Consider the following 118,500-nt stretch of genomic DNA (forward strand, 5'->3'; position numbering starts at 1 on the left):
ATGCTCCTGCCCCAGGGTCAGTCTCTGTCTCCCCGGCAGAGAGCACCTGGCGTCTAAGCTGGGGGACGCCTGACAGGAGGGGCTCGGAGCCCCCATGCTCCCCCACCTCTCCCGCCCCCTACATTGCGGTTTGCTCACAGAGGAAGCAGCAGCTGGGCCTGAACATGAGGCCTAGAGGCGTGCTCATTGGGGCCGTGTGGAAAGTTACAGCCGCCACCACTGAGGTCTTTGAAGACCAAACTGTTTGTGTTCCCCACAGCTATTTGTGGCCAAGGCGCCCACCACCCCCCACCCACACTGGCTCAGACTGGGAGACTGAGCAGAACTCAGAGCACTGTGGCTATACCCCAGCCAGTGGAACCGAGGCCAGAACAGGCCAGCCCATAACCCAGCCCACCAAGCCAGCCTATCCCAAGCCAGACAAGCCAACCAACCCAACTTGTCTAAGCTAGCCCAGTTCTAGACTAAACCCAAGTGACCGACCCCATCCCACCAGCTCCACCCAACTAACCTTGCCCACTTGCCAACCCAAACCAATCACCCAACTGACTAACCCAACCTAAGTAATGAACTCAACCCATGTAACCAAGCCTAATTCAGTTAACCAGACCAACTCAAGTAGCCTTGCCCCACTCACATAATCCAGCTCACTCAACTAGTTAGCCCAACTCAACTGACCCATCCCAAGTCAACCAACCCAACTTGCCGAGGACTGAATGTTTGTGTCTCCCGTAGATTCGATGTTGATGCCTAAATCCCCGATGTGGTGGTATTTGGAGGTGGGGCCTTCAGGGGGTAATTAGGTCATGAAGGTGGAGCCCTCATGATGGCATTAGTGCCCTTAAAAGGGGATGAAGGAGCAGAGCTCTCTCTCTACCTTGTGAGGATATAAAGAGAAAATGGCCATTTGTAAACCAGGAAGAGGTCCTTCACCAAGAACCTAACCATGCTGGCACCCTGACCTTGGGTTTCTAGCCTCAGATCTATAAGAAATGAATGTTTGTTATTTAAGCCACCCAGTCTATGGTCTTCTGTTCTAGCTGCCCCAAATGACTCAATTCAGCAGTTTAACATGGCTAACCTAGCTGAATCCAACTAACCAGCCAAATCCAACTAAATCTGCCCAAATGAACTAACCCAAACAAAGCCAACCTAACAGGCCAGCTCAATTAACCCAAACCAATTCAATTTACCCAACTCAAGCCAACCCAGCTCTCTGAATCCAAGTAATCCAACACAACTCAACTAAACACGCCATTTCCCCCACACCTGTCGAGTCCAGCTAAACCAGTCCCACTCTCCTAACTAGCCCAGCTCAATTAACTCAGTTTAATCCAATTGAGCCCAGATAACCTAGCCTAACCCAGCCTGGGGAACCAGCCCATCTAACTCAATTTAAATCCACCTGGTTTAGAATAAATCCTCCTCCCAGTCCAGCTCATTCCTGTTTAACCCAATCCAGGTCCGAACAGACCACCCGTGCTCTCCCTCCAAAGGGCACCCCAGCCCAGTTCCACCCAACCTGTTGTTATTAAGGAGCTATTTTTCTTTGGTATTAAACAAGCCCCTGCGGACAGGGATGAGAAAACTTAGGTCCTGTCCTAGGGCCCTCACAGTCTCCCAGAATTTAGGAGGAGACAGCAGCCTTCATACTATGGAGGGATCCCATGTTGCGGGGGCCATTTCAAATCTGACCCAGGCCTACAGGGTGGGCGAGGCTGTAACCAGGGCCATGGGCATGCTGAACACCAAGAACCATGGCTGACACCACCTATGTGCAGCTCTTGAAGAATGGGTGAGTTCTGATAGAAGGAAACGGGAGGGAAGGCATTACAGGCAGACGAAAGGGCGAGAGCAAAGACCCAGAGGTGCGGAAGCCCTGGCCCTACTTGACAAGCAGGAGCAGTGTGTTACGGCTGGAGAGCCGGGGGCATGGTGGGTGAGGGTGATGAGAACCAAAGGGCTAGGAGGATCGGACCCCTACGTATTGGGCAACAAGTAGCCAGGGAGGTTGTTGAGCAGGGTAGGGTCCTATTAGACATGTTCTTTTGAAGGTTCACCTTCAAGGATAGAGTGGAACAGAGGAGAGAAGGGCTAGGCTGGGTCAGGAGGCCATGAGGAGGCTGCAGGTGGGATGCAGGAAGAGAGGAGTGGCAGGAGAGGGGAAAGAGGAGCAATGGGAGGAGAGCCAAGAAGATGGGGAGAGAACAGAGATCGCAAGCTCACATGTGGGAACATCAGCCTGGAGGGGCCTCAAAGCTGTCCCAGCTCAGTGTATCCCTTTTGCAGTTGAGGGCCAGAAACCAGGGTGTGTCTAGGGCTTAGCCCATCAGCCCAGTGTTCCTTGCCCAGCAAATACTGGAGCCCAGCTCTGGAAGCCATCATAAGGACTCTGTCTGCAGGCCCAGTTTCTGAGGTCCCCTTCCTGGGGGCAAGCCCCACCCCAAAGGGAACCAAAGACCCAGGGCCCAGTCCCTGACCCCATGGGGAACTACAGCCTCCTTGGAAGACAGGGACGGGCTCCAGGGATGGGGGATAGGGCAGGAGGTGGAGGTGAGTATCACGAGAACTTTTGAAGAGAACCTGCCAGGAAAGGTAGGAGTGTGTGGAAAGGGAACATTAATCGACACTCTGGGATGGCAAGGGCCAGGGTGTGAAATGGGCCAGTTATGCACTTACAAGGATCACGCCCACCCCATGAGCCCTCCCTGGATAGTACAACGCACCCAGACAGGAGGGCATGTTGTCACCACCATCAGTGAAGGCAGAGCTGGACTGTCCTTACTGATCATTAGTCTCATTTCCTCCTTTGACCCCTGGAAAACTGAGGCCCAGAGGGGGACAGAAACTTGTCAAAAGCTACACAGCAGGTCAATGGTCAGAGCAAGGGCTAGAACCAGACTGATGACTCCAGCCCAAAGCTGTCAAACCCATAGCACCAGGCTACTTGCCACGTTCAAAGTTCAGAGCTATTGGGGAACAGCAATGAGTTGAAGCACCAAAAAGCACCAAGGTTATCCTTGAGCCTGGAAGGTGCCCCCAGGCCCAGGTTTCTTCCTCCCCACAGGCTGGGGCTTCCCATTATGCTCTACAGTCCTGCCATGCCAGCTGACCTTCCAAGCAGAGTGTTTCCGAAACTCAAGGAGAACTATTTCCTGGCTCCAAACCCTCCGCCCCCATCTGCTAGGCTGACTCCCATCGATTTCAGATTTGGACAAAAACAGCCGCTTTCCCCGTGCTGACAGTATCGATCAATAGAAGCAGCCCAGGGCTTGCCAGGCCAGACAAGCTTGCATGGCTGGTGGGCAGTGGATCTAGGCCAACCAGAGACCTTTGAATCCCTCATGCCCCAGCTGTCTGTATCCCCCCATTAGGGCAGGGAGGCCAGGAGATACACAGCCCACTGCTTGTAAGAGTGAGTCCCCAGAGGAGGGGCCAGGCTTTAGGGATGGGAGGAATGGACTGCATGGGGCAGGGATGGGAGGCGGAGGGGTGCTAAGAGCCCAGCTATTCCCAGAAGGTGGGAAGAGCATCTTCTTTGAGAACACCACTCGTTGATAGAGAAAAAGTGAGGCTCAAAGAGGAGTCAAGACCCCAGGGTCACAGGTGAGTGAGGTCTGAGTTGGGATTCCCAGATCTGGGACACAGCCCATTCTGCCTCCTTGAACCAACCAGGAGACTGAAGAGAGGGTCCAAGAGCCACCACTCTCCCTCCACGAAGACAGGGACAGACTCCCCCCAGCTCAGCAGAGGTGGTATGGTTAGTAGTTTAAGGCCATGGACCATGAATCAGACACTGGGGCTCAAGTCACAGCTCTACCATTTATTGGCTCTATGAACATTTGTTTTCCTACCTGTAGAAAGGGAATAATAGCATTTCTCTCAACTGTAAAGCAGTTGGAGTAGCACTGGGAGCACAGTGAGGGCTCACGAAATGTTTGCAGTTTTATTATTCCTCCGGCACTTGCCACTTCAGTAACTGTTGAGTAAATAAATGAAATAAATGAGAGGACCTCCCCTAAGATTACAGAGTGAGTCAGTGGCAGAACTAGGACCAGAAATCAGGCTCTTTGCCTCCTGTTTCCATCTTTAAAATGAATAGAAAAAATGCTGAAGAAGGTCAACGAAAGCCTGCACAAATTTGCTTGGAACAGTGCGGGGCACACGACAAGCAGCCCCATTGCACTAGCTGGGATGCCTCTGCCTGGACTGAGAGTCAGGCTCTCATTGGTCCATCTTGGGTCACATGCCCAACCACAAGCCAATCAGAGAAGCCCTGGGTGGCCGGGCCTGGGTTAGGTGTGTCCCTGGAGATGAAGGCGAGGCCACCAGAACGCCAGGAGCTGGACCAGAGGGAATCATTCTCGTGTCCGCAGCACTTGGAATCTGAGCCACCGCCATCATTTCCAAACACTGCCCACAGGATGCGCACACTTAGCCTATCAGGATGCTTGTAACTCCACATAGCAAGTGAGGACACTGGGACAACACTGAGACCTTAAGGAGCCTCAGAATGATGATGCCCGGGAGGAAAACGTATGGGGTTGTCCCAATCAGAGGCCTCCTTAAATTTAACTGAGAAATGTCACAATGTTCTCGTGTCAAATGGCTGTTAGGGGTGTGTAAATTAACAATAGTAATAACAACCGAGACTAATTAAGCACTTACTGTATATCAGGCATTGCTTTAAGCACCTTCCATGCATTAACTCATTTAACCCATGTAATACTCCCGTGTGGTAGGTCCTATCATAAATTCCACTGGACAGATTAGGAATCTGAGGCACGAGTAGGTTAAATAGCCTTACCTAAGGCCCCACAGCCAATTATTGTAAGTTTCAAGAGAATGTCAATTAATCATGGTTTTGCCATATATCAGTGTAGAGATTTCAGTTAGCGTTTGTATAGAACACCTCCCTTCTGCTTCCTCCCCACTGGACAGATAAATAACGTTACCTCAGCACCGCCTGCTTGCCAGGCATTCTGCTGGGTGTATTACCCATATTTAGTCTCTCCCTGACAAAACCCCAAAGTTGGCCTCATCATCCCCATTTTACAGATGAGGACACTGAGGTTGGGAGAGGCGGAATGACATGCCCCGGGTCACACCCACACCAGGAAGAGCTGAAGCGGGGCCTGGACTGGCGGGGGCCCCTTCTTGCCCTGTGGTGAGGGCCTGGATAAATGGGGCACAACAGCGGTGTGCGGTGGAATGTTCTGTGCCTGTCCCAGACCTCTCCCAGCACATGTCCGGAAAGTCTGTCTCCAGAAAAGGTGGGAGTGGCCTGGGCATCCCATGAACTGCTCTGTCTGAGGCTTGATTCCCAGTGACCTTGGCATCAGCTCCTCCAGGACCACAGTCTGACCCTTGTTTTGCTCAGAAACCCCACACATCTTTTCACACAGGAAATTCAACCTGGTCTTCTCACGTCCTGTTCTCAAGAAGAGGGGAAAAAAACCTGTAAAGTTAGTCGCTGTGTTGTTTTTTAAGCAGACTTTGAAATGTTTCCTGAGAGGGAGGGAGAGTTCAAGAAAAGGAGAGAGAGAGAAACCTGCAGATAGAAATGGGAGGGACAATGTGTCAGAAGGACCAAGAATCAGAAAGGAAGAGAGGTGGAGCAGAGCGGGCTTCTGGGAGGGAGCCCCCAAACAGGAAAGCATCAGGAGGTGCCAGCAGATGACGGAGGGAGGCAGAGTAGGCGAAGGGGAGCCCGGCAGGGGAAATGTGAGACTCAGGATGGTCCCTTCCCCCGCCTCCAGGCCCTCCCTCTCCCCATCTCAGCTCCGCTAGCCTGTCCTCCCACTGCCACCCATCCAGGGCACAGGGAAGGGACCACACCTGGGGGTCAGATAGACCTTCCGTGGTGCCCTGGAGGTGCTGACTGTTGTGAGCTTGCAGGAGGCAATTGTGAAATAGTTGGGAATTTGGCAGACCTGTTTTGGTAACTTGAAATCATCCTTGGTGGGTGGGAGTATTTACACCATAGACGTTGGCCAACACTGCAATCAAGGCCTTCTTTTTTATTTTGGCCTGGTGTCCACTTCCAGCTAATTCTTCACAGCTGTGTGACTGTGGTCTTCTAACTCTCTGATCCTCAGTTTCTCTCCCTGTGCAATTAGAAGACTAATGCCCAACTCCCAGGGCTGCTGGGAAAATAAACCCTGAGTCTGTGTAAAGCACCTGCGCAGAGCAGGAACCCAGCCTGTATACCTTCTTCCCGTGGAGAACTTGGAACCCTGCTTTCCTTCACCCTCTTTACTTCCCCTTTATGTCTGAGGTTCCCCTGCTAGAGAAAGATGGATTGAAGCCTTACCCTCTTTCAGTAGAAAAATACTCATCTTCCTGATAGGGGAGGACACTGGTACATTTATCAGGCCTTTTGTCATTTTAATTCGGTCGTTATTAAGCCCTTGGTGTGCACCACATGCCAGGGAAGGCGTGGGCAGGAGATGGGGAAGCAAGAGGAAAAGATGGAGATTGACATATTTCCTGGAATCAGCAGAAGGAGAGATGAGGTGGCACATCCTGAGATGACTGATGCTGAGAAATAAATGCCATGTGGCTTTGAAACATGGAAATCAGGAGAGGCTCCCAAGGAAGGTCACATCTGAACTGGGTTATCCTTCCTTCCTTCCTTCCTTCTTTCCTTCCTTCCTCTCTCCCTCCATTCCTCACCCCTTCCTTTAATCATTCAATTACAATTTATTTATTCATCGTTTATTATTCAGCCAGCATTTCCTGTCCACCTGCCTAATTGAGGTGATGAGGATGCAGGGAAACAACACACCCCCCTACCCTCATGGAGCTCGCAGACAAGTTGGGGAGACAGACCCACAGGCAGCCCATTTGAATGAAGTATGGTCCCCTCTGCAGGCTGGTAGGATTGCAACATGTGGAGAAGGTAAGGAGGACATTCCAGGAAGAGGACAGGGCATGAGCAAAGGCCCAGAGGCTGAACTGGGGGGGAGTGTGTTCAGAAGCAGCGAGGAGGCTGAGTGGTTGGAGAGCTAGAAAGAGACAGGAACTTTTTGCGTCATCCAGCAGGATTGTTTCCAAGGACTGGCAGAATAAAGAGAGGAAGAGGGGAGGGAGGCGGCGCCCCCTTACATCAGCACTGCCTTCCAGGTGGCCACTCCTACACGCCAGCCATTCTCTGCAGATGTAGGCAGCTGCAGTAGACATCTGTGCTTTGGGCGCCCCGATCATCTGCCTTCCCTTCCTTTGAAAACAATATCTGGATTTTTCTGTGAGGAACTACCCATTCTCCTCCCTCCCTCCTTGTGGTTCTGTATCACGTGATCACAAGTCCAATCAGGCTACTCCTCTGCTCAAAATCCCCCCAGTGACCCCCAACACCCTGAAAAGAGAAGATAAGATCCTCACAATGGGCTTCAGGCCCTACTGGTCTGGTCTGTGTTACTTTCCAACTCCTCCTCTCCCACCCTCCCCTTAATTCATCTGCTTGAGTCACACTGGTCTCTTCACTATTACTGGAGCACACCAAGCCTGCTCCCTCCTCAGGGCCTTTGCACGTGCTGTTCCTCTTCCTGGAATGCTCCCTTCAGATAACAGCACAGCTTACTCATTCATTTCATTCAGGCCTCTGCTCAAATATTCCCTCATCAGAGGCCTCTTTCCTGACACCCGTGTAAACTTCCATCCTCTTATTTTGCATAGTGTTTCCTTTTTAATGCTCTTTGCCATCTGATGTATTTCATTTTTTGTGTGTGCTTTGTGATTTATTATCTCTCTCTGACTCCCCTACTAGAGTGTTGTCTGTAAGGGCAGGGACCTTTGTCCATTCTGTTTGGCTGTATCCTCAGTGCCTAGAACAGTGCCTGATGTAGCATCCAATCAGGGTCAGCCAGGGGTAAGTACTGCTGGGGAGGGTGGCACTGGGTGGCCATGAAGAAACCAGAATCATGGCTTCAACTCTCAGCTCAGCTACTCACTAGTGTATGACCTTGGGCATGTCACTTAACTTCATGGAGCCTCAGCTTCCTCATCAGTTAAATGGGATGCAGTAGCACCCACTGTGCAGAGTTGCTATAAAGACTAAATGAAATGAGATTATACATGTAAAACACTTAGTGTGATGCTTGGCACATAATGAATGTTGGGTGTGTTTGACGTGATTATTCCTAGAAGCTTTTTGGGTTAGGGCTTCAGCCTTGTCCCTCTGTGTGAGTTTGAATAGCAGCTCTGCAAGGTCTGGCTGTGTGATCTTGGGTAAGCTGCATGACCCCTCTGAACCCCTGTGCTTGGCATCAGACAAATAAGAAAGTAATATCTGCCTCCTAGGGCTCTTGAGGGGATAGAAGATTAAATGAAATGATGAGCATGACATGTGTGGCCTGTGCTCAACCACATGGTTGTTGCTGATATTCAACTGTGATGTGTGACCCACCAGGGAGGGACCAAGCTTACAGCCACCAAAGTGGCCGGATTGGGGGCTAGTTAAGGTATCTAAGCTGGCTGGTGCCTCAGGCTGATCTGATTCATTCAGCAAACATTCATTGAGTGTCTGTATGAACCAGGCCCTGTTCTAAGTGCTGGAGAAGAAGTCAGGCAAAGACCCCAGCCTTCAGGGAGTTTCATTCGAGTGTCACAAGACGGAATGTCAGAAAGATACATGTCTGTGAGGCAGGAACTTTGTACTTGGAGATGCATTGACTGGGTGACATGGCTGCTAAAATCGACGCTGGGATTCTTGGTCACATGACTGAAGGTAGGGCACCCAGAGAAAGGAGGTGAGAGTCACCTTCTCCCCTTTAAGGCTCATACCTCCTCGAGCAACAGGGAAGGTTTGGTTCATGAGTGGCCATCGTGTCTGTGCCTGCTGCCCTCCTTTCTCACTTCTTCTCTAAACAGCACCTGTATTCTCCTTTGAGGAACTCCCCTCACCACTTCCCCACTCCCAGACACACATAATTTCAGTCCACATGGTTTGGGTGGAAATGACACCATTCCTCAGCTCCAGAGATGAGCATGTGACCCAGGGCTGGTCAGCCAGAGCACTGGATCCTGCATCTAGCCTTTGGCTTAAGGGAGAGCACATGATCCAAACCAGGCCAGTGAGACTCAGTCCTGGGACTTTGCCTAGAACTATGGAAAGGGGAGCTCTTTCCTCTGGGATTGCTAAACTGATAAAATGTAAAATTTTGGTTGCTGAAGGCCACTAAGGGGAAAAGCCTGCCTGATTTTCAGGCCAAGACAGAGGATAGCATTGTGGAGAGGTGCAGAAGTAGAATAAGAGAGCCTGACTCCAGATAATGTTGTTTGAGCTTCTGGATCCAGCCATGCCTGAAGCCATAGCCCCTTGGAATTTTCAGTTGTATAAGTCAATAATTAAACCAGTTTGAGAGAGATTTCCATAATATAGAACCATAAGAGTCTTTACCAGAACAGCTCAGCGCAGGCCATGCCACTTTGAGAAGCTTTTATCTACTGGACTACGATCAGAAGGAAGTTTCAAGGAAAGCAAGGCATTCTCAAAACCATGTCCTTTAAGGAATCATTGAAGGCAGGGTAGCCTGGTGGCAAAGAACCTGGGCTTTGGAGTCAGAGCAGGCCTCCTACTCTGCCCTGTATAGTTGGGTGACCTTAAGAAAACCCTTCACATCTCAAGGCTCACAGTGAGAGTGCCCATCTCAGAGACAAGGGCATGAGCTAACATGCATAAGGTCACAGCTCAGCATCCGGAGAAGAGCTGATAGAGCTAACTTAGAGGCCTGGAGGCCGTGATGTGTATAAGGGATTAGCATAGTGCTGGGCTGAGGCAGGAAGGGACAAGGGGGTGAGAAGTGGTGGGGAGGGCACCCCTGGGACTGCTGAGTGGAGGTGCAGAGGCCGACTTCAGCTCACCATAAAGGAGACGTTTCACCCAAACAGACCTAGCCCAAAATGATATAGGCTGCCTTAACAGGTAATGAGCTCCCTGTCCCTGGAGGTATACAACCACTTGCAAATGCTGTAGATCTGGTTCAAGCATTGGGCAGAGGCAGAGCTAAAGACTCCTGAGTTCCATGGTGGGTAGGGAGGCATCATGAGCCAGTTCCCTGGAGATTTCAGTTTCAGCTAAACTGCTCCCCAGGGGAATGTTTAAAGCTTGGCTCCACCCACTCTCTGTGCTCTTCAAATGTACCTCTAGGCTTCATCACATTAGTGTGTTTTTTCTTCAAATCGTGATTCCCAGTTCAGGGTGATGCTGTTCCCTGGATGTGCCTCAAGGCAGGGAGCAAACAAATACGTAGGAATCATCATCAGACCACAGAAAGGAGGGCTACCTGGCCACCTGGCCCGTCGGAGTCTCTACAGTTGGCTCAGGAACGGTCACATGGCCTGAGCAGGCCCATGAGTGTCAACCCTAGAATTTTCACTGGACTTATTTAAAAAGCAGCCCTCCCTCCCTTTCTATGGTTTGCTAAGCTCAGACAGTCAGTGAGAAATTCAGGCGGCTTTCTTTGAACCTGATGAGGAAAGCCTGCTCCAGAATGAAGCCAACACAGAGGAAAGCAGAACAGAGAGAGAGCGACTGAGTTTAAGGAATTGGCCCACTGCATTGAGGAGGCTGGCAGGTCCACAATCTGCAGAGAGACCAGCAGCTGGAGACCCATGGAAGTGTTGATGTTGCAGCTTGAGTATGAAGGCCCTTCTGCCAGCAGAAGTCCCTCTTCCTCCAGGGAGGTCAGTCTTTTAGCTCTTAAGGCCCTCAACTGATTGGATGAGGCCCACCTGCATTACAGAGGGCAGTCTGCTTTATTCAAAGGTTATTGATTTCAATGTTAATCTCATCTAAAAGAATACCTTTCCAGCAACATCTGGGCTGGTGTTTGACCAGATATCTGGGTGTTAGCACCTAGCCACGCCAACACATAATACTAACCATCACAGTTGGGTTTCTGTCACTTTTAATAACTAAAAGAGTCCTGATTAGAGGTAGGGGAATGGACCCGGTGAACTTTTTGTCTCTTTCTGGCTCAGAAATTCCATCTGGAACAGAAGCAATGGAGTATGGAAAGAGCACTGAATTTAAGAGTCAGGCCTGAACACAAATTTCTTTCATTGTAAGAAAAAAAAATAATAAAGAAGAAAAAGTAGGTTGAAATAAAAGTCAGTGTGAAAACAGCAGGCCACTCCTCTCTGCTTCCTCCAAAATCCCATCTAATGAAAGAACCACAGGGTGTTCCAGCTGGAAGGACAAAGCATGGAGTAGAAAGACCCGAACTGTGAACTCAGGAAGGCCTTGGTGCAATCCCAACTCTGAGACTTTCTGACTGTGTGACTACAGGGTGTTCCTTAGCCTCTCTGAGCCTCAGTTTCCTGACATGGAAAGGGAGGCAGAGGTACTTGCATCACTGCATCATTATATAAATTTAAGGAGGCCAAGTTTATGAAATTTAAGGCCTGTGCATAGTAGGTGCTTAATATAAGTGAGCTAAACCTGATCAAGTTAGAAAATCCAATGAATGCATTCACTGATGCCCACACCACATAGCACACTGCGCCAGGCACTAAGGTGACAACAGAAGCAGAAGCTGACATCTTGGCTACAGAAAGCACTGAAGAATAAAAGAATGAGGGTGGCAGCTGGGAACTTCCTGGAGGAGGGGCATTGAAGCTGGGTCATGAAGGAGAAGCAGGGTTTAGACGGTGGCAGAAGGAAGGGAGGGACTTCCACCAGGAGAAATCCCTGTGAACAGTTATCTGGATTTTTTTTTTTTTGAAAAGTGCAAAGCATACCCCATCCTGGCTAGTGCAAGATGCGTGATTAAAAGCAGCAAGAAGGTTACCTGGAAGGCCTCAAACTCAGGGCTGAGGAGTGTAGAGGCGCTGCTGCAGATCCGAGGGAGCCACGGGAGGTTGTAGACTAGGCATTTTGCATCCCACGGGGCTGCAACAGAGCGGAGGATTCCACCCCAGCCCAGGTTCCATGAGTGAGTGGCCTCTGTCCACACCCTCCCCAGGCTTCCCGGAGGCCCAGCAGAGCAGTTAGAACCACAGAGGGAAGCAGACAGCAGCCGGCCCGTCTGACACCTCGACCACATACAAGACAAGAGGCTTATCTGATGTGCCTTAATGTGCAGAGCTGACAGAGCAGGCAAGGGAAGTGTCTTGATTTCTCTCTTGCCTCTGGCTGCTCTGCCTTGGAAATGCTACTGTAGCCTCAGTGGCAGCTGGGGGGGGGGGCAGGAGGTGGTCCTGGGCTGTCATTATCAGGCCACCTGGAATGGCAAGCCCCAGAGTAACACTGGGGCCAGGCCCCTAATGCCGGTGTGGTAGCTGGCTCTGCAGTGCTGGGACGATCTTGCTCTCCTGCGCCCCACTGCCTGAAGTCCCACCATCTCAGCTGCCTCCCCCTTGGGCTAATGCCTGCTTTATCCACCCAGTAGAATGCAGGGGAGGGGGAGCTGGGAAGCTGGCTCAGTGGTCTAGGCCTCAGAGAGAAGGCATTTCTGTTGTTTTCTGGGAGCAGATTCAGATGTGGAGAGGATGGAAACCTTAGGGATTCTAAAGATTTGGGGCAGGAAGAATCAGGCAGGGGAAGGGGCAAGTTGGAGCCCTGGGACTTCTGAGGCCAGTCTCTGCCTTCTTTGCTCCAGAGCTCCCACATTGGTCACTTGTGTTTCTCTATCTCATTTCCCCATCACATCAAACCTGCCACGGGGCCTTTTGGGTCCCCTCAGGCCATGATTCCCTTCAGGGAGTTTCTTTTCACCTCCCACCTGCCCCCAGCCTGGCTCCTTCCAGAGTACACCACCTCCCTGAGCCCTCCAGGAGAGGCAGCCCCTGCGTTCTCTCCCCACTGTCAAGGCTGCTTCCAGATGCTGCCCTAGACAGTTCCCCCCTCATCTCCCATTGAACCTTCTGCTCCTCTGGGCCATCACCCTCCCCGTGCCCTGTCCCTAGTCCCCTAGCCACACCCCTTCAGCTCTTCCAGCCCGTGGCTCCAGGAAGGCCATTTTCCTCTTTGCCCCAAGTCTGAAATATGAATGAATTGATGAATGGATGAGCGAATCAATGAATAATGTCTGGCTTCTGCTGCTCTCTCCTGCCCCGTCCCACCCTACTCACCTGAAATCGCACCTGATTAATCACCAGCAACATCCTGGTCACCAAATCTGATGGTCACGTCTAAGGTTCTCTTGGCAGCATTGATGCGCCTTCTTTCTAAAACCTCGCCGGGACCCCCCCCACCTTCCCAGTCACCCTTCTGAGCTCGCCCTCCCCTCCCCCTCCCTCAGGCTCCTGCCTTCCAGCTTCCTGCCCTCAGTCAGGATCTCTTCACACCCATCACTCCATGACCATGTGTGGGGAGGCGATGCCCAAACTCCTCAGTCTTCTCTTTGGGGCTCCAGAGCTGCACATCCACCTGCCTGCTGGACACCTCCTCCAGGAGGCCTGCTTAGACATGGCAGGACCAGCCTGGACCCCTCATAATGCTGGACCTTGTAGGCTCCGCCCCAACGTTCCTAAAGGCACAGTCCCACACCCCCCATCTAACAGGCTCCAGCGTGTCTTCCTCGCCACCTTCCACCCAGCCCCCGGGCCACAGACCCAAGGTCATTCTCAGCTCATTCTAGCCAGCTCCCTGAATGCCTCTTGAACCCTTCTCATCCCCTTCCTGTCACTTCCAGTCACGGTCCTGTTTCAGACCTTGGCACCCACTCCCAGACCTCACCGAAGTCTGGACATCTCCCTGCCTCCAGTCTCCCCATCACCTCTCCACTCAAACTCCTTTTCCCACCCAAATAGCTTCCCAAATGCCAATCAGCCTCCCCTCTCCTGCTTGGTACCCTGCATGGCTCCCCATTGCCTGCCCACGGCTAAGTGCAAACCCGGTTGCAAGGCACACGAGCTGTCCCTTTCAGATCGCCTTTGCTACTTTGAGGCCCACCTGTCCATGGTCCAGGCCCAGACAGGACTGCCAGATAAAATACAGGATTCCCAGTTCAGTTTGAATCTCAGATAAACAATGAATAATGTTTTTAGTATATCCCATGCAATATTTTGCCTCTTGTATTTTTATTTGCCAAATCTGGCAGCCCTAGGTCCAGAGCCATCTCAAGCTCTGCCCCCTGACCACCAATGGCTGCGACTGAGGGCGGGCTGGGTTAACCCTTGGCATGCCAGAGCTGGCCTTCTGCAGTGGGAAGGTGGGGAGCTGGAGCGCTTTCTTACTGTTACTCTGCACAGCCTCATTCTTGTGGCTCCTGCAGCCAGGAGTCCACTTCCCTGTGCCAAATGCATGCAACTCACCTCCTCATTTCCTCAGGGTCTCTGCTCGCATGTCACCTGCTGAGAGGTCTCCCTGGCCACCTACCTAAGCCAGCCCCTCCCTCCCTCCCTCTCCATTGCTGTTCCTGCTTCATTTTCCCCATAACATGGACTCCACCCAGTACGGTGCACACTTACCTGTTTGCTGTTCTCCATCATCCGGGAGACCCAGGTCTCCCCACCGAGGACCCAGCTCCAGGAGGATAGAGACCTTATCTTGTTCACTGCGAATCTTAGAACTGAGATTCATGCCTGGCACATAGGAGGTACTCAAGAAACACCCGTGAGTGGAAGAAAACAACCCTGCCTCCTTCCATTTCAGCTCACTGCCCTGGGGAGCCACACACCAGATGGCTGGATACACCTCCTGAGCTCTCCAAAGCTAAAGGCACCTCGGAAACCAGAGGGCACTTTTCAAATATTTTGAAGCACATGGAGGGTTGTCACATGGGAGTGGGTGGAGGCAGGCTGCAGGCCTGGGAATCTGTGCTTTCGCAAACCCCAGATGCATGTGGGCCCCGGATCTCTCCCCCCAAACACCCGTGGAATCCAGCTCCTTACTGCAGAGACACCTCCGGCACCACAGAGCCCACGGTGAGGGGCAGTGTTCCCCCTCTGTGCACCCAAATGGTCAGCCTTTCCCAGTCACAGCTCCCATCTGTGACCTGGGCCAGCGGGCAGGCAGAAGAGGGTTCTTAACCTTTATTTGGGCCCCAGGCTCCTTCAGGAATTTTATGAAAGCTAGGGACCCTCTCACCGAAAACTACACATTTTACATGACCTTGTGTGTAGTTTTCAGGGGTCCCCAGACTTCTGCAGCTTGTGTACTGGTGAAAGAACATCCCTTGCAGAGCAGTATCTATCCACATGGGAAAAGATTCATTAGAATTCAGGTGTGGTGATGACACTTTGGGAAAAGAAAGAAAAAAGGAGAGAGAAAAAGATAAACACTGACTCAAAAAAAAGATACACACCAAAATACTGACAGTGTTTAATTCTAAGTAAGAGGCATGGGGTAATTGTTAAATTTGTTTTCCTTTTGTCTTTTCAACTATTCAGCATTGAATGTGTGTTGTTTTTGTCATTATAAGGAGGGGAGCAGGAGGAGGGGTTCAGCTGGGGGTGGAGGGGCAGGTGGCCAGGCCTCAAGGGAGGCCCCAGGGGCAGAGCTCAGCTCTATTGCACTCAGTTTGTGGAGCAGCTCCCAGCACACAGGGTGGGTGACTTGCCTGGCCTGAGCCTCAGTTTCCCACCCGTTAAATGGGGACAGAGGGTGATGCCTTGGTCAGCAGGTGAGGGTGAAGACGAGGGGTAATGTGTACAAGGCGAAGTGCAGGCCACACAGAGAACAGAGCTGGACCCCCCAGGCAGCTCCTCCTCTTTTCACCCCCACAACAAGGCAACTTCAGGCTCTTTGATCTGTTTCCTCGAAAGGGGGAAATCAAACATCCTGGCAGGAGCGGCAGGGGCGGGTGGGAGCTGGAAATGGGGGAGGGCAACTTCCTCTCAGCCCCTCGAGAAACCTGGAGGGCACCTTCCACCCCAGGGATAAGATCATTTCTGAGCCCAACTGCCCAAGCTCCCACTTCTTCAGTATTTCGGAAAAGCGGGAGCATTCCTTCCATCCCTTATTTAGTCATTCGATCATATATTCATTCAACAAACATTCATGAGTGCTTATTCTGGGATCTCCAGACACACTTCCTGTTTCTGAAAACTCACCGATGGTGGGGGGCTGGGCAGACATAGGAATAACAGCAGCTAGAAATATAGAGAAGGCAAGGAACCTGGGTTTGGAGCAGTTTCATGGAGGAGTGAGTTCTCCATGAACAGGAAGCAAGGACAGGGAGCAGGAGGCCACTCAGAAGAGACTACAGCTGGGGCAAAGTCATGGAGATGTGAAGCAGACTGCAGGGCTGGAGACACCACACCTGGCCTGGAAGTTGGAGCTGGGAGGATCAGGTGGAGGGATAGAACAGGGTTTTCCTGTAGAAAATGGAAGGATGATGGAATGTAAATTGGTGCAGCCACCAAGGAAAACAGTGTGGAGATTTCTTAAAAAACTGAAAATAAACTGACCCTATGACCCAGAAATCCCACTCCTGGGCATATACAGGAGAAGATTCTAATTTAAAAAGATACATGCACCCCAGTGTTCATAGCAGCACTATTTACAATAGCCAAGACATGGAAGCAACCTAAATGTCCATCGACAGATGACTGGATGAAAAAGTTATGGTATATATATGTATATACAATGGAATTCTACTCAGCCATAAAAAAGAATGAAATAATGCCATTTGCAGCAACATGGATGGACCTAGAGATTATCATACTAAATGAAGTAAGTCAGACAGAGAAAGACAAATATGATATCACTTATACGAGGAATCTAAAAAATTATACAAGTGAACTTATTTACAAAACAGAAACAGAGTCACAGATGATAGAAAACAAACTTATGGTTACCAAAGGGGAAAGGGGGTGGGGAAGTGATAAACTAGGAGTTTATGACTAGCAGATACAAACTACTATATATAAAATAAACAACAAGGACCTAGTGTACAGCACAGGGAACTATAGTCAATATCTTACAATAACATATAATGAAAAAGAATACATACGTGTAATTGAATCACTGTGCTGTACACCAAAAACTAATACAACATTGTAAATCAACTATACTTCAATTAAAAAATTTTTTTTAATTTAAAAAGAAATTGTTTGTCAGGTTTTATTTAAAAATCTTGTTGGTGTTTTATTGGAATTGCTAATATAATTTGTAAGTTAATTTGGGGGAGAATTCACACCTTTTATTTATTTATTTTTAATGGAGGTACTGAGGATTGAACCTAGGACCTTGTGCAGGTAAGCATGAGCTCTACCACTGAGCCATACCCTCCCCCGACACCTTTTAAAATTGAGTCTTACTCAACACACACAAGATACATCTGGAATCCTTATTTCAAATAAAATCTTCCCCACGATCTAGAAAACAGAAAGGAGTGGATTGGAGGCATGCATTTACCTCTGCCTCTTACCTATAAAGTGTTGTTGTTGGCTTGGTGGTTGGTGCTGTGTGTTTTTTGGTCTGGGCTAAGCCTGCAAGGTCAAAGAGAACAGGAGAAGAGATAACAGCAGCAAAGTGTGGGAACCTGGAAAGCATCTGTGTGAGAAGCCACTGACTTGGCAGACCTGAGTGACCTGAATCCCCACAGACACGCCGGAGGAGAGCAGAAGGCAGCTCAGCCTCTTACACAAAAACCACCGAAGACTCGGGGATTAGGCACAGGAGATGCATCCAGAAATGCGAGTGAGGAAGGGACTGAGAACAGGAGGAATCTTTGAAAGTCAGTATGAAGCAGTTAGACCCCCAGACTCTCGCCTGTCTCAGTAGAATATTTGGGGTTTATTTTTTGGACAGAGAGAAAAAAAACAGAGTCTCTGAACAGGAGAGGACCAGCCATGTAAAAGGCAGAGGCTACAGCACGAAAAACGAAGGCTCAAGGTAATGTTACATATACGCATTTATAACCTCTTGCTCCAGAATGCTGGCAGCAATTCCAATACCCCCTAAGCACACTAGGAGAGTCTACCCCAGGGAATCTGAGCAGACCAAGGAGAAAGATCTAAAGACAGTGACCAAGGAAATCACCTGGCCAGACCCCTCAATGAGGTCCAGAGTCAGGCGGTCCCACACAATTACACCGAATCTCCAATTAGAGTTTGGTACCCCACTATTAAATAGACAGCAAGGATTATCAGCCATATGAAGAAAAGAAAGACAGGAAAAAATAAATTGAGGGGGAAAAAGTAACACAAAAGAAACACACTACACAGGGAGAGGAAATCTTTTTTAAAAAATTCTATCATTAATATCTTCAGAGGGGTAAGAGAAGATAATGCATCAATGCAATAAGAATAGGTATGAAATGTAATAATTAGAAAACCAAAAAGTACAAATTCAAATGATTATAACAAAAATGAGAAAATTAATAGAGACATGAAAAAAAACAGATGACGATATCTTCCCCCCAAAGACTATAAAAACACAACACAAAGGAACAGAAAATAAGAGAGGATAAGAATTTTGGAATCTGTTACAATCTTAAATTATTTAGAACTTTAGAAGGCTAAACAGAAAGAGAGAACAGTGAAAAAGGAAGAGGAAAAAACGATCAAAGAAATAATTCATGAAAACTACCCAGGATTGATCACCGTTAAGTGTTCAGGTCATAGGATTAATGGAATGTCCAGAACAATGGGTGAAAATAGAACCACACAGAGGCATATCGTTGTGGAATTTTAGGACACCTGGGACAAAGAATATCTTCAAAGATTTCAGAGTGAAAAAAAATAGGCTATTTTCAGAGATTAAGAATTAAAATGCCTTTAGACTTATCAATAACAGCACAAGAAACAAGAAGACAACAGAGAAATACCTTTGAAGAGGGAAAATTATTTTAACCATGATCTTTATGCCCAGGCAGACTACCCATGAAGTATGACTAAAGATGTCATCAAATGTTACAAGCTCACAAATAAATCCACCTCCCATGTACCCTTGGGAAACTACTGCAAGATGTGCTCCATCAAAACAGGGGAGTAAATCAAGAAAGAGAAAAGACCCAGAAAACAGGGCCTCCAGTGTGAGGGGGCTAAGAGAACCCCAGAATAACAGTGTAGAAGGATCCCAAGCTGAAAGCTGAGTAGCAGACCTAGAGAGCAACCCAGTCTGGACTGGAGCAGGTTAGGAGATTCCAGAAGAGAGGACTCCAAAAAGATAAATGAAGAGATGTTATTGAATTTCCTAATAGGGGATTTGGACAATTAGTGGAGAGTTTGGGGATAAATTTGTGGTAAGCACACAGAAAATTATGCAAGTGAACAGCTAAACAAATAACAACTCCAGGGAAAACAAAAAGCCATGCAAGCAAGGAAATGTAATCAGAGCACACTCTATGACCCAGCTGTGAAAGCCTTTACCCAGTTGAAATACTAACCTTTACAAGGGAAATACTAACAGTTACATCTAACCAAAATAACTACTATCCTGGGAGGATAGAAATGGTACATGTTAAGGAGAAGGTGGAGTGGAAGGAACCAAATCCTCTTCCACAGTGGAACGTCAGTAGATAATGCCTAAAACTGAAAAATCACAATGGACTTGGTAAGAATTCTATTTAGAGAAATAGAGAAAATATGAAAAGAAACAGTTAAAGGAGTTGAAAGTGGTTTTCTCTGAGGAGTGGGAAGGAGTGCCTTAGAGGACTATTTATAAACCATGACCATGCATAACAGTTAAAATAAAAATGAAAAGACAAGCAAAGCAGACTTCTTTAGCCAAAGTGATGAAGGACAGAGTCCCTCTCCCCTCATTCAGCCTAATCCTTGGCACCTCCCTCCTCGAGGGCACCCTAAGCCACTAACTCACAGGCATCATTTAAGAACCAATGACCAACATGACGAAGTGTGGATAGGAGAAGCTCAGGCCCTGAGACAGGTGGTGAGGGAGTGATTGGTACCCCACCGACTGTGCCAATGCATCACTTCCCTGATGTCATGGCAGCTCAGATGGGTTGAGAGAGGATACTGATGAGGGTGCATATGAAATAATGAATCCTTACCTGCAGAGTGGAGAGACGCCCTAGAAATCACACACCTGCCTCGCACAGACAGTTCCCCTAAAGGACAGGCTGGCCTGAGGATGTTTTCTGGTCTAGAGTGAGCCTCGCCTAGCAGAGCAGCAAGAACTGCTGGAGAATCACGATTCTTAGAACAACCGTCAGTATTGAGAGCTGGAAGTTGGTGGATACACACGCCAGCTCCCTGGTTCCTGGGAAGCAGTTCTGTGCGGACTCCTCCTAGTTCCTCTGAGGGTTCCCAGGAGGGTAGAGCTGCAGGTGTCAGAGCAGCAAGCTGTCACCCTTGCACCCTGTATGGGCTGCCTTACCTTCCCTGTGCCACTCCCCCCACTCCCTCACCCCTGCTTCATGGGATGACCTCCCAAAGACTGCTGACACTTATTCCTTAGATTCAAGGTCTGTTTTTGGAGGAATTCAGCCAAAGACAATGATCTCACCCTTCTTTTAACAGATAAGGAAAAATGACCCAGAGAGGGAAAAAGAACTTGTCTGACTTCACACATCAAGTTATTTGCAAAACTGGCATCATGGAAAGAGCATCAGGACACAAGTGAGGTGGTATAGAACTTGGTCTTAGCTGTGTGGCCAAGGGCAAGTTCCTGCCCCTCTCTGAGCCTTGGTTCCCTCAGCTGTCAGCCTTGGCCCGTAGCCTCACTGGCCAGGACATTCTCCTTACCCCTGAAAGCCCCTCTTCCTACAATGCTGCCACTTATGTGCAGATGCTCAAAGCGTCCTATTTAAAGTCAAGAAAATGCACACACACAGTGAGGAGGAAGCCACAGCCCTGGATGGTAGCTAATTCTTTAATTTCCTTGAGGGCTGCAGAAATTCCTGGGATGCTAGATCGGTGGCATATGAAATGCCCCACCATTTCCCAACCACATAATGACACCCCCCCTTCCTTTTGCTGGGTCAGCAAATTTGCTGGCCGGCACACCCCTGCAAACGGGGTCATTGTGATTGAAAGACAGAGAGAGAAAGGGAGAGAGATGGGGTGTTGGGCATTAAGATCAAATCATTTTTTTTAAAATTACAACCCTATCCAGGCTCCTCTAGGGGCCCAGGCCCCTCAAGGAAAGCAGCAGGGATTGGGGGGTGGGGTGGGAGGTGGGGATAGAGATGGCAGCTTCTAGCAAAGGCTTCAGGAATTTCAGCAGAGGAGGTTCAAATCCCAACTCCACTGCTTCCTAGAGCTGCAAACTCAGGCAGGTCCCTTTCCTCCTTGAAGCCTCAATTTCCTCCGCAGGAAAATGGGCATTAAGGAGAATAATTGTACCCCTCCCTCCCACACACACACCCCCCATTTGTTGGGAGAATTAATTGAGGCCCTAGGTGCCACGCCCTGGAAGCCCAGAGGTGGGGGTGAGTGTTGAAGCCAGGGGCCCAGGATCAGCAACACTGCCGAGAAGCCTGGACTCCCCGTTTGCTATCCAGGTGATTTTGAACCCCTTCATCCGTTTCTCTGAGACTCTGTTTCCTCAGCTGTAACGTAAGACCAACTAATGATAAAATAGACTGTCTGGGTTCAAATCCTGACTCCATGCCTTCTGAGCTGAACTTGGGTAAGTCACTTAACCTCTCTGAGACTCAGTCTCCTTATATGTTAAATGATCTGATTATTGTGAGAACTAAGTGAGTTAATTTACTAAGTCCTTGGAGGAGTAGCTGGCATGCAGGAAGGGCTAGTTTATGATTATTGTTAAGTTTGTGGGGAGAACACACTGAAAGAAGTGAGGTATGAGGTGGGGGCAGGCCCGGCCCTAAACAAGCGCTCCCTGAACAGGAAAGGAAGGAGCCCTGGGCCAGGTCTGGAGTGGTGTGGCACCGGGGGCGGGGGGACGGGGTGATGATGGGGGAGCCCTTCCTTGCTGCCCCCCCCCCCCCGCTGAGGAATGCCCACCTCCGGCAGGGTTTGTGGTCACACAAAGCTGGTCCCTCAGCAGGTCTAAGCCCCTGGCAGAGCTCTTTGATGCTAAAAATAGACTATTCCACTGAAAAACCCAAAGAAAAATCGTTTTATGAGCCAAAAGGGGCTGCAGTTTGGGGTTTTCTTTCTTCCTCTGAGGGGCCTGGGACTCTGAGGAGGAAGCAGGTTATGGGCGAGGCTTTCCAGGTCTCAAAGGACCACAGGAGAAGTCTCCTGTGAGAGCTGACCAGTGTCTCAGGAAGGACACCTTCGGCCGGGGTGACCTCTCCAGCCCTGTCCTGCAGACTGGGACCCAGGTTCATTCAGGTGGCCGTCGACTGGGGTCGGCTTCCAGAACCCAAGAGAGTCAGGGCTGCTGGAAGCAGAGCCTCGGTGGGACTGGGTGGCAGGAATCTTTTGGGGGCACCAAGGACACTGGGGAAGTTGCCAGTCAGCCACACGCCCCTCTCTGCCACCACCACCCAGCTCCACACGTGCCCTCCTCCCCTGCAAGCACAGCGCCCTCACCCCCTACACACTGCCACCTGCCTGCCCAGGGCTCTCAGGCTGGTAGACAGAAAACAGTAACAGAAGAAGAGCTTACCCTGGCCAGGTGCCCACCTGTGCTCTTCCCAGGGGTTCCCTCCTCACCTGCACACCCTGGGAGAAGGCTTTTGATTTTCCCCATCTTACAGGTGAGGGAGGTGAGGTTCACATAGAACCAGCTGACATTGCATGGCCAGGAACTGCCAAAGTTGTGACCTGAACCCGCTTTCCTGACTCCAAGGCCCCAGCACTCAACCTCCCTAGGGGGAGAGAAAAGGGAGGTCAAGGGGGTGTCCTGGGGATGGCTGGACGTGGTGACAGTACACCTGCAGTAGAAAGCATCTTATCACACCTGTGACTGCCTGTGAGGCCCCCCCTTCTTCGAGCCTCAGTTTCCCTGGCTGTAAAATGGAGACAACCACCTCTGCTCTGTCTGCCTGGTGTGTTTGTGTGCAGGTGGCAGTGGGATGGCGACAGGGCAGGTGAGTGCAGGTGGCTCATTATTTCAAGCACAGGGAAAAGTCTGGCCAGAGAGAGAGGCAGCTTGCCTATTCTGGGGGAGCTGGGTAGAACCCAGCCTGTGCTCCTCTCCCAAGTTTGCTAACCCCGTTCAGGGGCTCTGTTACTTCTCCACCCTCTTCTTTTTGACAGAGGGCTATGGCTAAAATGTATCCAAACCCAAATGTGCACTAATGGTGGAATTTCCCCTAAGAGGAAAGGCTGAAAATGGAATTACTGGGGTCCCTGGTGAAGCAGACACTGAGAGGAAAGATCATTACAAGATTGTCTTCAATGCCACTAAGCCTATGGCAGCTATAGGGGATGGCAGCGAAGCGTCCAGCAAAGGGAGGGCCTGGAGAAGGGGGCTGAGACAGGAAGGTGGAGGAGAGGGAGGGGTTTGGTTTTGAAGGGGGCACCATGAGCAGTTTTTCGAAACAAACAACAGGAAAGAGAGAGGTTGGGGGTGGGGAGGGGAGAAGCCCAGAAAGCAGGCGGAGGGCAGGTTGGGTTTGATCCTGCTTCCTCCACCTGCAAACTGGGTGACCTTGAGCAGGTCTCCTCAACTCTCTGACTGCCCTCTGAAAATGGCAGAAGTCCGCTGAGCATGGTTGGCTGTCTTGAGAGCCCACCATTGGAGACTTTGTGCGTAAAGCTCTCGCTATGTGCATCCCACGTGGTAGGTTCTTAGTCAACAATCTTTAGCTTGGCCTGGGTATCCCGGCCCCTAGGAGGGGCTGCGTGCTTGCAAGCCTCACCCCCTGCCCTGAGCTCCCAGTAGAGCAGGGGCTGGACCTGGGTGGCGGGGGATGGGGGGAGGGGGCATCTCATCTTGAAGTCTCTGTGCTAATCCCTGAAGGTGGAGGCCCTGGGCAGCCTGCAGCAGATCTCAAATATCATTCCAGCACCTTCCTCAGACCCAGCACTGTGACTGGCTGGTAGAAAGCCAGAATTTGAACTCTAAGACAAGTGTCCACCTCAAATCTGCTACCTGTTGGGTCCAAGCTGGCTGTACTGACTCCTGGAGGCTAAAATTGGGGATTAATCCCTGGGATTCGTCTTTTCCTCATCAGAAAAGAGAAGAGAGCCACATCTATCCAGCAGGTTGTTGGGCGGGTCCAGTGGGTTCAGGAATGTGCCATCTCTGTAAACTGTAAAGTTCATAGATGGGCCCAGCAGCCAATGCTCATAATTCTCCAATCACTGTCACCCAAGGTTGCAATGAAAGTATCAGCTCTGCACACAGGTTAAGAAGACGGATTTTACCACCATTCACAGTGGGTATTTTCCTAACGGACCCCCATGTAAATGGCTCATGGGGTCACTGGTACTTCTGGTATCATAAGCCAGTCGATGCCCTTGGCTAGCATATCCCTCACTGGGATCCACACCTTCTGGTCCCACCAGCCCACTGAGCTGTCAACTTGCCAAACATCTGATGGGTTTGTTCCCAAACCCGTTTATTCCAGTAGGGTTTCTGTGGTTACAGAACTTCATTGGGTACCATGCTAGTCCTGGGCCACTTGGTCCTCAGATCCATCTACTCCCTCCCTTGTTTGGCTCTATAATGCAGAGGTCTGATTCCACGAAGTTGGCTGGCTCCAGCTCCATTCGACTGATTGGAGGCACTGAGAGAGGATGATTAGATGAAAGAAAGAGAGAAGTTCCTTTATTCTTTGTTCCAGAGGACTCTGTGGCTCCAGCAAATGCTCCTGCTTCCACTGGGGACCCTCACGACACCACTTCTCCTTGTGTCCCTCTTGCCAAAAGATGGCAGTGGCTTCCTGCCCTGGCTGGTCTTGGGGCTCCCCACCACCTCTCTTTGGCTTCTCAGCTCTTCCATCACCTGGGTTTCTGATAACCCGGCACTAACGTCAGACCCTCAGTTTCCAGCACTCAAAGTGGCTTCTGTTTTCCAGACTGGGACCCTCACTAGTGGCGATGTGATGTTATCAATGATATGATGCAAGACAGGGTGTCTGTTTCTATGAAAACTAGGCTGAATACCTTGGAAAGACTCGGTGTAGGCAAGTTGCTAAAAAATGGATTAGGTATGGGTGGAACATTGTATAAGATTGGGCAAAAGAGTAAGATCTGGATGCTACCGGATGCTAACTGCTTCATAAGCATCTTTACATCCACATTCCACTTGAAAGAGCACAATCCTGGAAATTGTAGGAGATGCCTTCTAGGTTGGTTTAAGACAGAAGAACAAGAGGGAGGCCATTGGTGCATTTGGTGTAAGTTTAAGGGTAAAATAAATAGTTAAGGAACATTACTATTTTTTTAATGCTTCTATTATTCAACCAAATTTTTGTATTAACCTCATCTAAATGGTTCAGAGGTTTCTATGGTGTTGGATTTTTTTTTTCCCATTGGAGAACAGGAGGACTGCCCACCGCATGTTGAGAGAGTGCATGGTCAGAAGTGGCAGGAAAAGAGTCCTAGGAACTGGGCACCTACAACGTGCCAGACACACTCACAGTTGTTGCCCATTTACTCCCCTTTGCCATTTTGAGAAGTGAGTAAGGTAGTTGGTCCCATCTTACAGGCTAGGAAGTGGACTCAGAACTAAAAAAGCCTCTTGCCCACCATCTCGCAGCTCATAAGGACCAAAGTCAAGCTTCAGGAAGGTTCTTTCTGCTTCCCTGGGCAGCCTCCATTCCAGGGGTTCATTCAGAGTCTGGCCCATGCTTCTGAAGGGGCACACAGAGATGCTAAGCCTCTTGAGGGAAGGACCAAATCTGTCACTCAGTAAGCATTTGCCACATGGTCCCAGGAAGGCATTAAGCCACCTGCTGCACAGAGGTGACTCTGGGCTCAGCAACCCCTCCTGGGCCCCCTCCTGGGCCCCCTGCCTGGGCCTGAGCTCAGCTTCCCAGGCTGGGGGAGTCCCTCAGAGTGACCAAATTATAGGTGTAATGGGGGGCCCACTCTTGTGTGTGGAAAAAAACAGCGAAGTGTGTACGGTGGTATGTTAGAAACTGGAGGTGGTGGGGTCGGCACAATGGAAACAGCTCCTGGGCTGGGAAACAGAAGGCCCGGGTTCCACTGACTCACGGGGGAGCTCGGCTGAGTCTCCACCCCTCAGGGGACCTCAGTTTCCACTTCTGTTAAAGGAGGGGTCTTCCTAGTTGTGTCCATCTCTGACCTATTTCACAACATGGCTGACTCCAAAATGCTCCAAATTTAACCAGGGAGCCAAGGCCCCTTGGCAGGCTCTGCCTGTGCTGCTGACCCCTGCGAACCTGCCCAGGCTGGGCCAGCTGATGCATTTACAATGGGGACAGACTGTCCTCCTCTGTGACTGTGATGGTTCTTTTCCTGCGCTTACTCATAACGGAATCCCAATTGCATCACCGAGACTCAGGCAAGGAAACAGAACTTCATGGTGCTCTCACCCAGTTGCCTGTCCCTCTGAGGAATGTGTTATCCCCATTTTACAGGGAAGGAAACTGAGGCCCAGAGAAGGGAAGTGATTTGGTCCATGGTCTTGCAGCTCGGATTCAACAGAGCTGTGCCTGAACTTGAATCTGACTCCAAAGCCCTGTGGCTTTCACCATAAACCTGCTTCTTCCCTGGATGAATTAAACCCCTACCACCACCACCACTACCACCAATTCACCATTTAGGAATGGAAGAGTGAGCCTTCATGAGGATCCAGATGAGGCACAGACAGCAAATTTCCAAGGGTGTCCTCCTAATGATCCAGTGAGGCTGTGGGCAGAAGCAAGTCTCTGTGGGAACTTGGATAAGCCCCTCTCCCTCCTGGATGACCCTTCTGCTCCGTGTTAGCCTATAGAGGCCACCCTGAGTCCAAGGCTGGGGCTAGGGCCTGGCCCCAAGCTTGGGGTCCCTAAGAGAGGCCAAGAGGCTCTCGAAAGCCTTGGGATTTAGCTTAGAGGGCACTTCAGGGCCCTGCAGTGTCAGGGCTGAGGCCCAGGATGTGAGCCAGAGGTTGACATTCTAATTCCACTCACAATGCTGTGTGGCCTTGCACAAGCTGATGTCAATATTCAGGGTCTCAGTGGTCTGGCCCATGAAATGGGAGAGTAGAAATTGCAAAGGAAATGGTAAAGTCACCCCTCTCCCCTAACCTGGCTTCTGGAACACGGAAGTGGAGAGTTGAACCATCTTCCATGTCTTTTCTGCTTTTGCATCTGTCTGGGAATTGAAGGATTCAAAAAGAGGGCTGACAACGGGCCCAAAGGAGCCAGGGGAGGACACCGAGAGCAAAGGCGGGGAGGCAGGAAAGCCCAGGCACGTGAGGCTGGAACAGAGAACCCCAAAGGGGTGCACAGGTGGGCAAAATGAGCAAAGGGCCTCGAGTGACAAGCGTGGGCCTCAGACCTGAGCTCTGCATAGGGCCCCTGGCAAGGCCATGCACCCGCTTTCCCGAGGAAAGCCCTTCTCGGCAGACAGGCCTCAGCGTGAGTGCTGGTGACGCCCCTTCACGTGTTTCCCTTTGTACCTAATCCCAGCTCCCATAAAATTGCCCTGCAGTGCCACCCAGCCACACATGTGGACGCCTTTCCCAGCTGCAGGGGTGGTGGACAATAGCAGGGTGTCAGCTGCAAGCAGCCTGGGGCGGGGGGCTTGGAGGCGATCTGGGGTCCCAGCACCCAGTGCAGGCCCTGCGGGGCTCCGGGCTGCCCGGGCCGATACTGGACTTGATTAAAAAGGAGTCTCCCACAGGATCCAAACCACCGGCCCAGCCGCTCCCTCTCCTACCACTTTCGGTTCTGCTTCTGGGCCGCGTGCTGAGGCTAGCCCAACAAATAAAAGCCATCCCTTTTTTTCTCTCTCTCTCTTTCTTTCTTTCTTTCTTTTTTTTTTTTTTTCTAAAAAGAGAGAGAGGCAACCACAAGATCTTCTAAGAGGCTGTGACATCACGACCCAGGTGACCACCACCCAGCCAATGGGCCAAGGCCGCGAGCTGGCTTCTTGCATCCTGTGAGCTGAGGTTGGGTTGACACTGTGAAGGCCTGGTCCCTCAACCACAGAACCACAAGGCCAGGCCCTCGGCTGCCTCCGGGGCCCTGCGCCGGAGCTGGTTGGCTCCCGGTCCTCCCACCCCCGGGCCGCCCTCGCACCCACTGAGCTGGGCTCTGCAGGGGGTGAGCCTCATTCATTCATTCCGTGGTGCTTGATGCTGGGCTGGCTTTGCTCTCACTGCCCTGCGACTCCTGCCTTGGCTGCTGAAAGCCCCTTCCCGCCATCTAATGATACACTCTGCATACGCTTCTGTTGAAAATTTGTGGCAAGACATTCCTGTGGGACCGGGAATCCAAATTCTTGGGTACAAACAGAAACTTACTTTCCTTGGGGATTTTTTTTCTCTCTCGCTCACACACACACACACACACACACACACACACACACACATACACACACGCTTGCGTTCTTTCCTTTTTCTTTTTCACAGCAGTAGGGGGGGAAAAGAGACGAAACAAAACAAAACAAAACACAAAAAGCAACACCACCACCACCACCCTTTTATTTTCGAAAGTAGCTAGGAAAAAATAAAACAGCGGCCAACCAAGTCCATCCCAACCCAAGCCCCTGAAGGGCTGGAACCTCGCCTTCCTCCGAGCGGGGCATGGCATCCAACAGCATCTTCGATTCCTTCCCGACCTACTCTCCGACCTTCATTCGCGGTGAGTAATGATCGCCCTTTCGGGTGGGGAGCTGTGGCCAAGCCCCGGACTGTGTCCCTCCGCTGCCTGCCCTGGCTGCCTTCAAGCGCCTGGGCTGTCTACTTTAATCCGCTGGCTTCTGAAAGCCCAAGGTGGGAAGAGGGCTTGGTAGCCACCGTGGTCTCCTGGAGTAGAACATCTTTGTGGGACTTTGCTCCCCGCCTGGTGGGGACTGTTGGTGGTGGGGGCAACGGCTACCACGAGACCTCAAGACCTCAGAGGCCAGACCTTGGAGGGTCGTGGGGTGGGGAGGACACAGGGGTGTCCCAAGGCTTCCTGCCTCACCCATGGGGCTCTGCAGCCCTAGCCCCTGGCCCACCTGGAGAGCTCAGACCTTCCACCTGAGCTCAGACACTCAGACACCAGACACCTGGCTGGCTTCTGGCCAGAGGTGTGGAGCAGGCAGGGGGTAAAGCGACACCTTGGAATCCAGAGACCTTCTCCCACCTTGCATCTCCCGAGTAACCCCTGGGGTGAGAGAAGCAGAAGGAGGAGGAGGCTGCAGGCTTTTGCTGGGAACTTGCACAGCTCTGGGTTGCCCTGAAACTGGATCAGCTTGGTGGGGTGGGCCTCGGGAAGGTTCGTGGACTTAGTCACAGGGGAGAAATAAGTGCTTCTGGGGGGCTTCTGCCTGTATTCATGGCCTAGAGGGACCCAGAGGTCTGGGTTGTGTCCCTCAAAAAGGATAAGTTTCCAGGACACCCCACTTGGAGCCTCTGATTGAGCCTGGAACTCAAGGGGAGACTTTTTCTGCCTCTGTCTGGCCTGTAAGGTGCTATGCCTGGGCCTCGGACAACCCCCTGATGCCTTCCTCCCTGCCAGAGGGAGCCCAGGTGGGGCTGCGGCACCCAAAATTGGGGGTCAAGAGGCCCTGAGTCTGAGTCCCAGCTCAGTGGCTACCATGCTGAGTGGCCATAGATAAGTTACTTAACTTCTCTGTGCCTCAGATGGCAGTCCCTCTGGCTGTGACATTCTGATTACCTGAGACTGGGAGTGGACTCTGTATGAGGGTAGTGTCTCTGGGTTAGACACGGGGATGAGTTCTCCTCCAGAACAGGGGGAGAGAGTGGCATCCAGAACACCAGGGTTTGGACGGCTGTTGTTGCCTTTTCTCAGCTGAGGTGGTCAGCCGAGACACAGACGTCGGTCTGACTGTCCATCTGCCCTTCTGCCCATCCGCCTGTCCCACTGCTGGCTAACAGAGTGACTCAGAGCCGGCTCTGGGCAGGGACTGAGGCACACTTGGGTGCTTATTGTCCAAAGGTTTCTGCAAGGGCTTATCTGACATCTGAACCTTTTCCTCCTCCCGGGAGAGAAGCTGAGGCTGGCTATGTGGCTGCAGATGGGGACTGAGTTGGGGAGGGGGGCCTGCTGTCCCCGTGGCGGGGACACTCCCATCAGACCTGACTGTGGCTGGTAACCAGCAGCAGCCCCAGGTCTGGGATCCAAGAGCCGTGGGCTCCTTCCTTCAAGCTGCTCTTATTATAACGCTGTTTCCTTTGTAGTCCTCGGAGCTAATTAAAGGCAGTTCTGTGGCAAGAAAATAAGAGTTTATAAAAACCATTTGCTGGGTCTCTGTAATCTGTATTTCTCCTTCCACGAGCAAGAAGGAGAAATGTCGAGTTCAAAACAAAGGAATTTCGGGAGACCGGACTAATGGGCCACCCACCTAGGATGGGTTTCTGAGTCCACGGGGCCTGAGAAATGGTGGAAGGTGGCAGGGAGGGGAGGGAAAGGAGAGCTGGTGGCTTTGGGCCCAGGATGTGCACAGAAACAGGAGGCTGCTGGGCAGAGCCAGCTGCTTCCTGGAGGACAGGGGTGCAGATGTGCCTTGTACGCTGGGGTATGGGGAGGCCTCCTGGTCTGGGGTCTGAGGCTTTCCCTGCAGTTCCATGTTCTGTCCGCACTGTCTGGCCCCGTCTCTCCAGCCCACTTCTATTCCCCATGTTCTGCTCCCTTCAGGGCATCTGTCTCCCAAATTCTGTCTCTGGGGCTCACAGGACTCAGCTGCCAATTCTCCCCCAAAGAGATCTGACCCCTGGGTCCTGCAGGGCTCAGCTACCTGCTGCCCATGCAGGGTCCTTAACCTGCTCTGAGCCACGGACCTTTCTGGAGTTTCAAGAAGCCAAGAATTGCATTTTCAAATGCATAAAACAAAATACAAAGTACTATGAAAAAACCTAAATCTATGGAAAGAGAGCTATCAAACTATAAAAAAGCAATTTTGTGACATCGTGACCACGTGCCTTTGCAGTAACAGAGTGAAAAGATAGTCACAGCGGAGACAGTTACGGAGTCACGCAGCTGTGATGAGCATGCACAGTATTTTAAGAGAAACTGTGATGGCCCTGATGGGACTGAAAAGTATTTGTGATTTCCTTTGGTGACAAAATCACTGTGGAAATTTGTTAGAGATCAGTGAAAGGAAAGATGTCATGTGTTTCCCCACCAAGTTCACGGGTCTCAAGACATGACTGCCCCTAGAGAGCTTTTTAAGTTGGATTCCAGATTCCAGAATGCCTCTCAGTTCCTTAGGACAAAGAGGTTTGGGAAGAGGGTGGAGAGACATTTGATTTTCACGTAAAGTAGAGGGTGGGGAGGAGCAAGAAGAGGATAATGTTTAATCCAAAGAGCTGGCAGACTGATGGCAGAATTCCAGGCACTGAGATGGAGGTGTGAGAAGGCGAAGGGAGATACTGGGGTGCCCCGGGCCCTGAGCAATTCTCCACCTCCCCTCCTCTCCTCTCTTGGGATTCTCCCAGGCAGGAGAAGGGATATGAGTCCTCTCTGGCAAACGGGGAAGCTGAGGCCTAATGACACACTGCGTGACTATGGGCAAGTCCCTTCCTGTCTCTAGGCCTTGGTTTCCCCACAAATATGGGTGATGGCCTTGAGGATGCCCGAGGGCCCGCCCACAGCTCCACCGAGGGCCGGCACCTTTATTCTGGACCTGCTGCATTAGGTCCTTCTCTGTATCCCCCAGGACGTCCCGCTTGCAGCAGGTCCCCCTCACAGCACCCCACAGGAAAATCACTCTCCCCAGGACACTGAGGAGGGAGGGAACCAGAGGAAATGGGCCTAAATTGCCACAGGCAGGAATCAGGAGGCCCCCGGGAGAGAGAGGTTTTTCTTTATTCAGTAATTCCACAAAAGCTTATCAAGGAGCAGAGTTCTGAGACTCCAGCTGGGGCTCTGGCATCAGACTGTCTGGGCTCAGGTCCTGACTCTGCCTTTCACTAACTGTGTAGCCCGGAGCAAGTTCCTTTACCTCTCTGTACCTCTGCTCCCCCATCTGTAAAATGGGAATGATGATTACACTAACCTCACGGGGCTTTGGAGGGAATTAAGTGAGCAGGGTGCCGGGCACAGAGTAAGTGCTCAATAAATGTGCTCATTTTTAAAAATTACCATAAGCCTGGAGCTCAGGTACAAGGGTGACTAGGTCAGGGTCTCTACCCTCAAAGAGGTCACAGTCTGGTGTAGAAAGAGATGAGTCAACCAAAAATTGCACTGAGGTATGATAAAAGTTCATCAGGGTACCAGGGGCTGGAAGATCACCTGGGGGGTTGAGAGGACAGTTCCCTGGAAAAGTGATGCTGGTGCTGGGTCTTGCAGGGTGAGGAGGTGACACATGGGGAAAGGACATGGGCCAACGTGTGGAGGCAAGAAAGGATGAGACAACGCAGGGCGCCTCCTGGGAGGGCTGGAGGGCACGGTGCAGGGTGAGCTGCCAGAGGGGGACCAGGACAGGACCGTCTGGCCGGAGCTCTCTCAGCCGTGGAGGGGGGGTAGTTGCCGGTAGCTGCTCCCCTGAGGACACCTGGGAGAAATGGGAAACGGCCTCTCAGGCAAGAGGCACGTCTGTGTGGAGGCAGAGGGTGAACCAGATGGCCCTGGGCAGGTCTCGCTGGGATGGTCTGACTCAGAGCTCACTGGACAGGGAGGGAGCTGCCCTGACCAGAGAGGTCACTCACTGCGTTCTTTGCTCAGCTCTGGGCAGTGGCCGAACATCGGGGACTCTCCCGAGTCCCAGGCACCCCAGGATGGTGGGTCACCCTGAGCAGGACACCCTTGATGGCCTCCCCTCCCCCACAACCCCAGGAGATGAAGGGACTGACCACCAGCCGTCCCACACCCACCATGGCGCTTGCCTGGCGCCACCTCTGCGGGGCCCCTTTGACGGCGGCTCCTGAGGCCGCCCTGCACACACCCGTCTCCTCAGACCACCCTGCCTGTCCAAAGTGCCCCCGGGGCTGGAAGGGCATTCCTGGGAGTCCCCCTCAGCCACAGGGTCTGGGCGGGCATGAGCTGGCCCCACACAGTGGGACTGTGTGTCCAGGCCTCACCCGCGCCCACTACGGCGGCCGGCGGCCCCCAGCAGCCCCACTGGTCACATAGAGAGCCCATTGACACCTCAGCCTTGAGGTGGCTGCATCAAAGCTGAGCTTGCTAGGCCACCTGAGGGGGTGGGGGAGTGTCCAGGAGGGGGGCGGCCAGGAGTCGGATGCCCCTGAGCAACAGGGCCTAAAAACCCGAACTTCCAGAAGGCTCTTCCAGAGGGCAGGGAGGCAGCAGCATGCCCTGACCCCAGCCTCACCTCTGAGCCAGTCTAGACTCCTCCATGGGTGGGGAGACAGAGGCCTGGGCTCAGGGTTCAGGGGGGCAGCTGTAACACAAGCCCTGACTCCCATCTCCTGGGGATGCCTTGTCTACAGACCCTTCCTCAAATCCCCCACGCAGAGTGTGCCCCACTGGCAGCTGGGGAGTCTCACCCAAACTTCAAGACTGCACTCATACTCACTCTCTGCCAGGAGTCTTCCCCGGGACCACCTGCAGCCACCAGGGAGCCCTGGCCGCCTGGATCTTCCAGGACCCGGGCAGCCGTGGGACTCAGCCACTCATTCCCACCTTAGCGCCGAGCAGCCTGCCTTCCATGGAGGAAGTGAAAGGGAGGAGGAAGGGAGGAAAGGAGGGCTTTACCTCTCAGGTGGTTTGGAACCCGGGCCCACTAGCACCTGCCTTGAACCAGCACCTCCTGCAGGAGGCCCCAGGACACAGCAGGGTTAGGAAAACGGGCCAGAGAGAGACCTGGTCCTGCCATGGGACACCACAAGGAGCAGGAACAGTGAGTGAATTCAGGACAATGTTGGAGCTGGCCGGTAGAGAGTGCCTCTGCCTTGTTTTATAGATGGGGAAACTGAGGTCCAAAGAGGTGTGTGGTCTTGTGTGAGGCTGAATTTCGCAGCAGGAACACTGACTTCTCTCAGCTACCCGAGGACCAGCCATCACCCTCGTGCATGGTTTAGGAGTCAGACCAGGTTTAAGCTGTTCAGTAGCCGGGGGACCTAACATGTTAGTTCACCTCTTTGAGTCTGTTTCCTCCTGTGTAAGACGGAGCTTCAGTGGTTGCAAGAGACAACGTGGCCCTGCCCTGAAGCCCCGCAAGCCACGCATGGTCTGTAGTGAGCGCTCACTCAGCACAACCACCTCCTCCAGCCCCTCGGCTCTGCCTCTTGCCACTTGGCAGATGTTCACACATCTCACCCCACTGCTCCATCTCCAACACTGACCCCCTTGTGTTGCAGACGTATGCATAGCAGAGACTGTAAAGGGACTTCCAGACTCCTTGTCAATGGCTCCCAGAATTGGGGATGGAGAAGAGGGTGCTCTCTGGGAAAGAGGCAACATGAAATGCAGTTATGAGCCCAGGCTGCAGCCAGGCCCTGCCACTTCCTCACCGTGTGGCCTCGGATAAAGTGCCTCACCTCTCTGAGCTCAGTTTTCTCATCCATAAAATGGGGGAGAAAACACAGTAGCTGCTTCAAGATTTGTTGGCTGAGATCATGTGTATTATGTGCTTAATACAAGGCTTGGTGCAGAGGCAAGGCCTCCATAAATGCTGGAAATTATTACTATTTCATGTTCTCGCTCCTCCTGGACAAAAGTCTGACTCTGAACAGGATGGGGCAGGTAATAAACCCACCTCTCTCCTCTCAAGGCCCAGCCTAATGGCCGCCTCTTCTGGGGAGCCTTCCCAGGTCCCCCCTTCTCCCCTCCAGGCCTCAGGAGTGCCCTGCCCCCACCCTCACCCACCCCAACCCCCCTCCTGTCCAGAATGGTGCTCCTGGGAGCAGGTGAGGTTCGGCGCTTCTTGCTGAGTGGATGGAGGAGAGGGAGGGTGAAAGGACCAACACTGACCCCCGAGAGGGTTCCAGCTTCTCCCTTCACTTCCCCCTTTGCTGTCTGGCTCATTCTTTGAAGTGCTTGCTGATGGGAGCCCAAGCTCTCACGTCCAATCGGCACAGCCTTGTGAAGGTTTAGGTTCCTCTTTGGGGTTTTCTTTTGCGTCTGGGAAAAGTGTTTTTGGCAAAAGGTTCAGACTTACGTGTGGGCGGACAGGGCAGATGCCTATAACTTATGATTCGTAGGGGTGACTGAAGTCAGCCCCCCAGAACATCCTTCATTGTATGACACGGAGCCTGAAATTCCGTTGCAGCACTCTGCCCCTTGGGGGTCAAGTGTTGTCCAGCTGGGATTTTTCAGAACAAGTGTCCCTCTTGTCATGCACACTTCAGTGTCAGTGAGTCCACTGTCTGCTCATCTTTGTTAAGAGGAGACTAGCGACTGGGGTTCGAGCAAGCAGAAGGTGTTACAGGAAGGAAAACTTGGGGCACTCAAATGAAAGGAGGTGAAAGGAAAGGGAGGGGGAGGAGAGGAGAGATTCATTTTGGTCACGCCCTGCCCCAGCCGCAACTCACCCGAGTGCCCAGTGGCTAAAGACCAACACTCAAGAAGTGCCCCCACCCTGAGGGCTTCCCTTCCGCCTTCCGTCCTTCCTCAGTGAACCTGACATCTGCCCTCGCCCCCCACGCATGGAGGAAGCCCTGCTGAAGGCCTGCCCGCATCTCTGGGCTCCCTTGTGTCACTGGGTGACACCTCAGGGCCAGGATGGTTGGGGTAAGGAGCCCCATGTTCGGGGTGGTGGGGGCTCGTGGTGTGAGCCTGGTTCTCCCCTACAGAGCAGTCACATCCCTTCCCAGGGGCTGGAGGGGCATCTGTGGGAACGAGACCACCTTAGAGAAAAGACTGGGAGGAAAATGAAAATGTTGCAGTTGCTGCTACATGATGCAATGATGGTGGGGAGCCTTTATTTCTAGTTCTCTTGGTGATTGTAGGTTTTCCAAACTTTTAAACACTGAACATGTATTACTCGTAGATTAGCGGGAGCACTCTTTAAAAAAAAAAAAAAAAACAAGAGAGAGGAAGAGGCAGGCCCACTCTCCCAGGAGCAGGTGAGCTGGGCCTCCCGTCAGCCGGGGCTGCAGCATGGGGCTGGTCTGCTCCCACCCAGCCAAGGCGCCAATGGCCACCCTTCATCTTTCTGCCTCTTCCCAAGTTGCCGTGTCTGTCACCCTCCTCCGCAGCCCTCCCTCTCTGGCTGTGGAGCAAGGGTCTGCCTGGGCTGGGCAGAGCCGTGAATATAGCAGGTGCTTGGGAAATGCCTGTGGCCTGCATTGTGGTCCCAATCTGAAGACAGTTTCCCTGCACAGGGAGGGTTTCCCTGGGTTCTCCCATTCCCAGTGCCCAGGATTTGGGATGTGATGTGGGCCAGCTGGTGCTGCTGATCATTCAATGGACGTTTACTGAGCATCAGCTGCAGGCCAAACACTGTTCTGGGTACTGAGGATTCAGGAACGAACAAAACAGAGGTGCCTGCCCTCCTGGAGCCGAAATCCTAGTGATGTGTGGGAAGAACTGGCGTCAGGAAAATGCCCCAGGGAGAGAGGTTAGCTGAGAGGCTTATGCCCTTTCTATTGATGTAGAATCTCAGCCTTCTAGAACTTATGTAAACGCACCCATTACTGCACCCATCACAGCTCTGTGTCCTGGACATCACCACCTCCACTGCAGACATGAATAAACAAACAGATGCAGAGTGATGGGTGATGTGCCAAAACTAATATTTCAGAGGAGGAAGACACTGAGGAAGGGAGAAGGGAACCACATTTGTGGATGACCTTCTGTGTGTCAGGCACTGTGGTAGTTCCTTTGTGAACGTATCTCATTTCAGTTAATTAATTCATCTCTAATCCATGTAGTAGGTGTTATCGATATTATCCCCATTTTACAGTTGGGAAAACTGAGGTTCAGCTGAGGAAAGTAACCAAGGTCATATAGCTTGTAACTGGCGAAGCCCAAATTCATGGCAGAATCTGTCTGATATCAAAGCCAGCCCAACAAAACTCTTCTTTCTACCTGGCAGACATCTCTTAAGGTCCAGGCTCACCACCTCCATGGGGCCCTCCCTGATTCCTCCAGTCCAGATGACTCATACTCTTCCCTGTGCAACCAGAGTACCTTCAGACTCTTCTCAAAAACTTCCAGAAGGCTTCCTAAAAGGGGTAGAATCTGAGATAGGTAGATTTGGGCAGGAAGGAACATTGGTGGTCCAGGCAGAATTAATGGCATGGGCAAAGGTAGGGAAGAAGGACCATGTAGGGAAGACTTCTTAGAGATGGAAGGGCTTGTGGGTCTTATGGCGATGTTGAGGGAGAAGAGGCTGGAAAGCAGGTGGGCCGGGCCTAGAGTTTGGGCATGGCCTCAAGGCAGTAGGGGTCCAGGCAGGATCGAGCTGGGCAGTGATATAGGGCAGAGCATCCTGTGATGCACTGGGCCGCTCTCTGAAATAGGCCAATGTAGACGTGCGCCTTGAGCTCATATAAGTGTGTGAACAGAGACCACAGGGGCCCTCCCGCACCCGCCCGCGAGCCCTATTTTTATCACTCTCTAGACACACATCGGAGCAACCAAAGCAAACTTGTTCTCAGGCACGTAGAGTGCGCCATGGATCGGCATGTCTGTGGTCTGATGAGGACAAGTTGACGGTTCAGAGCCGTCAAAACAAGACCCAGGGAGAATCCCAGGACGAGTGCTGTCAACACAATTTGCAGGGCACAGTGCAAAAGGAAAATGCACAGCCCCTTGTTCAAAAGTCATTACGAATTTCAGGAAGGCAACCGTAGAACATGAAACCCAATGTTCAGCTCTTCTAAGCAAGGGACCTTTGTGACTGTGTGGCCTTCGCGCCAGTGAAGTCGGCCCTGCCTAGAACAGCCCGAGGCTGGAGGGGCCCTGGGCCTGAAAATAAACTTCTGTCTGCCTTTCATTCTTCTGGGCTTCATTCCTTTGACTTGTGCAGGCCTCCATTCTTCATGAGCCCACAGTTTAAAAAATAGTAATAATAAATGAAGTCTTGGGTGGGAACATACTTTGAAGCTTTTAGAACCAGCAAGAACATGAAGGAAAACATGAATCCGCCCAGCATCCCCACCCCACCTGCGTTTTAGGTTGTAGCTCACCTGAAGGACCTAGGAAATTTAAAAATAAATTCTGTAATCTCAAGACCCAGAGAAAACTGCTATCATTTAGTGTATTTCCTGCTAGACTTTTTTCCCTGAGTCTGGTTTTTGCCTCTAGAAGGTCTCTTCCCTCTATGGGTGAGGCCGCACAGAGACTTATGACATACCCAGTAACCTCACTGACAATGTTAATCATCGTTATGCATCTATGTCGGGATATGTAGTGGAAAAGTCTAGAGCAATGCAGTCCAGTCGGACTCTGATGATGAAAATGTTGTCTGCACTGCCTGATACTGTAGCCTCTCACTGCATGTGAATATTGAGCACTTAAAATGCACCTGCCAGGTCCACAACTAGTGCGACTGAGGGACTGAATTTGTAATATTTTATTTTAATTATTTTAATTTAAATAGCCACATGTGGCTAATGGCTACCTTGTTGGACCATCCAGCTCTAGAAGAGTGTATGCCCGACTGTGAGCCCAGGTTATCTCTTGAGGTGAGAGTATGGAGTTTTTCATTTTCCAAATCAAAATGTTTGAAAAATCTTATACACAATAGTCACAGATTGCTTTTGTAAGCAGAAGAAAGCTATGAAAGATTTTAAGTAATATATTCAATGCTATAGGGAAAACAAAACTTTAGATTTTTAAAAGCATGTCACCAAGGAAGACTGATCTGGGCAGAATGAGATCTATTTTTATTTTCGCTATCAATGTTCAGGAGAAAGACTGGGGTTTAGAATCAGAAGCTGTGGGTTTGCCTCCCGTATCTGCCTCTTACTGGCTGTGTGGCCACTGAACCTCTGTGAACCTCAATTTCCTCATCTGTAAGATGGGGATATTGATGCTACTGACCTCCCCGGGATGCTGTGGGGACTGAAATCAGACAATGGCTATGAGAATGGAGGGGACCAGCTGAGCTGTGGAAGCGAGTTACTGGAGGTGTTTTCTGTAGAGGTGGAAACTCTCATCTCTGTGAGGAATCTGCTCACAGCTCTCACTCCTGTCTGCCCATTCCTAGAAACCAGGAAATGAGGAGGACATCTCCCAGCGTGTGTTCAGCAGATGTCATCAGCGTGTGTTGAGCAGAAAGGCAGGGGACTCTGTGACCAGATAAGATTGAGAATGAGTGTATCAAACAATGTTCATTAGAGGGTTTTGTTGCAGGACTTTTCAGAGCTTTTGATATGCTAACGAACACTGGGTTCTCCAAGGGGCTGATGTGCTGAGAGCCCGCATTGGGAAAAGCTGCTTTGGAGAGAGCTGTCAAATCCACCGTGGCTACAAGTGCCGTGGGAGAAGAGAGTTATCTTTCCAAGGACTTAAGAAATTGTGTGAGACTTGAAAGGAAAATTTGCTGAGTCCTAAATACAAAAGGAAAAGTGCAAAATTGAAGCTAATAAATGCATCCTTGTCTAGAAAATATCAATTATGATAACTCAACTCTTTTTTTCAATAGGACCTGATTTTTTAATTTTTAATTTTTTAACCTTTTTTATTGAATTATAGTCAGTTTACAATGTTGTGTCAAATTTCAGTGTAGAGCACAATTTTTCAGTTATACATGAATCACCTCTTAAATAGTCATATTAGCAGTAAACACTTACATAGCTCTTACCACATGCCAGGCACTAAGTGCTTCACATAGCTTTACTCATTTAATCCTCATTAGCCTACAAAATAAATGCTATTATTAAGCCTGTTTCATCGATGAGAAAACAGAAGCCCAGAGAGGTTAAACCACCTGCCCAAGATCATCCAGCCGCTCGATGAGATTGAGACCTGCATCCAGGGCCTTGCACCTCACCACAGCACAGTGGCTGAGAGTTAATCAAAATTTTCCCAGATCAAGGAACATCCCTTGGTTTCCACTGGCCTCCTTCCTGGGAAGAGCTGGGGGCACTTCCACAAGCCTGGCCAATCAGAATCAGCTCTGTCACTTTTTTGCTGAGTTGAGTTATTGCCTTTTCTGGGCTTTAGTTTCCTCATCTAAGAAGTGGGCCAGTAATCATTTGAGGACCAAGAAGGGGGCGGTTTGTAAAACACAGTGCACAGTCTAATTAGAAGGTGGTCCTCTCCTTCACCAGTGCATAGTTCGGGAAACTGAGGCATGGAGCAATGGGAACAGGGGGAGAGGTAGAGGGGAAGCTGAGCCAAAGTTGAGCTGAGAAAGTACTCAAGGAGCCAGGCCAAAATCCTGTGGCTGGCCCAAGTCCACACATGGCACAAGCAAAGGGCTCCCTTCTCATTTGGCAGGGCCCCTGCCATCCTTCTCATAGAAGCACTTTGGTGGGGGACTCTCCCTCTGGGATCCTCTCCCTGAGCCTCCTAGCTCTCTTAGGGGTCCCTCCCATCTAGTGCAGGTTCCGTTTAATCCAGTACCTGCCCAAAGCCTACTGCCTGGGCATCCTGCAGAAGTCCTCTGGAATTCTCCTCTTGGGTCCCCTGTGCGGGGTGAGGGGCACACAGACGTGCCTTTGCCCCTGTTCATGGACCCCCTGGCTTGCCACAGGTATGCTCCTCTGCCCTGAGTCATCTCTGAAATTGACTGTGTGCCAGTACGGGGCTCGACACTTCATAGAACCAGCACTAACTCTCACAACCCCACAAACTCGGTGTTTTTCTCCCTATTTTGCAGAGGAATAAAGTGAGGCCCAGAGAAGTAAAGCCACTTGCCTAAGTTCACACAGTGTATAGGTTATGGAGGTGGGGTTCGAACCCAAGCTCTGCTCACCACCACCACGGAGTCCCCCATGGGCGCAGCCCAGTGCACAAAAGGCAGCTCTTGAGTACACATGCTCAACTACACACCCCATGCTCCCTCTGCACCCCTGCATGTCAAGGGCTTTGTTGCTGGGGTGGAAGTTGGGTGACTGGCCCTCCTGTCTGAGCTGGGTCCCTCCCTCAGAAAGGTCCATCTTCACAGGCTGTAACCCATGGGGTGGTGCAGGGCTCCAAGCTTGGAAGGGACCCCTGCACTTGGGTTTAATGCTCTGCGGTTGCCTTTTGCCATTCTTAAGAACTTTATCTTTGGACCGGTGCTTTATAAGCGAAGTCCAAGTCCGATGGGACAGTGGAGCATGTGCAGGGCCTTGGAGCTTGGGCTCTGTCCTGCTTCACCACGGGGAGTGGGCCCTGGGCATGAGTGGGGAGGACAGGTGCACATGACTCAGACGTAAGTTTTCGGGTGGGGACCTGGGTGTCTGTGAGGGTTGCACTCACCCTACAAGTATCTCCATGTCCAAGGAAGTGCCTGGAAGAAAGCAAAAGACTTTTTTTCTGCTTTTTGAATAGGGGCCTTGTATTTTCATTTTGCACCGGGTGCCACAAATGAAGTAACTGGCCCTGCCTGAGGACTGAGGGGAACATTGAAGGGGCCCCAAAGATACAGCGCAGGTTGAGAGGGAGCCCAGATCAGACCGGCGGTGCTTTTTCCTACGTGAGAGGAGGGAGAGATAGCTCCTAAAGTCTCCTGGGGTATCCCGGGCCTTGTCAGGAAGAAAAGACCCCGTTCAAAGGCTTGGGGACATGGAAGTCCCCTCATCAGTGGCTGCCCTGAACTCAGCAAGGCTACCTGGGGCTGCTGAGTGGGTGTGCTCCAGCTCAGACTCCTGGGTGGCCCCATGGTCTGCATGGAGGCTCACCCTTTGGCCAAGGCAAGAGAGGAGCTGGGCTTCTCTGCCCCTCTAATGGGGCAGGCCCCAGGCCTACACCCAGCCCCCTGCCCCAAGGAGGCTTGGCACAGAGTGGTGGGCCTGGGGTTGTGGGTGGGCTTCTGATGGCCTCCCTGCCCAAGGGGACAATGGACAGATGAGGAGGCACCTGATCTTGGATTTTGGGCACATCATGGCCAACGAAAAGCTCATAGAGGCCCCTGCTGATCAGAGGAGGCAGGACCACAGCTCAGTCAGTGACAACCTGGACAGGGATCAAGGTGTGGTCAGGGTTAGGGCTGTTTGTGGCTATCTGGGGGCTCCAATTAGGGCCTTGTCTGTCTTGTTCAGGGCCAAGTCCCCAGTGCTGAGCTAGATCTGATTCCTAGGAGGTGCTCAGCAAATACCACCGGAGGAATGAATAATCGAACAGTTCTCCCAGGGGAGTGGAGCCTTGGGCCCTGGGAGAATCTGCAGTTTCACACTAGCCAGACCTGGGTTCAAATCTTAGCTCTGCCGCTTACTCCCTGAGGGAAATATTTACCCTCCCTTTCACTCAGTTTCCTCACCTGCACAAGGGGGAGAATACAGTACAGAGAATTACCTAAGGCAATATTTAAAGTGTGCCCTCTGTGAAATGCTCAGGACCTGAGAAATAAGATGACTGTGTGTTAAGAAGTTCCACAGAGCCCTTCCTCCTCAACGATGCTCACAGTATTCACTCTGGCACTAAGATTTCAGGCCTCAACATTTTTTTAAGTGTTTTTCTATATTTTCCAGGTTTTTTTCATTGTGTGTATATTACTTGTATCCCAGGGGCAGGGTGTGTTATGTGAGGGACTCAATTAATGTTGTTTATTAACAGTATTGTTTTAAGCAGACAATAAAAAGGAGGCAAGTCAGAGTCAGCTCCCCTCAAGCCTTCACTGGGGTCCCAGCTCCCAAAGGCCCTGACAGCCTCCCATGCCCTCCCCAGCATGCACCCCTGCCCTCCCTGCACCCCTCCCTCACGTGCACCCCTTCCCCATGTGCATCCCACCTTCAGGTTAGACCAGCCCCAACCAAGCGGTTCTGGGTAGGATCTGAGGGTGTAGTGGGGCCTCTGTCACAAGCTGCCCCAGCACAGCAACCAACGTCTGGTCCTGCCTCCACCTGAGGCCCCCAGGCCCGAACCCCACGCTCGACGCACCCCCACCATGTGGGTGTGAACACACATGCACTCATAGAGGCAAACACACGTCAGAGGCCGCACCCACTGTGACAGACACTCGACTTTTCAGGAACCCCTGCCTGTGGGGACCAAGGGACACCTGGTGGTGTGGTCTGAGGGAGGCCACAGGGGAAGCGGCTTTGCCCCTACCCAGGCTGGTCCCCGCTTCTCTGGCCAAGAAGTTCTTCCTCTTCCTGAGGGTCCCCAGACACCTGCTTCTAGATGAGTAAGGCCTCACTGGAAACCCAGTAAGGCCTCACTGGAAACCCAGTTCAGAAGGAGGTTTTCCAGCTGGGAGACGCTTCAGAGATGGCCCGGAGCGGACCCATCATCTGACAAGTGGGGAAACTGAGGCCAAGATGGGAGAGACCTGCCCTGGGTCACCCCCGGAAGGAGAAGGCAGAGGAGGTGGAGGCACACAGGAGGGAGGGCGGTGAGGAAGGCAGGCGTGGTCCAACCTCTCTGGGCTTCGGTTTCCCCGCCCATCACATAGGAACTACTTGGGGACCTTCCAGCTCCAACAGTCCGATTGGCTGGGAGCTCTGGAAGGTTCCGGGCAGCTCCAGATGAAGTCCATTCAGCTCCCTGGCTGGTGGGGGAAAGAGGATGCAAATAGGAGGGGCCCCCAGGGACCTGGGTTAACCCCCTGAACTCATTTCTGGCCTCTTCTTCCTGTGGGGTGGGTTAAAAAATAGCCTCCCATCTGCCAGAGCTGGTTGGGGGAGGCTCCATCTGGGGCTACCAGGTCCTCCCAGCCCAGCCTGGGACTGAGACTTGCCCACTCCAACCCCCCAAGGACCAGGCTTGGCTGCCTGTGATGACGTGGCCTGTCTGACAGAGTTCTCTCTCCCTTTGACTCAGCGCTAAGTATTACCACGGCTGTGCTCAGGGCAGCCACAAGCCCAGGAGACCATTGTCTGAATCCCTGCTCTCTCATTTTATAGATGGAGAGGGCGAGGCACAGTGCTCTCAGGGCACACACGCGTCAGGACGGGGGCAGGATCTGGTCGCCCGGCTTTTAAGCTAAAGCTCTGTGCTTGCTTCCTGGGGATGCTGGAACTGTACGCTATCAAGTAGCAGGCAGCAGGGCAGTGGGAAAAGGTCTCTGCTTCCCCAGATTACAAGGCTCCCAGCTCCCTAGGGCAGAAAACAGTGGTCTACACAGGTACAGAAGAGTCAGCTTTATACCGAGTCAGGACAAACTGGGGTGGACCCCAGATGCCCTGATTCCCTGCCCTGTGACCTCAGCCAAGGCACTTAGTTCTCAGACCTTCAGTGTTCTCATCTATAAGATGGGACACAGCCATCCCTACCTCCCAGGGTGATTGTGAGGACACACTGAGATGCACAGGTCCACAGTGAAGCAGGATCAGGTTGTGATCGTGGTCATCTCTGAGGCTGTTTTGGTTGGAACCAAGTGTCTGAGATGGAAACAATGAGCCTTAGACCGTAATGTGGACAAATAGCTAAATAAATGGGTATTTTCAGCCTGGATGGAACGAGTAAGGCCTTGGATATAGATGGGGCTTTTCTTCGGAGGAAGTCAAATAATCCCCCTGGTTTTCTTCCAAGCCCAGAAGGCTGAGGCTGATGGTAAGAGTGGGACTGGAGACCAGTGGGCAGGCAGTGTCGAGAGCTCAACAGTGTCCACACTGGGCTCCCAGTCCTGGAACTTGTCCTAAGGGAAAAATCAGGGACGTGGCTAAGGTGTTCCCGGCAGTGTCTCCATAACTGAAATCCAAAAACACCCCAAAGAGCTGACCACGAGGGAACACCATGGTGGTCCAGCCAGAGGTGGGGGGCTCTTCACACTCTTAGCCCCACCATGCTCGGTCAGTGCAGTCACGTCACCTGTTGTCAGGGAGAGGATTAATCACACAGGGCAATGCACACTACATATTAGTGAGTGAGTTTCAAAAGCAGGTTCTAAACATGTACTCTATGTTCCCACCATTAGAAAAGAATGATGGAAGGGAGGGAGAGGGGAGGGAGGGAAGAAATTAAATCTATATATACAGTAAGAATACCAGAAGGCTAAAAGACAAAATATTAACAATTGTTCTGGGTGGCAGAATTATGAGTGGTTTTAATTTTCCTCTTCATAATTTTATTACTTTCCAATTTTTCTTTAATGAATGTGTATTATTCTTATAATCAGGAAAAAATGTGTTTTGTTTCAAGAGATGGGAGTGGGTAAGGATTAGAGACTGACCTTCCCCTTTCACAGATTCTAAAACTGAGTCCCAGAATGAGAAAGATGTTCACTCATTCACTCACCCATTCATTCACTGCTCACTCATTCATTCCTTTGCCCTTAAAAGCTTCTGGAAAGCCCCCTAGAGCCAGGCTCAGCTTAAGTTCCACAGACAAAGAGCTGAAAGCGACTCAGTTCTGTACTCAGGGAGGGCACAGTCTAGGGGAGCCAAGGACACAACAGCAAGTCTTCACGGTGCATTCAGACAGGGGCCACGGAGTAGTGAAGAGAGAGGGGCCAAGTCCATCTCCTCTGATGGGAGCATCAGAGACAGCCTCACAGTGAAGCAGGATCAGGACAGGGCTTTGATGTATGAACGGGAGTTCTGCACTCAGGAAAAGGAGGAAGCCACCCCTCACAGAGGCACCATGAACCATTCGAGGGAAAGGATCCACTGTGTGTGGGGAAGTATACCAGAAAATAAAGCTGAGCCAGGTTCTTCAAGTGTCCTGAACTGTCTGGCTCTGCCACTCCATGGCTGTGTGACTGAGCAAGTTACCATGCCTTCTGGGCCTCAGTTTCCTCACCTGGGAAATGGGCTAACGACCTCATTGGGTTACTGCAAGAACTGAGTAAATTGACAATTGTAGTGGACTCAGAACAGCACCTCATCTGTAGGAAGGGCTGTGGAGTTGTTTGCTTTTATTATTTGCTGTTATTTATACTTGATCCTGTAGGCATTCTGGAAGCCAAAAGGATTTTTAGCTAGAATTTAATGTTCATTCACTCATTTATTTATTTCACTCATTCAACAGATATTTACTGAGATCCTAGTTGGAACCCAAGCACGTTTTTAGGCACTGGGAGTAGAGTTGCCATACAAAATACAGGACACTCAAATTATTTGAACTTCAGATAAATAATGAATAATTGCAATCATTGGGACAACTGTATACTAAAAATGTGTTTGTTGTTTATCTGAAATTCAATTTAACTGAGTGTTCTGTATTTTTATTTGCTAAATCTGGCAACTCTAACTGGGAAAGTGAAACCAAATGAAAAATACCTGGAGTTGGCATTCTGGGAGGAAAAGAGACAATTCATACTTGAAGGTGTAATTTATTAGGCAACAACAAATGTGCCGCAGAAGTATAAACCAGGGAAGAAGGAGGTATTAGTAACCTGATGCTGCTGTAACAAATTACCACAAATGCAGTGGCTTAAAACAACACTCATGTACTGTCTTACAGATCTAGGGGCCAGAAGTCCTATGTGAGTCTCACTAAGATCAAGGTGTTGGTAGAGCTGTGTTTCTTTCTGAAGGCTACGGGAGAATCCATTTCCTCATCTTGTCCAGCTTCTATAGGCCATTCGCTTTCCTTGGTTAGTGGCCCCTTTCTCTGTCTTCACAGCCAGCAACATCAGGCCAAGTCCTCCTCATGCTGCCACCCTGTGGTTCTCCAATCAGTTTTCCATATCACATCTCCTGTCTTCTTCTGTGCCTCTCTCTTCCACTTATAAGGACCCTTGTGATGTACCGGGCCCAACCAGATCATCCAGGCTAATCTCCCCATCTCAAAGTCCTTAACCTTCATCATATCTGCAAAGTCCCTTTTACCATGTGAGGTGACACATTTGGTTTCAGGGGTTGGGATGTGGGCATCTTTGGGGGTCATTATTCTGCCTACCACTGGGGCTCAGAGAAGGTCTCTCACTGGGGTGTCAAGAGACCTAACTGAGGTGGGGAGTTGAGCCATGAAGACTGAATGTAAAGGCTTTCCAGGCAGAGGGAACAGCATGTACACAGGCACTGCGGTAGGGGTATGATTGTGTGTTTGAGGGCCAGGATGAGGGACGGGGAGAGTGGAAACAGATGAGGTCAGAGAGATGGAAGCGGGGGCATGGTTGTGCAGAAGCCCATAAGCCTGATAGGAAGAGGAGAATCAGTGATACTCCTTCCCACTCCTGTCCCTCAATTTCCCCCAGCCCTGCCCCCAGTACCATCCTGTCCTGCTAAGCTGACACCCCTCACATCAAAGGCCAAACTCCCCTCAGAAGTATTGGAAGATGAGAAGGAAAAGGGATTCAAGGGAGTTGGACTCAAGGATCTTCAAGTTCTTCCCAACATCGAACAGCTGTGAGTCTCAACTGTGTGACTTTAGGCAGGTTGCTTAACCCTGCTGAGCCTCAGTTTCCTGGCCTATAACCACTTAAGTGGGGGTGATCATAGACCCCAGCCTCCTGGGGCCAGGTAAGGATGAAAGGAATTAAACCCTATAAAGTGCCCAGCCCGTGCATGGCACACAGTGAATGCTCATGAAATGTGAGTCCCAATGACAAAGATTCTGACATTCTGGGAGACCAGAGCCTGGCCCCCCCAGGAGCCTGACGCTGGCTGACGGTGGGATTCCAAGTCTCCGCCCACCCCAACACTGCCAGCGTGCTCCCGACGCCCCGGCCTCCCCCACGTGCTGGGTGGCATGCCTACCCCACAACCACATGAAAGGCCATTTCCCCAGGGTGTCCCCACACCTGGGAAAACCGGCAGCCTGCCCGGCGCTAGCCCCGCCCGGTGGCTGGAACACCGGGCAAGATCAATGCAGCCGGGCTGGGCTCCCGGTGCCGCCACCTTGTTCCAATCAGGGTCGGGCGCCTTCCGCTCCGGACCCCGGCCCGGCCCCCAGCGCTGCCCCTCCCGGGCCCTGCCCAGCAGCCCACGTTTCCAGCCCCGTGACCCCTGAGGAGCGGTGCCCAGGGCCTGACTCCACGTTGGCTGCCGCCTGCCTGGGCTTGGGGGTTGAAGAACGTGCTGGACGGTGCGCCAGCCCGAGGACCCGCGGCGATGCCGGGTCTGGTCCTGGCCTCCTGGCACGAAGTAGTGCTGGACAAGCCCCTCCCACTTCTTGCCTCAGTTTCCTCAGCTATAGGTCAGGCTACTTAATTTCACCCCATCTGGTTCTCAGGCCTATGGTGGGAGAAGCAAAAAGCGAGAAAACAGAGAAAAAGTTTCAGAAATCGTGGGCACACCCAGAGCAGAGGAGAGGGGAGAAAGCAGGTGGGAGGAGCCGGTTCCAGCCGTGCAGGGAACCTCCTACCAGCTCCCCTCTCCCTTCCTCTACCTGGGTCCTTCTCAACGCTCAGGTCTATGCTCAGATGTCACCTCCTCTGAGAGACCTTCATTGATGCCTCCGTCTAAGGAATTAGCGACCACCCACTCTCTATGACCTGTTTATTTATTTGCCTCCTTGTTTATCTCCTGCCTTCCCTGCTGGAATCAAAGCTATCTTGTCCATTGCTGTATCTCCAGCACCTAAAATAACCCCTGACACATAATAGGTGCTCAAAAAATGTTTGTTGACTGAATGAATCTAGCACCTCCTCCATCCTTGCTTATTTCTCCTTTTCCTTTCCATCCCAGCAATTCCCCCATCAAGTGCAGGGCTCCCCAAGGATAGGACTGGGAACATTTTCCCTTGTGCTCCTGGGATGGGGCCAGGCATCTGGGAGCCAAGGACTTTCAGACCATCAGGCCCACCCCTGACTTGACTGAGGTTCAGAGATAGGGCAGTAAGAGGGCCCAGCCCCTGCCCAGGGTCTGATCAATTCCATGATCCCCTTCCAGAAGCTCACTCGGGGACCCAGAGATGCGCAGGTAGTGAACGCCGCATTCTTGCCAGTGACAAACTCATACCAACAGCAAATGACAAAGAATGCCCAGTGTCTGAGCCTGTGGCCCAGACATGCCAGGTGGGGATTTATGAGCTTGCTCTAGCCTCTACTCAGCTCTGCCCACATCCTCAGCACCTCCCAGAGGGCCATGAAGGGGGACAACTCATTGAATTGGGCGGGTGTTACTCTGGGAGCAGATCTCCCTGGTGCATCCTCCAACCCCAGCCATCAACCCCTGCTGGCCTTTGGTCGTCCCTGGGGGTCGTCTGCAGACCCTCAGCCACAGCACGGTCTTGCTTCCACAGTGTCTCTGCTCCCCATGGGCCAGGCAGGGCAGCATAGGCTGCCTAGGTTCAAAGCTCAGCCCTGACACTTGCCCGGGGTGTGAACGGGGGCAAGTAATTAACCTTTCTGTGACTCAGTTTTCCTAGTGTTACAATGGAAGTGATAATAAGGATACCTAACACATAAGGAGGCTGTAAGGCTAGATGAAATAATACATGCAAAGTGTGGATAGCATTAGTTATTATAAAGAGAGGCCTGGCCCCTGGGGTAAGGCTGCTGCATTCAGCAGGGCACAATTTTAGCATCAATAGATCTTGGTTCAAATCCCAGCTCTGCCCCTTCCTAGCTGGGCTCAGGAGACTTACTCAATGAACTTCAGTCCCTTGCCTGTAAAGGAGCCCAATGACAGGTACCTGGAAGGCAGTGGGTAAGACTTAAGGAGCCTGGTAGGGAGCATGTTCAGCAGGGCTGGGTACCCAGGAACACTCCACATGGGGGGTTGCCATGGTGAGGATGGCTTCAAGGGCCACCAGATGATTCAGCTGAGAGTGAGCTGGTAGACAGGACAACTTGGTTGAAACAGTGATTTGGCCAAGAATAAACACTCCCCAACTTTGATGCAGTTTTGCAACTCTATGCAAATTTAAGCATTTTTGTCCATTCTTTTTTCAGAGGTTTGGGGGAGGGAGGACTTTTTCTATTTTTTATCTTTTGCTTTTCTTCTAAAACATTTTATTGTGAAGTATAGTAACAGGGATGTATATAAATATTGTTTAAATAATAATAATAAAACATACATCCATATACCCACCACCCCATTTTTAAAAAACCCCACTAAGTGGACCTTAGGGCTCCCACCAGCGTCCCCTCCCCAACCACATCCCTCCATCTCCCTTCCCCTGCAATGGCAGGGTGGGGGAACCACTCTTCTGATTTTTGTATTAACCATCATCTTGCTTGTCTGCATGCTTTTTGCTTTCAATGTCATCTTCCATTTTTAAGAGCAAAACTTTAGAGTAAACTGAAAGGCAGCAATAGAGGATATGAGCTATTGAACTACTAAAGTTGACATGGGCGGAAGGAGTATCTTGGCATCTGGCATCTGGTCCAGCCTCTATCCCCATCCAACACTTGAATTCCCTCTACAATATCCTGATCTCAACTTGAATACCTCCCATGACAGGGAGCTCTCTACCTCCAGAGGAATTTCTCATTCTGTCTCTGGCTGGTGCTCAATGCTCCTTCTCCTCTTGTGGAGCTCAATACCCACTGGCCCTAGTTCTATCCCCAGCATTCACATGGTCCCCTACCACCCAGGAGCTCTCCATAGATCTGAAAGTAGAGCTCTCAGCCCCCAGACCCACTCTTCTCCATGACGAAGTCCCCAGTTGCTTTAACAGTTCATCAAATGACATGGCTTCAGTACTCTTCTCCATGCTGAGGTCCCTGGGGGTGTCACATAGGCCCTAACAGAGGGGGCTCAAGCTGACCTGCTCTCCAGGGGTGGTCGGGCTGTGACAGTTGCTGTTTCTGAGCTCCCACTGCACACCAGAAGCCCCATTCACAACCTGCTTGAGCAACAATAATTGCCCCCATTGTTACAGGTGAGGTGGCTGAAGCTCAGGGAGGTGATAAGTCACGCCCTGACCCTGCCTGGGCCTCAGTTTCCCCCCAGAACTGTCATAGATTAACATGGAATTCTAGAACATTGAAGATGGACAGTCCTCCTGGGGATCAAGTGTGGTCCAATGTATTTCTCTCCCTGGTGAGGTGTTTGAGGCCCAGAGAGGGAAGTGACTTGTCTGGGGTCACCTAGCAAGGAATAAGGGGATAGTTCCCCTGGAGCCAGCAACCATATCATAGGTCATGAACAACTTTAACCTCCATTCAGCCCCAACTTTCTACCATTCATGGAAGACTGGGATTCCTCTGAGTTTATCAAGATTCAAGGCACAACTGCTTCCCCAACCAATGAAGGTAGCAGAGGAAAACTGGAGCATGAGAGACTGGACGGTGTCACCAAGAAGGACTTCCAGATGTTTTAGAACAGAGAGCTGAGGGGGTCAGGACTCCCACTACATCCCAGGCCAGACTCAAGGCAATGACCCACATAGAAGAGATAATAAATTTACAAGTGGAATAAACAACTATAAAACTGGGACACCCTCACCCCACCCCAGCTCTATGGTCCAGGCCCAGGTTCACTGTTGCATAGCCAAGGACTGAGTTCCCCACCCCCACTGCCTGGGTGTGACCATGAACACTTTCCCTTGTCTGGCCTCAGTTATCCTTTCTGTTATTTGGGAATAAAAAAGCCTGATTGCATGTGTCACCATCCCGACTGGGACTGGTGATGATGAAATATGACAGAATGGGGAGTGGTTAAGACACTCACTTGCTTTGGAGTCAGAGGGACCTGACTCCAAATCTAGGCTTCCTCGCTGCATGGAAGCCTCTCTGAGCCTCAGCTTCCACATTGGCCCAATTTACAAGGTTTTGAAGTTCATCTCAGACAATAAAGGCAAAGTAGGTGCTAAAAAAATCATTCTTCTGAGGCCTGGGCACCTGGAAGGGGCCAGGAGAAATGTGGCAACTGGCTGATGGGGTGACAGGTTACATCATTTGAGGGACCCAGTGTGAAATGAAAATGCAGCCCCCTTGTTCAAAAAAGTATGAAGAATCTCAAGGCAGTGACGGCAGAACATTAAACTGTGCGCAAGGCCCTTCTGAGAGCGATGCTCTGTGTGACTGCCCAGATCACAGACCCAGGAAGCTGGCTTGCCTGTGAGACATGCGGGGCCGCTCAAACTCAGTTCAGGTTGAGGAGCAGAGGCTTCCACCACTGTGCTGAGTGAGGGCCGCCCCGTCTCCAGGCTGCAGCTGGGATCACGACCGCTGGGCCCTGCCACTCTTGGTGGCCATCGGAGGCCGCATAAAAGACCAACTGTTCTCCACCTCGCTCTGCCCCGTTTTTATCTCATGCCATGCATACAGCACATAGTTGATTTCTTTCCGCAACGGGCTGCGCTTTTTTTCTTTTCCAAGGGCGACGCTGGAAAGCCATGTGGCTTTTATTGCTGGCAGGAATGTCTGAGGCGTTCCTCCACCACCACATGAAATGGAGCCGTAATCTTCATCTGCGTAAGGCCAAAGCCCCCGGTCTCCTCAGAGCCATGGGCCTCTGAGATTAATTAAGGCTTCACAAGGACTGACAGTCATTAGGACCTTTTTGGGGAGGTGGAAAAATCCCTAATGGGACTGTCTGGGTCCGGGAGCCACTGGGTGGGTGGGTTGGGGGGGCGGGGCAAGGAGGGCCTGCTATGGAGTGGAAGGCACCCTGAACCAGAGTCAGTGGCAAGGGGGATAGTGGAAGGCGGGATTCCAGACTCTGCCTTTGGCCTAGGCTGTGACCTTGAGTTAGACCCTTCCCCTCCATAGGCCTTGGTTCTGTCATGTGATAAATGGGAGATTTGGATATGATATCTCAGAGCCCTGTGGAGTCTGACATTATAAAATTCTGAATCCTGCCCACAATTCTCATGCCAGGATTCTAATTCTATTCCATGACTATAACTTCAAGCATCTGATTCTGGTTCACGAGAACAGAGTGTGGTAGTCAGGAACGTGGGCTCTGGGGCCAGGCTGCCTGGTTGGAATTCGAGCTCCACAGTTTCCCAGCTGTGTGTTCTTGGGCAAGTTACTTAACCTCTCTGTCTTCAGTTTTCTCACCTGTAAAATGAGGGTGATAACTTCCTGCATAAAAGTATTGTGAGATACAGATGAACTTAACTGTTGTGAGTAATCGTTAATACAGCTCAGAATGCTAATGCTGTGGTTCTGATCTTATTCCAAAAATTGAATTTGGAATACCAGTTTCTTGGACTCCTATTCTTGCCACCTGATTAAGGTTTGGAGGCACTTTGAACCTGGAAATCCTCCTGTCTTTCCTCCACTATAGGGGACGCAAGAGGCGGCAGCCACCCAGAAGGGCCCCTTTTTTCCTTGACTGCCAGAGCTGAAGTCCCATCCTGGGGCTGGGGAAAGGCCATGCCCTTCCCAGAAGCCCTCTTGGGCTCCAAGCTACCCAGGTCTCTCTCATCACTCTCCCCACTCTCCCTTGCCCCCAACAGAAGAGTCCTCTGATTTGATGGCTCTGCACCCATGCACTGCTGTGGATGGAGGCGCTGTGACCAGCCAGCAGGACAGAGTCAGAGCCTGGATCAAGGAGTCATGGTGAAAGAAGGGTCCCTGAGAAATTTTTATTTGAACCTCTCAGGTTCAGAGGCCCAGAGGGGAAAAGCTTTTCACTCTCTGAGCCTCAATGTCCCCTTCTGTAAAGTGGAGAGAACAAAAATCTCTACCCTGCAGAAGCACCATGAGGGTTAGCAATAATTGGGGTAGCACTCCCAGCACACAGCAGGAGTCCAATAACTTAGGATAATTATTAGTCATTGACCAAAGGGCTCTGCTAGAATTATTTCCTTGTTTTATAGATGAGTGAAGTGAGGGGCAGGGAGAGTGGTAGGAAGACAAGACCCAGTGGTTGACCAGAAGCCAAAATCCACTTCCCTGGCTACTGAGGGGGCCCACTTCCTGTACCCTGGCCAAGTTTGTGCTGAGACCACCTCCTGCCCTCCTTCCTCCCTCTCAATTCCTGAAGCTAGGTGCCCTCTCACGGGGGAGGTGGCAGTAGGAGTGGGGGGCTCCACAGCTGCAGGGACAGGAAAGAGCCAGTGCCCCGAGTCTCCCACCCGAGGCCACAGTGAAAATCATCTAGGGTACCTTGGGGAGCCAGTCCCACGCCTAGAGCACCAGTGGAAGCAAGGCCTGCAGGGACACACGGCATTCCCCCTGGAGCGATGGGTGTTCAGGGTCGCATCTGGCCAGGAGGGGGTGCCCATAGGACATCGTGCTGATCCTGGCTAGGGGCTCCGCCTGCAGGTTGTAGCAGGGCAGTAGCAGCCACCCCCACCCCCGCCCCCACATTCGGGGGGGGGGGGGGGGCCTGCACTTTGCTGCCCCCTGGTCTTGCTTGAGCTCCTTCCAAGTCTTGCTTCTTCCTTGATGACTGAGGTCAAGTCTCTCCCCATTCTGGACCTCAGTATTCCCATTTGTAAATTGGGGACTATAGCTGTGTCTTTGCAGGTGGGTTCCGAGGTGGAAGGAGAGCGGGTGGTGGGTGCAGACAACCCCTGCAGCCCCTTTCTGGAGTTTGAAGGGTCTGCTGATTTCCAAGTCCACAGCTGTTTAACAGATTTTATTGCCTCTAGCTCCACCCTCGTCATAACAGCTAACCGTATTGAGCGCTTTCAGTAGCCTTACACTGGGCTCTTCCCATTTCTTCATTTAACCAGTGGGGGGCAGGTGAAGGAACGTGCATAACCATTTGGGGTGCCTCCTCCCCAAATTTTGAGTCAGATGGAGCTTTTAACCTGGCCCTGGTCCTCCTTAGCCCAGAAAACCTTGGGCAGCCTTCCTCTTCATTTAAATGGACCTAACAGCTATCACATACATATGAGGATTAAAAAACGAACTTAAAGCCCAAACACATTGTGGTTGCCAAGGGGGCGGAAGGTGGGAAGGGATAGACAGAATTTCAAAATTGTAGAATAGATAAGCAAGATTATACTGTATAGCACAGGGAAATATACACAAGATCTTATGGTAGCTCACAGAGAAAAAAATGTGACAATGAATATATATAAGTTAATGTATAACTGAAAAATTGTGCTCTACACTGGAATTTGACACAGCATTGTAAAATGATTATAAATCAATAAAAAATGTTAAAAAAAGAAAAAAAAAGCCCAAACACAGTGCCCGGACATGGTAACGCGGCAGCCAACGTGGCTATTACTGTTCTCCCCACTTTAGTGCCCAGGGGACCATAGGCTCAGAGAGGTGCAGACCCTGGGCGAAGTTACACAGCCAGTCAACGGCAAAGCCTATAGTGTGTCCTAACCACCATGCTCACCCCAGCTCCCTCTCCCTCCCCTAGAGTCTGGCCCTTTCTAAAAAAGGAAAAAAAAAAAAAACCTGTAATTTGAGAAGCCACTTGTCCTCCTCCTCCTTCACAACTGCAGAAGCCTTCCCCAGAGGCTGCCCAGGAGGGATGGCTTCAGAGCTGGATTCTCTGAGGTGAAAGCCCCCAACCTCAAAGGCAGCAACCCCTCAACCATATTACTGTTTTTCATGACCCTGTCTCACTAATTATATATGTATATTTTAAGATGTAATATAATATCTATTATATGTAATATATCATAAAATTTATATATATACATATATATGAAATCAAGACGGAAGTCCTACTTTTATTAGCAGCATTTCTTTCTTTTCCTTTCACGGGGAACAATTGATGGTATTTTTGATACGGTGAAACACAATGCCCCTCCCTCTCCTAGGTGGAGTCTTTAATCCTCTGGATTGTGAAATGGAGTAATTAGAACGATCTCCACTCACAAAAGAGGAAATTGAGGCTCAGGGAGGGACAAGAATGTCCCACCTTGGGTTCCAGGGCACTAGGCAAGAGATAGGTTTCACCTGGGTCCCTCTGGAGTGGATATGTGGAGGCCAGACTGGGAGAAATTGTTAGCTTCTGGATGGACTGTCCTCCGTGCTATTCACTGGACTGGGGCTCCCCTGAGACTTGGGATAAAGGGAACAGACACCTCCTGGAGCCAAGGGAGGTGGCTGACAGTGTTGTCTGAGGCTAGTTTCTACTTAGGAAGGTGTCTGCCTGTGGGGAGGTAGGGGTGGGGCTGGTGGGTTTCCAGAGAGAGGGTCTGAGAGCCCAAGGGAAGGTAAGTCCTCAAGATGAAGGCACGGGCAGCCCTGTGACCGTTGCTGAAAAGCCCTCCTGCAAGCGGCGTCCGCCTGGAGACAGATGACAGACAGTCCTTAGCTCCCCCAAGCAGCCCCCAGGCGAACCAAGGAGGACAGCATGGCCGTGGACGGGGCTCCGAGTCCTCACAAGCTTTGAATGTGAGAATTGGTATTTCACAGATGGGAAATGTGAGGCCCAGAGAGGGGAAGGGACTTGCCAAAGGCCCTGGAGAAGGGGTGATCAGGACTTGTTTTTTCAGTATAACAACAGTGCTGGCTCGCATGGATGGAGCACCACCTATGTGCCAGGCCTGTGCTAAACACTTTATAAACTATTTTATGAAGAGGTCACTATTATTACCCCCACTTCACAGATGAAATGGATGAGGCTCAGAGAGGTTTTAAGCAATTTTCCCGAGATCACGGCATGTATTAGAAGAACTCAGGCAGTGGAACTGCAGACTCAAGCTCCTTCCACAACCAATAGCTCTCTTAGAAGGTTTTCCAGAGCATATACGTCGTCCACTGTCTGGCACACCTGGGGAATTCTGCCTCCTCCCCAGGCACCAGGACTCCCTAGAAATCAGACATGTCCTCTGAAGCTCTCTAGCAGGAGGGGAGACACGTGTGGGCACCTTGCTACCAGGAACACACTAGAAGTGCACTCCTAGACACCCTCCAGCAGCAGGAGGAGGGCACCCCACACAGGGTCATATTGACCCCATGGATCCCCTTCCGGGGTGGAGAACACTGGCGGGAGGAGCGGCCCCCAGAAGCCAGGCTCTGCAGGCTCCAGGTTGTGTCCCTGTTTACCCAGTTCTGGGCAAAGGTAGGTCCAGACCCCCTGGCTTCCTCTCCTTGCTGCAGACAATCTGGCATGTTCTTAAATGAGAGAGCTGAGTGTTTGTCCACTGGTACGGGTAAGAAGGAGAGAAGATGGTTGTCCACACACGCTGGGGAAAGGAGAGGGTATCTGCTGTCCCAGGTAGGGTAATGGGGCAGTGGGAGTTTTTCAACTGTAACTTTCAAAAATGGAGGGAGAGAGAGAGAGGGAGGGAGAGGGAGAGGGGGAGTGGGAGAGAGACAGTGACAGAGAGAGAGCGCCAGCCTCTAGTTCTACCAGTCTGGATGGGGACAAAGTAGGTTGGCCTTAGGTTGAAACTGGGAACGAGCTGGTCGGTTCATCTGTGTGTCCTCCAAAACTCCGGTTCCCCGGAGCGGGACAGGAAAGGACTGTTCATTTCTGCCAGGGACAACGGTCTGCGGGTCTGAGGGCGCAGGATCCCTTCGGTGTCCAAGATGCGAAGGCAGAGAGCGGCCGTCTATGGTGGATGGGAAAGGCAGCCTTCGGTTTACCACAAAGCCATTGGTTTGTCCGCGACATGGCCGCACAGATGGTGAGGAATCGGACGGGAGGTCTGTCCAGAAAGGGCAGTTTGTAGGAGGCGGCCCGCGACGCCTGAACACGGGACCGCAGCTGGCGCACATCTGTGCGCGGAGCCTGGCGGGGCAGCTCTGCGGCTGGCAGAGTGCAGGCGTCAACTAGCGGTGGATCTCGGAACTGCTCCCGCCCCGGCGGCCCGGGCGACCCCCTCGCTGGGGACCTAAGCGTCAACAACCCAGGTCCCCTGGTTCTGGCGCCCACCGGCAGTGAACGCCTTTCCTAGGGCTTGGAGCCGGGTCAAGTCCTGTGCCAAGACCCACAGGAGCCCTATTTTCAGGAAACCCGTTTGTAAACCTGCCTTAGGATGAGAGGGAGAGACAAGTAAGGGCACGGACGCAAACCAAAACCACTCGACAAATCGAATTTACAAACCCCAGACGCAGCGGGTCCTGGTCCCAAAGCCACATCAGGGCACACGGCGTCGCCCGCCCTCCCTGGCCCCGGGCCCTACCTGGCTACGACGAGGTGGGCCTTTCGGCGGGAAACTCCCAGAGGTCGGATGCTCCAAGGCCTGGGCTCCCCACTTTCTTCTAGTTCTGCCGCTAGTGTCAGCACTCCCGAGATCGCGCGGCCCCGGGCCCCGGTGATCAGCAACTCCGACGTGTAGGCTCTCTAAAAAGGTCCAGGAAGGAACTCTAACTGTCCCCGCTCTCTGAATGGCCTGAGGGACTGACGTGGGGCTCCTACAGAGGTAGGGACCAGCTCTCCAGGTGGTCGAGGTTGAGCCAGAGCCCGTCCGCCCTGGAGTGCACGCGACGCTTGATTTCGTTTGGCAACGACGAAATGGCGCGCGCTGGGCCGGGGTCAGATCCAGGGCGGGATCTTGCAGCCACCATCGGATCCTATGCTTCTTTGCTCCTGAGTCTTGGAACCCGTCGTTTTGCACCTGTCGAGCGGCAGGAACAACGAATATCCAACCCGATCTCCAAAACCGCAGGGAGACTCAGCACGCATTCGTTCCCCTGACTCCAGGGAGCGCATCTGGGGCGATAATCCAGAGTAAATGGGGGCTTGATCTTTCCAGTTTCCCTCCCCGATGTAGCCTCTTCCTAGGCCCGCTCGCCCGGCCTAGGAGGCAGGTGACGAAGGGACTGTTTGCCTATTTGCCGTCGGGGAGTGTTTGGACCCAGGGCGGGAGAGCAGACAGTGCCTCGGCAGAGCTGACTGCGTCCCGGCGGCGCGGCCAGAGCGCACTGTCTGGGAAGACATGGGCGTGGACCCACGGGGGCCAGTTTGCATCCACATGGTGCATGAAAATTTCCCTCCTTTGGAACCCGGGGCCCTTATTTTGAGGCAATTCCCGCGTTCTCTGCACAATTTTCTTCTCCCCTACGGACTCGCGTCCTCTTCCACGACGCAGAAGCGTGGTTACATGTGCGCAGAGGTAGGGGAAAATCGGGGGGAAACACTCGTGTTTTCCAAGCCCCATCGTGTTTTTGAAACAGCCATAGGCCGCCACAACGAAGACCGAGTCAGCGAGGCCTGCGCGATCCTGGAAGTTGTTTTGAGGAGAGAGCGGAGAAGAATAGGGTTGCTCGCCCCCAAGCCGATACTGGCGCGTGGGAGACACCCTTCCCTCTGTTGCCGGATTGGCACTGGGGCCACCGAAGCCCGGACGAAAGTCGTGCTGGGCTGGGAGCTGCAGAGGCCGCTGGCTCACGCGCAATCTCGTGTGCGATGTAGGCTCTTGAGTCAAGATAATTTGTGGGGAGAGTAGGGGCGCTGAGAAGCCTCTTTGGGGCAATTCCCCGCTCGATGTTACGGGCCTTGAGGCCCCGGCGGCCCCCAGCTGAGGGTGCAGGTTTAACAACCCGAAAGCAGCTGGGGCTGGGGAGGCCTGGCTGAGGGCGGCGGGGAAAGGCGACAAAGGGGAGCTGTAGCCCCGGCGTCAGGAGACGGCGGCAAATGAGCCTTATGTAGGGCCTGGATGTTTTAAACAAATTCTTAGCCCGGGCTCCGGCTCCCCAGAACTCTCGAGGAGCCTCGGGCTGTCGCGCTGGGGGCCCCCTGACCGCGGGCGTCCTTGGCAGGGCGGAGCCTTCCGCCCCTCCCTGTTGGGCGGCCTTCGGCGGTCCCCGTTCCTCCCCCGCGAGCGCTGCCGAGGTGCCCGCGATGGGGGCTCCGATTGGCTGAGCGACGCGTCGCTCGGGCCAGCCCCGCCCTCGCGGGCCCCCGGGTACTAACCCCGCGCGGGCGGCTGCGGCGCCGCCACTTGATTCTCGAGGATTTGTTCTGGGGCTGCGGCCGCCGAGTCGGTGGGGCGGCCGCGAGCGGGCTGCGGGGGCGGGAGGCGGTGGCTGCGCCACAGCCCGCGCGGGCCCCGCCGCGGCCGAGGCACCCGAGACCAAAGCAAAGGGTGGCCGCACGCGGGCCGCGCGCCCAGGATGCGGGACTAGCGGGCCGGCTGCGCGAGGCCGTCGGGGCAGCGAGGCTTCGCAGCGGGCGGGCCCCGGCGGGGCGTCCCCGGGCGCCGCCCCCTGCGCCCTGAGGCCCCGGCCCGGCTGCTTCTGCTTTCCCGCTTCTCGCGGCAGCGGCGGCCGAGGAGGCGCCCGCGCCGGCCGCCCCCGGGGGAGCCGCGCCGCCGCCGCCTGCCCGGCGCCCTGACGGCCGCTGTTATGCGTATTCCTGTAGACCCGAGCACCAGCCGCCGCTTCACACCTCCCTCCACGGCCTTCCCCTGCGGCGGCGGCGGCGGCGGCGGCGGCAAGATGGGCGAGAACAGCGGCGCGCTGAGCGCGCAGGCGGCCGTGGGGCCCGGCGGGCGCTCCCGGCCCGAGGTGCGCTCGATGGTGGACGTGCTGGCGGACCACGCGGGTGAACTTGTGCGCACCGACAGCCCCAACTTCCTCTGCTCCGTGCTGCCCTCGCACTGGCGGTGCAACAAGACGCTGCCCGTCGCCTTCAAGGTGAGTGACACCGACCCTGCGCCTCCGGGCGTCTCAGCTGCAGGAGCTAGGGCCCCAGGAAGGGAGGGGAGGAGACGTGCCCGCCACCCCGCGGCGAGAGCCCAGCAGCCGGGCCAAGGGCGCTTTCGTTCTCTTTGCGCGCTCTGCCGGACTTCGGTGTTCCCTCTTGGATGCACCCGACACGGATGACTTTTAGGACATTTGCCCTCTCCACCCTTCGGGAGCCCTGCGGGGAGATGCTGATGCGGAAACGGGCAGATAGGGCTTCGCTCTTCTCCAACCCGGATCCCTCGGACACAGCCCTGCGGCAGCAGGGTAGAGGAGCCCCGGGACCAGGGCGAGGACAGTGGAGGTTGGTGCGGAGGGTGAAGGGGGCCTACCCTCCATTGCCAGCACCCTTCCTCCTGCACCGCTTCAGAAACACTTCCTACTCACACTGTCAACCTCTGGCTTCTGAAATTTTACTCTAAGGCCAAGATGGGGGCACTGAACCCTAAACGGTTGCGGCCAGGATCCCGAATGTCAAGCAGAGATTGGGGGCGCTCCCACCCCTGGCAGCCCCCAGTCATTCAGAGGAGCTTTTTCTCTTTACTGGGGAGTAGGCGACTGTTTCATTTTCATTTTTTTAAGGGGGCAGCGAGATGAAACGAAAACGCCTTGGTTTTCCCCTAAACCTCTCACAGCTGCCGTGAGAAAGGGCAAGGCAGGAAGGGCCAGCCGCTGGGGGCGGCGGGTGCCTGAGGTGGCTGGAAACAGCGGCTCCTGGCAGCTGAGGCCGTCCTTGGTCCCATTAAGACGACTCCAAATTGGAAAAAAGGATGAGTGGCTCTTTGAGGTCTCCCGGGTGACATCTTAAAATACCAGTGGGGAAAATCTCCCGGGGAGGAGGGGGAGGGGGAGGCCCGTGTGACTTTAATCCTCAGATTGGAGGTTTTACTGTCACTTGGAGCTTAAAAGGAATCTTTGAAATTAAAAGAAGACAGGATGTTGACAGGAAATCTGGCCTTTTTAATCAGACCCCAAACATTTTCTCCTTGAAATTTTTACCATCTGGATGCCTAGTCCCTGCACGCGGTGGCCACGTTTAAATGGCTGTGACTGCATTTGCAGTCTGATTCCTTTTCAGAAGGCATCTGCCTCTCCTCGCTCCTTGGGGGAGACTGTAGTAAGGGGGGATCTCCACCTTCATCCTGCAATTCCCAGCAGGTGCATCCTCCTGCTATCAAAAGCCCCTCTCTCACTTTAAAGGGGTTTTCTGTACAAGCCCTCTCCAAACACCAGTTTGTTTTGCATTTTGCATTTTTCCTGCATAACGAATTCAGGCTCTGCAGAGGCAGATAAACTGGGCCTGGGCCGCATTTCAGGGCCAAATTTCATACCCCAAAGGCCTCTCACATGAATTGAATGTGGGGAGCAGTCCCACTATTATTGTTGTTGATATTATTTTTACTTAGTGACTTGGTTGCTAGGAGCATGTTGATTCCTCTTTTGCTTAAGCCAAAGGGAAGAGAGGAACTGCACCCCACAACGTAGTGCCTGGGCTCTTTCACCGCGTTCGATTGTATTTAATTTTATTGAAAGGATACCGTTTTCAGGACGTGGCTTAACCTGTTAATTTGGATGTGGAAGGTAGAGATTTTGTCTTCTGGTTTTTGTCGTATTGGGAGGGGGGCAGGTCTCTATTGTCTTTAAGCCTCTTCTCCACCTGGCTTTTGAAAAATCCGCAGTGCGCTTGGGAGTGAGGGGAGGTGCGGGCCCAGCCCTTCCCCTTCTTTCCCTGGCCTCCCCTCCCTCCCTAAGCTGTCCCCCTCCCCCCATGCCCTCAGGTGGTGGCGCTGGGGGACGTGCCAGATGGAACAGTGGTGACAGTGATGGCGGGCAACGATGAGAACTATTCCGCTGAGCTACGCAATGCCTCGGCTGTCATGAAGAACCAGGTGGCCAGGTTCAACGACCTTCGCTTCGTGGGCCGCAGTGGGCGAGGTAAGCGGAGGAAAGGAGTCCCTGCGCCAGCCCACCTTTGGCAACAGCAAAGGTGGGGGGAAGGCAGCTGAGAGCCAGGCCTTGGGGTCCCAGCGGCAGCCCCAGAAACAGGTCTTCAGGCCCAGCTATGTCTAAAACAGTGGTGTAGAGTCCCTTAGGGTGTTACAGACTCTTTTGAAGATGTGGGGAAAGTTAGGGTCTCTTGCCAGAAAAGACACAATTTTCTCCCAGTTTCTGGGGCTTCCAAGCCTTCCTCTCTTTCCCGATTGTGCCCTGGTCTCACAAAAGGTGCTGGGAGAAAATCGTGGATTAAGAAGCTCAAAATGGGGCCTCATCATTCTTTTTTGGCAGGATGCTTACAGGCTGGTTTAGACAAATCCTTGGTCTTTGGGGCCCAAGCACCCCAGCCACTCTCCCCATGGGGGTGGTGTCTCTCCCACGCTTTGAGGCTGCCTCTCCCCAGCTGTGGTCTCCCCGAAGCCACAGTTTCGCCAGTCCTTTGAGCCTTAAGGTGGTTTAGAAAAGAAACAAATACAGTGCAGGATGCTGAGTGTTGGAAAGCATAGCTTGAAGGCTGCCGTCTCCCACCCTAGAATCAAGGCTGGTGTGCCTCTCTGCCTGTCTGATCTTCGTTGGGCAGTCTGAAGGAAGGCAGGACCAGACGCCACTATGGCCGCTGCCAGGGGATGTTGAGTGGGAGGCTGCTGGGACCTGAAACCCATCATCACTTCTGGGTGGAGAAGTCCTAGAAACCCTTCCCCAGGCGAAATGGAGACTTGAGGGCTCGCTGGCCCTTTAAGACCAGCCGGCTGTAAAGTGGGGAGTGCCCTTCCCAAGCTCCAGCCTGCCCCTCCAGCTTGTTAAGAAAGTCAGCTAGGTTCCCCCTACTTCCAGTCTCGACAGAGGCTGAGGCAGAATTGTACTTTTCATCACCAATAAACAAGACCTTCTTAAGGTTTTAGTTCCCTCTGAGCCGCCAGTCCTGCTCGGAGACGGGCATCTGGGCACCATTTTTTTCTCTCTAGCCGTTCAATGTATACATACAAATGTCAAACATATTTTGACTTTTCAGCATTAATTAAAACCAGGGCATTATTTGCATGTAATAACTGTTTACTTGTTACTTTTTATGAAACTGAAATAGTTTACATTCTTTCAAACATTTCCTGTTCCTGTTGGCTCCCTTCCCCACGCACAGATTTCTTTCAAACGTTGCCCTTAACTGGTTGCAGGTTGATGGATGGAAAATGTTTGCTTTTATGAATTAAGCTTTCATTGCTGCTCCTAATTAGTCTCCAAGCTCCTTTTGTCATCCCCAATCTCTCAAGCCTTTTGCAACTTAATCCCAGCCCCAGCCCTGGGTAGACAGTCACTTGCCACTGGTCGGTGGTGGCTCTTTCAGATGCAGCTGCACGGCTGGGTGGTGGCTGGGCCGCTGCCCCAGGTGGCAGTGGCGAGGGAGGCCAACTATAGCTGCAGCATAAGGGGAGGTCAGTCCTGAGAGCCAAGCAGAGCATCAGGAATGGGGCACCCTACTCCCCCTCCTGGGAGGTGGACTATAGAAAGAGAAGAAATGATTCTCTGCGTTACTGAGACCTTGTCTGGTCATTCTGCCACTGATTTCTTGGTGGTATTTATGCTCACAGACTTGCGCCCACCCTACGAGGCCCTCGGAGAGGGAGATAGGTTTCCAAAGCGTTGTTTAGCAACAGTGTGCTCTTGGGGCGGGCATGGCTGAGGCTGGGATCGTGGCTTTGGGAGATGCAGGAGACTGAGGTTGTAAACCATCCTCCCAGCCTTTCTTTCACCTGACTCAGTGGTCCTGGGAGACAGAAGAAGCCTGAGTGGGAGTTCCAATGCCTGTGGAAATTGACCAGATTTTCAGACCTCAGAGGCTCATAATATTAAACAGCCTGGGCTCTACAACCAGCCTACCTGGATTTCAGTCCCAGCTCTGCCAGTGACTTGCTGGATGACATTGGGCAAATGGCTTAACCTCTCTGTGCCTCGGTTTCCTCAGCTGTAAAATGGGGATGATAATGGTACCTACCTGGTGGGATTTTGTGAGGATTAAGGAAGCTGGTACAGTATATCAGCTGGCACATACTGAGAGCTGGATACATGTTAGAGATTTTGTTACTTCAAATGCCTGGGACTGGAGGAGATCTTTGAAGTCCCTTTGAGTGGTGACAGTCACTGATTCTCTGATTATCGTGCGGTTTGGGCGGGGGTGGGGGAAACCCAGAAGGTGTGAATTGTTGACTGGGAGAAGTGGAGGCGGCTGGCAGTGAGGGAGGAGGGCGCGGGGGTCCTGTGGCATGCAGCTGTGCATCAGCCGTGCCCATCCTGGCCGTGGGGAAATTCCCTCTGAGGACAAATCCTTGACTGACACAGACAGTTTGGGCTGCTCTAGGAGTCCGGATAGACTGGAGTTTGGGACTCAGAGCCTTTCCGTGGCTCTCTGACTTCTGCCAAGACTAAGAAGCCAGATGGAAACTTGCTTTTTATTTCTCAATCCTGTCTTAATTCTGAGAGCTTTCTATGCAAGACATACACACAATACCCCCACGGAGCTCTCACGATAAGCCTGGAGGTATAAACTGAGGCAAGAAAGGGAAAGAAACCAAGTTATTCTCCTGCAGTGATTAGGGCCCGGGTCCCTGCCCTGCCCAACACAGCACCCTGTCTTACAACAAATTTTTTGCAACTTGCACTCTACCATCGTACAGTTGAAATGTGTAGATAACGTAATCTACCCATCTACATGCATCTTCAAAACCTGTATAATTCCATAGCTATAATGGAAAGAAAAAGGAAAAGTAACTTATAGTAATATCTCTGTTTGAATATGTAAACGTTGGAGTGAGATGACAGATGGACGCTGTGAGGTGCATGGATGCTTGCACCCCAGCCCTAGCCCCGTGACCCCCACAGCAGGCCAGGGGTGCATGACTTAAAGTCTGAACGCGGCGCTGCCATCAGTGACATGATTTTCTGAAATTGTGAGCAATTCTTGGCAAAATTCTGAGCGAAATTAAAAACAAAAACAAAAAAACTGTCTTCCTTCCTTGAAAATTCAGTAGATGTTAAAAGTGCACAAAAACTTTTGTCTTGTTTTATGTAAAATGGAGTTAGGTTCATGGCTCAAAGATTCCTTATAAGCAAGTTTTTCACACACAGGAAGAATGAATAGTTCATTGCCCTGTGCGGTGCTAGACACTTGCATCCCCTTCCTGCCCCCCACATCCCACTTCTTGAGAACCATGTACCACAAATCCCCAAAATGCCCTCTAGGAGGGGCCGTGGGCCCAAGTGAAGATGAAAAGTCAGGAGTGTGGCTTCCTGAACTGTCACTAACCGGTTAGAAAGAAACTGTAATGTGTGGAGAGAGATTTGGGATGAGATGTGTGCATGTGGGCTTAGGGGACCGCTGGTGGGAGAAGGGTAGATTGCTTCTTAGCCTATATTGAAAAAACCCAGAAGTCTCCAGAGATGCCCTCTCCTGCTATCCACCAAGTCCCAGTGGTTGGGGCTTGTCACAAGGAACCCAGGCCGAGAGGGACTGGGACTTGCTCAAGGCCTTACTGCCAGACCTGCAGGAATGCCTGGGGCGGCTCACAGCCCCCACACGCAGCTACTTCCAGGACAAGACATCCCCCTCTGCCACCAGGGCCGGCAGTGGGAGCACCTTGATTTGCAATTCATAGACTCCTGGCTGATTGCAAGTTTGCCCCAGGTTCTTGCACAAAGCTGTCCACCTCCTTTGTCTTCTCAGATGTCTGCTCTAAGAGAGGGGAGAGATGGGTGGATGAGCTGGTTGGCCGCTGGTAGAGAGAGAGGTGATGGGCACTCAGGGTGACATCTTTCCCCTACGCCTGGTTCATGGGGCCCCTGCCTCCTGTGGCACCTGACACCTACCCCTCCCTCCACCTCATGCTTCCAGGCCCCAGCCCCTCCCTTCCTCCCTCCTCCCACCCTCCTCTCTGTGGGTACCTGTGAGGGGTGGTGTCAGGCCTGGAAACTGGGAGGAAGCTGTTGAGGTGGGCTGGTGACCTCAGGGCTGGCCTGTGGTTTGCTGCCTGGTGGGGTGGGGGCTTCTCACTTCCCAGGAGTAGGTGCTTAGGGTCTGTGTGGGGGACCAGCTCCAGGACATCCTAACCTTTCTGGCCCCTGCCTGGATACTATGTAACCTAGTCAACTCATTGCCCCCTGTGAGTCTCAGTTTTCTTATCTGTAAAATGGGAGCAGTAATTTCTGCCCTTAATTCATTTAACAAACATTTATTGAGCACTTGCTATATGCCAGGTGCTCTCTTAGGGGCTGGGGACACAGCAATGAACAAGACAAAAATTCTGGCCCCTGGGGAGTTTATAGTCTAGTGGAGGGAGACAGTAAGATAAGTAAATAGATGGATTATTAGAAGTAAGAAGCATTAGGAGGAAATTGTAGCAGATCAAGTGGGAGTGGGAAGGTCTGTGATGCTTCAGAGTGAGTCTTAACCTTTTATCACCCCACAGACCCCTTTGACAGTCTCAGAATGGTGTTTTTAAAGAATGAAATGAAATACAAAGGATGACAATGAACATCGATTATATTAAAACGTAGTTAGCAAGACTTTAAAAATTGTGGTAAATATACTGCCTTGTTAGGGTGTTAAATAACAAGATCTAGCAAAGGGCTTGATGACGACCGTAATTTTGAAGTTGCGACGAACATCAAAGATATTTAAAGAAATATGCAACGTCTGTAATGTGATACGTAAATATCTGTGACGTCTTCTGGTGACAAGGTCACAGGGACTGCTGTAATGCCTCTGTGGTTTGTTGCCTACGTTCACTGGAGAGAGATGTTAAATTTTGGCTAGAGGTTAGGGGCAATACCATTGCCTTTTTTTTTTTTTTTTTTCTATCCCAGTTCTTGGACTGACTCGATTCTAAAAGGGATGCCAAGTTTAAATGCTCCTTTTAAAAATGACAACAACAACAAAAGTTGTCCTCTAGATAAAGTGATCAGGGAGGGCCTCACTAGGAAGGTGACTTTTCAGTGGTGACCTGAAGGAAGCGAGGTGAGAAACAAAGCACTTCCTTGGGGAATGGGGCCCATCTGACTCTGGGCTGTCCACCGAAATTACCCATCCGCTAGGCGCCCTGAGGAACCAAGGAGGTGATGGGAAGGTCAGAGGCCCAGGGACCCCTGAGAGTGCCTGACTGGTTGTGGGGAGGGTCCAGGAGGAAACCAGTAGGAGGGAGGGAGGGTCCCTGGGAGTGAGTGGGCCAGGAGCCAGAAGCCACCTGCCTGGCATTTCCTGAGACATTCTGTACTTTCCGTTTCCAGAAACCATGGAAAGTGCCCCTGTGGTCTGAGACTGAGGGGCCAGATTGGTTTCTCTGGCCAAGGACTCCAGGTCAGGTGCGATTTGCATTTCCATCCCTGCCTCCAGATGGCAGCTCCCAAAAATTCTCAGAGAGGCCCCACTCTTTCCCAGATCGAGTCACACCTCAACTTAAACCCCCTGCATCCCCCTACCCACCACCTTCCCCGAAGTCTCAGAAGTCCTTTGGTTCCTTGGTGTGGCCCCAGCAGCCTGGCTGGTTTACTTTTGTTCTGGGGTCTCCTGTTTCTCGGGCTGGAGTGTTCACTTGCTCTCTGGACCAGCAAGTACCCAGCCTTGCATAGAGAACCATAAACTGTTGGTCCCTCCACCCCACGAAACTTTCCTCTCCCACCTGTGAAGTAGGAATTTGGAAACAAGCCTACCTGCCTGTGAGAGTTGTTGGGAGGACTGGGACAGCCGGGTCAGCAGCCCGAGCCACTCGGGCAGCCGCCCTCTGTGCCTGCCCTGGACCAGCCTCAGGGGACGCAGGTCCAGGAACCCTCGGCCCCTGCCCTCAGGGAGTCCCCAGACCTATAACTGGGGTTCAGAGATAGGAATGCTCAGAGGAAGAGCAGGGGGAACCAGGTTTGACTTGGGAATGAGTGAAGCTCCCCCCAGACCCTCCCAATCTCATTCAGTCTGGAGGCTTTTTTGATAACAGGATAGGGCAAGAGACCGGGCTCCTACTTCAGTAAAGCTGCTGGTAAAATTGGGTTACCCTTTGAGAAAAAACCCTTACCTCATACCACATCAACCAGTAAACCCCAGAAGAATCAAAGAATTTAATGTTGAAGGTAGAGAGGACAGTGCTTATGGAAGGTAACCTTTAGATACTTGTGGGGAAACCTCCCTACACATCAAAACGGCGGGAGAAATCACTAACGAGAGGTGGAACTGAAAATGCAAAACAGCTCAGTGTCAGAAAGCGAAATATAACGGCCAGTGAACTAGGAAACCCATCGCCACAAACAGGACAAGGAAAGTGTTAAGCTTGATAGAATCGAGTGATTTTTTTTTAAGGCACTGAAACCTTCATAGAAAAGCATAAAGGACCAAGAAGCAATAATTTGTGTTGGATTAGGCCGGGTGATAAACATATTAAAAGTTTCAATCTCGCCAGTAGTAGAACAAAGGCAATGAAGTCGGGAGCGTTGAAGAGCTCTCCCCACCTCACCCCACCCGTGACAGGCGGGGTTACGGTGGTGCTGCCAGCCCCGGTGGGACTCCACACGCATCATGATGATTCTGTCTGGAGAGATCAGTGCCCCCACGTCTGTCTCAACCCTCTGATGCAATGAAATCACTCACTGCTTCTTGGAATCTAGTCTAAGGAAATAAGCAGAGATGTAGACAAAGATTTTTATAAACAGAAGGTCATTTTCATTTTATTTTAAATGGTAAAAAAAAATTATTATTTTAAAAGTTTTTTCCCCTCTCAGGAATTTTGAATGGAGACTTTGGAGCCAAATGTTTATCTAAAAATAGAACAGCATTCTGGAAATAACAGTTTTGTCTACAAATGAAATGTCTGCAGCTCCCATATCAGTCCTTTTTCAGCCCCCGCCGCACACGCCAATAAGAAATTAGCAGCGTCGTAAATACCCGAGAGTAAGGAGATGGATAAATAAAAGATGAGGCTTCCGTGAGTTGAAATATTTTGCCACCATTAAAAATGAAATTTATGAAGAATTTTTAATGACATAAGTGCTTATGATATGATGTTAAATGAACAAGAAAGAGGGTACGGAAATTTTATTTTACTATCATTGCAACTGTGTAAAAATACAGTCACCTGAAAAAGGTTGCAATAGAGAACACTCAAATGTTAATAGTGTTTTTTTCTGGCTAGTGTAACTATGGGTGATTTTTTTCTTCTATTTTATATTTTCTGTGTTCTTAAAATTTTCTATAAAGATCACGAATTACTTCCATAAAAAAACAGTGTGTACCCATCCTAGCCCCCCATCCCTATATCGTGAGGATCCCTGGATAGAAGGATCAGCACAAAGGCAAGAAGCAGGGAGGAAATAAGCCAAGATGGCCAGAGCTTGGGGTGATAAGCTCTTGAGGAAAGGGATAAAGTTGGGGCCAGACCTCCTGGAGCCTTGAATGCCAGCCCCAGCAGCTTGAATTTCAGCCAGAGCCCTATCTTCTGCCCAGGTTCAAAGGAGAGAGACTTGCTCCTTCTCAAAGGCTAGGGCTTCAGGATGTTGTGAATGGCTCCAGGTGCCAACCTCCTGCCTTTATTTCCCACTCTCGCCAGGGAAGAGTTTCACACTGACCATCACTGTGTTCACCAACCCCACCCAAGTGGCCACCTACCACCGAGCCATCAAGGTGACCGTGGATGGACCCCGGGAGCCCAGACGTAAGTGCCAGAGCCACTGAGCCCCCAGGGGTTGGGGAAGGAGGAGGGCTGTGGGGGAGGCAGGGGGGGTAGGGCAGCAGCCGAGGTCAAACAGAGGGCACTGGGTCCCAGGAGCACTCTTGTGCGGGATTGTGGTCCTCTGCTCAACAACTGCCCCCCCGCCCCAATACTGAGTGCCTGGCAGCAAAACCTGAAGCTCTCTGTGCTTACCCCTGGGCTGTAGGAAGCCAGGAAGGAGGCTGGGAAGGGGAGATGAGAGAATCAACATGACCCCCTCCCCGCTCCCCAGAGATGACTGCCCACTGGGGGCCAGGGGCTGGGAAACTATGGATTTGCATCCTTTAAGGAGAGGAAAAAGATGGAAAAGACTTCAGAAGAGGGGTGTGTGTGTGTGTGTGTGTGTGTGTGTGTGTATGATCGTGCGTGTGTGATTGTGTGTGTGTTTGGGGGTAGAGTCCAGGTTTGTTCTACTCCACCCCACGTTCGTCTGCCAGTGGCAGAGGGAGGCAGTCATCAAAAGCAGGAGCTGCTCTGGCTGTGAGGCCAGATCCCCTCCTTGGAAATGTTCTTTGAATCTCAGTGTGTGACTTACTCAAGCCGCCCAGAGCCCAGACGCTGACCCAGGACCCACATCTCAAGATTAGCAATGCAAGTTTGATTCTGCAAATGTTTATTGAGCGCCTGTTCTGTCCCGAGAGCCCTGATCTGTGCATTTTAGCATCAGAGAGAGTTTGTGTTTCATTGCTTCTGCCCACTGAATGACCGGGGATTTGCAGATTCAGATTGAGGAAACTGGAGGGGCTGCTTCCACAGAGTGGGCCAGAGGCCTGTGTTCCCTGAATGAATGAATGAATGAATGAAACAAAGAACCAGCTGGTCATCACTGGACTGGCTGCTTCTTGAGCTTCAACCAGAGCTCTTATCTGGACTGGCCCTACTCACAGCATGCTCAGCCTGGTGTATTAAGAGCTGCCTGGTCCTTCTGTTTGTAACTGTGGCCCTTTACAGTTTAGTAAACATTTATTGTCTCCTGGGATCCTGAGCTAAAGAGTCACCTCAGTTTCAGGGAGGAGAGAATCCAGGCTCTGGGACATTGAGAAGCTGACCAGGGCCTCACACTGTCTTAGGTGCAGGGAGGCGCCCAGTCTTCCAGGAGACAGCCTTCCATTCCAATCCATTCTAATTCCGGAGCTGAGTGGGCAGGAGGACAAGCTCCTGGTCTGTCCTCAGTGCCCAGGAGGCTGAGAACAGGTGTGTAGCTGTGCCAGGGCATCACCAGTGGGGGCCCCACACCTGGCCCTGGGCCGCCCTCCCTTCTTGGGTATCAGGCAGGCCTGCCTCCCCATCTGTCCAATTCCTGAGCCAGCTCCAGCACCTGGCCACTTGGGAAAGGCTCAGAGCTGAGCCCAGCAGCCCTGGAAGAATTTCCCTCCTGGCTTCTCAGGGCCACCTCCTCCAGCCTGCCCTGAGCTCCTGAGCGTCGTCATCAGGCCCACAGTTATTCACCTCCCAGCTGGCACCTGCCCTGGCCAAATTCCTGCTGCTTCCTTCCTGATGGGATTGGATATGGATGGATCTGTGCCCCTGGCCTTGGGCTTTGTGGCTCTGGACAAGTCATGCCTCCTTTTTGGCCTCAGTTTTGTCATCTGTGAACCAGGTCAGTGACCCCAAGAGTCTCAAGGTGGTGATGGCTGGGAAGCCCCTGTGAGCCATCGGCCCATGGTACAGAGAGCAGAATCTGAGCCAGCTGGCCTGGCTGGGGGACCTTGGGCAAGTCCCTGACCTCTCTGGGCCTCAGCTCCCTCCTTCAGGAAGTGGGATGATACCACGCAGCCCACAGGCCTGGAAATCAGTGATGGCATGTGGCTAGCATCTGGCTGTAGCAGAGGGAGGGTCCTTGTGAGTCACTGGATCTGTGGTGTTCTGTCATCCCTAGTAGCTGGCCACCACCCTGCACTCCCACCACCACCACCATTAGTCAATGGTGAACCTCTTTTTATCAGCATCAGGGTGGCTGCTGAGAAACCCAGGTCATTATAATAGAGGTATCACATCTCTGTTGAAGGAGGTGATATCTTTCTCTAAGCCTCTAGGAGTAGATTCAGTATGAACAGGAGCCACAGGCTCAATGTGATGATGAGCACTTAGGAGCCACTCCACAAAGCAGGGAGCACACGGTGTGTAGAGGCATGCAAGCTGAGTCTTAGAGCAGGTGGTCAGGCTCCCAGGGGCCAGGTGATGCTTGGAATCCCTCAGGGTTCAGCCCTGCCCAGCCCAGAGCTGCCCACCCTCCCCTACTGAGACTGCTTGGATGAGGGTGGAGAAGCCCTGCCCTTGGGAGCCCCCAGTCATGTCCTTACCAGCTCTTCTCCCCTGAGGTCCCCAGACCTGAGACAGCCCCTTCTTGGGGGAAGGGGAAGAAGTCAGGCCCAGAGACGAGCCAGAGTCAGAGGCCAGCCCCGCTGCATGACCTGAGACAGATCAGTGGTTTTAAAGTGATTTGTTGAAACAAAATCTTAGCAGTAGCTCATTTATAGAAAATAGCAGATGTAGGAGGGGATGCTTCTCCTGGTCTCCCACCTAAGCACCTGCTTGCTCTGGCCCCGCCCACTCTGGCCCTCAGGTCAGGTCTCACCAACACCTGGGTTCCAGCCCCAACCTGGCCTTCACTCTGTGACCATGGGCAAATCCTCCTCCTTTCTAGACTTCCCGCCTATGAGTGATAAGAGGCCAGCTCAGCCGCTGCTGGTCACTGAGCGCTCCCTGTGGGCCAGGCCCTATGCAGAGTCTCCTCATTGATCCTCAACAACCCCCGGAGGAGACGGGCCAGGAGGCAAGTCACTTGCCCAAGGGTGAGCTTTGGTGCACCCCAGGGGCTCCAGCCTGGGGTTCAGGGAAGCAAGGGCCACTTGGAGGGACCTTGCCACCTCAGTGTGCTCATCTGTAAGATGGGCGTGATACTAGCCTCTGCTCTGGAAGGTGAGCATTAAGTGAGTTTCTAGCTGCCTGTCCCGCTGGAAGTGGGTTATTAATAGTGTTTCCCTTCTGTTCTTTTCTCCTGCTCTGTGACCCCCGACCCCACATGAAGGCTGAGCCTCCTGTGCGGAGCGGTGGAGGTAGAGGCTGGCCCTGGGAGCCAAGGAGTGGGCGCCTGCAGGTCCCCGAGGCCCGGCTGTGGGTTCTGTGGCCAGGTCGTTCCCCTCCGCTGCCCTGCAGAGCGTGCCCGGTCTGCAGCCAGGTGGCCGGCTGGGTTTGAAGGCTGGCTTGGTGGCTTCCTGCCTGTGTGGCCTCCTCGGTTTCTGAGGTTCTCAGTGCTGATGTCCCTCCTAGTCACCGGGGGCTGGTTAAGAAGCAGGTGGAGCAGGATCCAGGACACGGGCAGGAGGTGGTGCAGCACCCGGCGATCCTGGTGTGGAACCCAGTTTGGGAACCGCTCACCCCGTCTCCCAGGGCGCAGTACCTGGAAGGGCAGGACGCAGGTTCTTCAGGGCTGCCAGAGGCAGAGGGGCGGCTCTGGCATCTTGCCTGGGGGCTTTTTCTTCCCCAAAATGTACATGAGATGATTTCAACAAGTATTTTCCTGGGTACCTACCATGTGTCAGGCACTGTTCTGGAAGCTGGGTACACCACACAAAACCCAACAAACGGGCTGTGGCCCTCTTGGCTCTCTAGGGGTGACAGCAGGGGTGGGGAGAGATGGTAAACTGTGCTGTTGTCACCGTGGCCCACAAGGCCCAATCTTGTCTGTGCCCGTTAGCCCTCTGCCTTCCTCTCAGACACCTCCTCCTCCTTGCTTACCCAACTCTGGCCACCCTGGCCTCCTAGCCAGTCTTTGAACTGGGCAGCCACATTTCTGCCTCAGGGCCTTTGCACTGCTATTCCCTCCAACCTGAGACACTTTTTCCCAGACACCCCCAGATTTATGGCTCACTCCTTCCCACCTTGGAGTCTTTGCTCATGCTTCTCAGTGATCCCTTCCCTGACACATTGTTTCAGATCACACACACAGGCATCCCCCAACCCCCCTTTTACTTCCCAGCTTTAATTTTATTTATCACTTTCATTTATTCATTCACTCATTCATTTCATTTATTTTTCATCTTCCCTGACTACTGTATATGCTCCGCAGGGCAGGGGTTCTGTCCTCTGCTTTGCCAGGCACTGGTGTAGACCCTGGAACACAGATGTGAGCACTTAGTAGGTGCTCAGGAAATATTTGTTGAATGGATAAGCGAGGTAAACAAATGATTAGCTAGTTTAATTTCAGGCTATGAGAAGTCCTATGAAGAATACTGAAGCTAGGGGAGGGGAGGAGAGCGAGGGGATGGGACTCACAGGAGGAGGGGGAACAAGGGAGGCCTCCTGAAGAGGTGACATTTGAACAGAGGCCTGAGGGAGGTGAGCAGCCACTGTGGCTACTGGGGGCAGGAAAAGTGACCCTAAGCTGGCAGCTAAATTGTGGCCATCCGGCCATCCAGCCATCCTAAAGTTGCCGCAGTTCCGTCCTCAGCTCCAGGTGTGGGGATTGGAGGGATGACCAGGTTGAGACAACTGCTCCCCACACCTGGCTCCTAGGTCCCCTCTTCCCCGGGGGAGTGCTCCTAGCAAGAGGGAAGGGGTTAGCCTCAGACCTCCCGGGTTCCCCGAATCAACCCCAGGCTGCTGGAAGCCCCAGCTGTGGCCCTGGGAAGGGGCTAGTTGCCTCCCTGCCTGCTGGCCCTCCTGCCAGCCCGGTTCTCTGCCCAGCCACCAAGCAGCTTCCGTCTGCTCACAGGGGGCCGATACATGGCAGACCACCCCGGGCCTGGTACCAGCTTGCGATTCCACGCGGCTGTTAAGAGTCGGGTGTAAATCTCCTGACAGGCCGCAGAGTGGGCCTTGGGCCTGGGTGCCCCACCCCAGGGCTGGGCAGACAGTGGCTGCTGTGTCTGGGTTGTGGCTGCACCAGGGCCAGGCCCAACAACCAAGGAGGTGGCCGAGCGGCCTCAGATGGGTGAGGGGCCCCACAGTGGGGCCCACATTGTTCCCCACAGGCCAAGCTGCTCCTGTGGCCCTGCCCAGTGTTGCTCTCCCTGCTCCCTGCCCTCGTTGGCCTCCTGCCCCCTCCCACCCAGCTGCAGCAGGACCCTGAGCTGGCCTCTTGCCAGTCAGACCTCACTGCCAAGGAACCCAGCTCTCCTCTCTTGGAGGTCTTGAGAAGCCAAGACCTTAGCAAGCAAACTCCATGCAATATGCTGACCATTCTAGGTTTGACCTTTATCATGTGCCTCCACTTTTCCATCTGTAAAATGAATGTGATGGTAGTGGCCCCTCAGAGGGTCATGGCCCTTGGAAACGATATATGTGTCCCACCTGGCACAGTGCTCAGCATGTCGTGGATGCCTGCTCAAGTGGTTGCCACTCTCATCACAGGGGCTTGTGTTGGGCCAGCGTGAAGGCAGGGAGATGGCCTTGATGGCCTCTGGGTTTCCCCTCAAAGCACCAGGTGCCTGGCAAGTGTGCAGACCCAGGACTGGCCTAGCTGGTGATGCCCTGGGAATGGTGGTAAGGTAGCCCCGCCCAGAATCCAGCCCTTGTCCTCAAGCTCCTGCTGGTGTGACCCTGGGTGAATCACCCACCTGGATGGACCCCACTCTGATCCTTCTCACACACTTACAACTTTGGGCAACCCACGGTCTAAGTGAATTGAGGAGGAGTTGTGAACCCAGTACGCCTTCTTTGAGGGTCAGGTCCAGGCGGGCTGTTTAATTCTTGCAATCTGTTCACACCCTCCAGATTTAGGGTGTGATCCCCATTTCACAGATGGGACAACCGAGGCCCAGAAGGAGAGAGTGACCTGCCCACATCACCAGTGGGTAAGAGCTGTAGGGACAGGCCTTTGCCAGTGGGCCCTGGAGGGTCATAAATGAGGTTCAGAGCACTAATCAAGGTGACATTGGAGCTGTCAGTAAGTTGAGCTCAGCTGCTGGAGGCTTGATGGGCAGCCCAAGCCAGGTCCAGAGGGCCAAGGTAGGGCCTTCCTGAGGCAGTCTCCATCCTCCCCACAAAGCACTCTGCTTTGAAACGCTTGGGGCCTGTCCTCCAGGTCATCCTCACCTCAGGGGTTAGACAATGTGATACCCACTTGCCAGGTGTAGAAACTGAAGTCCAGAGGAGGAGAGGGACTTGGTGGGTTAGAACAGGTTGTGATTAGAGGGTTAGACTCTTAGCACTGAGCTTCAGAGCAGGGCAGGGCTGCTGGTGGAGTCCACTGAGACCCTCTCATCTTCTTCCCAGGCCCACCCTCCTGCACCTGCAGGGAGCAGCTTTGGGCCCTGAGCCTGGGCTGGGTCCTAACATCCTTTGTTTGGAGCCCAATTTTCCAAACCCAGGCTCTTTTCCTGCAGGATGGCTCCAGGAAGACACCGTGGCCAGGTGCTTTCTGTGTGGGACTTCAAGCATGTCGCTGACCATCACTGAGCCTCAGTTTTCTCACCTGTGAACTGGGGACAGTGGTAGACCTCCCTCATGGGGATAATGCAGGTGAAAGAAGGCAGAGCATGTCAGCTGCTTAGACACTGGAGTGGAGGAAGTATTCGGTAAAAGTCAGCTGCTGTTTTATTTCCGTTCCTGCTAGTACTGCTCTTAACCTGCAGAGGTTCTGGGGGAAGGGGACTTCCTGGAGGAGGGGCTCCCAGGATGAGCCCCAAAGGCAGGAAGGCATTCCTGACTGGGGCCATGCCTGAGCTGCAGCTCTGAAATATGGGAGGCAGAGAATCCTTGGGACCAGCAGCAGCAGGAGGAGGTGACGGGAGGGCCCCGGTGCAAGCAGCCCTGCCTCCCTTCCACCCTGCCTCCCTTCCTTCTGGGGGCCCTTGTCTGGCCAGTGGCTGATTCTTGCAGTCAAGTCAGGGACTTTCAAAGCTCAAAGGGCCTCAGTGAGCAGGTTGTGCAGAGGGGAAACTGAGGCATGGCATGAAAGGGCTGGGCCCCTGTTGACCAAGTGAGCCAGGCCAGGGCTCCCCACCCAGCTCTCACTGTGGGCAGCCGAATGAAAGAGATCTTTTCTGAAGGCCCATCTTCTTTCCTCGGGCACAGGAAGTTCCGTTCTGCTCCCAGTGTGAAGGCCGACCCCGTGGCTCTGAGACTCTCTGGCGCCCTGGCCACGTGTCGCCGCCTTGGCCCCCCTTGGCCCCTCCCTGGCCGTGGCTCCAGCGTTCCACAGCAACAGGGAAGCGAGTCCCAAAGTGCTGTTAAAACTCCCCCCTCCAGAAAGTCTGCCCTACGTGGAGGCAGAATAGCCCATGGTGGGAGTGTGTGCTCTGGGGCCACATTACCTCCTTTGTATCTCAGGGCAGCCGCTTAGCACAGGACTCATCTTGAAGCCTCAGTGGCCCCATCTGTAAAGTGGGGCCAAAAGGAGAGTGTCAGGAGAAAAAGCAGTGGACTCAGAGTCGGGGCCTGGGTGCCGATGCTGGCTCTGCTGTCCTGGCTGTGTGTCCCAGACTGGACTTACCATCCTGGCCTCAGTGCCCTGGTCTCTATGTGGGGGTATAATCCTGCCTCCCTTGGCACCAGCTAGTGTAGAAGTGACCTTGCAGATGACAGTGACCTGTGCGGGTGAGGAGAGTCCAGAGACCTTGTTTGGCCAGCACCATGACCTGTGAGGGCACCATGATGTGGACACTGGCTTGGGGTGGGGCAAAGGGGTGTGACTTGAGTGAGGCCACTAGGCTGCAAGCGGCAAAGCCCATCCTCGAACCCAGGCCAGCTGTGAACCCCGCCCTCCTTCCGCTGGGCCACAGGAGTATCTGTAAACACTTTGTACACAGTGTAACTCAGAAACGGGACTTTATTCACCAGTGGTGATGATAGCAAGGCCTGAGGTTTTGCACCAGCTTTTGTGTAGCCCCATTGGCTCACATCAGGCTTGTGGTTGACTAAGACACCCAGATCCTCTGCACCCAAGCTGCTGTCAGGTCAGTCTGCGGTCTCCAGAGCTATCCAGCCGGCTTCCTGCCTGTTGAGATTGTTCTGAATTCATTCGTGCCCCAGCTCATCCACATTGCCCTGCCATTTTCAGTGGCCTCAGCAACAAGGGCAGTTTCCTCCAAGGCCTGTCAGGACTGGGGCCTAACCCTGCAGCACTCCCCCAGAGCCTGCCTCCTGAGGGGTATCCATCACCCAGTCCTCGGTAGCTAAGGTTAGACAACCAACCAGAAAATGATATCTCAGACTTGGAGATTGCAAACTTGCAGCCCCTGGGCAGGACACGTCCTATAAAGCGGGTGGGTTTGTTGTTGTTGTTGTTGTTGTTGTTGTGTTCAGTATTTGAATTAATTGCCAACATGTAAAATCTGGGAGATTTCACATACAAGCTGGTTTTTGGCTTCTGGTAAATTAGAAGCTCTGGCAACACTGGGCCCACCCCAAGCAGGGCTCCAGTCAGCTGGACTGGATGGCAACTGCCCCTTCTGCAAGGCATACCCTCTCCAGCCTGCCCCAGTCCCCACCCATCCCACATGCTTCATTTATGTGACTTGCCCGGTCCCCATAGTCATCTGAGTTTGCAGCCCCAGCTCCAGCCAGAGCTACCTCAGTCCAGTTTCCCTGTTGCCAAGGATCCTGGGAGAGAGCAGCAGGGTTGAGGGGGGGCCTGGCTGGGGGCCAGGTGGTCTCATTTTGGCTGCCAAGTGTCCCATGGGCTCGGGCCTGGGGCTTCCTCAGAGAAAGTGGGTTCCCTGGTCCTTGGTGACTTGCTGAGCCCACTGTGGCTCCCAGGGCAACCTGTTGCATCTCTGAGGGCTCTCAGAGGCCTATTTGAGCTTGTGGCTAGGATGTGCAACGAGCCTGGGGGTCTGCGGGTACCCGAATCCCTTGCATCCCCATTTTAAAAATCAGAAATCAGGCCCATTCTGAAGCCTCCAGCTCTGTCCCCTCATTCCCATCAGCAGTGAAGAGTCATCTCACACTTTTCCAGGCCCCCAGGATGACATCTTCCAAGCCTCAGGAAGCACGGTGTGTTTTATTTTACCTCCCACCTACTTCTCTCTTCTCTCGCCCTCAATCTAGAAACTTTCACATGTCACTGCAGACCCCAGGACTCAGGCAAGCCTTTCCATCTCCCCTAGCCCCTCCCTAATGCTTTGTTTCCAGGGATCCTAGATCTTGGAGATCCTTCCCCCTTCTCACTGTGTGACCTCAGGCAAGACTTCTCACCACTCTGAGTCGTAGTTCTCTTGTCTGTAAAAAGAGGACTGGGCCAGCCTGCCTGCCTGGCCTCCTCCCTCAAGGATGGGGTGGAGCAGAATGGGCCAGCCTTCGCCAACAGGCTGATCAGTGGAAGGCTGTTCATCCCTCGCAGTGAGCAGTCTATTCAAATGTCTGCCCTGGAGAAATCCCCCGACACAAGAAGGTTTGTGATCAGAAACTTTCTTGGGAATGTCTCATGCGAGGGAATAATGGAGGTAAAACAGCCTAAGTGTCCATCTGAGAGGAACAGCTGAGTGGACAGCGGCCTCCAGTGGATGTGACAAGCAGGAGCAAGGGACACCCACGGGCTTAGCAGTGCCACACCACCCTCCTCCCTCTAGTGATCCTCACTGTGTCCCAGGTGGGCTCCCAGGGTTTCCCAGGAACTCTGTTGTTTCTGTGGGGCTGGGTCACTCTCCCCATCTTACAGATAAGCAAACTGAGGTGGCCCCCCAGGGTGTGCTACTCAAGGAGCAAATTACAGAATGATACAACCAGGCTGAGACCATTCCAGAAAGTTCCATGAGAAGCTTGCTCTGTTTTACATGTATGAAAAGACAAAAAAAGGGGTGGGGGGAGCTAGAAAGAGAGACCTCCAAATTGATCACATGGGTATTTCTAGGCAGGGATTGAGAGTGGGTCAGGGGAGCCATTAGCCTTACCTGTAATGCTTTTATTTTTGTAGATATTCACATGTTGCTTGTGAAATCTAAAAGGAGTAATTGAAAAAGTGTGTGTGTGTGTGTGTGTGTGTGTGTCCCTGCAAGCTTAATGTCATTTGAGAAGCCTTGAGGGTGGCCTTGGCTGGCTGCTTGAAGGCAGGGCCTGGCCACCTTGACCCTGCCAGCACCTCTGAGGTCTTGGAGGCGAGGCTGGGGTCCATCTGGTGTGGGCCATGGCAGAGGATAATGGGAAAGGCTGGCAGTTTCTCCAGGTGTGATGTCTCAAGCCAGGTACACTGGTCCCCTGTACCCAGCTTCTGGACAGAGATGGGAGTCCAGCCCCTCACATAGTGCCCCACACCACTTCCCAGCATCCTGCTGAGTTTCCCCTCCTGTCTGAGGCCCAGAGAAGAGAAGACATGTTCTGGGTCCCAGGGCAGCTCCAGGCTGGAGGAGCCCACATTCCCATTCTGGGGCCGTCCCCATTACCCTCGCAGGTGTGTGGCGGGAGCGGCGCTGGGAGGCAGATGGTAGCAGCAGCCCTGCGTCCTCTCCCTGACTCCCACAGGGGCCTGCTTGAGCCCCTTTCTCATGCCTACTGCCTCAGATTCTCCTGCCAAAAAGTGTATCGTAGAGGTTCAGGTCACAGGTTTTGATTTGAAACTGCACATTCAAATCTTGACCCCCACAACTCCAGGCTCTGTGGCCTGGAGCCCCTCTCTGAGGGTCACCTATGGAATAAGTGAGTATTCCTGCTCACAGGTCAGAGTGAGATCATGGCAGCGCCAGGGTGGCACATACTGACCATTCTCTGTTCAGAAAAGAGGTTGGTGGTGACCTACCCTGCAGAGACGTAAGGTTGGACCTCACGGAGAACTTCCCAGCAGAACAAGGCATTTCTGTCCCCCTGAGACTCTCAGGAACCAGCTGCTCATGGGCTCCCATGCTCTGCAGGCCATCGGCAGAAGCTGGAGGACCAGACCAAGGCGTTCCCCGACCGCTTCGGGGACCTGGAGCGTCTGCGCATGCGGGTGACGCCAAGCACGCCCAGCCCCCGCGGCTCACTCAGCACCACAAGCCACTTCAGCAGCCAGGCCCAGACCCCCATCCAAGGTACGGCACAGCGGGACTGCAGTGGGGAAGGTGGATGGGGACCTGGACCTGGATGTGGTCCTTCTGCTCCAGACCAGTAGCTCATCAGAGGTCATTCACTGCTCTGCCCTGGTTTAATAAGGAGGCACATGGTGCCCATTCTTTCCTACACATCTGCTCTGGGGGCCTGCTCTGTGCCTGGTCCTGGGCTCGGCCCTTCCTTCATTCACTCGGCAAACGTTTATTGTCACCCACCATGTGTCATTGCGGGGCCTGGCCCCAGGGACCAGCATGAATGGTTAGACAGAGTCCAGGCTCTCCCTGTTACCTCAGGGAACAGTGCACCCGTCAAAATTGGGCAGGACTTGCCCAAGGAGCCTGAGATAGACGCTTGTCTGATGAGGACACCATGGCCCCCAAGCCCCAGCTTTCTTGTCTGAAAGTGGGGTGGTGGTGGATGCCTCTGCCTGGACCCAGGATGACATTACCACACTCAAACAGACTTTTGAGTAAACTGTAAAGTGATGTTGCAGGCTTGGAGAGACACACAGCATCCCCTGAGAAAGGGCCCCATGCAGCCTAGAGACTCTTCCCAAACATGAAGGAGGAGGGAGACCTCTGGGCTGAAGCCCAAGGTGGAGTCTACCCTCATGGCTGGATGAACGCAGTGGGCACAACTGAACCTGATCTTGGGCAGGCCACCCAGTTGTGCAGGTGTGCAGGCGCCAGGCACATGGCAGGTGCTCAGCAGATGGCTGGATGATGAATATTGGCCCTCCAGGTTCTCTTGGCCAGGGCGCTGGGGTTAAGGAGGCTGAGTGCAGAGCTGGCCCTCAGGCCAGGCGACAGCAGAGAGCGCTCGTCACCAGGACTGGACGGAGGTGGGAGGGCTGGCTGCTGTCATGCACTGTGGGTGTCCTTGAGGCCCTGGTTAGAACCCATATGGCAGATGAGTGAATTGAGGCTTAAGAGGTTAAGAGCCACACTTGGGTCACACAGCCCATCAACAACCAGGTTCAAAGTGTCCACAGCACCTGCCCCCAGGAACTTCCTGCACTTCTGAGAGCAAAGGCAAGGGAGCCCCTACTGGGAGCCACCAGCCCTTGCCATGTGTGCCAGGTACGATGCCACGATGAGGGGACTTGGTGCAGCCTCCTGGTGTGAAGAGAAGGTACCTCCCTTCTGGCCTGGGAAGCTGGGCCTTGGCCCTGCTGAGCCCCCAAGGAGAGGAGAGGCCCCAGGTCCAGCCGCCCTGAGCCATGGGCCATGGAGTTTGAGACACTCAGCAGCTCTCGAGCCCAGGGGCTGCAGGGAGGGTCCGACCTCAGGAGGCTGCGGCTGGTGCTCGGGGCTCATGCCCACCCCTGCCGAAAGCTGTCTGTGCTCCAGTGCCCCACAGGCCAGCATTTGTCCAGGCACAGCAGCCTGATACTCCAGGCCTTTGCCTGCCATGAGTGGAGCTGGGACCCAGCCAGGGAGCTCTGGACTCCAACAGGTGAGGGCAAACAGTGGTGTCCTTTCCTGTCCAGCAGCTCCCGTGAAAGAAGAGCCCACCACTCTTCCCAGCTGTGTGGACAGAACTTGGGAATCAGCACCTGATGGGGCCTGAGGCAGGCCTGCCCACCCTCTGTCCAGCCCACTAGGGCCAGACCTGGCCCAGCAGCGGGCAGAGCCCTTGTCTCCCCCGGACTGGGAGGAAAGGAGGTTGGGCCTGTGTTGGGCAGTGGCTGACGCAGTCCATCCCCTTCTGCTGTATCCTGAGGCAGGGTGCTCCCTAACCACCCACAGCACTAGAGTGCAGGCAGCCTACGGGGTCCTTCACACAAGCCATGTCCCTCGTCCTCAGGCCTGTCCCCTTTGGAGTGAGAGGAAGGGCTTTTGACCACCAAGACCAAGGAGGCAGCAGTCAGGTAGACCTAGCTAGGAATTTGAGCTCTACCACATACTGACTGTATGATCTTAGGCAACTTGCTTCATCCCTCTGAGCCTCAGTTTTCTCATCTGTAAAGTGGGAAGAAGGAATATCGATCACAGAGGGGTATTAGGAGGGTCAGGCTTGGGGAGTCACTCTCACTGGCCCTCCCTCCTGGTGGGACAAGCCTCTGCTTTCAGACTCCATCTTGGGGGCCCCCCTCAGGATGCTCCACCACCACTTCTCTGGGTTCCTGTTAATAGCTTTGACCCCCCAGCTTTGGTCACTGGCAAGCAGTGCTGAGGCCCCAACCCGTCTGTACCCCAGTCCCCAGCCCCCCAGCTGCGGCCGCCCACAATGGGGGCTTCTCACAGCTCAAAGGGCTCATTCAGCCACCACACAGCAGCTGGGGCAATTTGGAGAAGAAAATAAACATTTCCTTCCAGTGTTGGGATTGGCTGCTCGACAGCGGCCTGGCCAGCTCTGGTTTCCTGGGGCTACTGGACTGGAGGGGGTGGGGATGGGGGCAGGAGCTGAGAGGGTGCTGAGGGCAGACACTCCCCTTACCCTGGGAGGAGGCAGGATGGGACAGCAGCAGATCAGGCTGGTCTGCCTGCAGCCCATGTGACCCCCAAGTGCCACACACACAGGCCCACCTGGCCTGGCTTTCTGTTTCCGGGACTGCAGCCCCCCCACACCAGGCCCCCCTATCGCATCCTGGGGTCCCTGTTTAGGTTTCCTTTGTTTTGAAAATGGGTTCCTGTCAGCCGAGCAGCACTCACTTTGCTGGGCTCAGAGCAGGTGTCAGCCCCCTACTCTGCTGTGCTTGGGGGGCCAGGCGCTGCCGACAAGGCTTCTCCCCTGGGGTTTGGAAGTGAGCGCATGAGCCAGGCTCCCCTGAAGCCATAGGCTTCCAAGCAACACTGACCAACCAAGGGGTCTGTTAGGAAGGGTTCCAGATGTGCCAGAAGGCCCCAGTCACCCAGACCCTTGTCCCCACATCTCTCCACCTTGAGCCTGGGAGCATCATTCCATTCTGATCCACATACAGGACCAGAGCCTGCCGCTGAGGAACCATCCCCGCCCCCAGCTGAATCAGGAAGACCCCAAAGGCCAGAGAAGTTACAAGTGTCATCTGAGGTCATACAGCACCTCAGGCAGATCTGGGAAGCAAGGCCTGAAGGCACCCACAGCTCTAGCCTCAGCCACACATCAGTGACGGCAGGCTGTGCCCACCTGGAGCTGGCCAGGGACGGAGGCTGGCCTCCTCCTGAGTCCTCTCCAGCCTTTAGTCTTTGGTGGGTAGAGGGCATGGGGACAGACAGACTTCATCTTGGGACTGCTGCTGGGGACTCATCCACCTACCGCTGCTGCTCAGAGTCACCCTCTTGGCCTGGTACAAGGAACGCCGAGTGTCAGGGGTGCACCTTCGCAGGGCCCTGAATGGGCCAGGTCTCCTGTGTGCCCAGAACAACACAAACCCTCATCAGGCCCCTACTCTGCCCAGTGGAAGCACCTTACGTGTATTAACTAATTTAATCCTAGGGACTGTTATCGTCTCCATTTTTCATGTGGGACAACTGATGTACAGAGAGGTTAAGTGACTTGCCCAAGGACACACATCTAGTAAGTGTCAGGACCGAGATAAGTTTCTAACCTCAGAGACCACACAGTTAACTTCCATTCTGTGCTGCTTCAAAGATGAGACAGCTACCTCTCAGGCACATATCAGAGCTCAGGACTGAGAACCCCAAGATTCTATGCCACTTCCAATGTGCTGTGTGACCCTTAGGCAAGTGCCTCACCCTCGCTGAGTCTCAGTTTTCCTATTAAGGAGTTTAGACTCAATCTTGAAGCCCCTTTGAATGTTGAGGTTTCAGGGGTCTGTGATTACAGAAGTATGGGGCAGAGACTGGTGTACGTTTGTCTTGGAGCCCTTGGGGAGCCAAACTCCTGTGAGAGCCAGGGCGGAGCCTGGGCTGGACCCTGGGTCTCTCTGTGACAAGGGCAAGGTTCAGGCCACCAAGCCCCTCTGGCTGCCATCTCACTTTGCTGCAGGGGCAGGTGAGTGTGGCATCTGATCCTTGTCTGGCCACTAGTCAGCTTCAGCCTGCAGGGCAGCCCTGGAGACACAGGTCCAGGGTGAAGTGAGGGGTGGGAGTGGCAGACAGAGCTGCTGTGGACCCAGACCCCCCACTACCAGCAGAAGCTCATGTAACCTAACTGAGCCCCACCTGGGCTGGAGAGGTGCAGGCCCAGCAGAGAGCAGAAAGCAGAGGCCTCATGACGAGTTCCAGTGCTTTCTGTGCAACCTCAGGAGAATGGATCTTTCTCTGCCTCTGTTTCCTTATCTGCAAAAGCAGGGCCTAACTCCCAATCTCACAGGAATGTTGGAGACCCTCTTCATACCCACAGTTGTGCTAGCTCTTAACGGGGAGGGAGGGAGGGAGGCGGGAGCTGACGGGCCAGGCTGCAGGGCGCCGTGTCCTGGCCTGTCCTCAGCTCCCCACACACCAACAGCCCAGCTGGGGGCCCACCTTCACCCCCTCAACAGGCCTCTGCTCTGGTAGGATGTGAAGAGGATTCCAGGAGGAGAAAGAACAGCCCTCCTCCTTCTCTGCCTGCACCAGCGACCCCCTTGGCCACCTGCGGCCCAGTCACCTGCTCTCACCTGTTTCCCAGGTGGGGCAGTGTTCTGAGTCAGGCAGGCTCCAGCCCCCAAGTGACTCGGGGCTATCGGACAGAACCAGAACTAGAGCCAAGGATCCCCCCAACAGGCCTGTGAACCAGAACCTGAGGTCATTTTTAAAGAAGGATCCCCAGGGTGATGTTGGGCTGCGACTGACCATCCTCCTTGCTGTCCCCAGGCACCTCGGACCTGAACCCTTTCTCCGACCCCCGCCAGTTCGACCGCTCCTTCTCAGCGCTGCCAGCTCTCACGGAGAGCCGCTTCCCCGATCCCAGGATGCATTACCCGGGGGCCATGTCAGCCGCCTTCCCCTACAGCGCCACGCCCTCGGGCACGAGCATCAGCAGCCTCAGCGTGGCCAGCATGCCGGCCACCAGCCGCTTCCACCACACTTACCTCCCGCCGCCCTACCCGGGAGCCCCGCAGAACCAGAGCGGGCCCTTCCAGGCCAACCCGTCCCCCTACCACCTCTACTACGGCGCGTCCTCCGGCTCCTACCAGTTCTCCATGGTGGCCGGCAGCAGCAGCGGGGGCGACCGCTCGCCCACCCGCATGCTGGCCTCCTGCACCAGCAGCGCTGCCTCTGTCGCCGCCGGCAACCTCATGAACCCCAGCCTCGGCGGCCAGAGCGACGGCGTGGAGGCTGATGGCAGCCACAGCAACTCGCCCACCGCCCTGAGCACACCCGGCCGCATGGACGAGGCCGTGTGGCGGCCCTACTGACCACCCAGGTCAAAGTGGACTGCTTCTGCCGGCAGCCGGGACCCCAAGAACCTTCTGGACAAGTGGCTGGTCCAGCTCCTAGGCTCAGGGCAGTCATAGGCCCAGAGTCCACAGTCCTTGGAGCCCCGAGCTGGTGGCTGGCTCTGAGAGCATCTAGTTCAGCCATGTCTTTGTACAGAGGGCTAGGGACCTCCCCTAGGACACCGCCCCCAGCCCAGATCCTACTCATCTCATCCCACGTTCCTGTGGGCACAGTATCTTTCTCCTGCCAGCTCCCCCGGAATGCCTTGGCTGTCCCCAGCTACGCTCGCTGCTGTCATGGGGCCCAAGCCTCCTGGGACAGAGACCATCTCTGTTTCAAAAAGAGGTGGCATTTGCCCATACGGTTTGGCCTCTTATCTGCGGGGTGCTGGAAATACCTCCCCACCTCACCTTCCTGAGTTACCCCACACCCCATGGGCCCAGCCCTCCCTCCACGTTTACGCAAGTTGAGTTAAAACTGGAAAGTCCCCCAGCCCTGAGAGGGGGTCCCTCATTGTATGGGTGGGGAAGGAACCCATCTGGAGGACCCAGGAAATTGCTGGCAGAGGTGGAGTGAGAACACTCCAAAGCCCACCCCTCACTCTGCTCCCTCACAACTCCCAGCAGCTAAGAGGCCCTGACCCCATCCCAGCTGGCTATGGATCCCAGTCCCCAGAGCAGACTAGCCTGTGGCAGCAAGTCCCTAAAACCAGGGAAAACATCTGCAGACGGGTCCTCCATGCACTTTACCAGCCCAAGGCATTCATCCGCTGTTCTCCGTAGAGGCAGGGAAGGGTCCCTTCCCTCTAGGCTGGTCTCACAATTGCCATTTTTGGAGAGAGCACAGGGACCAGATAGGTCCCAGCAGAAAGCTTTGGGGTGAGGGGTCATGGAGTCAGATGTCAGCATCCCTGTCCCACCTAGGTCCAGCCAAGCTGGGCACACCCGCAACCCCCAGCCTCCCAGCCTCTAATGTACAGCTCTCCGTCTGTAACCAGACTGCTCCCAAAGCAGTTTTGAGCAAAAAACAGTTTTTAAAGATGATTTTAGGGAAAGAAAAAAAAGCTTGTCAACCATTTTCAGACACAAAGTCTCTTATAGGGACCTTACCCCATGGTAGTAAGCTATACCCTCCCCGCTCTGAGAGTGTGGAATTGTTAGGGTCCTAGTACCTCCTCAGGAGGCCACATTCCTTCAACAGCATCCCACCAACTTCCACTGAAGGCCAGCCCTGGTGCGGAAAGAGGGAAACCCTGGTGAGATGCTGAAGTCTCACGTCCGTCACTCTCGGGCACTTGTCCGAGAGGGTGTGTGGGTGTTCCGGTGGAGGTGAGAGGCGGAGTGTGGCGGCTGCGTCGTGGCAGAACACAAGAGCTGTAAGGGGCTCGCCAGGTCTCCCCTGCAAAATACTCCTCAGTGGTTGTCTCTGTGATGGCCCTTGGTCTGCCGTATCACCCCAGGCCGTGGCAACAGCCAGATAAGCACACAGGAGACGCACTGACAGGAAGCCCTTCAGGTGGTCTTATTCAAACCCCTCCTGCTCCAGTTTCTCTTGTCCTACCCACACTGGAAAAGGCAGTCTCCATCTCTTCAAAATAGCCGCTGGGGGTGTCTTCTGACTCCCTTCAGCCAGGGGGGCTCTCCACCCCTTCTCAGGAAGCAGCTGCAAGACCATTGCCCTCGTGTCTTCACCCCTGTTCTCTGTGGTTGTAGACTGGCCCCAGGCCCGCATGGGAGGCACCCTTGGGTTCCCAGTGCGCAGCACTTTTAGCCCCTCCCCAGGTTACTACCCCTTCCTGATGTCCGAGCCCTGATGGGGGCAGGCACAGGAAATAAATTGACCCCCCACCTCCCACTCCCTGACTGAAAGTGATGGCAGCCATGCTGAGTCTGTTTTTTAAGGCCCGTAGTGGGTTCCAATGGCTCAGGCTGGTAAAAATGGGTCCTTATTTACAAGGCTGCTTTAAAGTTGTACTAGGCAAACACACTGATTTAGAAAGCACAAAGAAGTGAAGAAGTTTGGGTACCATGTTACTATAAGCTTGTTGGTGGTGAGTTCAGATGTTTTGTGACATATTGTCATGCTGAGGTGTCCATACCTGCTACGCTCATATCTTCTGTAAAACTGTCCCAGAGCTGGAAAGAGGGTGGAGAGGGGTGAAAACTGCTTTGCACTATAATTTGCTTAATGTGTTTGTTTTTAATGCACAACTTACTTGTACAGTAAACTGTCTGTCTTCTGTACTATTTAACTGTAAAATGGAATTTTGAGTGATTTGTTACAATAATATAAGTCTGAGATGTGCTGAAGGATCCAATGCCAACTTCTAGGGCTGTGTGCATGGCGGCTGGGAGAGGATGGAGCCCTCTCACCGTGGCCAAGGAGGAGTGAGGCGGGGCCTGGGGGCAGGAACAGGGCTAACCTCACTGCCTTGGAGATCCCCAGTGCCCTGGCCTCCTTGCACCCAGCTCTATCAGGAATGGCCGTCAAGGCCACCCTAGGCAAGTGCAGCTGGTGAGGCCTCCTCCTAGTGTGGCTAAAACCCTAAGGGTCGTCAGACAGGTCCTCAAGACTCGACCATCCCTCTTCCCCTCATAAGGGACCCGTGACTTTTCACAAATAAACAGATCAAGCAGAGCTTGTCCCCCAGGCTCTGAGTTGGGGAGGGGGCGGAGGCAGGTGAATAAAGCAGTCTTGGTGAGAACCCCCTCTGCGAACTGCTTCCTGGGATTCTGATAAGTTAGCAGCGATCAAAATTGCTAAGCAGGCAGCTATGGCAGCTCCCCCGCTTTGCAGATGAGGCAACTAAGGTGCAAAGGTGGGGTGTCATCTGGCTCCACATCTCCCCAGAGTTGTTTGTGGCTGACGATGGGGTGGTGAGTGTGATGGTGTGAGGACCTAGCTTGGCAGCCTCCCTCCCCACCCTACCAGCAAGGAGGCCTGGCCCACCATGCCTGTCCAGGTGGGGCTTGTGGAGGGGAATTTTCATAAAACAGACCTTATTCTTGAGTGAAAATACTTCAAAAGCTAATCCCAAGTCTTTGCCCTGTTCAGTTTGGTTGGTCTGCCTGAAACCCAACACTCAACAGGAAGTCCCCCTTTCCCCAGCCTAAACCCTGATCTCCACCCTCCACCATCCAGCACCCCTTCTGCCCCAGGCCCAGCAGAGTCTTCTCCGAGCAAGATCCCAGCCAGAGCTGCCGAATTGCAATATGGGTGAGCTCTGGGTGGTGACTCCCTGGGATCAGCAGTGCTGCTCCTGAAGCAGCATCTACAAGCCAACACTCTGCTTCCATGCATGTGTTCATCTGGGGTCACTTTCTAGGGAGTGATGGAGGTTATAAGGGGGACACACTTTGGTGTCATAGCTGATGGAAGAGGAGCTGTGGCCTCCAGAGCTCCTGCCTCAAAGCTCCATCACCTTCACTCCAGCAGGCACAGACCAGTGCACTCAGTTTCCCAAAGGGAAACGGAGGCCCAGAGAAATCCAGGACTGGCCTGACTTTCAGGGCTGTCCTGGGAAGTGCTGCAGTAACCCTATCAGCCTGCAGGTGGCAGCAGGTGGGGAGCGCAGACATTTCCCTCCAGAGAAGGGGGAGGAGGCACTGCCTCTGTTGTGGCCAGAATTCAAGTTAGACATTAGACAGAACTTCCTAACCTCAGGAGGTTCATCCGGGAAGGGCCTGGAAGATTTCTTGATGTGGAAGAAGAGTTTTATTTCCTTCTTTAGCTCTGTGGCTGTTGGAGGTCCCTGCCCCTCACTGAGCCTCCTTTTTTATTCAGATATTACACAAACACCTACTGTGTGCCAGGTATGTGGTAGACTCGCAGGTCCCAGGATCCCTAAAGGCCCTGCTTTGGGACAGGGGTTTACTCAGCTGGAAGGAAAGGTTGATACCCCAGCCCAGCAACCCCAACCTGCTGGAGCCCTGGCCCAGGTCCCCCACATTCTGCCCCTGTTGTCCGGCGTCTGGGGACCCTTGGACTCCAGAATCCCATTCTGAGGCTCAAGGAGCTGGTCGGACTTGGTAAGTGCTTATAGTTTCACCAGCCGCGCCCTGGCCCCACGGCCTGCGGCCTGCATCTGGCCTGGCAGAGGCTGGGAGAGGTGGTACAGGCCTTGGGACTCCCAGGGGCGGTCTCCTGGGCACTGGGCTGTGCTTGGCACCTCCTGAGGGGTGATGTGGCCCCAGACGGACATGAGACTGCTGGGCTTCTGGCCACGGGGATGGCTTTGGCTTTTATTCTGAGAGATGGACGTCCTGGCAGGGTTTTATAGGCCCCAGATAATGATGTAAGGGGAAAACTGAGGAGCTGACCCTGAGCGGAGCCGACACCCAGACCTGCCTCACTCACTCCTCCCCTGCCCCAGACTGCACCCCATAAACACAGCCTGCCGGGCCCCCCAGCCTGGCCCAGGGGGCAGCGCTTGGCCGCACCAGACACCCAGCTTGGCCAGGTGAGCAGGGAATTCACCTCAGTGGGTTGGTTCATTTTGGGGTCGTAAATGAAATGAGCTGTCAAACGGATGGGGGCGGGGGGAGCCCGAGTGAAAGAATGAACTGTTCCTTGAGGAAACGCAGGGTGCCCCCCACTCCTCCCCATGAGGGCCGGGGAGCTGGGAAGGGGTGAGGGGCTGCATCCCCCCAACATCCGCATCCACACCTGTGTGGTCCAGCAGCTAGAGGAGCCTGGGGAGCCGGATTCCAGGCTTCCTATTTTTAGTTTTGCAGCTAAACGCTTGCTGTTTGTTTTATATATTTATATTCACCCACAGAGGGAGCCTGCCCTGAGCCCGGCCCAGAGGAAGCCCTCAAGCGAAGGGGAGTGGAGCAGCCCCGAGAGCCAGCTTTCTGGAGCCACCCTTCCTTTGTGCCCACACCGGCTGCTGTAAACAGTTGTGGCCTTGCTGGTGTCCTAATGGATGGCAGCTGTTTGGGCCACACACCCAACTCCACTCTTTGGGCCTGAAGCCTGCAAGGCCTTGGCCAGAGTTCATTCACTCACTGACCAGAGACCCAAGCCCCACACCACCCCCACGTGCCAGACAGCAAGAAAAAAGCCCTAAGACACAGCCGTGCCCCCGGGGAGCTCGCAGGACGGACAGACAGGAAGACAAGTGGGATAACCCATGGGATACATGGTGTGGTTGAGACAAGATGGGAAGATGAGTGGAAATTTACCAGCAGAGAAGCAGCAGGAGGGCCTCTGGGTAGAAGGAACTGCATGCGCAGAGGCCTGGAGGACAGGGTTGTGTATGAACTGGAGAGGACAGTGGGGAAGGTAGAGGCATGGTGAGGAAATACAGGAGACCAGGGGGTCTGGGGGTTGAAGGTCAAGCTGAGGGCTTGGATTTGGTCCCACAGGCACTGGGTAGTTGGGGGCAAATTCAGATGCGTGTTTGTCAGGGGATCACCATGGTGACATGGAGTGCGGACTTCGTAGGGGTGTAGAGACCAGCTCACAGGCTACTGCAATAGTCCGGGCAAAGGAGGGCAAAGCCTGTACAAAATGGTCAGAGGAGGAACTAAGTGTTCCCTAAGGCGTCTTTAGCACAGAAGTCACAGGAAAGACCCTGTGACCCAAACTTCAGGTTCAAGTGTCTCTGAGTTTCTCAGGTTTGTGGCATTTGATGGAGCCTCTGTGGACAAATTCTTGATGATAGTTTTCGTTATTGCCAGCTGTACAATAATAACAACCCTGCCCTCACCCCGATCCTTTTCCCCCCAGGTTTTAGTGAAGCCTTATGTCCTGGCTCATGACAACCCCTTCATCACCCCCAAGGCCACAAGCATCCTCTCAGACTAAAGGGTCCAGGGCTCAGAGTCTGGTCTTGCCACCCTACTCTCCTGTGGCCCAAAGATGTAATGTTATAAGACCTTGGGTCTGAGGTTCCCAAGTTACATGTATTAAATTTTAAAATCACATTTTTTAAATTGAAGTATAGTTGATTTACAATGTCATATTAGTTTTAGATGTACAGCATAGTAATTCAGTATTTTTGCAGATTATATTCCATTAAAAGTTATTGTAAGAGAATGGCTATAATTCCCTGTGCTGTATAATATATCCTTGTTCTTTGTCTATTTTTTTTTAGAGGGTTTTTTTTTTAGTTGAAGTATAGTCAGTTTACAGTATTGTGTCAATTTCTGGTTTACTGCATAATGTTTCAGTCATACATATACATACAAATATTCCTTTTCATATTCTTTTTCATTTTCATTATAGGTTACTGCAAGATATTGAATATAGTTCCCTGTGCTATACAGTATGAACTTGTTGTTTATCTGTTTTATATATAGTAGTGTGTATCTGCAAATCTCGAACTCCCAATTTATCCCTTCCCATCCCCTTTCCCCCCTGGTAACCATGTTTGTTTTCTATGTCTGTGAGTCTATTTCTGTTTTGTAAATAAATTCATTTGTGTCTCTTTTTTTTTAGATTTCACATATAAAGTGATATCATATGGTATTTTTCTTTCTGTTTCTGGCTTACTTAGAATGACAGTCTCCAGGTCCATCCATGTTGCTGAAAATAGCATTACTTTATTCTTTTTTATGGCTGAGTAGCATTCCATTATATACATATATTTTATATATATATATATATATATATATATATATATATATATATATATAACATCTTCTTTATCCATTCATCTGTTGATGGACATTTAGGTTGTTTCTGTGTCCTGGCTACTGTAAATAGTGCTGCTATGAATATTGGGGAGCATGTATCTTTTTGAATCAGAGTTGCCTCTGGATATATGCCCAGGAGTGGGATTGCTGGATCATATGGTAAATCTATTTTTAGTTTTTTGAGAAACCTCCATAATGTCTTCCATAGTGGCTGCATCAAACTACATTCCCACCAACAGTGTAGAGTAGTTGGTATCTGTTTGTATAGTCGTTTGTATGGGTTAATCCCATACTCCTAATCTGTCCCTTCCCCTTTACTCTCCCCTTTGGTAACCCCCAGTTTGTTAGAGAATATTATGCTTAGTGAAATAAGCCAGTGAAAGGTAACTACTGTATGATATCACTTGTTTGTAGAATCTAAAAAATGATATAAATGAATGTATATGCAAAACAGAAACAGACTCACAAATATAAAATCACATTTTAAAATTACACTAAGTAATATATAGTCATGGGGAAAAAAGGAGATAATACAGATTAGCAAAAAGAGCACAAGAAAAATTACCTATAATCTTGCCTCTCCAAAGATAACCTTTGTTAATATTTTCAGGTCTTTATGTAGATTTTTACTTTCTATAAATATATAAATGCTTTTCTAAGAATAATTTTTTTCTAGCCAGGTACACACTGTATATACAACATATCATTTAAGGTAATTAAAAAATAGAAATAAAAGGAATCCAGGATGAGATCACTGGAAGGATATGGTTATAGCTATTGTCTGTTTTCTTCTTTATATTTTTTGGTGTTTTTCAAGTTTTCTAAAGTGAACATATTTGTTAGTGGGACAGTATATTGAACTTCTAGACCTTGATAAATATCCAAGCAAAGGAGTTCAAAAATCATGCTTAGATCAACTCATTTGACATTAGCTGAGGTGTCACCTCTTCCAGGTAGCCTCCCCTGATAACCCTATGCTAGGTTTGGTGCCTTCTCTGTGTGTTTATCTTTGGAATAATAATAATAGCTAATACTGCATGCCAAGCACTATTACAAATGTTTTGCCATTTTAACTCAGCTCCTGGAGGTACGTATCATCATTATCCCCCTTTTACAGATGAGAAAACTGAGAAACAAGGAAGGAATTCCCTCCCAATTCTAACAAGGGCAGAGCAATACCTGAAAAAGTTGAGTTTACATTTCTCATCAGCTAAAGGTATTGGGGGCTCAAGGTAAGAATTAAGCTGACTTTAGGAAAAAGGTGTTATTTCTTGCACACCTGAGTCTGTGCGCCATGACTCATCCTTGCCATAAGGACTGACCATCAAGGGGAAAAAGAAAGGGAAAAGACATGAGAAAATATCTTTTTCAAAAACCCAGAAGCAGGAAGGATATAGGACTTACGGCCCTTTCCCCGCATCTGAGAGTGATGCATCCACCTTTCTGAGTTTTGAGTCTAAGATTTCACAAAACATGAAATTGAAAGACAGAAATCACCATCTCTGGACCCTCAGGCACCCCCCAGCCTGTCCTCGTCCTGAACATTCAAGAGGACGCCCTGTGAACGAGGCCTCCCCCAGTGGGGGTGGACAGGGGGGCCAGCCTCTTGGTGGCAGGGCCCCCCTACCCTGGACAGACACACAGTGGGACTATCAGTCGAGGTGGCAGTCTTCCCCACCTCTAACAAGTGCTAGTTCTTTTTCCATGAAAACAACTCAGTTCTAAATCACTGACGCCTGAAATTAGAAAAATACGCTGCCCATATTATCATAAAAAGTATTTTAACATGGTGGGGCCTTCTCAGTGGCAGGAGGGGTGGCCAAGAGCCCCACAGAAGCCCCTTCCCGTTGCAGCCCCTGGAAACGCTCAGGGGGACAAGAAATTTGGTTTTCATTAGCGGCCAATGTGAGTAGTTCTGTGGCTCTGAATGGACCTTTGATTCTGGCTGGTGGTGGAATCTTTCCAGGACCAGTGAGTTTTGTTTTGTTTTGTTTTTTTCATATAAAATGGGCTAGGCCCTTCTAACTTATATCTCCCCGAACTACGCGGGAATTGGGCAACACCCCAACCTCTTGACTTCTAAAGTCAACAGCTGGGGCCTGCAGGAGAGGCACCCGAGACCATTTGGCTTTATTGACTCTGAGGTTTTATTAAAAATGTTATGTTTCATTGAGGTCTGCGCCAGACCCAACAAGAAGACTGGCCAGTGAGGGGCTTGACGGGCAGAGGGGATTTTCACCTCCTGGAAGGCAGCCCACCTTGACCTGCTTCCTCCCACCCCCGTGACCCCAGAAATGGCCTATAGTTTAGAATCTCCACAGAAAACCCTATTGCTTCCCTTCTGTCGACTTCAAGTGAAAGAACACGGGCCTGCTCTATTTTTTGTTGTTCATTTGACACATTTCAGTTAAGCACCTACTGCAGTGTTGGGGGCTTGGGAGGCAGAATAAGTCAAAATCCCCATCCCTCAGCCTCATTGGAGAGAAAGACCATAAACAAACAAATACATGATGTGATTTCAGAAAAGAATAAGGGCTATAGAAAATAAAATGGGAGAATATGATGGAGGAAGATTGGGGGTTGGAAGGCGATATGAGACAAGGGGGCCAGGGAAGGGCTCTCTGCAGAGGTGAGTGCAGACCTCCAGGTGCTTAGTCAGGTGCCACTGAATCTCGTGCTGCATGTGGTACCTTCACTGGGGCGGGTCAGCGGTGCCTGAAATTGACACCCATTGATCTGGCCGACTCTCTCACGATGTCTGACAGCAGAGAGGAGCCAAAGCAGTTTGCCTTTACCTGGTAGGGACAGCAGATCACTTTCCAGGCCCTGCCCCCTCTCCATCATACTGGCACTTTCAGGGATGGTCTCAGCTCAGATTCCCCAGAAGCAGATCCAGAGATAGGGATTTTTGTGGGATGTGCCCCCCAGGCAGCCAGCCTTTTGTACTCCCATGTGTCCAGTCAGCCAGGGGAGTAAGAGAGGGAAGTTACCTCACTGGTAAGATCCCTACTATAGGGCAGAGAGCAATTCTCCAGAGAAAGGGGCAGATATAAGATGCTGGCAGCCAACACTCGCATGATATTGACATGCTGGCCCAGGGTGGTGTCCGGAATGATAAAATGATCCAGGACTTTGCAGTGGACGCTGCTGGAACATTACCCACATCCACTTCCTTGGACCAGTGCCCCAGTTCCCTGCTGCTGTACACCTGGAGGGCAGGAATTGGCAAGAATCACGTGCCAGAGGGTGAAAGATAAACCCCCTGAAGATGCCAGGGTGTTTGTTGATGTCTTCATGTTGATGAAGACATTAAGGAGCCAGGGAGCTGAGGCATACCAACCCCTCACCTCCAAGAAGAGACAAGTTGTGACACTTTGCACCTTTTACTATGCAGAGGGCAAAACAAGTTCTCCCATCAAAAGATATGTCAGTGTCCTTATCCCGGAAACCTGTGACTATTACCTGATTTGGCAAATGGGTCTTTACAGATGTAATTAAGGATCTCAAGAAGAGAATATAATCTTTAGGTATCTGAGCAGGTCCTAAATCCAATGACAAATGTCCTTATAAGTGACACACAGAGAAGAGGAAACAATGTGACCACAGTCACAGAGATTGGAGTAGAGAAGCCGCCGGCCCAGGAATGTCTGGAGTGACCAGAGGCTGGAGGAGGCAGAGAATGGATTGTCCCCTAGAGCCCTCAGAGGGAGCATAGCCCTGCCAACACCTTGATTTCAGACCTGAGACCTCCAGGACTTGGAGAGAATAAATTCCTATTGTTTTAAGCCTCCCTCTTTGGCCTCTGAATTTTGAAGCAGCGTATTCCACACTTGGGAATACTGCTCTGATCTATTTATTAGGTGACCAGAAAGCTATCAGCTTTGTGTGTGTGTGTGTGTGTGTGTGTGTGTGAAAACACATACAACATAAAGTATACCATCTTTACCGTTTTAAGTATATAGTTCAGTGGTATTAAATGCATTCACATTGTTGCATAACCATCACCACCATCCATCCCCGTAACTCTTTTCCATCCTGCAAAATGGAAACTCTATATCCATTAAACAATAACCCCCAAGCCCCTGGCAATCACCATTCTATTTTCTGTCCCTGTGATCTAGACTACTCTAAGTGTCTCATATAAGTGGAATCATACAGCGTGTCTTTTTGTGACTGGCTGATTTCACTTTGCATCATGTCCTCAAGCCTCATCCATGTTGCAGCATATGACAGGATATCCTCCTTTTTTAAGGTTGAATATCATTCCATTGTATGATATACCACATTTTCCTTATACATTCATCCATCCATGGATACTTGGGATGCTTCCATGTTTTAGCTATTGTGACTAATGCTGCTATAAACATGGGTGTAAAATATCTCTTCAAAACTCCACTTTCTTTTCTTTTGAGTATATACCCAGCAGTGGAATTGCTGGATCATATAGTAATTCTATTTTTAATTATTTGAGAAGCCGCCATACTGGAGGGGTGGGTTGGGGGATTTTTTAGTTGATTTACATTATATTAGTCGCAGGTGTACAACATAGTAATTCAAAATTTTAATAGATTATATTCCATTTAAAGTTATTATAAAATATTGACTATATTCCCTATGCTGTACAGTATATCCTTGTAGCTGACTTATTTCACTAAGCATAATACCCTCCAGATCCATCCATGTGGTTGTAAATGGCAAATTTTTCATTCTTTTTTATGGCTGAGTATTATTTCCTTGTGTGTGTGTGTATGTGTGTATATATATATATATATACCACATCTTCTTTAGCCATTCATCTGTTGACGGGCACTTGGGTTGCTTCCATATCTTGGCGATTGTAAATAATGCTGTTATGGATGTTGGGGTGCATATATCTTTTTGAATTAGTGTTTTCATTTTCTTCAGATACACACCCAGGAGTGGAATTGCTGGATCATAAAGTAGTTCTATTTTTAGTTTTTGAGGAACCTCCATACTGTTTTCCACAGCACCAACTTACATTCCCATCAACAGTGTCCAAGGGTTCACTTTTCTCTACATCCTTGCCAATATTTGTTATTTGTGGTCTTTTTGATTATAGCCATTCTGACAGCTGTGTGGTAATATTTCATTGTGATTTTGATTTGCTTTTCCCCAATAATTAGTGACGTTGAGCATCTTTTCATGTTCCTATTGGCCATGTGTTTATTGTCTTTGGGAAAATATCTATTCAGGTCTTCTGCCCATTTTTAAATCAGATTGTTTGAGTTTCTCTTATTGTTATTGAATTGTATGAGCTGTTTATAGATTTTGGATTTTAACCCCTTGTCAGTCATTTCATTTGCAAACATCTTCTTCCATTCAGTAGGTTATAGTTTCATTTTGCTAATGGTTTTCTTTGCTGTCCAAAAGCTTTTAAGTTTAATCAGGTCCCATTTGTTTATTTCTGCTTTTGTTTCCTTTGCCTTAGGAGACGGATCCAAAAAAATATTGCTACAATTTATGTCAAAGAGTGTTCTGCCTATGTTTTCTTCCAGGAGTTTTATAATTTCCACTCTTACGTTTAATTCATTTTGAGTTTATTTTTGTATATGATGTGAGAAAATGTTCTATTTCATCCTTTTACATGAAGCTGCCCAGTTTCCCCAGCACCACTTATTGGAGACACTGTCTTTTACCCATTGTATATTCTTGCCTTCTTTGTCATAGATTAGTTACACCATAAATGCATGGGTTTATTTCTGGGCTCTCTATTCTGTTCCATTGATCTATGTGCGTATTTTGGTACCAGTACCATGCTGTTTTAATTACTGTAGCTTTGTAATATAGTCTGAGGTCTCCAGCTCTGTTCTTCTTTCTCAATGTTGCTTTGGCCCACCATACTGTTTTTCACAGTGGCTGTACCATTTTACATTCCCACCAACAGTGCACAAGTGTTCCAATTTCTTTACATCTTCACCAACATTTGCTATAAAAAGTTATCATTCTTGAGACAAAGGAAGAGATAACTCCACAGAGGTTCAAGCTGCAGTGCAAACTGCCCTGTTATTTAAGCTGCATGACCAAGAAGATTCCACAGTGCTAGATAAAGATACTGGGCAGAGTCTCCCACAAACTTCAGTAGAAGAACATGTGTGCAGATTCCTAGGGTTTTCTGCATTAGAGAACCACTCTTTAAAAAAAAAAAAATTCTGGCATTTTACTGAATCCTAATAGAGACTGAATTCTTGACCATGAAACACCGAGTAACTACACCATCTGCACTTCCATTGTGAGCTGGAAATTATCAAATCCACCAAGTCGTAGCGTTAAGAGGCCACAGCAGCAATCCATCGGAGAATGGAAGTGATGTATTTGGAACTGGGACTGGGCAGGTCGCGAAGATCCGAGCAGATTCTATGAAGAGGTGGACCAGACCCCTGTGTCACTTACTTCTGTTGCATCTATACCTGTCCCTCCACACACTCCTGTGGCCTCACAGTCAAAGTTCCCTATGGTCAACTGTCAGAGGAGTAAAGGACTCTGGTCTGGGTCATAGGTCGGCACACGGGACTGAGTGGTAGCTTTGGTCATCCCCTTCATATGGAGGAAGAAGTGCTACACGTTGGCACAAACTCCCAGGCTGGTTGGCCAGCAGCCTGAAAGGACAAGATTCGAAGATCTCAGATGGTGTGGTTGGGAAGACCCGTCTGAGCAGGATGTGCAGGAGACACCTCAGTGTTCCCAGAGGGTGTTTCCATTCACCAAGCACCACCAGCCATGAGTCACTGAACCTTGGGACCCTGTAAAGTGGGTCCCTTCGTGGTTCCCCTGGGCGGGGTTCCCACCTCAATCCTGGCCACAGCAGATGCTGGGCTGCCCAGAGCAGACTTTGAGAAGAGGATTCATGTGAATGTGAATTTCTGAAGAAAGTGTACCCAGGACAATCCGCAAACAGGGTAGGGGAAATTGGACATGGAAAGTGAACTGGTCAGCTTGGGCCTGACCTGTGGGGGGCTCTGGAGAGTCAGTGCCACCTCAGAGTTTGCTCCCAGCTGGAGGCAAGTGAGCTGGACTTTCACATCCTGCATAAGGACTGGTCAGTCATTATTATGCTAAGGCCCCCCAGGGACATACATGCCCAGGCACTTCCAGCTCTGTGTGTGTCTGTGTGTCTGTGTGTGTCTGTGTGCGCAAGCAAGCAAAGTAGTTTTAGTAGCTCAAGGGGAGGCCTCTGAGGAAAGCCGCAGGTGCAGGCTCTTAGAAACAAAGGTGTGCAGTAGGGGCTCCCGGAAGGGGAAGGTCAGCGACAGCCGCCTTCGCAGCTATGCCCTCAGTATTGCCTGGTGCACAGGGTTGCATAGTGTCCCCTCCAAAATGCATGCCCCTCCTGGAACTTCAGAATGTGATCTTCTTTAGAAATAGGATCAGTGCAGATGTAATTAGTTAAGATGAGGTCCTAACATCATCATGAGTAGGGTGGGCTTTTAATCCAATGTGACTGGTGTCCTTATAAGAGGAGAAAAGACACTGAGACAGAGACACAGGGAGAAGGTCATGTGAAGAAGAAAATGGACACTGGAGTGATGCTTCCTCCACCCAGCAGAAACCTCAGTCTGGGCTGTGGACAGCAGCACCATTCGCCTGGTCTGGAAAACACATCTAAATGTTCCCGAGGTTGTTTTTGGAACCACATTTGGCCATATGGGAGAGGTGCTGGGCCTGGCGCTGGACCAAGGCCCAGTTAGGGGAAGAGGAGGGAGCGGATGGGCACCAGGTGAGCAAGCGATGGGGTCACTCTTCTTTGCTCCTGGAGACCCTCGTCCATGAATGCAGTTCTAGGAAGAACAGAGGCGGAGAAGCCTGGCTGAGATCTCGGCAAGCTGTCCCTCTGGGTGGGAGACCTGCGGCCATGTCGCCTCAGTCCTGGCATCTTTTACCAAACAGAGCATCTCCCCAGGCCAGAGGAAATCTTCAAGGAGCGAAAATCAGTAGAAACAGCATTGCCGAACTTCACTCACTCAAGTACCGCCTTCCCACTTTTTGCCATTTCTGGCACATATCAGCTACAGTAGTATTTTACTTAACATTTTTTTCTTTAAAATACTGCCTCTTTCTAGTCTCTTCAGTAAATGGTAATGGACCAACTGGCTATCCATGTGCAAAAGAATGAAGTTGGACCCCTACCTCATATCCTATATAGAAACCAACCCAAAATGGACCAAAGACCTAATGAAAGCACTAAAGCTATAAAACTCTCAGAAAAAAATGTAGTGGTTAAATCATCACGATCTTGAATTTAGCAGTGAATTCTTAGTTACCTAAGCACGAATAACAAAGGAAAAAATAGATAAATCAGACTGCATCAAAATTTTTAAACATGTGCATCAAAAGACACTATCAAGAGAGTAAAAAGGCAACCCACAGAATGGGAGAAAATATTTGCAAATCACATATCCTATAAGGGATTGCTATCCAGAATATATAGAAAACTCCTGAGACTCAACACCAAAAAGACAAACTGATTCAAAAATGGGCGGAGGACTTAAATAGACCTTCTTCAAAGAAGATATCCAAGTGGCCAGCCAGCATATGAAGAGATGCTCTCAACATCAGTAATCATTAAGGAAATCTAAATCAAAACCACAGTGAGGTTCCACTTCACACCCACTAGAATGGCTACAATTTTTTTTAAAAAGAAAGAAAATATCAAGTGTTGACAAGGATGTGAAGAAATTAGACCCCCTCATACATTGCTGGTGGGGATGTAAAATGGTGCAACCACTTTGTAAAACAGTTTGACCCTTCCTCAAAAAGTAATACATGTAGTTAGCATATGACCTGGCAATTCTGCTCCTAGATATATACCCAAAAGAACTGAACATAGGTATTCAAACAAGTACTTGTAGGGAGAGGGTATATAGCTCAAGTGGTAGAGCACGTGCTCAGCACAAACAAGGTCCTGGGTTCAATCCCTAGTAACTCCTCTAAAAATAAGTAAACCTAATTACCTCTCCCCCCCAAAAAAATTTAAATAATAAACAAACAAACAAACAAAGTACTTGTACATGAATATTCGTAGTTAACACTATTCACATTAGCCAAAAAGTGGAAACAGCCCAAATGTCCATCAGTGGATGAATGCGTAAACAAACTGTGGTACATCCATATAATAAACTATTATTCAGCCACGAAAAGGAATGAAGTACTGATACACACTACATCATGGATGAAACTAGAAAACTTGATGCTAAGTCCAGACACAGGAGATCACATATTATATGATTCCATTTATATGAAATATCCAGGATAGTAAATCCATTGAGACAGAAAGCAGATGGGTGGTGGCCAGGGCTTAGGGGAGAGGAGTGACTGCCCAGTGGGTACAGGGTGTCCCCTGGGGGTGATGAAATGTTTTGGAACTAGATAGAGGGTATGGTTGCTCAGCACTGTAAATGAACTCAATGCCACTGAATTGTACATTCAGTGTACAACGAAATTAACAAAAAATGGAAACAATCCAAGCGTCCATCAGTGGACGAACGGATACACAAAATATGACGTAGCCACAAAAGGGAGGACTATTAGCATTATTTGGCCATAAAAAGGAAAGAAGTACAACATGGAACAAGCTTGAAAACATCATGCTCAGGGAAGCGAAAGACCACATGGTAAATGATCCCGTTTGTGTGAAACTTCCAGAGCAGAAAATCTACAGAAACAGAATAGACTAGTGGTTGCCAAGAGGAGGGGAGGGGAATGGGGAGTGACTGCTAAAAGGTACATCATTTCTTTGGGGTGCAATGAAAATACTCTGGAATGAATAGTGATGGCGGCATGACCTTGTGAATATACTAAAAACCACTGAATTGTACACTTTGTAAAAGGGTTAATTGTATGGTATATGAATCACAACTTTTTTAAAAAAAAAAAAAGCTGTTTTTCAGTCTAGAAAAATCGAGGACCATCGGCTTAACTGAGGCTTTTACTCTTCATGGTAAAAGTACCTACTTCACAGGATCGATGATGACTGATGAGCTAATGCCTTGATTCTCAGCTTTTAGTTTGCAACAGAGTCTCCTAGAGAGGCTGTTAAAATGAAGACTGCTGGCCACATTCTGGGGGTTTCAGATTCAGCAGGAGCCCAAGAATTTACATTTCTAACAAGTTCCAAAGTGCTGCTGCTGCTGCTGGTCCCTGGACCACACTTTGAGAACCACTGAATTAATTCATGGAAAGTACTCTGGGTCTGGTCCCAGAGCAAAGACTCACTGTCACATAAGCACATTGTAACTATTCCCACAACCATAACTGAGAGGTTTGTGAGTCAGGGTTATTATCTTGGTTTTCCAGGAGGTGAAACTGAGACCCAGAGAAGACAGTGACCACCTGGCATCATGAGGAATGGAGGTGGCTGGGGGTGGCAGAGCTGGGACTTGAGCTCAGATATTCTGGTTGAGGCTGAAGGCTCTTCACTGGCCAGGAGCAAGCAAACTTCCCTCTGAACTGGGCCCCAGTCCCTGAAAAACACACTGGGTCTGTTCCAGACTCCCAGCGCGCCAACCCTCTCACTCCATCTTCAGCAAACTCACTGCAATCTCCCTGCTATTTTGAGGTCTTATCTAAACCCACTGCTCTGGATCCACTTCACCCTGGATGCTGCTTCCTGCCACCCCCTCTCCCAGCCCTAGAGCAGGTCCTCCCTGCCACTCCCTGCCTGGCCCACCAGAGACCCAGGCCTTGGCCGGCAGCCTAAACCAAGTCACAGAAGACCAGAATGGTCCCAAGGCCTCCAAAGGGAGATAATGATGCTCTCAATTAACCCCTCGGAGCTTGTGCGAAGCTGATTTACATACCATCCTAGTAGTTCCTGCCAGTGTCACAGAGAAGCATCTCTCCCATGGGCAGAGAGTCAGGCAGGCTGCAGAATGACACATCTCCACCCCCATCTCCCTTGCCCATTCATTCACATATCTCCAGGGTGCTTGCTCCGTGTCAGAGGCCTGCTGGGCTGTGAGAGAACACAGTTGCAAAAGGTCACAGCCAGGTTGGGCAGACAATGCTGCCCCGGAAACAGTCATCACGAGTTTGTGCCCGAGGTGAGACCCCAGAAAGGACACCTTGAGCTATTCTCGGGGAGCACAAGTCCCACCTTTGCACCCAGAAAAGATGGTCCAGAGCGGCCTAGTTTCAGAGCCACGGTTTCCCTCTCTTTTGGGGCCAGAGGTAGCAACACCTGGCTGACCCCGGAGAAGTGGGCAGACACCACCTGGTTAGGGACAGGGCGACCAGTGAGCACATCTGCCTGATGGGGCTTCATCATCGAGACAAGCTGCTTCTCAAAGGAAACTGCTTCAGCAACGGAAGACGTTCAAAAGAGTACTAAGGCACTCTACGCCTGCGATTCTAAGAGGTGCTCTTTTTCACATTTTAATAGCTCTGAAATTGGGATGTGTCTCCCAATCTGCTGGCCGGGGGCCCTCTGGATGGAGTTACCATCGCCTGCCCAAGCCAAGCGTCACTTGGGTATGGGTTTCTGTGGCTTGGAAGAAAACCCTGCAGACAATAGAGGAGTATTCTTCTAACCTCTAGGAACCAGCCGGCTGTGGGTACTGGTGGGGGAGGTGGTAAAGCAGACGTGTTCAGCAGCATTCCTCCCGCGGAGTCAAATGTGGGAAGAGCCACAAAAGGTAAAGCCAGTGCAAGGGCCCAGCGCCTTAGCTCTCGGTCCGTCTGCAGATTCTTGTGAGAAACGCTGCTTCAGAGAGGTTCCTTGGTGGAGAGGGGCCGGGGAGAGACAAAGGGGCCTCTGGGTGCTGGAAGTCTCTCTCCTGATCCTGGCCGGGGAGAGACAAAGGGGCCTCTGGGTGCTGGAAGTCTCTCTCCTGATCCTGGCTGATCATTACTCTCAATGAGGTGCTGGGAAACCAATCTCTCAGGGCAAGGGGGAAAAAAGCCCTGAACTGTAACATTTGCCAATTTCCAGAGTGTAAATATTTCCACCATGGCTGATTCTAAGCGACAGTTTAAAACTGGTTTGCAAAATTCCTGGATATTTAACAATCAGCCCACCGCTGAGCACAGATGTATACGTACATGGATAAAAAACTCATCAGAAAGGCTTATGATTTGTGCACTTTATTATATGTAAGTTTTAGTTCAATAAAATTTCTTTGTTTTACTCTTTATTGAAGTCTAGTTGATTTTTTACAATGTTAGTTTCAGGTGTACAGCAAAATGATTCAGTTATACATATACAGACATATATAAAACAGAAAGGGAGAGAGGGGTCTGTGTTACTAACGCTGGCCGGCACAGACGACAATGTGTAAAAAAGCATGGGCCTCGGCCTCTCTTGAGTCAGAGTCAGGTTTTGAATGTGAAGAAGTTTATTTTCATATAAATTTGTTTTCATTTCACATAAATTTCCTTTTATGTGTGCACAAGAGTGATATATATATATACACACATACACATATGACATGCAACTAAATCTAAAGAGCTCTTTTACTAAATAGGAAATTTGAAAAATTCTAAGTGATAAAGTACCATGTCTTAGTTTAACCGATAGCATCTTTATTTCCTAGGGTATGTAAAATAGTGGTGTGTCTGTGTTCCATGATGTTGTAGATTTGTCGAAATAAAGTAATATTTTTTTTCAGTTTTATAGCTGTTCTCAAGAGCTGGTTAGAACACTGGACCAGGAATCGAGATGGGTTCAAGCTCTGGATTTCCTGCTGTGTGTCCTTGGGCAAGTCAGTTATCCTCTCTGAGCTACAGTGTCCCTACTTCTAAAATAGGGATGATAATATCATCTACCTCCTACAGCTGCTGAGATTAAAGGAGATACTGTGTGCAGTGTGGTTGAGCATCACGCTTGTAGTGAGGCTTAAAAGGTCTTAATAAGGGCTTAATAAGGGCAGCAAATTATTGCCATTGTCATTACTTAGCTTCTCTGAGCTTCCATGTATCAAATAGGCCCAAGCTCCAGGTTTTGCTGGAAGGATCCACTGAGCTGATGCGTATAAAAGTGCTAGGCAAAACAGAAAGTGCTCTGCTAATGAAAAGAACTGTTAAGAACAGTCTAAAGATTGTGTGCAATAGACGTGAAACACATCAGAGCATCAAGACCACGACTAGACACACCACCCATGGGAAAAAAGTGAAAAGGGAACCGTGAAAACACACATCAAGGCTCCAATCCCACTTCCACACGTGGAAACATCTGTCAATCTGTGGTTAGACCTGCCGTCCCCGCCTGGACTCTTGGTCATTTCAGAATGGAGAAGTGGCCATGGGAAAGGCCTCCTCGTCTGTAAGGGGCCAATGTAGAGGCTTGGACAGAGGGTGGGGGACGAGGAGCCAATGCTGAACTGAAAATGTTCCCAGTGAGGCGTCCTATGCATTTCCGCCCCGCTGCACAGCTGTACTGTGGTGAGACCATGTGGGCCGGCCCCGTTACGGAACACAGTCTTCACAGCCAGAGAAGTGGGTTCAAATCCCAGCTCCAACCCCCTAGAGCCGAGTAGGCTTGGGACCTCTCCCCTCTGAACCTCAGATTCTCCAGCTGAGAAATGGGGATAATGATACCTAATTCCAGGTTATTGGGAGAATTAAATAATGTCGGCAAAGCATTTAGTAGGTTAGCACTGGGGAGGCCAAGTCAAATCCATCAAACTCCATGCCCTGACGAATCAGGTGGACAAACAGGGAAATTCGTGTCTAATAGGATGTAGTTAGTGCTAAATAGAGAAGGAGGCACAAGGGGCTTTGGATGGGGGTACTGTCACCCTCTATGGGGCTGCTGGGAGGTTTCCTGCAAGAGCTGAATCTCATCAGTCGGATGAAAGTCAGCTGAGCCAGGCTGGGTGGGGAGGGAGGGCATCCCTGGTGGATATGCAAGCATGAGCCAAGCCAGGAGGCATGAGGCAACCACCTTGCACAAAGGGCTCATGCTCCAAAGATAAACCCTCATCTTCAGGTTTGGGGTCACAAACATTTCTTCCTTATTCTGAGCCAATGTTCATACTCAGCAAGCAGCAAAATGGGCTATTGCTGTTGCCTCTAGACTTAGACAGTGAGCTCCCCAGCACCTGGAGCATGTAAGCACAAATCATCATGGACCAGTCCTGGACCTGCAGCCTCCAGTACATTCTGTCTGTGTCGTAGGGGGCTGATGCTTACGGGCCGCGTTGCCCAGGCTCCCTCGCCAGCCACTTTCCGGCTGGGTTCTGCCACGTCCAGCACTGGGGGAGATCAAGGAGAGCGGCGTGAAGGGAGCAGCTGGAATATTCTTCCCCCGTTTAAGTCTGCCTCAGGTGGGGTGAGTGGCAGCAGCTGCATTTCCATTTCCTCTGTGCTCCACCCAGCAAGTTTCCAGGTGGCCAGGGATCCCGGGCTCTGACACCCCACCGTGGTCCTCCACCCCGGGCAGTTCCCTCAGTGGCTGAGCTCTGGGCTGACTCATCATCCCTTCTTTGGTCTCTCAGCTCTGCCACACACAACCTGTGTAGCCAATTCCCTGTTTTGAGTCCCTTTCTGAAAGACCCAGGGTGTGTCTGTTTCTTGCTGATTCTGAAATGACACCAGTCCTTCTGGGAGCCACGTGACAAGCCCATCCTGACAAATCATTAGAGGCTGATCTGTGGGGTCCTTTGTAAGCCTGCAACTCTTTCCCTGGTGTCCATGGCCCCCCTCCCACCTCAGGGCCAACTTCCCCCTGACAGGGTGACAGGCCAGGCCCACCCAGACAGGTCCTAGAGTAGAAATAGAATCACCCCAAAGCACCAGAAAAGTCCAATTGCCTTTCATGGTCAACAGAGCAGAGAGAGTCATTCTGAACGTCAGGGAAGAATTACAGGACCTGGAGAAGAGCCCTCGGCTGTTTTATGGGCTTCATCCCTGTGTGAGGGTGAAGAAACTGAGGCTCAGAGAGGGGAAGTGACTCTCTCAGAACCCAAGTCTCCTGGCTCCTGGCCCGGTGCTCTTTCCCCGCCTGCATGGCCCTATCCTTGGCCCACTTCCCAGGAATCAGGCTCTTGGGTCTATTGGCACCTTGACTGCTGTGGCCCCGCCAGCGTAAGGTTTCCTACATGTGCCTAAGGATGTCAGGGAAGGGGCGCACTGCAGCCTGGTTTAAAAGTGGAAAGCTAAAGATAACCTAAGTGACGTCACTAGGAGGTGGGTCAGAGAGCATGGCACGCTCACACTTTGTGCCCCTGGGCAGCCATTAGAACAAAGGCAGGGTAAGCTGCCCTCCCCAGTGTGTTAGGGGCCCAGAGAACTCAGAGCAGGGGTCGGTGTAGACAGTGGGACGGGGCATGACTGGTGTTTCATGGTAAAACTTTTATGCTATTTACGTGGCTGCCACGGGCACAGCACTGTTTTAAGAACAGCTAATAAAATTGTTTTTCATGTTTCATTTTAAAAAATAAGAAAGAATAATATTGCACTGTATGTGCCAACATGGAAGCCTGTCCCTGACAAATGAACTTTCACTGGGTGTAGTGTTCCCTTTGGGAGGAAAGATTTACCTCCATGTGGAAAGAAAAATGTCTTGAAGGAGCCAAACCAATCTGTCGACAGAGGTTAAGATTTGGGGAGGGGGAGTGATGCAAAAGGGCTTTGCTTTTTACTCTATACATTTCTGACTTGTTTCACATTTTTACAGTGAGCATGTTTTATTTTTGTAATTTAAAGATCAAAAAGAAAAAACATATTCTCAGTTAAAAATCTCTGTGGTTTGTCGGGATCTCCTCTGGTCTCCGGACACATTGCTGGCTCAGTCTGACCCTCCTCTGGCTAAGGAAGGGGGCAGACTAGAAGCCCCAACTCCATGCCTTAGATGGCCGTGGCTGTGCTTTTAGGATGCCTGGAGAAAAGGAAGAATGAGAGAGAGAGAGCTGGCAAAGGTCACGGCCTTCCATAAGCCCACTCCATATAATGAGGATGCCGGAGGCCCCTGTATCTTCTCTGAGTCCTGCACCCAGAATCTCATGCTCAGCCCTGCATGGAAGAAGGATCCGGACACATGAGAAGTGTGGGAGGTGGGAGGTAAGAAGAGTGAGGGGCCTGGAGCATCTGCACAGAGGCTGGCTGGAAGGACCAGAGAGGAGACCCAGAGAGATGTAACTTGTGTGTGCATTGGACTTGCAATGTGCTCCAAGCAGCCCCAAGAGAAAGGATTGGAACCCATAGGAGGAGACCCCAGGATATAAAGCTGGGCACCTTATCAGGAGGAAATACCAATAGATTTGCCTAAGACAGAATGTGCTGCCTTGATCTCCTGTCATCAGAGGAGATCAAGCTGAGGCTGTCACTGCCCAGCAGGACACCACAGAAGTGATCAATCAGAGGATGGAGGGGTGGATTCTCTGACCTGACGAGTCCCTTCCATCAGAAGACTCTGTGATCCTATGACTTGAGGACCCAGGACTGGGACAGCCCCCATTGCCGGCTTCTCACTGGGGGCCAAGTGCTGAACAGGGGGTTGTGTACACTCTAGCGCCTCAGACCCCTCAAAGCCACAAGAAGGGGTGCTACTGCTCTCCTGCCTCCCAGATGAGGAAGAGGAGACCCGGAGGGACACTGTCAGACTCCACCTCCACGGGGCAGTGGGTGGCACTAATCACCCCCTGAGACGTCCCACAGACACCTCAATCAAACTATATGCACTGGGGAGAAAATGGTATTTCTGGAAAGACCCTTCTAGCTAAGGATCATCATGACTGGTGAATGGACATTAGATGTCTAGGGTTTTTAGAGGGTATAGGACATCCAGGTTACCAATCCAGACTCCTGCCTCTGCCGGGGACCCTGGAAACCTGCCTTGGAGATGTGTTCCAGAGCTTCTGTAGGACAGACTCCAGGTCCCGAGTCCTGCAATCTCACCGCCCCTCTAGGCCTGCCCACATCTCCCTGCATCTGGGGACCTTGGGCTCCTGCTGCCCCTTCCTCCCCTTGATTTGCCCCAGGGCCCATTTCCGCCGTTTAATCCTGCCTGCCTCCCGGCTTCCCATTGGAGCTGCTCCAAGGGGTGAGGGGCTCTGGAGCGGTGCCTCCTCCTCCCGCTGCCCTAGGGCCCTGCCCCAGGGCCCTCATGCTTTCTCCCCTATCCGGTGGTGAGGCCTCTCTCTGTTTCAAGGAAAGGACAAATGTCCTCAGACACACGCCCTCCTCCTGAGACCTGTACACAGGCCCCACCTGATAGGCCCTTGGCCAGGGTGGGGCAAGGAGTCACGCAGGCAGCCCCGGGAAAGCCATCTGCTGTCCTCAGCAGTCCTTGGGACTCCAGCCCTGCCCCTGCCCCTCACTCTGCTCTCACCGCCCTGGTCCCTCAATCACACCAGCTCTTTCCTTCCTCGGGGCTGTCCCTCTGCCCGTGACACTTCCCCTAAAGAGCTTCACACATTGACCTCCTACCTCTTGGCCCCTGTCAGAGGTCACCTCCCCAGAGAGGCCGGTGAAGGCCTCTGGCTGGCTCAGAGCCCAGCCTCTGAGGCGGCTCCATCTCGCCGCCGCAGTCCTCTATCCTCACCCTCATCACCACCCCTGAGCCCTCTGGTTCCCCAGATGATTGTCTGGCTCCAACCTTCGTAGGTAACCTCAGGGCACCAGGACCTCCTCTGTCGTGTTTGCTGCTGTGTCCCTGAGCCTAGAGAAGGGCCCGCCTGGCATGAAAGCAGGTGCGTTATAAATGCTCATTTCAGGAACAAATAAGCAGCACTTTACAGTTTACATGTTGTTCTCATGTCCGCAACATGCTCAGTCCACGCAAGCCTGGCAGGTAGGTGGTCTCTCACCCCTTCTAAAGATTCACAAACTGAGGCCCAGAGAGGAGAAGGGACCTGGCTGAGGTCACAAAGTCAGGAAGTGGCAGAGCTGGGACACAAGCCCGTCTTTTTGATGCCAAACCCCTTGGTCTTCAACATGATGTCATAAATTCCGTCCCCGGTAATACATTCTTTGGGCTGTTTCCCCCTGTTATGCGAGGAGTTTGCTCTGAATCCTGCCCTGCAGAGCCAGCTGCCCAGTGGCTGCTGTGATCAGTGTCCATTTGGGAACTGACAACCCACCTCCAGAAGGCAACTGTACTTGAGGTCAGAATCTGCCTCAGCCTTTCAAGGCCGTGGGAGCCTGGGCCGGTCATCTGCCCATCTGGGCTTCATTTCCCCATCTGTGAAATGGGCATCGTAATAATCCTCACTGCCTGCTATGGAGCCGGAGTTCAATAAGTGGAGGCTATTATTAATGTTATTTATTCATATACAGATATACTAAAATATTTTCAATACAGAAATGGAACCTCAGTACGTTCCTGTTACAAAACTATTAAAAACATTGCAAATAAAGCTAAAGCACTCCCAGCAACCACTATTGGTTTGGTGGGTAATTTCCAGACCTTTTCCTCATCTGGAGAGATAAGGGGCGGGGGGGAGGTTAAAGTAATGAGCATCACCATCCTCTGTGGTTCAGCCCTAACTTGGTTTTCCTGTCAGCCCTTTGTCCCAGAGACGTCCTCATGCTTCGTCTTTCAGGGAAGTGTTTCCCTCCCACCTCCTACCTTGACTTTCGCAGGACCTGATGGGAGCTGGGCAGGCAATATCCCCATTCTGCAGATGGAAAAACTGGAGTTCCAAAAAGTACATGGCACCTGCCCAGGCTCACACAGGAGGAAGGGGTGGGGCCACATCCCAAAGCAGGATGGCTGCATAGCTGCCTTCTGGGATGACCCACCCACTCCCGGACAGACTGCTCAGCACAGTTTCATTCATTCATTCACCCTTTGCCGGGGGCCTGTCATAGCCAAGCCTCCTGCTGGGGTAGAGACTCCAACACGGGCCTGGAGCAATTTCCACTCCGGCCCGGGGATGAGAAATCTACAGCTGCTGGGGAGACGGCGCAGGCCGTGTTCTTGCCGTTGGGAGGGCGACTGGGACCAGAAGAGGAGAGGACCTTCATGTCTAATCTGTTTACATCTTAAAGACAAACAGACATTTCTTCTGTGACTTAAAAACAAAAACAAAAAAAGCTGTCGGAAGTCACGACAGAGGTTCAGCAGGTAAAGCCGGGTGAGAAAAGGGTGATGACCGGGCTCCCGGCAAAGCTCAGACACTGAGTGGGTAAAGCAGGGAAGCGGCGAGCTGTCAGCAGCGCTCAGGCCCCATTAAGAAGGCCCCCGGACCCCAAGGTCATTTCCTCCTGCGCGGTGGATGTATTTATTTTATGGATCTGGCCAAACGCAAGGGAGAAACGCGCGCTGCCGAGTGGAGGGGCCGAGAGAGAGAAAGGAGGGAAAAGAAAACATCGTGGGGCGGTGTTTTACGAGCGGCATTAAATCCTCTCACACGATGAATCACGCAGCCGCTAACGAGGACGACTCCGGAAAGTCTAGGGGACGGCGGAGTCCGGGGAGACGCAGGAAATCGGGTAAAGATGGATGCAAATGCACGTGTGCCCCCCCCACACACACTCTCACACACACACACACACACACACACACACCCCAGATCTGCTCCAAAAAAGAAAGGCTGGGGGAAAACACGCCTGCAAGGTTAGGACTCTGGAAACCATCCCAAGCAGAGTCCCTTTGTTAGGCCCTCCAGGGTCATGGTCACCTGCACCACACCCAAGGTCTACTTCCTTGTCCCCACTGCTCCACCCACAGGGCACAGGACTTGGGGCTGCCAAGACGCAGTATCTCCCTCACACTCACACACTCATTTACACACACACCACTTTCATAGCGGGGGTCTGCTATAGGGATAGGCGTCACACAATTGCCAAAGCTGGTGTGAGGCCTGCGTCATTGCAGGTCACCCAGACTGGCAGTCAGAAAGGAAAACTGGATGTGGTTGAGAGAAGGGACAAACTGGGTCTCCTGAAGATAGGGTCCGTTCATCAACCACTGAGTCTGGATGGGGGTCTGGGGGGATATGGGCTCAGTCACCAGGAGCAGGAACTGGGGTGGCCTGGAAAGATGCCTGGTGTCTGCTCAGTTGTCCATAGACGCTTTGCCTCAAACCGTGTGACACCTGGCTCACCACTGAGTCTCTGGGAATCTGGGGGCCAAATCTCCCCACAGATTTATGGCTCAGGGACCCTGCCCTTCTGGGCCTACCAAGAACGTTCCCTCCACCCCCTCCTTGCCCTGAGTCTCCATAGCTCAGGCAACAGCCAAGAATTTCTACTAATTGCCTCTCCCTCCAAAACAAACAGACCAGAAGAGGTCACAATCCAAGTGTGTTTTTGGTCTGCTGCCTGATCTCCTTTAAGCTCTGCCTAATTTCTTCTAGGCCCAGTTATACAAAGCAGTACCTTACCCGGCAACTGAGAAGCCACACCTGGTTCTGATACTGTGGGCCACAGCGAGGTGTTTGTTCTGGAGAACAGGTCATCTGGCAAATCTTAGGCTGGTGAGCGCAGAGCTGAAGTTATTCAAGGCCACACCCGAGCCCTCCTAAGCACCTATCCAAACTGCGGAGGCTCTGTGGTGAATTTGTCAAAAGTAACAACGGGTTCTGCCAGGAGGGAGTGTCCGTCAGAACCCGCAGCCCCGTGAGCCAACTTCTGGGCAGGCGAGCAGTAAAATGTCCATTGTCTGATGAACAGCTCCATGGGTTGGGGTACATCAAGGCTGGAGACCCCAGAATCTGCCTGCGGTCCATGGTCTCCTGCTCCTTTAGGGAATATGAGCTGGGGGCTTCTGGAACCCCTGACATCAGCCCCCGCAGCCCCACCAGGGCTCCCCAGGCCCCAGCTGTTGTCATAGCCAAGGAGAGGGGAACCAGCAACATCACCCCGCTTTCTGGAGTGCCCAGGGAAAGTCGTGTTCCCCAGTCTATCAGGGACCACTCCGTAGGCAGGGAAGCCAGGGTGACTGGGTGCCTTTGTGGGTCACAGCCAACCTCACCTCCTTTCTGCAATCCTGCCCCATGTCTGATGCCCCAGGGAGGGGAGTGACAAGACCACAGCCCTTTGTGGCCCTGGTCACAGACTTCCCAGCGCCTCCTGATGCCCTGTGCACTTCCAGGTGATGAGATTTCTGCCTTGGGGACATACAGGTCAGCCAACAGCCTCCGACAGTGACCAAGAGAGGGCTGGGGCCTTGGATTTCCAGAGTTCTTGCCACCCAGTGATTCCTAATGGGGTTGTGGGGTGGGGGACACATCAGGGTCCCCAGGGTGGGGTGGAGACTCTTTTGAAATCTGACTGCTCAGACTCCACTGCGGACCTACTAAACAGAACCTCTAATGGCCTGGTCCTGAATTGGGCTCCCAGGTCCCTCACAATTACCATGTGAGGCACAGTTCTTAAGGCACAATCCCAAGAGCCAACAGACCTAGGACAGGGCCCTGATCCAACCCCTTAAGAACAATGCAGCCTTGAGCAAATAATGGAAACCCTCTGAACCTGTGTTCTCTCAAGTGAGGATAATACTGGCTGCTCTCCCACTTGGTCACGAAGAAAACACGAGAGAATTCTGTACAGGGCTCAGTATAGAGTAGCGCTCATTAAACACCACTGTTGTCATTGCTGTTGCTGTGTGGCAGGGAGTTGGCTGTTAACCACTACCTTGCTTGCTTTCAAGCTGGAATCTCTCTCTGCCCCGCCTTGCTGACCAAAAGGCCCCTCCCAGTCAGGGCTGCCACATGAGGTTGCTTACTCTGCGCACTGCCCAAAGTGCTGTCACTGGAATGGGGGCTTGGAATCCAACGTGACTCCACTAAGCCTGGCGCACTGGCATGTGAACTGTGCCCACCGAGGCACGTTTTCTAATCTGCCCAAAAGCACCACAGGGGTGCTAATGGGCTTTGCGGAGACCTGGCCACTGCCTGTCAGAGGACCAGGGTCAGTGTTTGCCAAGGCCTACCATCCAGCCCCAGCTCGGCCACCCTGAGAAGATGGTGGCCAGTGTCTGGCTCCCAGTCGTTCCCTGACGGGAAAATGCCTGTCCCAGTCCCACCCCCTGCCTCCACCTCCACAGCTGATGCAGGCTGTGGGAACTCTGGTGTCTCCACCTGCCATCACCACTGTCATTGGTGGGGGTTGCTGTGCTGGCCGGGGTAGGAAGAGTAGAGAACGGTGATCCACTGAGGCCTGGTTTGTAAAACTAGATATGGAAGACAACTTGGGAAATTTGAAAATCAATTTATTATTAGATGATCTTAGGAAATGCTTGTTAATTTTCTTAGATTTGGGGTTATGTAGGAGAATGTCTATATTCTTAAGAGACAAATGTTGAATTATTTAGGAGGGCTATGCTATGAAGTTAACAACTTACTTTGCAATGTTCCAGCCAAAATAAAGGGATACAGATAGAGAGACAGAGATAATACAGGTAGGTAAAGCCAGCACGGCCAAGGGTCACCAGCCATTGCATCTAACGGTACATATACTGATACACATTGGACTAGTCTTGTATCGTTTCTGTATGTTTGAAATTTTTCATAATAAAAATATTTAATAATAATAATTTTTTAAAAGGGAACAGAGAGAAAGGGGCTCCAGGGTCGTCTGAGTTCCCATGGTCCTCTCCCCAGTGTGCACCAGCGTCTTCACCTCCCAGAGGGACCAGCTGGGGCAGGCCCCTGCCCTCCCTCAGGGCTGTGGGGGTGGTCCTCCCAGGGTGACATGGTAGAGCCATTCAGAACCCAGTGCCCTGGGAAAGGCAGACCCTCACCATCCCTGACTCGGCCTTCCCAGGGGAGCAACAATGAGCCGCTCGTGTCCCCCTCCCCGCCTCATCTATTTCTAGAGGAAGATCTAGAAGGTGGCCCACTGAGCTGTTCATAGTGGTTCCTTCTGGAGTGTGAGAGGAGGTGAAGAAGAAACTCACCTTCCACGTCAATCACATTCGCGTTCTTGGAAACTGCTTCCAGTTCTAATAGCACACATCTCAGGGCACTAACTACCTTCTGGACAGTGTAACACCACCAGTCCTCACGTGGCACTCACTATGGGCCGAGAATGTTCTAAAGGCTTCATGCATTAACACATTTAATCCACATACAGTTTAATCCACACATTATTATCTTCCTCTTTCCCAATTTGGAGGTGAGTGCGGCACAGAGCAGTTCAGTAACTTTCCCAAAGGCACACAGCCAGTTCGTGGCAGAGCTGGGGTTTGAACCTGGGCCATCCCTTTCCACCAGTGGTACCATAGAACTCTCTTATATCACCTCAGAGGCCTGTACACACATCATTGCATTTAATCACCACAGAGCTCTCAGAGGGACTCCTCCCAAGAGGAGGACCCCCTCCCCCCAGAGCAGCCGAGATGGCCCAGGTCCTAAAGCGACCTGAGTCTGAGGGGAGGCTCATCCTTTCCTAAGAAGGAGAAGATGAGGGCACCAGAGAAATAAAGATGTCCATACGTGTACAAGCTACAAAGACACCTCTGGTCCACACAGTGTTAGAGCTGCAGATTAAGGCCCAGCTGACCATTTGACAGATGAGGGAACTGAGGCCCTGAGACAGGAAATGCCCAAGTCTGGGTGAGTTTGTTCAGGGCTTTCCTTGCAGTGGGGAAAGGGAAGAATGCAGACAGTCCTGTCCCCCGAGGGGTTCCTGGTCTTGCTGCCTGCAGGCTGCAAGGACGAGTCTGGAAATCCTATCTGCTTCCCACGTGCAGCAAAAGTGGGGCCGCCCGGAAGACCTGTCCCTGCTAGGACTGGTTGGCTCCAGTGCTCACCCCTATCCGCAGCAACTCTGGGGCCTGGACAGAGGTGTCACACTGGCCCAGAGCCACACCTTAGAATTCTGAGAAGAAGTGGCCCAACACCCCAAGGAGACACACCCAGATGTTAGCAGTGACAGGTCTGGGGCGTGAAATTGCGGGTAATTTTTTATTTCCTTCTTTGTACTTTCCCACAGTTTCCAAATTTTTATTCGGTGAATGCACATCACTGTTATAATTAGAAAAAGAAATACTATACTTTTTTTTTTCCTCCAGGAGAAACCAAGGACATATCACAGGAAGTATTTCAGCCAATGGGGGTAAAACCTGTGAGCCTTGTTAAACCAAGGAGAGGAAACAGGACAGGGAGAGAGGGAGAGGACCAGCATTTGCTGGGTGCCCTCTGTGTGGCAAGCATGGTGCTGGGAATACCACATCCGTTATCCCTTTAATCCTCACAACCTCCTTGGGAGTTTGGTGCCAGGAGCCCCGTTTTACAGACAGGGACACTGAGAGTAAAAGCAATGTGTTCTTTCCACTCACCATGTTGCCTCCCCATGAGGTGACAGAAAATGCAATTTCAAAGCCGGTTTGATTTTAAAGCATGCTTTATACCTACTATTCGGGGCTTCTTAGAGGAGAGTCACCAGTTCCTCATGATACAGATGCCCTGCCAGGCCTTGCTAGACTGTAGCCTGGAACAGCAGCTGGTGTCTCTTGTTTGCCATTTTCTTGAAGACCGACTGTCATTTCATGTTCCGTGTACCATGTCTTGTCTGGTGGTGTTAGTGCCTAATGTGGACGCAGCTGCAGTGGACTCTGTCCACCATGTGGCTGCAGCAGCACCGAAAATCTGCACAATCCTTTTGGAAGTAATAGGGGCCAGTGGAGCAAAAGTCACGAACAGGTTGAGATCTTTGGACTCAGGAATTCCATTCCCAGGGATGTAAGTTTCTAAGAACTACTTGAGCAGAAAACCAGATAGCTATGTGCAGAAAGATGTTCCTGTCAGCATTAACTACAGTAGCAAATAACTTATAATCCAACAGTAATCGGAGATGAGATAAGAAGTGATCTTTTCAATAGATAGATGGTTTATCCATATGTGGTAGCCAGCCTCCAAGGGCCCTCCACGATCCTCACCTCTTTGTAGTCACACCCTGGTGAAGTCCTCTCTCAAAGCTGAATAGAGCTGACTTGGTGACCAATAAGATCGTGTGGAGGTGACCACATGTGGCTTCCAAGGAGAAATCCTAAAAGATGTTGCAGCTTCTGCCTTGGTCTCTTGATTATTCATTCTGGGGGAGGCCAGCCACCATGTCATATAGAAAAGCAAGCTTTGGAGAGGCACTGAAGCCTCCCACCAATAGCCATGCAAGTGCGCCATCTCGGGAACAGACATTCTCAAGCCCCAGTCCAGCCTTCAGATGACTGTAGCCCTACTGGAAGTTTCAAGGGCAACCTCATGACAGACCCTGAGCCAGAACTGCCCAGCTAAGCTGCCCCTGATAGTCTTAACCCATAGAAACTATGAGAGCTAATAAATGTCGTTTTAAGTCACTAGGTTTTGGAGTAAGTTGTGCCCAAGCAACAGACAACCAATGCCCCACGTGATGGAAACCACGCAGCAATGAAAGTAAAAAGTGAATGAACTCCTGCTACACACACAATACAGGTGAATTTCACAAACATGATGTTAAATACAGGGAGCCAGATACGAAAGAGGACATTCTCTGTGCATCTGTTGATATGAAGGTCCAGAGCACTCAAGTCTATCTACGAGCATAGTGGTTCCTTTGGGAGGGGGAGGTTGGTGACTGGGACCAGTCCGGAGGGGGCCTCGAGGTGCTAATAACATTCTGTTTCTTGTATAGTTTAGATCATGGGTATGTTTTGTTTGCAAAAATTCAGCAAGCTATACCTTTATGATTTGTGCCCTAGTTTGTATGCATGCTGGTATTTCAATACAAAATGTCTTAAAATGATCATTTTATAGGCAGTCTTTGAAATCCAGAGACCTACGATCAGGCTCTGGTCTGCACCAAGGGCAGACCCTC

The 118,500-nt window shown here is 51.7% G+C and overlaps 1 protein-coding gene across 2 annotated transcripts; it reads left to right on the forward strand.

The window, feature by feature from the left end:
* Positions 1-27,987: 27,987 nt before the first annotated feature.
* RUNX3 (RUNX family transcription factor 3) lies at positions 27,988-88,429 on the forward strand. Of its 2 annotated transcripts, none has more exons than XM_074377151.1 (6): positions 27,988-28,529; positions 59,840-60,114; positions 61,941-62,097; positions 69,735-69,839; positions 80,653-80,845; positions 85,604-88,429. In XM_074377151.1, the coding sequence occupies exons 1-6, from the start codon at positions 28,472-28,474 to the stop codon at positions 86,070-86,072; spliced, it is 1,257 nt and encodes a 418-aa protein (XP_074233252.1). In that variant the 5' UTR covers positions 27,988-28,471; the 3' UTR covers positions 86,073-88,429. The 2 variants fall into 2 exon arrangements, with proteins under 2 accessions (XP_074233252.1, XP_074233251.1); XM_074377150.1 differs by having other exon boundaries at positions 27,990-28,529; positions 80,687-80,845.
* The last annotated feature ends 30,071 nt before the right edge of the window (positions 88,430-118,500 follow it).

This window comes from Camelus bactrianus, chromosome 13, assembly GCF_048773025.1.
Source record: "Camelus bactrianus isolate YW-2024 breed Bactrian camel chromosome 13, ASM4877302v1, whole genome shotgun sequence".
In the NCBI taxonomy this organism is placed as follows: domain Eukaryota; kingdom Metazoa; phylum Chordata; class Mammalia; order Artiodactyla; family Camelidae; genus Camelus; species Camelus bactrianus.

Coding starts and splice junctions, on each gene's coding strand:
- RUNX3 (XM_074377150.1), top strand. CDS start 28,472: ATGGCATCCAACAGCATCTTCGATTCCTTCCCGACCTACTCTCCGACC. Junction 62,098..69,734: donor CGTGGGCCGCAGTGGGCGAG/GTAAGCGGAGGA, acceptor CACTCTCGCCAG/GGAAGAGTTTCACACTGACC. Junction 80,846..85,603: donor GGCCCAGACCCCCATCCAAG/GTACGGCACAGC, acceptor TGCTGTCCCCAG/GCACCTCGGACCTGAACCCT.